Source organism: Heterodontus francisci, chromosome 6 (genome assembly GCF_036365525.1).
Source record: "Heterodontus francisci isolate sHetFra1 chromosome 6, sHetFra1.hap1, whole genome shotgun sequence".
NCBI lineage: Eukaryota > Metazoa > Chordata > Chondrichthyes > Heterodontiformes > Heterodontidae > Heterodontus > Heterodontus francisci.
The window spans coordinates 145,492,126-145,636,304 of NC_090376.1; positions in this window are offsets into that span (position 1 = coordinate 145,492,126).

The window sequence follows — 144,179 nt, forward strand, 5'->3', positions numbered from 1 at the left end:
CATCTTCTGTTATAATTATGGGTTTGTTTGTTTCGATATGGCTTTTCTTTGTCGTGTACTTTCTGATAATCCTCGCTTTGCAATCCTGGATGTAATTTCTTGGGTAGAATTGGAAGTTGCGTTCAAAGTTTTCTTCCCATTAAGAGTTCTGATGGCGCTAATCCGCACAATAATAGAGTAGTTCTGTATGTCAATAGTCCAAATGGAAATGTTGATTTTTCATAAACATAGTTTTAATGGTTCTGACCACTTGCTCAGTTCTCCATTTGATTGTGGATACTTAGGAGAGCTGGTTAGGTGAACAAATCCACATTTTTCTGCAAAGTGCGTGAAGTAAGCGTTTGCAAATTGTGGTCCACTACCGGATACTATCTGATGAGGTATACCATGTATTGTGAAAACTTCTTGTAAAATTCTGATAACTGCTTCAGTTGTTGTTATCTACTTCTGCTTAACTTCGATCCATTTTGAGAAGTAATCAACTATAATGAGATAGAATCTTCCCTCAAAGAAGAATAAATCGATTGCCAACGATTACCATGGTCTAGTTGGGAATTGGGTCGAAATGAAAGGTTCTCTTTGATCTTGTCTGTGTACCTGACAATTTTGTTGGACTTGCTTCTTCCCAAGTTCTCTGTCCATGTAGCAGTCCTGTGGGAATTTGCTGCATTTTGCTTTCTCACTCTTATAGTTTTTGAGCAGCATGGCAGGCTGTGCTGTGTTGTGCAGGTTCTCTCCACATTGTGCAGGCTCTCTGGCAGAATCCAGACTCTCTGCAGTGCTCAGGTCAGGTTGGGGGACCCTCCCTCTGTCCTGGCTCCTGGATTCTTCTTGTTTATCTGCATCAACTTTCTTTATAATATGAAGGTCAATACAAGCTCTTCTACTTAAGAGTGAGAACTCCTGATTGCTTAGGACGTACAGTGTTTCTAATATCTGTTTTCTGTTATTTTGAAGCATTGCTTGTAACTTCCCCTTTACTTCAAATACAACACATCCTGGGCCATGGAACTGAGTTTCTGTTGGTTGCTGAATTTGTGTGGAAAGCCACCGCTCTTTACCTGACAGGACTGACACACTTACTCCAGTGTCGGGCTTGAAATTAGTGATATGTCCGTTGACATATACAGCTGCTGACCAAAATGCTTGTTTTGGATCATTGATCTTGCCCAGAAAATAATTCAATTGGTCTGTTGCAGGAGGTTTCTCAACATCATTTACCTCTCTATTCTTAACAACTTTTCCATTGGAGGTTGAGGTGGTCGAGATTTTATTTCTGCACATCTTACTGAAATGCCCTATTTTTCTGCAATAAAAGCATTCTGCTCTATTGGCGGGACCTTGTTCGCGCCTGTGGTAAGTTCTTGCACCACAGTGCTGACAGTGTATAAAGGCATCTTTTGCTCTCCCTCCCCCACCCCAGTATCTTTTTATCCTGGTGCTTCTTGTTCAGTCCTGTACCAAGGTCTTTTCTCACCTCACATGATTGGTCTGTTATTGCTGTGCCAATTGAGTAGGAATCGCAAGATTTTAAGACTTCTTCAAATGTGGCTGATGTTTCATCAGTATGTTGTCTTGTTATGATATCATCAGCTACAGCACCAATTAAATATAATGATGTTTGCACATGCTCTGCTTCAGACCTGCTGTCCAACTTTGATGTAATTCTATAGATGGGGAACATTTTCTTCCATAGTTTCCAGTTTTGAGTCTGATTGGATCCCTTGTGACTTTTGAATCTCTCTGACACTCCCAAAGTTTGATCCATTTTTTTTATTTTATAGACTTTTCAGAGTTTTCCCCTTTAAGATATTCTTTTTTCAGGTTAGCCTTGCTTTAATGGAGTGTACCAGGTGCTTGAGAGTGTTCCCTGTTCATTTATCTTTCTTTCAGCACTTTACCTTATTTGTTGACACAGCTGTTCGATAGGCAGTTCAAGGGTTTTCCTTTTGCTTTTTTTGCTCAAGCTTGACTGCTATAAGGATTTTTTTTTCTAGCTTTGGCTGTGTCAATGGAGACTCTGCTGTGGTCAGGGGCTCCCGCACTTTTTTATCTCTCTCTTCACTATGGGACTTTTTTTTTCAGTTGGCACACTTTTCTGGGTTTTCTCCTTTTTCTCTCTCACTCACACAGAGCCTTTAGAAAATTAATTTTTTGAGCTCTTCGAAGGCTTTTTTTTACTGGGATTTCTTGATCGGCGGCATAATGACTCAATTGATCGCTTGCTTTTCAGCCACGCTTCCATTCTATGGAGCTTGTCTCTGCCTTCTAAGGTATGTAGTTTATATTTTATTTTCTTCAGCTACTTGTTTTAAAGTTTCTTCTCTTCTGGGTATAGGACTTTGATCCCAGTACTGTTCACTATATTATATATTTGGTTCTTTATGATGCCACCGATAAAAGTCTAGTCAGAGACGTTCTTAGACTGTAGTGTTTAAACATTAATCTTTATAGTCTGGTAATTATATACACTCCACACTAGTCTGTGTGCCTCCTTCAAAAGCCACGCTAAGTCTCTCCCATATGATCTCTTACCTCATCCTGGTGGGCAGTAATCTTTACATTCTCTCAAGATTAACCCTTTGATACCCTTATACTACACGATCTTATCCATTTACCATCCTTCCTTCCATTTCACCAAAAGAATGGGGATAAAATGCAATCTTCAAAAATAGTGCTATTAGTCACTGTAATCCTAAGTGATTGCCAGAGCTGGCGGGCAGCCATAAAGGCGGGGCTAAAGTGTGGCGCGTCGAAGAGACTTAGCAGTTGGCAGGAAAAAAGACAGAAGCGCAAGGGGAGAGCCAACTGTGTAACAGCCCTGACAACCAATTTTATCTGCAGCACCTGTGGAAGAGTCTGCCACTCTAGAATTGGCCTTTATAGCAACTCCAGGCACTGCTTCACAAACCACTGACCACCTCCAGGTGCTTACCCATTGTCTCTCGAGACAAAGAGGCCAAAGAAGAAGAAGAAGAAATCCTAACTATTGACTACATTTTGCTATCATGCTCCATTTTCTACAAAGTGACTTGACAAACATAAAGAGGAGGTACTTAAACTGTTGGCAGTGCTTAAAAGTAAAAAAAGGTCATCTGGTCTAGATGGGATGCATCCTTGGTTGCTGAGGAAAGGAAGTAAGGGTAGAGTTAGCAGAGGCTCTGGCTACAATCTTCCAATCTGCCTGGGATATGAGAGCAGTGCCTGAAGACTAGAGGATTCAACTGTACAGGCTGGTTCAAAAAAGGAGAGAGGGATAAACCCAGTAACTGCACATCAGTCAGCCTAATATCAGTGGTGAGGAAACTTACAGAGATGATAATCCAAAGCAAAATTAATTGGCACTTGGAAAAATAAGTTAGCAAATGACAGCCAGCAAGGATTTGTTAAAGCACATTTTGTTTGGCTTGCTTGATTAAGTTCTTTGATGAAGTAATGGAGAATTTGTGTATAGAGACGTTTAGAAGGCATTTTGTTGAAGTGCCTCAAAATAGACTTGTTTGCAAAATTGTAGCCCATTGGCCTAAAGGGGCAGTGGCAGCATGGTTACAAAATTGATGAAGAGATGGAAAGTTGAGCGTAGTAGTGATCAGTTGTTTTTCAGACCGGAAGGAAATACAAAGTGATCCCCAGGTATCAGTATTAGAACCACTGCTCATTTTGATGTATATTAACGACTGGGAATTGGGTATAAAGAGTGTAATTTCAAAGCTTGCAGATGACATGAAAGTAAACAGTGAGGAAGATTGCAACAGAATTCAGGAGGACATAGTCAGACCAGTGAAATGGGCGGAGAAATGGCAGATGCAATTTAACATATAGAAGTGTGAAGTGAGGTATTTTGGTAGGATGAATGAGGAGAGACAATATAAATTAAATGGTACAATTTTGAAGGGGCTGCAAGAACAGAGAACCCTTCGGGTGTATGTGAAGGTGGCAGGACAAATCGAGAAGGCTGCTAAAAGTGTGGACAGTATCTTCAGCTTTATAAACAGAGGCATTGACGGGAATTTTACTGGGCCACTGAGAGCGAAGGTGGAAATGGGGTGAAAGGTGGGGGGGGTGGCGGTGGTGAGGGGGAGGCATAAAATACAGTCGAGACGTGTTCGGTCTGAAGTCTAACGTCATGGCGTCGGTTCCGGATTTTACGAGCAGTGGAAACCGTGGAGGGCAACAGTCTGGCAATGATGCAGGGGAACCTGAATTAAGGTTTTTAAAAGGGTAATTAACTCAAATATTATGGCACATTTCTAATTTTATCAATGGCGCATTGGCACCATAGGACTTCAGAGTCACACCTGGTTAAAGGAGGTGGCAAGGAGGCGATTATTCAGTGTTAGTCTGCCAATCAACCATCTGGAGAGCCAACATGCAGTGCAAGGCAGGATGGTGAACAGAGGGCATTGCCTGATGACAGCAGAAGCAGGGGTTGCAGGTACCAGGACTGACTGCGGGAATGTGCTGCAAGGATCACAGAGGGGTAGTGGCACTTGCTCCCAAGGAACTAGTGAGGGAAATGTGTGTAGGAGGTGGGCTGGCAGAACACGCAGGACTAGGAGCGAGCCACCTGCATTGAGCCTAATCCATGCAGTCTTCATGGCCTCCAACTGAGGAAGAGGTGCAGCGCAGAGGGAGGAAGGTCCAGACACTGGTGGGGGAACGTCAGGAATGTTAGGAGCAGCAACAGGGCCAGCTTCTGGGTGGGTATGCCAGAGAAGGGCATGGTGTAGTGTGCCATCTGCCTCCTGCATGAAAAAGGGTCTATTCCCAGGAGAGAGTCTACTGTACTTGGCTCAACTATGTTCAGATATCCGAGCGACTGTGTCAGTGCAGACTGAGGATCTCCAGGAAGGCCATCACTAATTGCTGTGCCATGCTTCAGGATGAGCTGAGACACATGGGGGTAGGTGGACACCCAACTCCAGTGGCTCTGAAGATCGCTGTGGCTCTCAACTTCAACATCTCTGGATCTTTCTAGAGATCCACTGGGGACATGTGTGGGATCTCCCAGTCTGTGGCCCATCAGTGCATCAAGGAACTGTCCAATGCCCTGTCCAAGAGGGGTGGCGACTGTGTGCACTACCGAACCGACCTGGACAGTCAGGCAGAGAGGGCCATCCACTTTGGGGCCATTTCTGGATTCCTCCAAGCCCAAGGTGTCATCGACTGGACGCATGTGGCCATCAAGGCTCACACGACCTAGTCAATTACCTTCAGCAACAGGAAGGGCTTCCACTTGCTCAATGTTCAACTAGACTGTGGCCTTCGGAAGCAGATCCTTCAGGTGTGGGGGTATGTTTCCTGGGAGCAGCCACTATGCCTACATACTTCGGCATCACAGGTGCCAGAGCTGCTCCGGCCACCTGCACACCTTCAGGGATAGAGTTTCAGGGACAAGGGCAACCCACTGAAAACATGGTTACTCACATCTGTAACTGCAGCAGAGGGAAGGCACAGTACCTGCCACAGGTCCACCTGAGCGACCTTCGAGCAGGCCATTGGCTGTTGAGGATGAGATTCAGGTGCCTAGATCACTCCGGTGGAGCACATAGTATGTCTCAGAGGCAAGGGGAAATGAGAGAAATGCAAGGGAGGCTCTAGACGGCCTCATACATACCCATTTCTTGTTACCCTGATGCCCTTTCACAATCAGTGCAATAAAGCCTCATGTGTGGCCCAGATGCACCCTTGTGCCCCTGCACTCGTTCACTCACTCTCCTGTGATGACACTTCTGTTTTGTCAGCAATCGCATGGCTGCCCTGAAACCCAACCAGTTCTAAGGCCTCCTCCTCCATCTGGGCAAGGATATGCAGTCTTGGCCCTTTCCCTGCAGTTGTATACTGTCTTCTCCTGTAGCACAAGGAGAAAGATTGTTAGTTTCCCCATGAAGACTAGTCCAACATTTATGCTGGTGGCAGCCCTGCGGTCAATGATGGAGGCTCATGAATGCTTTTTTCATACGGCTGCTCTTGAGGGATTGTTGTGGGGGTTACCAATGAGAGATGGATACTTCTGGCCAAGATGCAGCCTTGCCTCTGACAGGAAATGTTGCTCCCTGACCACCATCCCATTTCCTCCCCACCAAACGCACCCTCTCACTTTGCCACATGTCAGCCCCAAAGAAGAAAACAATATGGTGTACTTGAGCGAAGGAGGTCATTGACGTGTTTGCGGCACTGCACCCAGCTTGTGATGTGACCCCACGGCTACTGAGCTCTGCAATCTCCATCCAGTCTTGCTTGGTCAGGTTGGCCGGTCTCTTCTTCTTGTCCCTTGGGAAGTGGACCTCCTGCCTTGCCCTTCAGCCTGAAGGAGAACCTGCAGGGAGGCAATGCTGAACCATGAGGCCACCTGGTTTCTTCCTTCTGTCATGGTCTCTGCAGGCTTGCACTCAGCTCCTTGGATTTCAGCTGCAGACAGGAGGAAGGGTCTTGATGCCAGTCAGGAAGGCACTCCTTTAAATCAGGTAGCAGTGAATGCAGGGCTGAAAGCCTTTAAATATGGCACCAGCACCTGTCATTGAGTCAGCTGACACCCATAGAATCATAGAAGAACCATAGAAAACCACAGAAGGAGGCCATTCAACCCATCGTGCCTGCGCCTGCTAAAAAAAGCTCTAGCTGACCAATCTAATCCCACCTTCCAGCACCAGGTCTGTAGCCTTGCAGCTTACAGCACTTCAGGAGCATGTCCAGGTACCTTTTAAATGAGATGTGGGTTTCTGCCTTCACCACTGATCCGGGCAGTGAATTACAGACACTCACTACCCTCTGGGTGAAAAAGTTTTTCCTCATGTCCCCTCTAATCCTTTTACCAATCACCTGAAATCTGTGCCCCCTGGTAATTGACCTCTCCACTCGGGGAAACAGATCATTCCTGTCTACTCTATCTAGGCCCCTCATAATTTTGTACACCTCAATTAAGTCACCCCTCAGCCTCCTCTGCTCTAAGGAAAACAACCCCAGCCTATCCAATCTTTCCTCGTAGCTGCAACCTTCAAACCCTGGCAACATTCTCGTAAACCTCCTCTGTGCTCTTTCCAGAGCAGTTATGTCCCTCCTGTAATGTGGTGACCAGTACTATATGCAGTACTCCAGCTGTGGCCTAACCAACATTTTATACAGTTCCAGCATTACATCCCTGCTTTTGTATTCTATACCTTGGCCAATGAATATATGCCTTCTTCACCACTTTACCTACCTGTCCTGCCATCTTCAGGGACCTGTGGACACGCATTCCAATGTCTCTCACTTCTTCTACCCCTCTCAATATCCTCCTGTTCATTGTGTATGTATTCCCTTTCTTGATTTACCCTCCCCAAATGCATTACCTCACACTTCTCTGGATTGAATTCCATTTGCCACTTTTCTGCCCACTCAACCAAACCATTGACATCATTCTGGAGTCTACAGCTATCCTCGTCACTATCAACTACATAGCCAATTTTTGTGTCTTCTGCACATTTCCCAATCATGCCTCCCACATTTAAGTCCAAATCATTACTGTATACCACAAACAGCAAGGGACATACGAACATACGAATGGCAGAGCAGGAGTAGGCCATTCGGCCCTCTAGCCTGCTCCACCATTCAATAAGATCATGGCTGACCTGTTTGTGTCTCGAATTCCACACTCCCATCTAGCCCTGATAACCTTTGATTCCCCAGCCTAACAAGAATCTATCTACCCCAGCCTTAAAATTATTCAATGACCCTGCCTCCACCACCTTCTGAGGCAGAGAGTTCCAAAGTCGCACAACTCTCTTAGAGAACTGAGCCCTTTGGAATACTGCTAGAAACTGCTTTCCATTCACAAAAACATCCATCAACCACTACCCTTTGTTTCTGTACACTGAGCCAATGTTGGATCCAACTTGCCACATTTTCCTGCATCCCATGGGCTTTTATTTTTCTGACCAGTCTGCCATGTGGGACCTTGTGAAATGCCTTACTAAAATCCATGTAGACCACATCCACTGTAACCCTCATTAATCTCCTTGTTACTTCCTCAAAAAATTAAATTAATTTAGTAAGACATGACCTACCCTTAACAAACCCATCCTTAACTATCCCTGATTAATACAGGCCTTTCTAAGTGGCAGTTTATCCTATCTCTCAGAATTGATTCTAATCATTTACCCACCACTGAGACTGACCAGCCTATAATTATTTGGCCTATCCCTCGCACCCTTTTTAAACAATTGTACAACGTTCGTAGACCTCCAATCCTCTGGTACCTCACTTGTATCTAGTCAGGATTTGAAGATGATCCTCAGAGCATCCGTTATTTCCTCCCTGGCTTCCTTTAATAACCTGGGATACAATCCATCTGGCCCTGGTGACTTATCCTCTTTCAATGATGTTAAACCCTCTAGTACTTCCTCGCTCATTATGCTCATCATATCTAATATTTCATATGCCTCCTCTTTAAATACAATGTCTACATCAACCCTCTGCTTTGTGAAGACAGAGAAAAAAAAACTCAATAAGAACGCTGCCCACATCTTCTGCATTCACGCATAAGTTCCTCTGTACATCTCTGATCGAACCTACCCTTTTCCCAGTTATCCTCTTTCTCTTAATGTACTGATATCTGCTCTTTAACTGGACAGGCCCCACACTTCTCCTAACTTAATTGGCCGGCTGCCACCTGCTTCCAGTGCCTCCGCCAGGGCCTGCAATCTTCTTATAAAATTTAGCCCATAGAGTACAAAAGAAAGGAAATTACACTGAGCCTTTATAAATCACTGATTAGGCCCCAGCTGGATTATTGTATCCAATTCTGGGCACCACATTTTATGAAGAATGTTAAGGCCTTGGAGAGGGTATGGAGGAGATTTACTTGAATAGTTTAGAGATACAGCACTGAAACAGGCCCTTCGGCCCACCGAGTCTGTGCCGACCATCAACCACCCATTTACACTAATCCTACAGTAATCCCATATTCCTACCAAACATCCCCACCTGTCCCCATATTTCCCCACCACCTACCTATACTAGTGGCAATTTATAATGGCCAATTTACCTACCAACCTGCAAGTCTTTTGGCTTGTGGGAGGAAACCGGAGCACCCGGAGAAAACCCACGCAGACTTGCGAACTCCACACAGGCAGTACCCAGAATTGAACCCAGGTCACTGGAGCTGTGAGGCTGCGGTGCTAACCACTGCGCCACTGTGCCGCATGTGCCGAATAGTACCAAGAATGGAAGACTTCAGTTGCATGCAGATACCCGAGAAGCTGGAGTTGTTTTTCTTAGAGCGGAGAAGGTGACATGAAGATTTAATGGATGCGTTCAAAATCATGAAGTGTTTTGATAGAATAAATAAGGGGAACTGTTTCCAGTGGCAGAATGGTCGCCAATCAGAGGATATAGATTTAAGGACATTGGCAAAAGAACCAGACGTAAGATGAGGAACATTATTGTTTATGCAGCAAGTTGTTATGATGGAATACACTGCCCGAAAGGGTGCTGGAAGCAGATTTGATAACTTTTGAAATGTAACGGAATCAATACTTGAAGGAAAAACAGTTACAGGACTATGGGGAAAGGGCAGGGGAATGTGAGTAATTAGAAAGCTCTTTCAAATAGGCGAATGACCTTGTTCTATGCTATATTACTCTATGATTCCAATGATGAGGGGGACAACTAGGATGTTAAAGGTTTACATGGATATGGAAAATCTGGATCTAGGAAAGTATCAGCTGCAGGATTTGAAGCTGCAGGAATGCAATTTTAACTTAAAGGTGTCAATAGAAAAGTAATTTAGGTAACTTTTTTCAGCAAAATTTGTGAGACAGAAAATCGAGATAGTTTGGTGACCTGCTATAGCAATGTGGATACAGCGCTAGTCATTTCAAAATTAAGGAAAACAACCTGATGGGAGTTTGGAAGGGCAGACCAGATGGAGCAATGGTCTCTGCTATCCAAAACATTGTTATGTTACCACTAATAATTTATTATTTGAATGAAAATAAAAATTGTGTTATAAGTCTGTAATGTGAGAACCCTGCAGCAATCCATTTTCTCATCATTCCCATTTCTTTTTAGAGATATGCTGAATTAATATGAGTTGAAATTTGGTAGACTATTGTGCATGCTCTTCAAAAATTATAATTCATTTTTTCCTTGCTACAAATGCGCTTTGGAACATTGAAGTGCTTTTCTTCAAGTGATAAAGACATTAAAATATTGATTGCTTTGAAGATGTAATAAAGAATCCTGGACGTATTTAGAACGTTAGATCATTATGCTAAAAGCAAAATACTGCAGCTGCTGGAAATCTGAAATAAAAACAAGAAATGCTGGAACCACTCAGCAGGTCTGGCAGCATCTGTGGAAAGAGAAGCAGAGTTAACGTTTCGGGTCACTGACCCTTCTCTTTCCACAGGTGCTGCCAGACCTGCTGAGTGGTTCCAGCATTTCTTGTCTTTATATCATTATGATATATAGGTATGAGAAATTATTTCAGTTAGACATAGAGAGCTGTAAATTGAGATTAGTCTTCTCACAATTGAACATTTTATGTCAGTGCTAGAACCTCCATTGAGCTAGAGAATCTTTGCCTTTTGTAAAGAAATATGCTCCTAAATGAAGTATCCTTCCAAATGTAGTACCTCATTAAATAAGTAATTTCAATGAATTCATTTCAAAGGTTCAGAAATATTGTTTGTTTTACTTTACTACTGTGAAGATGCATTTGTTTCTGACTGTATAAACAAGTGTCAGTAAATAGGTACTGTATGTTCTTGGTCAATATTTTGTGTTTTAGGCCTTTTGCTTGTTGAGGTGTATCCTGTATAATCTTTATGTGTTCAGATTCCATTATTGAAAAGACTACTCAGCAGAATATTCTCTAAATTAGTTTGTGGGTAAACCTGAACAATGATTTTGATAGGGTGAGACTTTTATAAGACTCATGACAGACACTCAATCTCAGAACATTTTATTGTTTAAAGGTGCTGCTGTTAAATGAGCTGGAATACAAATAGTAGAAACCTCATTAAAAAAAAATGGAACCAATATAAACATGCCCCGATCTGAAAGGCAATGAAAAGTTTTATAATGTGTACTTGTATAGCTCAGGTCATACTATAAATATCCCTGGTGTGTAAAAGTTGTGGATTGAAATTGCATTATGCAATAATAGCTTAATGTGAATTTTGCTCTCTACTATATTAAACAAAGGCAGTAAGTTGTTCAAAACAATTGGGTTTACATCTTCATTATCCCCTTCATGGTGGTCATTGAACCCATCAGGTCTCCTCCAGCCAGTCCACCAAAACAGTCTGAGTGCTGACCTTTAGCTGCGAGTTGATGAAGTAAAGTGCAGGCCCTACTGGGTTTTGAGGGACGAGGGGACAGCAGGGGGGGGATGCGGTTGGTGGGGTGGTTGCTTGGTGACACAGGCTGCTCACAGCAACAGCCGCAGACTTTCCTCCTGCTCCTCCACTGCCACCATCTTACAGTGCCTGTTCACATTCAAAAAAACCCAAATTCAGCAATAAACCCTGATCACAATCATCACTAATCCCCCTCAATAAACCCCCTGCTTTAGCACTAAACTTCAAACTTAGCACTAAACCCCCTCAATAAAACCCACACCTCAGCAATAAAACCCCGCACCCTGGCTTTCTGGTCCCTTGGAGCCTGACTCCCACTCCCAGCCTCTCAATCTCTTGCCCAATTCTAGGCTGTTGTGGGATGACCTTAAGAAAAGCCCACCTTAAAGAACTGTCAGTGAAGATCACCAGAGGAAGTGATGTCACTTCACACATATCTGGATAGTTGTGGGTGGAGCCCAACAGACTGAGATGTGTGTAAGTGTACTCATGCTGTAACTGTTCGCATATATATGTTCTATTTAAGTCATAATAAAACCCACGTTTTCTTTAGATATTACTTGTTGTCCTGTGAATCGTACAATAGTTCACATAACAAAAGGAAAAGTAATATTACACAGGCCCCTCAAGCTCGTGCCCAGTCCTAAGCTTCCATCCCAGCAAGGTGACTTGCCATGTCTCAAGTGCAATGTTGGCTCAAGCATAAGTGAACTGATGGTCAGAAACCAAGCTATCGGCAAATAATCCTCTGTCTTGAGGATGGGTCCTCTAGCCGAAGGCTAGAAGAAGGACACTCTGACATAACGCCTATATCTCCAGCCATCTCAGCCTGCTGAGCCACTGTAGAGAAACCCTTAGCCTAAAGAGTGGAATTATTTTTTGTGAGCTGATTTCTACTTTAAAACAGACTTAGCACAAGTGGGAAGAAAAGTCTTACAATGATAGGAGAGGCGCAAACAACAGGTACAAGATGGCACTGGTGACCACTGCTTCAATCCTGCAGGTAGGTGGCTCAGTATTATGGGTCGTTTGACTAATGATCTGAGACAACAGCATCACCGAGTAACCAAGCAACCTTCTCACTTCTTGCTCCAAAAGGAGACAGACCTAGAAAAGGTGGCACAAACATTGCTTGTCTCAATTCACCTAGTTGGCTTACGATAGCCAATGGACATCTCCCACAATGGTGCAAAAGAGAGAAGTAGCAAAAACAAAAGCAAAAAAAGAGACAAACATCTTGAAAATTGCGTGCTGGAATGTTTTTCACAATGGCAGATTAAGAAGACAACAGACATCGTGAAAGACGTTCCATACCCGTTGCCAGAGAGTTCACCTGGTTGATGTCGCAGCACTCAGTGAAGTTTGCTTTCCAAAGCAGAGACCATTGACAGAGCATGGAGCAGCATATGCACTTTTCTGGTCAGTAGGAAGTAAAGATGAACAATGCCTCTAAGTTGATGAATTGATGATTAGGAACTCCACTGCCAACAGGCTTCAGAACCTCCCCATTGGTTTTTCTGGTCGACTCATATCCCTACGACTACCAATCCAGGAGAACCAATTCACCACCATTATCAGCATATATCCTCCTACCCTACAAGTCGAAATAGTAACCAAAGAAGGCTTCTACAGTGACCTGCAAAACCTCTTACTGAAGGTCGATTTCAAGGATAAGCTCATCATATTTGGAGATTTCAACACAAGAGTTGGGCATAACCAAGAGCATTGGCAAGACATCTTGGGCAGAATGGCATTGGCAACTGTAATGACAATGGTTAACTTCTGCTGGAATTCTGCATGGAGCATGAACTCAACATCACTAATTCTCTATTCCATCAGAAAGCCAGATTTATGACCACCTGGAGGCATCCACGCTCAAAGGGCTGGCACCTTTTGGATTATATTCAGGTATGCCAACGTGGTTTATGAGACATACTACACACCAGAGTTATGCCCAGTGCTGGCAATTACACCAAGCACAAGCTGGCTCGAGCTAACGCTGCCTTCAGAATCAAATCATCACCCAAACAAGGAAACTACAAGTATATTGACTCTATCTACCACATGGTAAAGCAATTTTCCAGAGTAAATGTGAAGGCAGACTCTGCAGTGACCTAGCTCCAGGCAGCAGAGCAGTGGGAACAGTTGAAATCCATCCTACAAGAAACAACTGCAGAAGTGGTTGGCTTCTCAATCAAAAGAAACTAAGACTGGTTTGATGAAAATGACATGGAAATCCAAGTGCTTCGACAGAAGAAACACTCCTGCCACAGTAGACTATTTGCATGCCCTGATGACCAGGCTACAAAAGCTGCATATAGAAAAGCCTGCAGCACTCTGCAACCCAACATTTGAGTCATTCAAAATAACTGGTGGACCACGCTCGCAGAGAGGATACAAATGTATTCAGATATGGGACATATGAGATCCTTTTATGAAGTCTTGAGATCTGTATATGGACCTTCCCACCAGGTGCAGGCACCACTAAAATCTTCAGATGGAACAACCCTGTTCTTAGATAAAGAGTCCATCTTGCACTGATGGTCAGAACACTTTAAGATAATGCAGGAGATGTCCATCGCAAAGATCTCCCAGAGAGAAGTGAAGTCTGAGCTGGATAAACCACCAAACCATGAAGAGATCAAGACCACTACAGCAAAATAAAAATCACAGCAAGCCCCCGGAATAGGTGAGATTCCAGCCAAGATCTATAAACAGCGAGGAGAGATGATTCTTGATAGGCTTCCACATCTGTTTGCAGCATGCTGGGAGAAAGGGACAGTGCCTCAGGACCTTCAGGATACAGTGATTGTCTCCTTCTACAAAAACAAGGGAGAGAAGTCTGACTGTTCAAACTACAGAGGCATCACCTTACTCTTCATTGCAGGCAACATCTTGGCCAGAGTGCTTATAAATAGACTGACAATAGCTAAAGAAAGCCTTCCTGAAAGTCAGTGTGGATTCAGGCTCAATCAGGGAACTACAGTCATGACTTTTGTGATGACACAGATCGAAGAGAAGAGTAGAGAACAAAACATGTACCTGTATGCTACTTTTGTAGACCTCACCAAGGTGTTTGTTACAGTCAGCCAGGACAGACTTTGGAAGACACCAGCTGGAATTTTTCATTGTGATGGTGGCCCTGCCCACTGGCTGAAAGGTCAGGGGAGAGCCCACCTCTGTCGGGTCTGGAAGGCATGCTGCAATTTTCATGGCCCAGGCCCTTAATTGGCCTTGGTTGGGACATCCGCCCCTCTGAGGCAGGAAGCCCCGTTTCTAAGAGCTGCCGGCCAATCAGAGAGCCGGCAGCTCTTCAGTCCCAGCAGTGCCTCTGTGAGCCATGGCCATTGATGGGACTTCCTCCAGCAAGAAGAGGACAATGGATGGTGCTTTCAAAATGGTAAGTGGGTGTCGGGCCTCACCGGGGACAATTGGCTGGGCCCAGGTGAAGGGGGTGCAAGTTGAACAGCAGGGCAAAGGAAGTAATTTTAGCAGGGGCGGCCCATGCTGCTGGATTGGTGGAGGGGGGTGGGGGGGAAGACCCTGTGAGGCACCTTGTGCCTCAATCAGGAGGGAACCCCAGCCCACAAGGAGGCTGCCAGGCATTACTGGACAGCCTCCTAAAGTGCTGAAGTGCAGGAGCAGGCCCTTAAGTGACAAGTAATTGGCCACCTATGGGCCTAAATTGGCCTGGTGGAAGCAGGCAATTTCTCATCTCCCTCACTGCTGGTAAAATAGCAGCAGGGGTGGGTATGTGACAGGCATGAAGCCCTCGCCTCCCATTCAATTTTATGCACACCCCGACTTCCAACTCACTCCCAGGCCAGTTGAGACGGGGGGTGGGGGGAGGGGAGGCGTTGGGGTGGTGGCATAAAATTCCGGCCACTGTCTATATTGCAGTGCCCTACAATGTTCCTCGTCATTCTCCGTCAACCGCACGAAGGTCAGGAAAGTCAGATCTAACAAAGTGCTGTATCTCTAATCTAATCTAAAAAAAAATGGAGCCCTCTCAGACAGTTTCCCTATCTGCAATGATGTTAAGCAAGGGTATGTTTTGGCATCATCTCTTTTCTCTATTTTATTCAGTATGATGCCTGAAGAGGCAAAGGCAGGCTTGACAGAGGGCATATGCATCCACTTCCGAACAGACGACATTCTCCTAACCTGCAACAACTACTAGCACGTACCAAAACCACAGAAAAGCTTATTGTGGAGCTTCTGTTTGTCGGTAACTGCGCCCTTCTGGCCCAGTTGGAGAATGCAATGCAACTCAATATAAACTGTTTCTCTGAGGCAGCAAATGCCTTTGCCGTTACAACTAGCCTAAAGAAAACAGAAGTGCTGTACCAACCGCAGCCCTAAGGAAATTACAATCCTCCGCAGATCAGCATTGACAGCAGCAGAGAGCAGTTTATCTATCTAGATGGCATTATCTCAAATGATGCCACTGTCAACAAAGACTTAGATAATATGCTGTCCAAGGCCAACAGCTCCTTTTGACCACCTCATGAATCATGTCTGGAAAAACTATTCACTATACATATCTACCAAAATTCAAGTATATAGAGTGGCTGTCATCGGAACCCTCTTGTATGAGTTGGAATCGTGGGTTCCATCCAAAAAACAAATGCGATTGCTGGAGTGCTTACATCAATGCTGTCTTCAATCCGTCATGAACATTAGATGATAATAAAAGCAAAATACTGCAGATGCTGGAAATCTGAAATAAAAACAAGAAATGCTGGAAATACTCAGCAGGTCTGGCAGCATCTGTGGAGAGAGAAGGGTCACTGACCTGAAACGTTGACTCTGCTTCTCTCTCCACAGATGCTGCCAGACCTGCTGAGTATTACCAGCATTTCTTGTTTTTATTTTAGCATCAGATGGAAAGCCTACATCACAAACAATGAAATCCTCAACAGAGACAATATGACCAGCATTGAATGCATTCCCACAACCCCAATTGTGCTGAGCAGGATATGTGTCATGCGTGGAGAATTCCAGAATACCAAAAGCAGTGCTTTATGGTGAACTATGATCCAGTAAGTGAGATCGAGGTGCATCTTGCAAACGCTTTAAAGACCAGCTGAAAAGACAGCTCCCTCTGCCTGACATTGACCAACGGGTGTGAGAGCAGAAGGCTGCCAACACAGACAATTGGCGCACACAACCAGGAAAGCAGCTGACAAGTTCAAAACAAATAGATGCGAGGCTGCTGAAGAAAGGCACAGAAAGTGGAAGGAGTCTACTAATATCAGAGCCACTCCAAACCAGGAGTTCTTGTGCCCCAACTGCACAAGAGCCTGCAGATCAAGAATTGGCCTCTTCAGTCACCAGCAATCATGCCAGCTACCACAGAGACAAGCCTTCCCATGATCTTTGCCTGTGAAGCATCAGTTATTATCATCACACATTCATTAAAACAGCAAAACATAATGTACAAGTGTTAATGTGTTTGTTATTCATATATAGAATAATTTTACCGCAACAAATTCAAGCATCCCTTCCTATTGATATCTGGAAAAAAGAAAACAATGTAGCACTGTCATAGACAAGCATGCAGCAACATCTATTCATGTTGCAATTAATATCTAACGTGAGCAGAACAAGAGTTAGATTATGCCTTATAGACACTTCCTTTTGACTCCTGATTATGATGAGAGTTAAGCTATTTTATGAAAATGTAATTGAAGTACTTGAGAATCTCTCCTTGTATTGTACAAAATAGATTAAGCATTGCAGTAACATACACTCAAGTCCTTGAAAACATTGTAAACATGACTGGCAAATAATCAATGTTTTTATTTTTTTCTAAGTTTAATGCAGTCAGTCTTTGTGTTCAAAGATCCTTGCTGCCTTATTGTAGGATATTCGTCTGGGACTTTGCCAACATTCATAATTTTTTCAAGTATTGATTTTCACTTTTGATGCACATGATTCACTGGGATAGAACGAAGAGAGAGAGAAAAATAAATCTATTTTCCCCTCTATCTTGATGAATTGCAATCATTTAAAAAAATAATGCAAAATCAATGAATAGACAGCAGAATGGAGAACGTTGGAAATGCTGGGGTCTAAATTGGATAACGCCCAAAAAGCAAGCACACTGATTGCAATGCATGATTAACCACTCCTGCTCAATGTAATGCAGGTACCAGTTTGGTGCTGCCTACTCATTTTGAATAATGGTTGCCTGCAGGCAACACTAACCACACTGTTTGTTAGCTACATACGTCAGCAGAGGGCCCAAAATCTTAATTTCCTAGCATCACTTAGAGCAAACCTGTACCTAAGAGGAGGTACATTCTGGCTGAAGCAGGTGCTGGCAGTCATGCAGGAAGTGAATCTGACCTTGACAGCAATGAAGAACAGCACAACATGGGAGAGAGGGTTCCAAGGCTTCTGGATGCTACACGTGGAGGCCTTGATGGAGGAGATGGAAAGGAGGAGAAACATACTGTATCCTCAGGTGGGCCATATTGCCTTCGAGACACACATTCAAAAGATAGCTAGTCATGGAGGTCAATGCCAGGAATCGAGCCCCAAAGATCTGGATGCAGTGCCGCAAGAAGTTTAATAACCTCACATGAGTGGTAAAGCTCAGAGAATGCATCTTCAAAAGACATATCCTACCAACTGCACCATTGGTCTCAGAGACTACTCAAATCACTGCACCCCATCACTCACCTACCAACAATCTCAATCAATCAGGACTCATACCTAACATTCATGTGCTTCACCTCACCCTCATACACGTCACACTGCTGCAACCCGCATCTCACACTTGGCACAAAATGTCAGCCATTCAACCATGACATCGGCCAAAAAGATTGCATAACACCGATTGACATACTTTAAGGAGCATGGAGGAGTTTGCACCAACTTGGCACAGACTTTGCGCAGAGCTTGGAACCCATCCTTTCTAGCATGGAAGTGGTGGGCAACTGCATTCACAGACTTGCAAAACCAACGATTATGGAGTACCTGATGGCCGATGTTGCTGTGTCCATTGCAGCACAAGTAATAGCCACCCAATGACTGAGTATGACAGAGAGATTGAGCAGACAAGGCCTTAATTCCTTGACAACAGAAGACTGACAGGCAATTTAATTGAAAAATATAAAATTCGCAAGGAGCTTGGCAGGGTAGATGCTGAGAAAATGCTTCCCCTAGCTGGGGAATCTAGAATGTGGGGTCATAGACTCAGAATATGGGACTGAGATGAGGAGAAATTTCTTCACTCAAAGGGTTGTGAAACTTTGGAAATCTCTAGCCCAGAGAGCTGTGGATTCTTAGCTGTTGCATATATTCAATTTAGAAGTTGACAGATTTTTTGGGAATTAAGGGATATGGGGATAGTGCAGGAAGGTGGAGTTGAGGTGGAAGATCAACCACAATCTTATAGAATGGCAGAGCAAGGCACCAAATGGCCAACTCCTGCTCCTATTTCTTATATTCTTATGCTCTTGGAAGATTGCAGTCTTGCAAGGTCAGCCTGCTGCCATCGTGCTTGTGGATTACAGTGTGAATGTCTTTGAATGTTTCACAGCAGTCCAGCAAACCATCTTCTAACAGATTACTAGAATTGCTGTGACACTGCCCAGGCTCCATGGAGTAGGGATCTGCTGTCCCCTCACAGCAAGACAGCATTCATCCTCCCATGCCTGCCACTCCACCAGTGCTCTAGCTGTTGCCTGCCAGTCAGCCAGCCCCAACTGCCGCCAGTCATGCCGAGATGCTGCATCCCACGGCCTGGCCTTCTAGGCCCAGAGCTGCTTGAGAGTGTCCTCCAAGGCCACCTGCAATCTCTTCCACTGAAAATCAGTGGCCTTCTACTAGCAATGCTACAGCCAATGGGGTTGCACTGTGTAGGAGAACTAGGACGGGCAAAGGCACATGGAAGTCAAACATTAAAGGAATGCACAAGAGTTATAAAGTTTACTTTTGTATACAATATGGTATGGTTTAATTTATATATTTGGTTTTGAATGTTTATTTTGTGATGGCTTTTAATTTTTGCATTGTGGCCAAGTACCTGCTGTGATGGTCAGTTACACAGGGAAGGTAATGTGTGAGACTGTTGGTGAATGGGGAATTGGGAATTGGGGTTACGGTCATTGATAAATATTGGGATGAGTTCTTCACAGAGAACCCTGGCAGAAAGGGGCTTTCTAGTTTGTCTCCACCCTTCCTCTTCCTCAAGCTTCTGATCCTCCTTCTCCTGATACTTCTGCTCTTCGCTTGCTTACTGTATAGCTGGTGGCAAGGGTTGTCTCTTCTTGATGGTGAGGTTGTCCAGCATGCAGCAGATCACCATGAATCCTGACACCAACTCTGCTGACTGCTGCAGGGCTCCTCCTCCAGAGGGGGCCAGGCAGTGGAAACGTACTTTCAGCATGCCAATGACCAATTCCAACACAATTCATGTGTGCATGGGCTGTGCACCAGGATCATCAGCCATGTCATCAGCGGATAGTCCTTGCCATTCAGTAGCCATCCTTTTGTTTGCCGTGGTGGATCAAATGCAGTTGGCACAATGAATTGCCGCAGACTGAATTCATCATGACTGTTGCCAGGATACCGAGCACTGACCTATATGATTCACTATATATGATCACACACCAGTTGGACGTTGAAGGAGTGGAATTCCTTTTGGTTGTGGAATATGTGATGCCAGAAAAGCGCCATCAGGAAGCCTGTAATGCTCGTGAAGTTGCTTGCTTACTCCATATCATTCTCTCTGGCAAGAGAGGATGAAATGTAGTTATCTCTCATTAAATTCTTACACAACAGTGCGCAAAAACCTGAGATGTTGCAAATATTTCCAGCTAATGTTGCGACCGAGGCGGGGAGAGTGCACTGTTTTTTCTAGTTCCACTTCTCCACAGGTCACAACATATATTTAAATGTCTACCTGGTTACCGATACAGCCAATCATATACTCTATCTTCTATCCCAGAATAAAATACACTAACCAGGTTTCTTTAATAAACAACAACATTATCTGTTTATTATGAAACAAGACTTAACCAGTAATGAAGCAAAGTATTAACACACAGATTGAAATATGAAAGTTCCCTTTTTAAATTCCTTAATTGCATTCACACACTGGAAAAGTATAGAAATTCTCTTTGCAGAGGTCTGTTACAAAAACCACTGACCACCTCTAGGTGCTTACTCATTGTCTCTGAAGACAAGTTACAAAAAAAGACAAAAGAGACGACTTTGGCTTAATACTTGCTAATTCCTGATGAAAAAAAGACAAGATATGGAAGGAATTCAGTTGTCCCTTTTTGGTCTGACATCTGGGTATACGGAGACGGGTCACTGGGATCGTTTCAGAAGCAGTCCGTTCTGGAGATGTCAAGAGTTATTCTAGTAGGCTTTCCAGGAGAAATCTGGCATCAGGGTTTTCTACCAGCACAGACTTGAATTGCAGGATTTTTTTTCAGCTTCTCAGGAGCTATGCAGCACCAGGGATTTTAGTTCTCCCACACTGGATCTTTGTCGGATTTCTTCAAAGAGGTAGAGAAGGAGGTGAGCTGGGTGGTTTCTCTCCCTTGGCAGGAAAACACCAACTGTCTTCAAACAGTTCACACTCCTACTGCACTGAAAACAATATCCAAACTCCAAACAAAGAGTCGACCTCCTGACCTTCATAAACCTTGACATGTGGCTTCTCTGTAACCATTTTTCCCCAGGTCACCAAGGGTTCTGTTATTTACTGAGCCCAAATCACATGATGTCCAGCATAGGTGTTTTTCAACCTATATCTCAAGTGTCCTTTTGGTGAACTTGGTAAAAAAAAACACATCCATGGAATCTTTTCAGTTTTAACACTAATCCTCAAAAAATTTTTTTTAAAAGGAAGCACTTTCGTAACATTAACGCCTGCATGGAGCAAGGTGCATAAACATTCATTGCCATTGTCACCTTCTGCAGCCACTGACAATTTGGTCCTTGCCCTGCTTTGAGGTTGCAGTTGTGGCTGCAGCAGGTGACAGATTTCAGTGAGGACATCTTTACTGAAGTGGAGAAATCTGGCACGTTTTTCGTCGCTGCAGTTCAGGTAGGAAAATTGCTCCCTGAACACCCGGGGAAGATATGATCTCCTGTTGAGAGCCCTTCTCAGAGAGTCATAGAGTCATTTACATCACAGAAGGAGTCCATTCAGTCCATAGAGTCCATGCCGGCTCTCCACAGAGCAATCCAGTTACTCCCACTCCCCCGCTCGATCCCCTAGCCCTTCTAGTGCTCATCCAACTTCCTTTTGAAATCATTGATTGTCTCCGCTTCCACCACCCTCCTGGGCAGTGAGTTCCAGTTCTCACTTGCTGCGTAAAAAAGTTCTTCCTCATATTCCCCATGTATTTCTTGCCCATCTGTGTCCTCTCCTTCTCCTCCTTCTTTCAGCAGTTTATTTTGCTCCACTTGCCCTCTGTTCTTTCTCCAAGCCATCCTGGATTCTAAGAGGAAGGCCTACTATTAGGAAAACCAACTACTACCACATCTGAGAGCAGCTGGTTTGTGCAGAAGATCTGAAATCATCAATATGTCCTTTAACATCTGCCACACCACTTCCTGTGGCCTTTAGCAACTTGAAACGACCATAAAAATTGCCAAACACTTGTAGAATCGTGGCAATAGCCAGAAGAAATCAGCCAGCTGCTAACCTGTTTTTCGTTGATGATCCCTTTAAACAGCATTTGTGGATGCTCTTTCCTGATGCTGAATGCATGTTCAGCTCTGTGAGGTTAAAGGAGGGCACTAGCTGGAATGTTGAGCTCCAAAGTGGCACCGCTGACATCAAATCAGCATTGCATGCTGCCTGCTCTGTGTAGTTCTGGTGGACATGCACTGTGCATATGCTAATGCCTTTGTCAACTCGCCATCCAATGTGATATGCCCACAAGTGTGCATGTACGCTGTGATTGCCATTTTGGAGCTCTGAGAACACTTGAAACACCCCAGAAAAACAGGTGCTAATGAACCCAATTTCTCACCCGCTGTCTTCGGTACACAAATAGCTATGCAGTAATGCATTGACAATTAAGTAAAAGCCTTGTCATTATGGATCGTGCTTTTAGACTAATGGATGCAAAGGTCATTTAATACAGCTTTGGACCAATGAATCCATTACTGCCAAGCTCGTTTCATCTCATTTTATATGCCTCTCATTTTATTAACTCAATGGAAATTTCAGTCATCTAATCAAATGTTAACTGAATTGTTACAAATGTAAATACATAAGTGAGTCACTTGGCCTATGGAAATGGCATGACTTATGATGTCGGTGACAAATAAAACATGCTGATGTGCAGGTCAGAAATGATACTAGAAACTAGATGGTAATTGCATACATACCAAACATAATAGCTTCATTGCAGCAAAGACACTCCAACCATATCTGTTAAAAAGTTTCGCTGAAGTTTGTAGTGCTGTCCATGGATTGAACAAGTGAATCAATGGGGTTGCTTTTCACTTTTGGATGGCCAACTAGCAGATTGTGCCAAAATTTGTTGCTGTTGAAGTAAGTAGAACTCTCGAACCATAGAAAAAGTATGGTACAGAGGAGGCCATTCAACCCGTCATGTCTGCACCAGCCGAAAACACTAGCCGCCCAATCTAATCCCACCTTCCAGTACCTGGTCCATAGCCTTGCCAGTTACAGCACTTTAGGTACATGTCCAGGTACCTCTTAAAATAATTGAGGGTTTCTGCCTCCAACACCATTCCTGGCAGTGAATTCCAGACACCCACCACCCACTGGATGAAAAATTTTTTACTCATGACGCCTCTAATCCTTCTACCAATCATCTTAAATCTGTGCCCCCTGGTAACTGACCTCTCCGCTAATACACCTCTATTATGTCACCCCTCAGCCTCCCCTGTTCTAAGGAAAACAACCCAAGCCAATCTAATCTTTCCTCATAGCTGCAACTTTCGAGCCCTGGCAGCATTCTTGTAAATCTCCTCCGTACTCTCTCCAGAGCAATTATGTCATTTCTGTAATGTGGTGACCAAAACTGTATGCAATTCTCCAACTGTGGCCTAACCAGCATTTTATACAGTTCCAGCATTACATCCCTGCTTTTGAATTCTATACCTCGGCCAATAAAGGAAAGCATTCCATATGCCTTCTTTACCTCTCTATCTATCTGTCCTGCCACCTTCAGGGACCTGCGGACATGCACTCCAAGGTCTCACTTCTTCTATCCCTCTCAATATCCTCCTGCTTATTGTATATTCTCTCGCTTTATTTGCCCTTCCCAAATGCATTACCTCACACTTATCTGGATTGAATTCCATTTGCCACATTTCCGCCCACTCAACCAAACCATTGATATTTTTCTGGAGTCTACGGTGATCCTCTTCACTATCAACTGTACCGCAAATTTTTGTGTCATCAGCAAATTTCCCAATCATGCCTCCCAAAAATCTTTAATATATGCAACAAACAGCAAGGGACTCAACACTGAGCCCTGTGAAACACCACTGGAAACTGCTTTCCATTCACAAAATCATCCGTCAACGACTCCCCTTTGATTCCTGTCACTGAGCCAATTCTGGATCCAACCTGCCACATTTGCCTGCGTCCCATGGGCTTTCATTTTACTGACCAGTCTGCCATGTGGGACCTTGTCAAATGCCTTACTAAAATCCATGTAGACCACATCCACTGCACTACCCTCATCAAACCTTCAATTACTTCCTCAAAAAACTCAATTAATTTAGTAAGACATGACCTTCCCTTGACAAATCCCTGATGATCCCTGATTAATTCATGCCTTCCTAAGTTGCAGTTTATCCTGTCCCTCAGAAAAGATTCTAACAATTTACCCACCACCGAGCTCAGACTGACCGCCCTATAATCACTTGGCCTATCCCTCATACCGTTTTTAAACAATGATACAACATTCGCAGACCTCCAATTGTCTGGTATATTTCCTGTATCTAGTAAGGATTTTAAGATTATCTTCAGCACATCTGCTATTTCCTCCCTGGGCTTCTATTAACAACCTGGGATACAATCCATCCAGTGATGTATCCACTTTCAATGATGCCAGACCCTCTAGTACTTCTTCATTCATAATGCTTATCTTTTCTAATATTTCACATGCCTCCTCTTTAACTATAATGCCTACATCAACCCTCTCCTTTGTGAAAACAAAGGCAAAAAACTCATTAAGAACACTACCCACATCTTCTGTATCCACGCATAAGTTCCCTTGTACATATCTGATAGGCCCTACCTGTTCCTTAGTTATCCTCTTGCTTTTAATGTACTGATAAAACATCTTCCGATTTTCCTTGATTTTACCTGCCAATAATTTTTCATTTCCTCGTTTGGCTTTTCTAATTTCCTTTTCTACTTCACCACTGCACTTTCTATACTCCTCTAGGCTTTTTAAAGTATTAAGATTTTTGTGACCATCATAAGCTTTCTTTTTCTGCTTTGACTTACCCTGTAAGCTTCTAGATAACCAGGGGGCTCTAGATTTGGCAGTACCACCCTTTATCTTTGTGAGAACATGTCTACACTGTGCCTGTAGTATCTCGCTTTTGAATGCCTCCCACTGGTTTGCCACTGATTTTCCTTCAAGTAGCTAAATAATTTAACTAGTTGCTTTCTTTCTTCTGGTATTAATGTGGACACCTCATGCATCCATAAAGAATTTATTTATATTTTCACAGATACATTCATAGAATCCACTTTGTTATGCTAATAGAGTTAAATGAGGAAGGATGGAAGGAGGCTTGAGTGGAGGAGAAATGCCGGCATGGATTTGTTGAGCTGAATGGCCTGTTACTGTGCTAAATATTCTATGTAATTCTATGTAAAAATCGTTACAGAATCCATCATAATTTCATAAGACAATGAACACAAATAGGATGAAGTAAATGTTGATGTTATCCTCTATTGCAAATATCCACAAGTTTAAAGCTGTTGATGGGTATCTGGAGATGCAAGGACATATCGTCTGTAACTGGATTATTCACAGGACTTCTATTGGGTTCTGCAATGGAAGCATGTCGAACATAAAAGAACCTATCAGTTTGAATGAAAAACTGCTGGTCCTATGAAACCTCCACCTCAAACCAGAAGGACTTCGGAGCAGGCTGTTTCGAACTGTAAGAGACGGTAATATTCTTTTAATCAAAATTTGTGGTTGAGACTTGAGGCTTTCCAACCCAGTAGCATCGTTAGTTTAAATGAAATACAGGAAGCTATGCTGTATGCAGGTGCAAAGAAATCTGACCAAATCTGACCAGCATGCATTGCAAAGACCAAAAGTATTTTTTGAGCAAAAGTAAAGATCTGTAAGCTGTTTCCATTAGAGCTAAACAGACTCACTGGTGAAAACACTTTAAGAATATGGAATGTTAAGCAAAAAGCAGAAACGTCATAAAAATCGAGTCAAAACAAATAAACAGACATGCTTCAAAGCTATTTTTCACTTTGATGCCAAGTTAGCACTTTGAAGAAGCTTCACATACTCAAAAACATACAGTCATGGTGTCTGAAAACATGATAAGAGACTGAGCATGTTTTAAGAAATGTTAAGTTAGCTAGCCTAAGTGATCCAAAGCATTTTGAAAAGCTGCAAGAGAGTGACAAACTGGCATTTATTGAGGATGTCAGAGTTTGCCTTCTTTTGAAATGCAGGGAAACTGGAATCTGTCTTTAATTCTGCAAACAGCAACTTCTACGAAGTAATTTGCGGGACTCTGATTGTTTAATTGCCCTGTGGTTTTAAAATGTCCGTTTGATCAGAAAAGGAAGCTGTTATTGTGTTTACTGATAAAGATCTTGAAGGCATCTGTAACATCCATGAGAGGTAAAGAACTTACTGATGGAAAAGTAAATATAGGCTCATCAAGGCAATTTCTGATATCTTAGTTTGATTAAAGAATTAGATGCCTCATTGGAGTTTAAGTATGATCTTCTCAATAAAACATCCAACCCACTTTTTAAAGAAAGGTATAAAAATTGTTGCGAAGAGTGATTCAGTGCCTAAGCCAAGAAACTTGATCAGTTGCTGAAGAAAATATTTGGCAGGGGGGGGAGGCAGCTCACTGGGTGATTGTTGTGCAACTCCTTGTAACATATTTGTGACTAATGGGTGCATAGTATTGTTAATTGGTATTCCTGTCAACCTAATGAAGACATCAATGTTTAATTTGGGCTTTGAGTGTTGTCTCATTATTTCTCATAATTCTCATACCTGAACAGTAACCTGTCAAGGGGTAGAAGGTTATAACTTATATAATATGCCTATGTACAGTCTGTGAACAGTGACATAAGAATATGACAATATCATTATGCAAATACACTTCAACCAGGAGGCAGAGGCACTGATCTACACGTTTTCATTAAAATATGCTCATGTAATTTATTCCAAAATCACCATTAATATCTCACAATAATAACAATGCAATTTGACTAATTCAATCAATCACTTTAAATCAAAGGCCCAAATAATAAGGTTGATTTAATGGAGCCAGCATGGGTCCAGTCGCCAGGCTGAAAAGTTGAGGGGAGCCCCGCCTTGGCCCTTCAGAGGCCCCCCGGTGGAATTCAGATACGCTCTAGCAAATAACTGCCAGGCACCGGGGTCCCCGTCCTTTTAAGGATGGGAATCACGTCTTTTAGATCTGCCAGCCAATCAGAGGGCCAGTAGCTCAGTAGTATCAGCACCACCACCAGGATTGGTGGCCACTGTGGTAGTACAGCAGGCCTAGGACGATGCCCAGCGCTGGAGCCCTGTAACCCAGGTAAGTGTTGTGGGGTCACTGGGGCCTGCCGGACTGGTCCCAGCGAGGGGAGACGGGTGGGCATTGAGGGCAGGAGGAGAGGTTAGCAGAGAGGTGGCCTTTGCCGCCAGGGGCTCTCCATGGGCCACAGATTGTCCACTGACGAGGCACCCCCCCCAAAAAAGCCCACAGGGAGGTCACCTGATTTTACTGATGCCCTTCATCCCAAAGCGTAGGCGCCAACCATCAAGCACCTATCCAATCTAATCCTATTTCCCGGACTTGGCCCGGAGCCTTGCATGCTATGACGTTTCAAGTGCTCATATAAATACTTCTTAAATGTTGTGAGGGTTCCTGCCTCTACCACCCCTTCAGGCAGTGTGTTCCAGATTCCAATCACCCTCTGGGTGAAAACATTTTTCCTCACAGCCCCTCTAAACATCCTGCCCCGAACCTTAAATCTGTGCCGCCTGGTTATTGACACCTCCGCTAAGGGAAAAAGTTGCTTACTATCTATCCTATCAATGCCTCTCAATTTTGTATACCTCAATCAGGTCTCCCCTCATCCTTCTCTGTTCCAAGGAAAACAACCCTAGCCTATCCAGTCCCTCTTCAAAGCTCCAGCCCAGGCAACATCCTGGTGAATCTCCTCTGCCCCCTCTTCTGTACAATCACATCCTTCCTATAATGTGGTGACCAGAACTGTACACAGTACTCCAGCTGTGGCCTAACTAGTGTTTTATACAGCTCCATCATAACCTCCCTGCTCTTTTATTCTATGCCTCGGCTAATAAAGGCAAGTACCCCAGATGCCTTCCTAACCACCTTATCAACCTGTGCTGCTGCCTTCAGGTGATCTATGGACAAGTACACCAAGGTCCCTCTGACCCTTTGTACTTCCTAGGGTCCTACCATCCATTGTATATTCACCTGCCTTATTGGTCAAAATGTATCACCTCACACTGCTCAGGATTAAATTCCATCTGCCACTGCTCCGCCCATTTTACCAGCCCAACTATATCATGCTGTAATCTAAGGCTTTCCTCCTCACTATTTATGACACTACCAATTTTTGTGTCATCTGCGAACTTACTGATCATGCCTCCTATATTCATGTCTATATCATTAATGGACACTAACAAAAGTAAGGGTCCCAGCGCCGATCCCTGTGGCACACCACTGGTCACAGGCCTCCATTCGCTAAAACAACCCACAACCATCACCCTCTGCCTGCTTCCACTGAACCAATTTTGGATCCAATTTGCCAACTTGCCCTGGATTCCATGGGCTCTTACCTTCTTAAACAATCTCCCAAGTGGGACCTTATCAATAGCTTTACTGAATAGCTGAAGCATAGACTACATCAACTGCTTTACCTTCATTTACACATCTAGTCATCTCCTTGAAAAATTCAATCAAGTTTGTTAGACACAATATCCCCCTGACAAAGCCATGCTGACTATCCCTGATTAATACCTGCCTCTCCAAGTGAAGATTAATCCTGCCTCTCAGAATTGTTTCCAATAATTTCCCTACCACTGACGTTAGACTCACTGGTCCATAGTTACCTGGTTTATCCCAGCTATCCTTCTTGAATAATAGTACCACATTCACTGTCCTCCAGTCCTCTGGTACCTCTCCTGTGGCCTGACAGGATTTGAAAATTTGTGTCAGAACCCCTGCTATCTCCTCGCTTGCCTCACATAGCAGCCTGGGAAGCATCTCATCTGGGCCTGGGGATTTATCCACCTTTAAGCCTCTAAAACAGCTAATACTTCCTCTATTTCAATGCTGATCGATTCAAGTATATTCTGATCTCTACACCTACATCGTCCTTCTCCATAGTGAACACAGATGAAAAGTAATCATTTAAAACCTGACCTATGACCTCTGGTTCCACACACAGATTGCCACTTTGGTCCTTAATGGGCCCTACTCTTTCCTTGGTTATCCTCTTGTCCTTAATATACTTATAAAATGCCTTGGGATTTTCCTTTATCTTGTCTCCCAAGATTTTCATGCCCCCTCTTCGCTTTCCTAATTACGTTTTTAGTACCCCCCCCCCCCCCCCCCCCCACACTTTCTCTACTCCTCTAGGGCCTCTGCTGTTTTCACTGCTCGGAATCTGTCATAAGCCTCCTTGTTTTTCCTTATCTAATCCTCTATATCCCTTGACATCCAGGGTTCCCTGGACTTGTTGGTTCTTCCCTTCACTTTACGGGCACATGTTGGCCCTGAACTCTCACTATTTCCTTTCTGAATGACACCCGCTGGTCTGATGTAGACTTTCCTACTTTGGTCAGATCCTGTTTTATCATACTGAAATCTGCCTTCCCCCAATTCAGTACTTTTATTTCCGGTCCCTCTTTGTCCTTTTCCATAACTACCTTAAATCTTACAGCCTTCTGGCCATTATCCCCGAAATGCTCCCCTACTGACATTTCTACCATTTGTCCGGCTTCATTTCCCAGGATTAGGTCCAGTACTGCCCCTTCTCTTGTAGGACTTTCTATGAACTGGCTCAAAAAGCTCTCCTGTATGCATTTTAAAAATTCTGCCTGCTTTAAGCCCTTTGCACTAAGACTATTCAGTTAATATTGGGGAAGTTGAAATCCCCTATTATTATTACCCTATTATTTTTACATCTCTGAGATTTGCCTACATATCTGCTCCTCTATCTCTCCCTGACTGTTTGGAGGCCTGTCGTACATTCCCAGCCAAGTGATTGTCCCTTTTATATTTTTAAGTTCTACCCAAATGGCCTCATTTGAGGAACCTTCTGAGATATCATCCCTCCTTACTGCAGTAATTGACTCCTTGATCAACAGTGCAATGCCACCTCCTCTTCTCCACCCTCACCTATCACACCTGAAGATTCTATACACTGGGATATTGAGCTGCCAGTCCTGCCCTTCCCTCAACCATGTCTGTGTGATAGCAATAATAGCATACTCCCATGTGTTAATCAATGCCCTCAATTCATCTGCCTTACTTGTAAGACTCCTTGCATTAAAATAGATGCCACCCAGCCTTGCATTATTTGCTTGTGCCTTAACAGGTCTATATTTGCTCTACCTTTCAGACTGACTTAGTTTCTCTTCTATATTTGATTGTGCATCGCCCCCTACTGTACCTCCACTCTCTAACCCATCCCACTGCCAAATTAGTTTAAACCCCCTGCCCTCCAACAGCACTAGCAAACCTCCCAGCACGGACGTACTCCCATTCCGGTACAGGTGCAACCTGTCCAACTAGTACAGATCCCACCTTCTCCAGAAACAGACCCAGTGATCCAGGAAACTAAAGCCCTCCCCCCTGCACCATCTCTTCAGCCATGCATTCATCTGCTCTATCCTTCTATTCGTATACCCACTAGCACATGGCATCGGGTGTAATCCAGAGATTACAACCTTTGAGGTCCTGCTTCTTAATCTGCGACCTAGTGCCCGAAGCTCTTGTTGCAGGACCTCATCCCTCTTTCTACCTAGGTCATCGGTACCAATGTGGACCACTACCTCCAGCTGTGCACCCTCACCCTTCAGAATATTCTGTAGTCGCTCGGTGATGTCCATGACCGTTGCACCATAGAGTTATAGAGTCAGAGTCGTACAGCGTAGAAACAGGCCCGTCGGCCCATCGCATCCATGCCGACCATAATGCCTATCTATACTAATCCCACCTGCTTGCATTAATTCCATATCCCTCTATGCCTTGCTCATTCAGGTTCCTGTCCAGATGCCTCTTAAATGTGGCTACTGTTCCTGCCTCCACCACCTCCTCTGGCAGCTCATTCCAGATACCCACTATTCTTTGTATGAAAAATTTACCCCTTTGATCCCCTTTAAACCTCCTCCCTCTCACCTTAAATCTATACCCTCTAGTTTTAGTCACCCCTACCATGGGAAACAGACTCTGGCTATCTACCCTATCTATGCCTCTCATAATTTTATATACCTCTATCATGTTCCCTCTCAGCCGCCTTCACTCCAGGGAAAACAGACCCAGCCTATTCAGTCTCTGTTTATAACTCAAGCCCTCCAAACCAGGAAACATCCTTGTGAATCTTTTCTGCACCCTCTCTAGCTTAATCACATCTTTCCTGCAGTGCGGCGACCAGAACTGCACACAGTACTCCAAATGTAGCTTAACCAATGTTATGTACAACTGTAACATGACGTCCCAACTCTTGTACTCAATGCCTCGGCCGATGAATGCAAGCATGCCATATGCCTTCTTTACCACCCTGTCTACCTGTGTTGCCACTTTCAGGGAATTATGTACTTGCACTCCAATGTCTCTCTGCTCAACAACACTCCCCAGGACCCTGTCATTCATTGTATATGTCCTGCCCTGGTTTAACTTCCCAAAATGCATCACTTCACACTTGTCTGCGTTAAATTCCATTTGCCAATCCTTTGCCCACTTTTCCAGTTGATCTATATCCTGTTGTAACCTTAGACAACCTTCTTCACTGTCCACTATACCACCAATTTTGGTGTCATCTGCAAACTTACTAATCATGCCCCCTACATTCACATCCAAGTCATTAATATATATGACAAACAACAGAGGGCCCAGCACCGATCCCTGCGGCACACCACTGGTCACCAGTCTCCAATCTGAAAAACAACCCTGCAGTACCACCCTCTGCCTCCCATCACCAAGCCAATTTTGTATCCAATTTGCTAGCTCACCCTGGATCCCATGTGTTCGAACCTTCTGGACCAGCCTACCATGCGGGACCTTGTCAAAGGCATTGCTAAAGTCCATGTAGACAACGTCCATCGCCCTGCCCTCGTCAATCCTCTTGGTCACCTCCTCGAAAAACTCAAATCAAATTCATGAGACATGATTTCCCACGCACAAAGCCATGCTGACTATCCCTAATCAGACCATGGCTTTGCAAATGCATATAAATCCTGTCTCTCAGAATCCCTTCCGATAACTTTCCCACCACTGATGTAAGGCTCACCGGCCTGTAGTTCCCTGGCTTATCCCTGCTGCCCTTCTTAAATAAAGGCACAACATTAGCTATCCTCCAGTCTTCCGGTACCTCACCCGTGGCTAACGATGATAAAAAAAATCTCTGCCAGGGCCCCAGCAATCTCCTTCCTTGCTTCCCATAGCATCCTAGGATACAACTGGTCAGGCCCTGAGGAATTATCCACCTTAATGCGCTTCAAAACCTCTAACACATACTCCTTTGTAATGTTGATATGCTCCAGGATATCGCTGTTCCCTCCCTTGAACTCATTAGCTTCCATGACCTTCTCCACGGTAAATACGGACGAGGAATATTCATTTAAGACCTCGCCCATTTCCCGTGGCTCCACACATCGATTGCCACACTGATCCTTAAGGGCAACTACTCTCTCTAGCTACCCTTTTACTCTTAATATACTTATAGAATCTTTTAGGATTCTCCTTTATCTTATCTGCCAGGAAAATCTCATGGCCCCTTTTTGCCCTCCTAATTTCCTTCAGTGTAGTCCTACATCCCCTATACTCCTAGAGGGACTCGCTCGATCCCAGCTGCCTATACCTGACATATGCCTCCTTCTTTGTCCTGACCAGACCCTCAATATCCCTCGTCAACCAAGGTTCCCTAAACTTGCCAGCCTTGCCCTTCCATCTAACAGGAAAATGCCGGTGCTGAACTCTTCCTATCTCACTTTTAAAAGCCTCCCACTTGCCAGACGTCCCTTTACCTGTAAACAGTCTCTCCCATTCAACTTTTGAGAGTTCCTGTCTGATGCCATCGAAATTAGCCTTCCCCCAATTTAAGACTTCAACCTGAGGACCAGTCCTATCCTTTTCCATAACTATCTTGAAGATAATCGAGTTATGGTCACTGGTCCCAAAGTGCTCCCCACCTGCCCATCCTCATTTCCTAAGAGGAGGTCGAGTGTAGCCCCTTCTCTAGTAGGGCCATCCACATACTGCTTCAGAAAACTATCCTGGACACACTTAACAAATCCTTCCCCATCTGATCCCTTAGCACTAAGGCAGTCCCAGTCAATATTCGGGAAGTTAAAATCACCAACTACTACAACCCTATAATTCCTACACCTATCTGTGATTTCCCTACATTATATGCTCCTCCACTTCCCTCTGACTATTGGGGGGCCTATAGTATAATCCCATCAAATAATCACCCCTTTCTTATTTCTAAATTCTAACTCATATGGCCTTGCTGGACGTTCCCCCCGGGATAAGCTCTCTAAGTATTGCCATGATGTCCTCCCTAATCAATAGTGCAACTCCCCCTCCTCTCTTACCTCCACGTCTGTCACGCCGGAAGGATCGTTACCCCGGAACATTGAGCTGCCAGTCCTGCCCATCCCTCAACCACGTTTCTGTAATAGCTATAATATCACAATCCCATGTCCCAATCCATGCTCTGACTTCATCTGCCTTACCTGTAAGGCTTCTTGCATTAAAATAAATGCAGTTTAGCCTATCAGACCTTCCATGCTCCCTGTCCTGCCCGGCCTGCCTACTGGACCTGCTTGCTTTAACCTGTACATTTGCCTCAACTATCTCATCGGAGAGACTACTACTTTGGGTCTCACCCCCCTGCCAGACTAGTTTAAACTCTCCCGAGTAGTACTAGCAAACCTCCCCGCAAGGATATTGGTCCCCCTCCAGTTTAGATGAAACCCGTTCTTCTTGTACAGGTCACCTCTGCACCAGTAGAGATCCCAATGATCCAAGTAGCTGAAGCCCACCCGCCTACACCAGCTCTTCAGCCACGCATTCATTTGTCTTATCCTATTCCTACCCTCACTAGCACGTGGCACAGGAAGTAATCCTCAGATTATAACCCTAGAGGTTCTTCTTTTTAACCTTCTGCCTAACTCCCTATATTCACTTTGCAGGACCTCATCTCTCTTCCTGCCTGTGTTGTTAGTATCAATATGGACCACGACCTCTGGCTGCTCACCCTCCCCTTTCAGAATGTCCTGCAGCTGCTCCGAGACATCCTTGACCCTAGCACTAGGGAGGCAACATACCATCCTCGAGTTTCGTTTGTGGCCACAGAAATGCCTATCTGCACCCCTTACGATAGAATCCTTTATCACTATAGCTCTTCCACCCCTTTTCTTCCCCTGCTGTGCAGCAGAGCCCTCCGTGGTGCCACGAACCTGGCTGTTGCTGCTTTCCCCTGGGAGATCATCCCCCCCCCCCCACCCCCCAACAGTATTCAAAGCGGTATATCTGTTTGAGAGGGGGATGGCCACAGGGGACCCCTGCACTACCTGCCTGCACCTACTCCTCCGTCTGTTGGTCACCCATCTCTTTTCTGCCCGTGCAGCCATTACCTGCGGTGTGACCACCTCACTAAACGTGCTATCCACGACGTCCTCAGCATTGCGGATGCTCCACAGTGAATCCATCCGCAGCTCCAGCTCCGTAATGTGGGTAGCCAGTAGCTGTCGCTGGATACACTTCCTGCACATATGGTCATCAGGGACACTGGAAGCGTCCCTGATTTCTCACATAGCGCAGGAAGAGAACATCACGGGGCTGAGCTCTCATGCCATGACTTACCCTTAGGTTAATTAGTTCATCCCTTAATTAAAAAATACTAATTACACTCAGGGTCTTGTTCTACCCACTCCAATCTAAAGTCCTTAAAAATAAAACACTTTAGTAGTACCTTATCTCCAGATGTTTTTTTTTCAACAAAAAAAAAAACTTTCCCCTTACTTTTTTAAGTTATTCTAACAGCTGCTACTCACCAATCACCTTGCAGCTCTCCTCTGACGTCACTGTTGGCTTTTTTTTTCAAAACTCCGGCGCACTGGAAGAGCTCCTCTCCACTCCGCTCCCGGAAGGCAAGAGACAGGGCCTCGATCCTCAGGCTCGATTTATAGGCTCCGCTCTCAGCGTTCTCCCCACAGGTCCTCTCCGCTCCCGGAAGCCTGCCCAAAACCTGTTAGAGCTGTTCAAGTCCAAGTGTGGCAGACTGACACAGCACAAGATCCAGGTCTACATGCTGAGGGACACACTGAAGCTAGGGGCAGCTAATGCAAAGGATCAATGGGGAAAGTCCCCAGTCTAAGGCCACCAGAGTACACCAAGGGGCTGGAACCCTTGTAAAACCCTTTCGGTTGCATGCACCAGACAATGTTTGACATGAAATGTAAATGTAGTTTGTAATTGTAAGTCTAGTGAGGCAGCTCGGAGTGCCACATAGTGCACTTTATGTAACATCAAATTTGAACTGTTATGTAATGTACTTTTACAAATTTTAAGAATAAATTATATTCTTTTAAAAAGTCTTGATAGTTTGCTTGCCAATCAAGTTAACCCAATAATTCTGTCTGGCAATACAAAGGGACTGGAGATTACCTGGGCATCCCAGATAGATAATGTGATGACTGGCTGGCTGTAAGGAAACTCTATTGTTCCAGCTAACCTCCAACAAATCCTTATCTGATAATCACATCCAGATGTTGTTAACCTTGATGGGACAAAAAGCAAATTGTAACAAGTGTGTGAGCATGAGGTGAACGTTAAGTCTGCATCCTGTTTGTTAGAAATTGTTTGTAGGTGAGTTTTAGGGGTGTGGTGAATTAAGCAGTGGCTGATGCAAGTTATGCAGTTGGCGGGATATGGCTTTTGAAGATGCATTCACTGACTCTGATCACTCAGATGCAGTTATTAAAACTTCTTGCATCACTGCATCTCATTCTTTGGGGCTAAACTCCTGTGATCTCTGTGGCTATCTGTTCCCACTACCCCTTCACCATTTGCCTGAAGGGCCTCCTCCTCCCTGAGGATAAAGGATATCTCTCCTCCTTTCCACCTCCTCCACCAAGCCATACAGTGCAGCGTCCAAAATATCGAGTGCCCAGACTCATCCACGATAAACAATTCTTCACCCTGTTGTGATTTGCAGTAGCGTAGACTGAGTGTTGTTTAAAGAAGTCTCGGGTTCTTTGTAGGGCTGAAGAATAACTCATTTATTATATGCATGTAACTATTTACACTCACCACAAACCTGTCCAGCCAGCACACCTTGTACTGCTTCTAGTTTCTTCTCAGTCTAATACTCGTGTGACTATTCCATCATCATGCCTACAGTGGGAGGGGTTTACTCTCACTGTCTCATACATTAACCCTCTCAGGCCCTTTTACTATACACTCTTTCCCAGGTCAGACAGTCTTAGGTCTCCCAGCTCTTGCTCCAGCCACAATGCACCTTTGTTTTAAGAGGTGCTGGCTAACTTTATGTAGTGCAAGTTACTAATGATATTGGACCCTCTGCTGATGTATGCAGCTAATGAACAGCATGGCAAGTGCTAGCTGCATGAACAGTCACCACAAAGAAGGTGTGCTTTTCATATGAAATTGAACTGATATGCATCACCATCCCCAAGCCCGTTTGAGTCTAATCAATTTAAGCCCCCCAAGACACTTGGAACAAAGAACAAAGAAAATTACAGCACAGGAACAGGCCCTTCGGCCCTCCAAGCCTGCGCCGATCCAGATCCTCTATCTAAACATGTCGCCGATTTTCTAAGGGTCTGTATCTCTTTGCTTCCTGCCCATTCATGTATCTGTCTAGATACATTTTAAAAGACGCTAGCGTGCCCGCGTCTACCACCTCCGCTGGCAACGCGTTCCAGGCACCCACCACCCTCTGCGTAAAGAACTTTCCACGCATATCCCCCCTAAACTTTACCCCTCTCACTTTGAACTCGTGACCCCTAGTAATTGAATCCCCCACTCTGGGAAAAAGCTTCTTGCTATCCACCCTGTCTATACCTCTCATGATTTTGTACACCTCAATCAGGTCCCCCCTCAACCTCCGTCTTTCTAATGAAAATAATCCTAATCTGCTCAACCTCTCTTCATAGCTAGTGCCCTCCATACCAGGCAACATCCTGGTGAACCTCCTCTGCACCCTCTCCAAAGCATCTACATCCTTTTGGTAATGTGGCGACCAGAACTGCATGCAGTATTCCAAATGTGGCCGAACCAAAGTCCTAGACAACTGTAACATGACCTGCCAACTCTTGTAATCAATACCTCATCCGATAAAGGAAAGCATGCCGTATGCCTTCTTGACCACTCTATTGACCTGCGTTGCCACCTTCAGGGAACAATGGACCTGAACACCCAAATCTCTCTGTGCATCAATTTTCCCCAGGACTTTTCCATTTACTGCATAATTCACTCTTGAATTGGATCTTCCAAAATGCATCACCTCTCATTTGCCCTGATTGAGCTCCATCTGCCATTTCTCTGCCCAACTCTCCAATCTATCTATATTCTGCTGTATTCTCTGACAGTCCCCTTCACTATCTGCTACTCCACCAATCTTAGTGTCGTCTGCAAACTTGCTAATCAGACCAAATCATTCCTCCAAATCATTTATGTATATCACAAACAGTGGTCCCAGAACAGATCCCTGTGGAACACCACTGGTCACACGTCTCCATTTTGAGAAACTCCCTTCCACTGCTACTCTCTGTCTCCTGTTGCCCAGCCAGTTCTTTATCCATCTAGCTAGTACACCCTGGACCCCATGCGACTTCACTTTCTCCATCAGCCTACCATGGGGAACCTTATCAAACGCCTTACTGAAGTCCATGTATATGACATCTACAGCCCTTCCCTCATCAATCAACTTTGTCACTTCCTCAAAGAATTCTATTAAGTTGGTAAGACATGACCTTCCCTGCACAAAACCATGTTGCCTATCACTGATAAGCCCATTTTCTTCCAAATGGGAATAGATCCTATCCCTCAGTATCTTCTCCAGCAGCTTCCCTACCACTGACGTCGGGCTCACCGGTCTATAATTACCTGGATTTTCCCTGCTACCCTTCTTAAACAAGGGGACAACATTAGCAATTCTCCAGTCCTCCGGGACCTCACCCGTGTTTAAGGATGCTGCAAAGATATCTGTTAAGGCCCCAGCTATTTCCTCTCTCGCTTCCCTCAGTAACCTGCGATAGATCCCATCCGGACCTGGGGACTTGTCCACCTTAATGCCTTTTAGAATACCCAACACTTCCTCCCTCCTTATGCCGACTTGACCTAGAGTAATCAAACATCTGTCCCTAACCTCAACATCCGTCATGTCCCTCTCCTCAGTGAATACCGATGCAAAGTACTCGTTTAGAATCTCACCCATTTTCTTTGACTCCACGCATAACTTTCCTCCTTTGTCCTTGAGTGGGCCAATCCTTTCTCTAGTTACCCTATTGCTCCTTATATATGAATAAAAGGCTTTGGGATTTTCCTTAACCCTGTTTGCTAAAGATATTTCATGACCCCTTTTAGCCCTCTTAATTCCTCGTTTCAGATTGGTCCTACATTCCCGATATTCTTTCAAAGCTTCGTCTTTCTTCAGCCTCCTAGACCTTATGTATGCTTCCTTTTTCCTCTTTGCTAGTCTCACAATTTCACCTTTCATCCATGGTTCCCTAATCTTGCCATTTGTATCCCTCATTTTCACAGGAACATGTCTCTCCTGCACGCTAATCAACCTCTCTTTAAAAGCCTCCCACATATCACATGTGGATTTACCTTCAAACAGCTGCTCCCTATCTACATTCCCCAGCTCCTGCCAAATTTTGGTATAGTTGGCCTTCCCCCAATTTAGCACTCTTCCTTTGGGACCACTCTCGTCTTTGTCCATGAGTATTCTAAATCTTACGGAATTGTGATGACTATTCCCAAAGTAGTCCCGTACTGAAACTTCAACCACCTGGCCAGGCTCATTCCCCAACACCAGGTCCAGTATGGCCCCTTCCCGAGTTGGACTATTTACATACTGATCTAGAAAACCCTCCTGGATGCTCCTTACAAATTCTGCTTCATCTGGAATCCCAGTCAATGTTGGGAAAATTAAAATCTCCTATCACCACCACCCTGTTGCTCCTACATCTTTCCATAATCTGTTTACATATTTGTACCTCTATCTCACGCTCGCTGTTGGGAGGCCTGTAGTACAGCCCCAACATTGTTACCGCACCCTTCCTGTTTGAGTTCTGCCCATATTGCCTCACTGCTCGAGTCCTCCATAGTGCCCTCCTTCAGCACAGCTGTGATATCCTCTTTGACCAGTACTGCAACTCCTCCACCCCTTTTACCTCCCTCTCTATCCTGCCGGAAGCATCGATATCCTGGGATATTTAGTTGCCAATCATGCCCTTCCCTCAACCAAGTCTCAGTAATAGCAATAACTTATTTACTATCTGTCACTTGCTCACTCTTCATTCCAAGTTTGCTTCTTTTTCTCTGAGTGGGCTAGTCCCAACTGTGACTATCCCCTTACTATTAACGTGCCTAGAAAAAGCCTTTCTATGAGTGGACTATGCATCAATTTTCACAAAATTGATAGCAGTTCATCACTACAAAATAGTAGCAGATGAATTAGAGTATTTTGTACTTAACATATAAAAATAAAAAATTAGAAAGCAGTTACATTGTTCTAAAACCTGTTTTAACAAGTAAAAATATAACATTTTCTTGCATCTATTATTTTTTCATAAGCTGAGAACTGCATTACTTTTGATGAAAAGTACATATATTTTAGGTCTTACAGGAAGAGCATCAAAATTTTAATTAGCATTTCATATAAAATTTACCTTTTCAAGCAATTTAAATGCAAATATCTCTTAATTTGTAATTATTTAAAATAGACTGAAAGGTAAATTAGGCTTGATGAAGAGGTATGATAAAACAATTTTCAATGAGAAAACCATTTTAATTATGCTCATCGGATGTATGGTATCTTTTTTCTTTAATTTAATAAACCACTGCTTAACTTTGCTTAAAATTTAGCTTAATTAAATAATTTCAGATAATTATATTTTATATTGGGTGTTCACAAAGCATGCAAAGCACATGTTATCCTTCCCATTCATGAGAATGCACATAATTTAAATATTATGACTTCTGCCTTTGAATGGGGCATGGATGTTCCTCAGTAGATTTGTGGCCACATAATATTCTTTTACATCTAGGGATGGATCACACCTATAAAGGCTTTTTTTTTTAAAAAAAACACCTGTGCTTAGAAAACAGCAAATTAGTAATTTATTCAAAAATTATGTCCAATTACCTTTAACAATGCTGTACTTTTATGTGGTGGCACTGCAAAAAATGACAATGCTTTATCGATGATGTGAAGACATCAAGCATTATTGAAGTTTCTAAACATTGCTATATGTGGAACAAAACACTTTGGATATCACTTTAAGGCGGTTCATAACCTGTATAAACACTTGGATTGCCAACCCTCCAGGATTGTCCTGGACTCTCCAGGAATTGAAAATTAAGCTCCAGGACACTACTGCGAGCAACTTAGGAGAAAAAGCATAGGGGCATTAAGCAAAATGTTGTTCTTCATTTATTTGTGATAAAAATGTTGGAGATGGGGGGAAAAAGCTCTTTCAGTTACAGTTGAGATTAATACAATTGAATAATAAAGAATCTGTTCCCTTTCTAAAGGAACATAGGAACAGGAGAAGGCCATTTAACCCTTTACGTCTGTTCCACCATTGAATATGTTCATGGCTAATTGTGATTTAACTCCATATACTGCCTTTGCCCCATATCCCTTAATATCATTTGTTAACAAAAATCTATCAATCCAGAAATTGGCATAGGAAGGCAGTACACCTGGAGGATGGACCAATGGCAGGTGTGTGATGGCAGGATGGATTGATGCAGTAGATCATGTGATTAAAACTCCAGGAATACACCCAGAGTTGCCAACACTTCAAAAATGGACACTTGCAGAACAGTTACAAGGAAGAGATATATGACTCGCAATAAACTCCTTGTGAATATGACATTAATATCATCAAGATCTGCAAGAAAAAAAGAGACCTCAATCAGACTGAGTGTGCCAGAAATAATTACAGTTCCATCCAAAAGGTCGAGCAGCCCATCATCGCAGCCTCTCCCCCCAAAGACTAAATCAAATCCTAAGATAGTTATGAAATTTCAATTTATTACATACAATCAAATAGATCAAAGGTGATTTTTACATTGATATTTTATATTATATACATCGAGTTAAACTATGTAGGTATTGCTTATATCTCCTTATCAGGTTTTAGGATTCTTAACTCTAGCTTTTAAGGAATTTTGAATTAATTTATATTAAAATAATCTTTGTACATTAAACTCAGAACATAAGAGTTTAAATCCCCACAGTGCTCAAGGAAGGAGGGAGTAATATTAGCTTTTATTGCTAGGTGAAAGAACAGACAATGGTGAATTAACCATCAGTTTTACACACATCCTGATTTTCTTTCCCATGGCAGTCAATAGAAAAGAAAAAGTTAAACAGGGTGTAGAATGGATCCCCGATTTGCTATTGCCCGTTTTTGTCCAGCAATAAGAGTTAAAATTACCTCCAAGCTGTCTGAAATAGTGTATTCAACCCAACAGCTGAGACCAGATGAAGAGTCTGTCAGAAAGGTGTTTCTTACATATCAATCAGTTTGTGAAAATGGGTTGGATTTCCCTGCAGGGTCATTTTGCCAGCAGAAGTGGTTAGCGCTGATTAACAGCGTAAGATGTTCCCCTGACAGTATCACTGCCACACAGAGACAGCCCACCACTGCATGGAGCAAAATATAATGGTACCGCAGTAAGATATTCAGTGCAACACTTGAATAGCAGCATTAAAGGTTCAAAAGTACCCTGAAGATTTTTTTTTAAATTGAAGGAAAGTCTATGACTGAGGCACAAACCCTTCCAGAGCAAATGGGTGGGAGTTCCATTCTGGGGTCAGGATCCTGATGTCGTGCTCACTTCCGAGTCCCAACGCAACACCACGTCAACAATGCGAACGTGTTGCTATTTTGGTATGCAAAGTTGCTATTCGGCCTGGAGTCACATTCGCCACCCAATTAGCAGTGGTGTATGTGGGAAGGAGCTGGGACAGAGGCAGTGATGGGCCTTATTTAAAGGGTGGGTGTCAGCCATTGCTGAGGTTGCCATTCACCCAAGGAATGGAGGAGGGTGCTGAGCAAAGGACAGTGATAAAGGAGGTCCCCGTGCCAGGGCAGCTCCCTCAGTAACCCCCCTCTCCCCTCCCCCCCACACCCCCGCTATTCAGATGCCGCACTGGAGGTACTGCTGGAGGTGGCAACTGAACACAAACATCCTGTTCCCTGCCCATGGCAACAGAAATCCTGCAAGACATACCAAGAGGGTATGATTGGAGGTGGCTCATGAGGTCAGTAGCACATGAGTGGTGAAGAGGAACTGGGTGCAGTTGTAGGATACATTTTAATGTCCTTCTCAGGTCTGGCAAGGTAAGTGAAAGATGGCATGTCTCCTGGTCAGCAGTCACCAGAGTGCAAAAGAGAGGGGCATCCTAAGGATGCATAGTGGTTTCCTGACCATGGGAGAGATGTGTGCTCAGCAACATCCATGAACCATAAGCATAGGACAGAACCATTGTGCTGCTGGACAGGAGGTTGGAGTGCAGACTGCAACATCCTATGCGAATAAAAAGCTGTGAGTGGTGAGAGAGGGAGGCATTGTTCTAAATGCATCTTTCTTCATCTTGCAGACCAAATGGCAGTTGAATGCCAGGTAGAATCAAAGGTCACACATGGATGAGGGGGTGCCACAGCTAAAATCGCTGATGTTTTTCGAGGAGCTGATCCTTGACCTGGCCAGAGTGGAAAGCCACAGGGATGCTGGGGATGGAGAAATGCGGGGCCACCGTAGGTAAGGTGAAAACATCTCAACAGCCCTATGTCCAGGAGATGCATAACAATGTTCCCCATGCAATGAGCTGTCAATGCCTACGCTATCATTTCATTGTTCTTAGCAGCATGAGTGTCTGTTAACTTGCCCGGTCTATCATCACCATCTTCCCACAGGGCCAGCTGCAGAGGGGTAGGAACCCAGAAAAAATCAGCAAGAACTCCAGGAATCAGGAGCACAATGCAGCGAAGCCTGCACCGTCACAATCCTTTTTGTGTACCCTCCACCAACACAGTTACTTGCAATTCAGTAGGTCCTTGCACATTATTAGGGAGGTTGCCACAGGGTGGAGCACATATCACATCAGAGTAGCAGGATGCGGGGGAGGCAGAGTTAGGTGTGGCCATTCCCCCTTGGAGGATAGAGGACTGGCACACCCCTGCTCAGCAGGGTAGAGATGCAGAGCCTTGGGAGTCATTAAAATGGGTGGCTCTACGTGGAGAACCAGCATGAAATGTGTGCTCACATGTTGGAGTTACCTGAGGCACTGTGAAGTCATGGGATGGGAATGGAGGAGTTTGTTCACCTCATTGTCCTCCACAATGACGGTGGTTTGAGTACATGAGCTCCTTCATTGACAGAGTGGCTAACCTCATGGAGAGCCATATGCAGCATCACTCAGAGTGGATGCAGGAACAGTGCACTGACATGCACAGGATGCATGCTGCAGTCAGCAGCATTGACCAGTGTTGCAAATGGTGCAACAAAGTATATAGTGGATGCCAGCTGCGCATCAGGTGATGGCTCCCTCCAGCACTCAAAGGCACCAAGAGAGGGCTGAGGGAGTGACAGACAGTGATGAGAGGGGCGGGGGGGACCCCTCATGAGATCCATCATCTTCATCATCCTCATTGACCCCTCCAATGGGGGAAGCATCTGTAGAGTCATGCTCTGTGACAGAGGCTGCCACTGCAGTGGTACCAGTGCCACAGCCTTTGAAAGTGCCCCCTGGCACCTCAACGCTGAAGCCGACTGCCATGGGCATGTCAGTCCAAGCCAGAATGTTGTGAGACAACCTTAACAGATGACCACCTTAAGAAGCTGTAAGCAAAGGTCACTAGAGGAAGTGATGTCATGTCACACATGACAATTAGTTGTGAGTGGGCCTCAGCAGAGTGAAATATGTGTAAGTGGTGTAGTGGTATTGTCACTGGACTAGTAACCCAGAAAACAAGGTTATTTCTCTGGGGACATGGGTTCGAACCCCACCACAGCAGAAGGTAGAATTTGAATTCAATTAATAAATCTGGAATTAAAAAGCTAGTCTAATGATGGCCAGGAAACCATTGTCGATTGTTGTATCAACCCATCTGGTTCACTAATGCCCTTTAGGGAAGGAAATCTGCTGTCCTTACCTAGTCTGGCCTACATGTGACTCCAGACCCACAACAGTGTGGTTGACTCTGACATGCCCTCTGAAATGGCCTAGCAAGCCACTCAGTTGTCCCTAACCGCTACGAAGTCAATAGAAAAAGGAATGAAACTGGACGGATCGACCTAGGCACCGGAAACGACAACGGCAAAACCAGCCCTGTCGACCCTGCAAAGTACTCCTTATTAACATTTCGGGGCTTGTGCCAAAGTTGGGAGAGCTGTCCCACAGACTAGTCAAGCAACACCCTGACAGTCATACTCACAGAATCATACCTTACAGACAATGTCCCAGAAACTGCCATCACTATCCCCGGGTATGTCCTGTCCCAACGGCAGGACAGACCCAGCAGAGGTGGCGGCACAGTGGTATACAGTAGGGAGGGAGTTGCTCTGGGAGTCCTCAACATCGACTCTGGACCCCATGAAGTCTCACGGCATCAGGTTAACACAGGCCAGGAAAATTCTTGCTGATTACCACTGACTGCCCTCCCTCGGCTGATGAGTCAGTACTCCTCCATGTTGAACATCACTTGGAGGAAGCACTGAAGGTGGCAAGGGCACAGAATGTACTCTGGGTGGGGGACTTCAATGTCCATCACCAAGCGTGGCTCGGTAGCACCACTGCTGGCCAAGTCCCGAAGGACATAGCAGCTATGACTGGGTCTGCGGCAGATGGTGAGGGAAAAACATACTTGACCTCATCCTCACCAATCTGCCTGCCGGAGATGCATCTGTATTGGTAGGAGTGACCACCGCACAGTTCTTGTGGAGACGAAGTCCCATCTTCACATAGAGGATACCGTCCATCGTGTTGTTTGGCATTATCACCGTGCTAAATGGGATAGATATCGAACAGATCTAGCAATGCAAAACTGGGCATTCATGAGGCGCTGTGTGCCACCAGCAGCAGCAGCATTGTACTCAACCACAATCTGTAACCTCATGGCCCGGCAAATCACTAACTCTACCACTACCATCAAGCCAGGAGACCAACCCTGGTTCAATGAAGACTGCAGGAGGGCATGCCAGGAGCAGCACAAGGCATACCTCAAAATGAGGCATCAACCTGGTCAAACTACAACCCAGGACTACCTGCATGCCATACTGCGTAAGCAGCATGCAATAGACAGAGCTAAGCGATCCCATAACCAATGGATCTTATCTAAGCTCTGCAGTCCTGCCACATCTAGCCGTGAATAGTGGTGGACAATTAAACAACTAACTGGAGGAGGTGACTCCACAAATATCCCCATCCTCAATGATGGGGTAGCCTAGCACATCAGTGCGAAAGATAAGGCTGCAGCATTTGCAACAATCTTCAGCCAGAAGTGCCATGTTGATGATCCATCTCAGCCACCTCTTGAAGTCCCCATCATCACAGATGCCAGACTTCAGCCAATTCGATTCACTCCGCGTGATATCAAGAAACAACTGAAGGCATTGGATACTGCAAAAGCTATGGGCCCTGACAATATTCTGGCAATAGTACTGAAGACCTGTGCTCCAGAACTTGCTGTGTCCCTAGCCAAGCTGTTCCAGTACAGCTACAACACTGGAATCTATCCTGCAATGTGGAAAATCGCCCAGGTATGTCCTGTACAAAAAGCAGGGCAAGTCCAACCCAGCCAATTACCGCCCCATCAGCCTACTCTCAATCTTCAGTAAAGTGATGGAAGGTGTCGTCATCAACAGTGCCATCAAGCAGAACTTGCTTAGCAATAAGCTGCTCAGTGACGCTCAGTTTGGGTTACTCCAGGGCCACTCAGCTCTTGACCTCATTACAGCCTTGGTTAAAACATGGGCAGAAGAGCTGAACTCAAAAGGTGAGGAGAGAGTGACTTCCCTTTACATCAAGGCAGCATTTGACAGAGTATGGCATCAAGGAACCCTGGCAAAACCGAAGTCAATGGGAATCAAGGGGAAAACTCTCCGCTGGTTGGAGTCATACCTAATGCAAAATAAGACAAAAGAAGATGGTTGTGCTTGTTGGAGGTCAATCATCTGAGCTCCAGGACATCACTGCAGGAGTTCCTCAGGGTAGTGTTCTAGGTCCCACCATCTTCAGCTGCTTCATCAATGACCTTCCTTCAATCATAAGGTCAGAAGTGGGGATGTCCACTGATGATTGCACAATGTTCAACACCATTCGCGACTCCTCAGATACTGAAGCTGTCCAGTAGAAAAGCAGCAAGACCTGGACAAAATCTAGGCTTGGGCTGATAAGTGGCAAGTAACATTCGCGCCACACAAGTGCCAGGCAATGACCATCTCCAACGAGAGAGAATCTAACCATCTACCCTTGACATTCAATGGCATTACCATCGCTGAATCCCCCACTATCAACATCCTGGGGGCTACCATTGACCAGAAACTGAACTGGAGTAGCCACATAAATAACTACAAGAGCAGTCAGAGGCTAGAAATCCTGTGGTGAGTAACACATCTGCTGACTCCCCAAAGCCTGTCCACGGCACAGTGGCGCAGTGGTTAGCACTGCAGCCTCACAGCTCCAGTGACCCGGGTTCAATTCTGGGTACTGCCTGTGTGGAGTCTGCAAGTTCTCCGTGTCTGCGTGGGTTTCCTCCGGGTGCTCCGGTTTCCTCCCACATGCCAAAGACTTGCAGGTTGATAGGTAAATTGGCCATTATAAATTGCCCTTAGTATAGGTCGGTGGTCGGGAAATATAGGGACATGTGGGGATGTGGTAGGAATATGGAATTAGTGTAAGATTAGTATAAATGGGTGGTTGATGGTCGGCACAGACACGGTAGGCCGAAGGGCCTGTTTCAGTGCTGTATCTCTAAATAAAAAAGGGACAAGTCAGGACTGTGATGGAATACTCTCCACTAGCCTGGATGGGTGCAGCTCCAACAACACTCAAGAGGCTCGACACCATCCAGAACAAAGCAGACCACTTGATTGGCACCCCATCTACAAACATTCACTCCCTCCACCACCGACTCACAGTGGCACCAGTGTGTATCATCTACAAGATGCACTCAGCAACGCACCAAAGCTCCTCAGACAGCATCTTCCAAACCCGCGACCTCTACCAATTAGAAGGACAAGGACTCCAGGTCACACACCATCCTGACTTGGAACTATATTGCCGTTCCTTCGCTGTCGCTGGGCCAAAATCCTGGAACTCCCTTCCCAACAGCACTGTGGGTGTACCTACCTCACATGGACAGCAGCGGTTCAAGAAGGCAACTCACCACCACCTTCTCAAGGGCAATTAGGGACGGGCAATAAATGGTGGCCTGGCCAGCGATGTCCACATCCCATGAAAGAATTTTTTTTAAATGTTCTGGTTAAATTATAATAAAACCCACATTTTCTTTGGATATTACTTGTCGTCTGTAAATCTTACAATAGCTCACATACCAAAGGGACAAGTAATATTACATGGTGGCAACATTTGGGATATGTTCATTTCCTGGGAAGAGGTTCACACTAACAACCCTCCTCTACATTTTAGAGAGAACAATATTTTGTTTTCATCATATGTAGTTAAACCAAACCACAATATCATTCTATATTGTGCATATGTTTTTATCTTTGGAATAAAAGGGGGATGTTGTGGAATGACCTTGAGAGGTCCACCTTCAAAAGCTGTATGTGCAGATCACTGGAGGAAGTGATGTCACATCGCACATGCCAGTTAGTTGTGGGTAGAGCCCGACAGAGTGAGACTTATGTAGGTGTTGTTATGACCGAGGCGGGAGCAGTGCACTGTCAATTCAGTCCCATCACTCAACAGGCCACAGCATATTAAAGTTTTCTCACCCATCTGTAAAAACAGCCAAATTAAACAGTCTTGTAACCACCAGAATAAAACAGACAAAACCAGGTATCTTTAGACAACAAATTAACTATTTATATTTTTTAAAAACTAAATCTTAAACACTATTAAGATAAACCTATGTCTAAAGACCTTATAATTTCTTATTTTAACCTAACTCCCCAATTCACACACATACATTCAAAAATCATGGTTAAGCAATTTTAAAAAGTGCTGTTTTTAAATATTAGCTATTTCTTAAGAATAAATAAGTAAGTCTTTGTAGGTTACATTCCTGAGGCATTCCAATGTGAAAATAATCAAATGCTACTCAAACTCTTCTCGCGGATTTGATGAAATAGCCCTTCAATAGATAGGCATTCAAAACACTTCGCCTGCAGTAGGCATCGAACAGTTCCTTAAACAATGAGCACAGCAATAGGTCAACTTGAATTTTAAAACCGACAGTTGAAACCTTACTTCAAATTCCAGCAAAGCCAGACAATCAGTCAAGAGAGATTAAATCTTGAGACAAATACTTCCTGGCTTCGAAGTAAAGAGGAGTTTTGCTACCTTCATTAATACAAATGGTCTTTAAAAAAAAGGCTTTTATTTCCTTAGCCAATTAATTCAGCCTGTAGCTCCTTGTAGAATTTCTCCTGAGAGAGAATAGACAGCTCCTTTCTCCAGTAGCACACTTCCTGGTGAGTCTGGTTCAGACCAGTTTTTGCTAGTTTTACACACAGTCAAACCAAAACATTACACCATGTGACCTCTCTCTCTCTCCTGCTGTGGCCTAAGTAACAAGTGCAACTGGCACACTGTGCCTCAGAAATCCAAAAGCGTCTCCCTGACTTAAAAGTACACAGTTTTTAAACAGAGTTTAAACACACTGTTTTTAATCTGAGGAGAAAAATAATTACAGTTCCATGACAGTATGATCATGCAGTAACAGTTTGTATGTATCGGTTCTAATTAAGTTATACTAAAACCCACATTTTCTTTGGATATTACTTGCAGTCCTTGAGAATCTTACAATTGTCTACATACCAAAAAGGAAAAGTAATATTACAGGGAGGACATCGCAGAAGTGCCCTTATGCACAGGCCACCACATCAGTAATGTTACTTTTTGTCTCTGATGTAAATAATCGTGAAATGCTAAGGTGATGAAGCACTGGGAAACTTGCTGCATTAAGGCTGATTTATGTGTTTCCATTTCATGTTGGTGAAATGCAGGAGAATGGGGAATGAGGACTGGCAGACCGATAAAGTGTGATGGTGAAGATTATGTAAGGTGGAGCATCTGGAGCCTTCCTGCCCCTCCGTCCTCACCCCTTCTCCCCTGCTGCCCAGATGTCTGCCTGTGCTCGGAGAAGCTTGATCCCATTTCCTCGAATCCCCTTCCCTTGTTGGCATTGGAATGTGGAGTCTTCCTTCACAGCAACCCTGCCTCTCCCATCATGAGCCAGGACACCCATTAGCATGGGAACCTATCTCCCCCTCTCTGTCTCCTATCCCACGTCCCCCAAAATGCCCTTGTCAAGATTTGAGAGATAATTCTTCTCACTGAGCACAACTGGTTGCCTTTACTGAGCCTTCCATCTTCAATGCTGCCTCTTGCTTCTGTCCCACCTGTCCAGCTTCCTCCCCTCTGTCACCACCTCCTCCTCCCTGTTGTGGTTCTGATGGTGCATGAAACCTACTGCTTAGTAAAAAAAAATTACAAATCTGGCCCTTTAACAAGCTGACAACAAGCTGGATAATGGACTTAAGTGGCTATTTGCACAGAGTGGGTGGGTCGCCTCTTTATGCTGCCACCATTACCTTTGGAAATGGGAGCATGCCAGTTTTGCATCAGGAAGCTGGCACACCATGCCGAGAGGTGGGTTTAAGTGACTGCCCATCCCTTTTTCCGCCATCAGCAAGGAACTAAAATCACGACCGATGTGTGGGTACAAGAGGTGGGCAGTCCTAGGTCTTCTGCCTGCAACATAGCCATCTTGTACCACCACCTTTCTTCTGCCAGTAGCTGAGATTGGTGGTGCTTCAGCCTGGAGGTAGGGTATTTGGTAGGATTCCCTAGCTTTGGTACATTTAAGGGCATTAGAGTAGACATAGACTGGGCAGTTCAATTCTCTGCTGGCGGTGGGGAGGAGGCAATTCCTGGCAGCAGTTTGAGAGGCAAGAGTCCTCTTGCCCATTTTCCTTCTACCAGCTGTACACCACCTGATACTAGATAGTGCAGCAGGGAAAGATTCTGGTCAGTGGAATTGTTAATATTTCCTAGTAGCATTCACATCATATAAAAGCAAAATACTGCAGATGCTGGAAATCTGAAAAAAAACAAGAAATGCTGGAACCACTCAGCAGGTCTGGCAGCATCTGTGGAAAGAGAAGCAGAGTTAACGTTTTGGGTCAGTGATCCTTCTTCGGAACTGACAAATATTAAAAATGTCACAGGTTATAAACAAGTGAGGTGGGGGTGGGGCAAGAGATAACAAAGGAGAAGGTGTAGATTGGACAAGGCCACATAGCTGACCAAAAGGTCATGGAGCAAAGGCAAACAATATGTTAATGGTGTGTTGAAAGACAAAGCATTAGTACAGAAAAGGTGTTAACGGACTGAATATTGAACAGCAGCAAGTGCAAACATGAAAAAAAAACAGTGGGCAAGCAAACTAAAGAAATGAAGATGAAATGAAATAAATGCAAATAAGGTTCAGCAGAACCGTGACAGGGTTCCCCTTGTCCTCACTTTCCACCCCATCAGCCTCCATATCCAAAGAATCATCCTCCGCCATTTCCGCAACCTCCTGCGTGATTCCACTACCAAACGCATCTTCCCCTCACCTCACCTGTCAGTATTCCAAAGCGATCATTCCCTCCGTGACACCCTGGTCCACTCCTCCATTGCCCCCACCACCTCGTCCCCGTCCCATGGCACCTTCCCCTGCAATCGCAGGAGGTGTAATACCTGCCCATTTTCCTCCTCTCTCCTCACTATCACAGGCCCCAAACACTCCTTTCAGGTGAAGCAGCGATTTACTTGTACTTCTTTCAATGTAGTATACTGTATTCGCTGCTCACAATGTGGTCTCCTCTACATTGGGGAGACCAAGCGCAGACTGGGTGACCGCTTTGTGGAACACCTCCGCTCAGTCCACAAGCAGGACCCCGAGCTTCCGGTTGCTTGCCATTTCAAAACTCCCCCCTGCTCTCATGCTCACATCTCTGTCCTGGGATTGCTGCAGTGTTCCAGTGAACATCAACGCAAGCTCGAGGAACAGCACCTCATCTACCGATTAAGCACACTACAGCCTGCCGGACTGAACATTGAGTTCAATAATTTCAGAGCATGACAGCCCCCCATTTTACTTTCATTTTTAGTTGTTTTTTCTTTTTTTCTTTCTTTTTTACAACCTTTTTTTGCCTTTATTTCATTTCATTTTAGTTTGTTCAGTTTGCTTACCCACTGTTTTTTTTCATGTTTGCACTTGCTGCTGTTCAATATTCAGTCCGTTAACACCTATTCTGTACTAATGCTTTGTCTTTCAACACACCATTAACATATTGTTTGCCTTTGCTCCATGACCTTTTGGTCAGCTATGTGGCCTTGTCCAATCTGCACCTTCTCCTTTGTTATCTCTTGCCCCACCCCCACCTCATTTGCTTATAACCTGTGACATTTTTAATATTTGTCAGTGCCGAAGAAGGATCACTGACCCGAAACGTTAACTCTGCTTCTCTTTCTACAGATGCTGCCAGACCTGCTGAGTGGTTCCAGCATTTCTTGTTTTTATTTCAGCATTCACATCATGCTGCAGTGGCCGAATTCCTTTGGACATAGTGAGGTTGGGGTGGGTGGGGGGATGGCATGATGTGGTGAGGTGGAGGGATTAGTTTCTAGAAAGGTGGTGCAAATTTGATTGGCAGCTTAACTTGCAATCTCCAATCCCGAGAGCTCTGAGAATCACAAACTATGGGCCTGAATTACTTGAGGTTCTTCCAATAATCCATTAACTTCAGCAGAAGAGATGTGGAAACCTGAAAAATGGACCTGCAGGATTTCTGCTGCCTACCCACCATGGAGCCGAATGTCGTGCATAGCCAATTATGAGTGGACATTACAAATTAATTTTAAATAATAAATAATAGGTGCCAACAACAACAACTTGTAATTACATGGCACCTTTAACATAATAAAGGGAGCCAAAGTGCTTCACAGGAGCATTATGAAGCAAAACCGAGCCACATCAGGCCATATTAAGGCAGATGGCCAAAATCTTGGCCAAAGAGATAAGTCTTAAGGAGTGTCCTAAAGGAGGAAAGAGAGATTGAGAGGCAGAGAGGTGTAGGGACTGAATTCCAGCGCTCAGTGCTAAAGTTAAAAACATGGCCACGAATGGTGGAGCAACTAAAATTGGGGATGCTGAAGAGGCCAGAATTAGGGTTGTTGGGCTGAAGGGAATTACAGAGATAGGGAGGGGTGAGGCCATGGAGGGATTTAAAAACAAGGATGAGAATTTTAAAAATCAAGGCATTACTTAACCAGGGGCCAATGTAGGTCAGCAAACACAGGGGTGATGTGTGAATAAGATTTGGCATGAATAAGGATACAGGCAGCAGAGTTTTTGATGATCTCAAGTTGTTAAGGGTGAATGTGGGAGGACAACCTGGAGTGTGTTGCATCGAGAGGCAACAAAGGCATGGTTGGGGCATTTCAGTAGCAGATGAACTGAATCAAGCGATGTTATGGAGGTGGAAATAGGTGGTCTTAGTGATGGCGCGGATATGTGATCGGAAGCTTATCTTGGAGTGAAATATAACACTAAAGTTGCAAACAGGCTTTTTTAGCCTCAGGAAGAGGAACTGAGCTGGTAGCGAAGGAATGGAGTTTGTGGCAGGGAACAAAGGCAATGGCTTTGGTCTTCCCAATGTATGTTGGAGGAAATTTCTGTGCATCCAGTACCAGATGTTGGATAAGCGGTCTGATAATTTAATAACAGTGAAGGAGTCAAGAAAATTGATAGTGAAGTAGAGCTATTCCTGTGAAAAATTATGCTGTATTTTCAAATGATGCTGCTGAGGGGTAGCATGTCAATATGAAATGGGAGACGGCCAAAGATAGGTTATGAGGGGTGTATCAGAGGTGGAAGAGAGGCCATTGCAAATGATACTCAGACTCTCTTCTTTGGCCTCCTTATCTCGAGAGACAATGGGTAAGCGCCTGGAGGTGGTCAGTGGTGTGTGGAGCAGCGCCTGGAGTGGCTATAAAGGCCAATTCTAGAATGACAGGCTCTTCCACAGGTGCTGCAGAAAAATTTGTTTGTCGGGGCTGTAACACAGTTGGCTCTCCCCTTGCGCCTCTGTCTTTTTTCCTGCCAACTGCTAAGTCTCTTCGACTCGCCACACTTTATCCCTTCCTTTATGGCTGCCCGCCAGCTCTGGCGAACGCTGGCAACTGACTCCCACGACTTGTGATCAATGTCACAGGACTTCATGTCACGTTTGCAGACGTCTTTAAAGCGGAGACATGGACGGCCGATGGGTCTGATACCAGTGGCGAGCTCGCTGCACAATGTGGCTTTGGGGATCCTGCCATCTTCCATGCGGCTCACAAGGCAAAGCCATCTCAAATGCCGCTGACTCAGCAGGGTATATAAGCTGGGGATGTTGGCCGCCTCGAGGACTTCTGTGTTGGAGATACGGTCCTGCCACCTGATGCCAAGTATTCTCCGGAGGCAGCGAAGATGGAATGAATTGAGACGTCGCTCTTGGCTGACATACGTTGTCCAGGTCTCGCTGCCATAGAGCAAGGTACTGAGGACACAGGCTTGATACACTCGGACCTTTGTGTTCCGTGTCAGTGCGCCATGTTCCCACACTCTCTTGGCCAGTCTGGACATAGCAGTGGAAGCCTTTCCCATGCGCTTGTTGATTTCTGCATCTAGAGACAGGTTACTGGTGATAGTTGAGCCCAGGTAGGTGAACTCTTGAACCACTTCCAGAGCGTGGTCGCCAATATTGATGGATGGAGCATTTCTGACGTCCTGCCCCATGATGTTCGTTTCCTTGAGGCTGATGGTTGGGCCAAATTCATTGCAGGCAGCCGCAAACCTGTCGATGAGACTCTGCAGGCACTCTTCAGTGTGAGATGTAAAAGCAGCATCGTCAGCAAAGAGGAGTTCCCTGATGAGGACCTTCCGTACTTTGGACTTCGCTCTTAGACGGGCAAGGTTGACCAACTGCCCCCTGATCTTGTGTGGAGGAAAATTCCTTCTTCAGAGGACTTGAACGCATGTGAAAGCAGCAGGGAGAAGAAAATCCCAAAAAGTGTAGGAGCGAGAACACAGCCCTGTTTCACACCACTCAGGATAGGAAAGGGGTCTGATGAGGAGCCACCATGTTGAATTGTGCCTTTCATATTGTCATGGAATGAGGTGATGATACTTAGTACCTTTGGTGGACATCCAATCTTTTCTAGTAGTCTGAAGAGACCATGTCTGCTGACGAGGTCAAAGGCTTTGGTGAGATCAATGAAAGCAATGTAAAGGGGCATCTGTTGTTCGCGGCATTTCTCCTGTATCTGCCGAAGGGAGAACAGCATGTCAACAGTCCATCTCTCTGCTCGAAAGCCACACTGTGCCTCAGACTATCATTAGATAAATAAGAATAGAGCCAGGAGAGTACAGTCCTACCCAGCTGGATGACAGTGGAGAGGCTTTAGAGGAGGATAGTTTGGTGAACTGTGTCAAAGGTTGCATGCAGTTAAGAAGAGAAAGTTTACCTTTGTCACAGTCACATAGGATGTCATTTGTGCATTTGATAAGTGCCATTTCGGTACTGTGGCAGGGGTGGAAACCTGACTGGACGGATTCAAACATGGAGTTATGGGAAAGATGAGCATGAATTTGGGAGGTGACAACATGTTCAAGGAATTGAGAGGAAAGGGAGGTTTGGTTGATAGTTTGCTAGGATGGTGGAGCCAAGCTTTTTTTTTTAAGGAGAGGGGTCATGATGGCAGATTTAAAGGAGAGGGGGACAATGCTTGAAGAGAGAGAATCTTTAATATTATTCACTGATATTGGGCCAGGAGGGGATGTTAGGCAGTCACCAATATAGTGCGGATGGTGTCGAAGGAGCAGAGCTGGGTCTTATAGCCAAGATCAGCTCAGAGAGGACATGAGGGGAGAAAGGCAAGAAAATAAACCTGCGAGTTAAAGTCGAGGGTATTGGGGGAAACTTTGGAGGAAGTTTGGCTCAGTGCACTGGTGGAAGGGAACGAAGTGACAGAGGCAGCTGATTGAATAGTCTTGATCTTAGCGACAAAGAAGTCCATGAGCTCCTCACACTTATTGTTGGAGGTGAGGGTGGAGGAGATAAGGGAGAGATGGTTAAGAAAGTTTGCAGTGGAGCAAAGAAGCCAAGGGTTATCTTCGCATTTCAGGATGATCCTGGAATAGCGAGCAGTTTTAGCAGACACGAGCAGGAGCCAATTGTGCTTTATGTGGTATAGCCAGATCTGGTGGTGAGTGATTAAACTAGTTGTTCACCATATCAGTTCAAGTCTGCTTCCCTTGGACTTGACAGCAACAATGACGTCCTTACCGGGGGAACAGCTTGGGTTATAGAGGGTAATGGTTTCACTGGCGACTAGGGCAAAGATGAAGGGGAAGGGATGGTTAAACAAAACAGTAACTGCAGAAATATCACGGCTATTGGAGGGTCAAAGGCTACACAGTAGAGATTTTGAAATTGTAGCTGTAAGTGAATTGGGGATGTTTTCTCAAGGGCAGAGACAGAAGGAGGTAGGGTTGGGATGTGGAAGGGGAATGTGGGTGGAGAGAGATACAAGGATGTGATCAGAGATGGCCTTATCTGTGATTGATACGATGGAAATAGTGAGGCCACTTGAGATGGCAAGGTCAAGGGGGTGGCCAAGATCGGATCTTGAGCTGCAATGCTCATTTATCTCACATTTAGGGCAAGATGCCAAGTTGGTAAAGGAATTGAAGCACATGCTAGAAACAGCCACCTGAAGCATCGGCAAGGGACTGATAGGCATTTAAGTTGCCTGCTAGCACTCATTAAAGAGGCTATACATTACTTTGGTGGCCAGCACTTGAACTAACACCTTCTCTTAACATCAATCAACAAAATAGAAGAAAATGAGTCATTGTTGAGAATTTTGAGCATTACTTCAAAACATTCACAGCTTTCACTGCTCATTTACTGATGGAGGCTTGAAGAGGACTTTTGAAACACATTGCGACCCTTTGACAAGACTTCACCAACATTCTATTAAAATTCATTCCAGAATTTCTCTGAGGACTTCACCTACAAACTTTAAGTGCTGTACCACTCTCTTCATTGAACACCTGGAAGGGGTGACCAAGAGAAAGGGAGTGCTTGGTCATCAGCATCTTGCTAGGGGCCCCCCTTGGTCTGGGTGAGGAAATGGGAGGAGGCGCTGAGGACATGCAGAGCAGCACCAGCAGTCAGAGCGAAGGCCAGAATGATAATGTGGACTCCTTCCCTACTAGAACATCCCTCCTCCTCTGGATCACCTCCACCAAGACCTCCAGTTCTGTATCTGAGAACCTGTGCACCCTTTTGCTCAATCCCTGAAGTCTCCTGAAATGCCATTGTGTATCAAACAACTCACCCCACACCTTCATTGGTTGTGGGTGAGTGCAGCCCACATATACTGCTCCACAAAAATTGCCTCTAATCAGCACCAGAATGATAAACCTGCAGGTGTCTGTTTTAACACCTTCAAGCAAGTTCCAATTATGGTAATCAGCAATTTGGCCAAAAATTGCACGCTAAAAGCAGACATTCAAACAGGTGCGTCTTCGAAGCACTGCACCCACTTAGTGCCTGTTTGCATCCTTTCACCGAAATAATCTCCCTACAATATTTTGAAAAGGGCCATGGAATCTAATCAATGATGGCTACCCTCGAAGCCAAGGTCCTAATTGCAATAAACACTAGGAGCAGTTATAATCAGACATGGTGAGGAAATATTGGTCGCTGCGGGAGTCAGCAGTGGCAAGCAGGGAGATTATTTTTTTTCATTAAAAAAAAACACCTTTAGGTAGTAGAAGCAGTGGAAGGGAAATAAGTTGCACATTACATTTTAAAAAGATAGCTTTTATCAGAGGTGCTTGTTTGATATTTTTGATGAGTCCTAAACAAGAAGTCATAAATGCAAGATAATATCTTTTAATTTAAAAAAAAAATTCTTTCCGCCACTAGAGGCAATGGGAGAGCTCTAAATTCTCCATTACATTTCAAAATGATGGCTTTTTAACAAACTTGTTTCCACTTATAGGGGAGTCCAAAATGAGAAGTTATCAATATATGATAGTCACTAATAAATACAATAGAGAATTCAGGATAAACTTCCTTACCCAAACAGTGGTAAAAATGTGGAAGTCACTACCAAAAGGAATAGCTGAGACAAATAACATAAGATGCATTTAAAAGGAAGCTAGATAAGTATATGAGAAAGGAATAGAAGGGCATGCTGATAAGGTTAAAATCAAGAAGATTGGGAGATAGCTTGTGTGGAGCAAGACCAGTTGGGCCGAATGGAATGTTTCTGCACTGTAGACTCAATGTAACCGCATGTAACAGAAACTACAGCCACAGGGACGGATGCAAAGGGAGCAATCAGTAATGCAATTTTTTTTTTTCAGCAGAAGCTTGAAAAGCAGCAACAACCAAAAAAAGGGAATAAATGACTTTTGAAAAGAAGGTTTAAAGAAAAATATAACATTTAAAAGTAATATACATCCAAAGAAAAAAGAAGTTGGCAGTCGAGGTGGTACCAACAGCAAAGGGGCTTGCTCCAGTTGCACGATAACCATGACATGTTTATATCGGCAGATGTAGGATGTTAGGTTGGGAAACATGCTCTTGCTGCTTTCCAAATTCCCCGATTTCTGCTCAAAATTTAGAATAGCGTTTGGTTCCTGCTTGAGCTAACAGAATCACAGAACTACAACTCAGAAGGAGGCCATTCGGCCCATCATGTCCACACCAGCTCTCTGAAAGAGCAGTTCACCGAATGCCACTCCCCTGCCTTCTACCCGTAGCCCTGCACATTCTTCCTTTTCATATAACAGTCTAATTCCCTTTTGAATGCTTCAATTGAACCTGCCTCCGCCCTACTCTCAGGAAGAGTATTCCAGACCTTAACCACTCGCTGCATGAAAAAGTTTTTCCTCATGTCACTTTTGCTTCTCTTACCTATTACTTTAAATCTGTCTCCTCTCATTCTCAATCCTTTCACGAGTGGCAGCAGTTTCTCTCTATCTACTCTGTCTAGACCCCTCATCATTTTGAATACCTCGATCAAATCATCTTTCTGCCTTCTCTTCTCCAAGGAAAACAGTCCTAACTTCTCCAATCTATCTTCATAACTGAAATTCCTCATCCCTGGAATCATTCTCTGGAATCTTTTCTGTACTCTCTCCAAGGCCTTCACGTCGTTCCTAAAATGCGGTGCCCAGAGCTGGGTGCAATACTCCAGCTGAGGCCGAATTAGTGTCTTATACAAGGTCAACATAACTTCCTTGCCCTTGTACTCTATGCCTCTATTAATCAAACCCAGGATACAGTATGCGTTATGAACTGCTCTCTCAACCTGTCCTGCCATTTTCAGTGACTATGCACATATACACCCAGGTCCCTCTGATCCTGCCCCCCCCCCCTTTAGAATTGTACCCTTTATTTTATATTGTCTCTCCATGTTCTTCTGACCAAAATGAATCACTTCACATTTCTCTGCATTGAAATTCATCTGCCACCTATCCACCCATTCCACCAAATTGTCTACGTCCTTTTGCAGTTCTATACACTATCCTCATCACAGTTCACAATGCTTCCAAGTTTCATATCGTCCGCAAACTTTGAAATGGTACCCTGTACACCAAGATCTAAGTCAATAAATATCAGGAAAAGCAAGGGTCCCAACACTGACCCCTGGGGAACTCCACTAGAAAGCTTCCACCAGCCAGAAAACATCCATTAACCACTGTTCTGTTTCCTGTCTCTCAGCCAATTCTGTATCCATGTTGCTATGGTCCCTTTTATTCCATGGGTTATAGATTTGCTCATAAGTCTGTTGTGTGGCACTGTATCAAATGCCTTTTGAAAGTCCATGTACACCACATCAACTGCATTGCCCTCCCTGTTACCTCCTCAAAAAACTCCAGCAAGTTAGTTAAACATGATTTTTTTATTTTTTTTATTTTTTTATTTATTTAGAGATACAGCACTGAAACAGGCCCTTCGGCCCACCGAGTCTGTGCCGACCAAGAACCACCCATACTCACCCTACAGTAATCCCATATTCCCTACCGCCTACCTACACTAGGGGCAATTTACAATGGCCAATTTACCTATCACCTGCAAGTCTTTGGTGGTGGGAGGAAACCGGAGCATCCGGAGAAAACCCACGCGGTCACAGGGAGAACTTGCAAACTCCACACAGGCAGTACCCAGAATTTTCCCTTAAGAAATCCATGCAAGCTTTCTTTAATTAACCTATATTTTTCTATGTGACGATTATTTTTGACTTGACTTATTTTTTCTAGACGTTTCCCCACCACCGAAGTTAAACTGATTGGCCTTTCGTTGCTGGGCTTATCTTTACACCCTTTTTTGAACAAAGGTGTAACATTTGCAATTCTCCAGTCCTCTGGCATCATCCCCTGAGTCTAAGGAAGACTGAAAAATTATAGCCAGTGCTTTCGCGATTTCCACCCTCACTTCCCTCAGTATCCTTGGATGCATCTCAATCAGTTCCGGTGCTTCAGCCACTTGAAGTACAGACAGCTTATCTAATACATCCTCCTTATCAATTTTAAACACTCCTAGTGTCTGAATTACCTCCTCTTCCACCACTGCCTGGGTTCCTTGGTAAAGACAGATGCAAAGTATTCATTTAATACCTCAGTTTTGCCCTCTGCCTCCATGTGTAAATCCCCTTTATGGTCCCCAATCAGCCCCACTCCTCGTTTTGCCACACTTTTACTATTTATATGTCTATATAAAACTTTCGGATTCCCTTTAATGTTAGCCACCAGTCTCTTTTCATGTTCTCCCTTTGCTTCTCTTATTTGCTTTTTCACTTCCCCTCTGGACCTTCTATATTCAGCCGGGTCTCAGTAATATTTTCTACCTGGTATCTGCCATAAGCACACTTTTTCTTCTTTGTCTTAATCTCTACCTCATGTGTCATCCAGGCAGCTTTGGATTTGTTTACCCTACCTTTCCCCTTCGAGGGAACATACCTTGATTGTGTCTGAACTATCTCTACTTCGAAGGTAGCCTATTGTTCAGCTATCGTTTTTCCTACTAACCTTGGACTCCAATTATTTTTCCCCAGCTCCATTCTTATGCCATGGAAGTTGGCTTGCCTCCAGTTAATTATTCTTACTCTGGATTGTTCTTTGCCCTTTTCCATAGTCGGCCTAAACCTTATGGTACAACGATCACTGTTCCCTAAATGATCTCCTACTGATACTTGAGCCACTTGGCCCACCTCATTCCCAAGAACCAGCTCTAGCAGTGCCTCTTTTCTTGTTGGTCTAGAATCATACTACTGTCAAAATTTTTTCCAGAACACGCTCTAGGAACTCTTGCCCCTCACTGTCCTTTACATTACTTCCATCCCAGTCTGTTTGGATAATTAAAGTCCCCCATTATAACTACCTTAGAATTTTTGAACCTCTCTAATTTCCATAAAGATTTGTTCCTCCACGTCCTGCCCACTAGTTGGTGGCCTATAGACAACACCGAGCAATGTAACTGAACCTTTGTTCCTTAGCTCTAGCCAAATTGATTCTGTCCTCAACGCCTCTGGGACATCCTTTTTCTCCAGCACTGCAATGCTCTCCTTAATCAATACCGCCATCCTTCCCCCCTTTTTTCACCTTTCCTATCTTTCCTGAACACCCTGTATCCAGGAATATTCAATACCCATCATGCCCTTCTTTGAGCCAGGTCTCTATTATAGCCACAATATCATATTTCCACAGGTCAATCTGTGCCTGTGACTCACCAATCTCATTTAGAACACTCCGTGCATTCACATACATGAATATTAACCCTGATTTAGACTTTATTACTTTCTCCGTTACTATGACCCCACCTAATAACTTACTATTCTCTATTATAGTGCTATCCATCTGTCCCACTATTCTGTGCACCTTGGTATTCCTCTGATATTTCCTCCTGGTTCCCACACCCCTGCCAAGTTAGTTTAAACCCTCCCCAATAGCACTAGCAAATCATCCCACAAGGAAATTTGTCCCAGCTCTGTTCAGATGCAACCTGTCTGGCCTGTAACAGGTCTCCAGAATTGGTCCCAGTGTCCCAGAAATCTAAAGCCCTCCCTCCTGCACCATCTTTCCAGTCATGCATTATCTATGCTCACTTGCACATGGGACTGGGAGTAATCCAGAGATTACTATTTTTGAGGTCCTGCTTGCTAATTTCTTACCTAGCTCAGTAAACTCTTTCTGCAGGACCACATCCGTCTTCCTACCTATGTCATTGGTACCAATGTGGACCACAACTGCTGGCTGTTCACCCTCTCCCCTCAATGCTTTGCCACTGTTCAGCGACAACCTTGACCCTGGGACAGGGAGGCAGCACAACATCCTAGATTTTGTCTGCAGCCACAGAAACACGGTTCCTCTGACAATCATATCTCCTATTGCGATCACTCTTCCAGTTTTCCTTGTGGCTCCCTGTGCAGCTGAGCCACCTGTGGTGCCATGGCCTTGCCTCTGGCTGCACTCCCCAGATGAACCATCACTTTTCTCAGTATACAGAACTAAATACCTGTTGGAAAGTGAGATGCAGTCAGGGGTCTCCTGCATTACCTGGCTGTTTCTTCTTGACTGTGTGGTGGTCACCCATTCCCTTTCTGCCTGCATACTCTTAAGCTGTCAGCTGACCTAATCTATAAACATGCTATCCATGAAGATCTCATCCTCACAGATGCACCGTAGTGATGCCAGCTGCTGCTTAAGTTCCACAACCCGGAGCATAAGCCACTGCAACGGACGACACTTCCTGCACATATGGTTATTCAGGACCCAAGAAGTGCCCTGCAGTTCCCACATAGCACAGGATGTGCACTCCTGAGGTTGGAGCAGCCCTATCATTCCTCTATCTATTCATTAATAAACCTTGGTACTACTGCTGCTAATACTAATAACCCTAACCAATAGTAATAAACCTTATTTTTAAAAAAAGATAAGACTCATCAGCTACCCACTTGTGACTAATATTTAATATTTTTAATGTTTTTAAACTCCCAGTTGTTTGGACTCCATCTCTCAGCAGCAAATACTCACCAATTAACAAACTGCTTTCTTTTAATGTCACGGTTTGATTTTTTTTCCACTCTCTTTTTCAAACTCCAGCACATAGAGGTAGGATCCTCATAGGTCCACCGCTCCCGACTCTCTCCAGGTAAGTGGAAGGCCCCGACCCTGGGTCTGGATTTATTTTCTCCCTGGTGGGTTCTTCGCAGGTCTGCCACTGTTGCTGCCACTCCAGACTCTCTCCAGTTATCTCCACTTTAGTAGTCCTGTGATTTGAAGTGTGACAAAAATGAACAGCAGAAAGCAAAGTGGCACAAACAGGAAATGTACAAAGATGTAAGGGGGAGACAAATTAGATAGCCCCCAAAAACAGACACAGGGATTGCAATGTGTGATTAACTCATGCCCATTCAAAGTAATGTCGGCAGACTAGTGTAACTGGCTGCTAGTTATAATGATAGTGGCACGTAGTCCAGCACTAAACACACTGTTGAGTGGCTCCATGCCTCAGCAGGGGGACAGAGTTTGTGCGAGGCGAACACCAATTATAGCTAGCCTGCACTACTTAAAGCCAACCTGCAACTCTTAAAGGCAAGGTGTATTCTGGCAGTAGCAGGGCCTGGAAGTGGTGAGAGAGGAGCTAACAAGCAGGAAGAGCTTGAAGAATGGCACAGCAGGCCACAGAATGTGCCCCAAAGTTTTCCAATGTAGCGCTGGAGGCCTTGGTGCCGGAGGTGCGCAAGAGCAGAGAGGTCCTCTTCCTTCCAGTTAATGCTCCGAAAGTTAAAAGCATTGGGAGCAGGTAACCGCTGTGGTCCGTGTCAGCAATCTAGCCCTAAAGATGGATGCAGTGCCAGAAGACATTTAATGACATCATACGAGTGGTCAAGGACAAAAATGCATCTTCACATGCCATATTCTTAAATCCTCACACACTATTAAACTCCAGAAAGCTCATTATGGAAGGATAATGCTGGAGCCCATCTTTACTCAGTTTCACATTTATTGTACAGAGTAAAAGGATTACAAACATGTTACTCTTCACTCAAAACCCTCCACCAGTTTCAGTAAATGCTTATAAGTGCTCAAGCAAGGCTCTGATTAACACCCTCCACTTGCATATAATCAAACAATTTATACAATTAACAGATTAAGAGATTCCCTTCTTTCTTTTATAATACAATGTAGATTAATATGCGCAAACAGTATTTCAAAATAAATTCCATATTGGGTACAAAGTATTACATTGAGAGACACCCCTCCTCTAACACCCCGAACAATTTATTTGTACTAGCATGTCTTTCTGTGAAACAATCAGATAGCGGAGACTTGCATCTACCCATTTAAATTTGGAGATTTTCTTTCTCTCCAGAATGAGTTTCAATCCAGCAAGGTCAATACATAGTCTTTTCTTGCTCACACTTTTTGTAGAATATACATTGCCCCACAAAGAATGATATCCACATTCAATGGGTATTCTATCTTCAGTATGTCCCTTGTTCAGAATTTCACCCAAAATATTTAACAAATAGAACCCCATATCCATTGCCTCCACAAGACCCAGTGTTTCCACAGCTAAAGTGCTTTTAAGTGATCTATTTTATTTTCTTAGCCTTCCAAGCTAAAGGACAACATTTCTTATTTGCACCCATCAGAAATATTATGAAACCAACTGCACTCGAATACCCATCAGCAAGATTAACATGTGAAGCATCACTAAAAATTATTAGCTTCATGTTCTTTGGGTCACCGAAGGATGGGAACTTCAATACACATTTCTCCAGATTTAGTTTTTTTAATGTTTTATTTCCCCTTAAAACATTCTCAACTTTCGGATATTTCATCATCGTGCATAACTCCAGCACATCAGAACTATCAGGCCTAGTCTGAGAGCACAACAAGTTTAATTGACCAATCAAGCTTCGCAATTACTCAGTCTCTGCTTTAGATATATCACCATCTTTCTGTGATGACCTAAGATTAACCTGGATGGGAGTAACACTCTCTAAATAGCATTATTGATTTAGTTATTTCAGACTTAGTCTGCTTCATATCTAAACCAATATATTTGAAGGCCCCACAAGCCTGACTCCCAATCTTAAATTCTGCCATAATCTTAATAACATTTCTCAAAATCCACAGTACCACTCTAAGAAATCAACATGCATCATGAAGATCCCTGAAAGTTTCCCTTTAGGATACTAATAAAACATGGCAGGATCTGCTTTTAGTTGAACACAACCAATTTTCAACAAAACAGGTCTCATCAAGAAATGCGACACCCTTTTTTCTTTTGGGCCTCCTTATCTCGAGAGACAATGGATACGCGCCTGGAGGTGGTCAGTGGTTTGTGAAGCAGCGCCTGGAGTGGCTATAAAGGCCAATTCTGGAGTGACAGGCTCTTCCACAGGTGCTGCAGAGAAATTTGTTTGTTGGGGCTGTTGCACAGTTGGCTCTCCCCTTGCGCCTCTGTCTTTTTTCCTGCCAACTACTAAGTCTCTTCGACTCGCCACAATTTAGCCCTGTCTTTATGGCTGCCCGCCAGCTCTGGCGAATGCTGGCAACTGACTCCCACGACTTGTGATCAATGTCACACGATTTCATGTCGCGTTTGCAGACGTCTTTATAACGGAGACATGGACGGCCGGTGGGTCTGATACCAGTGGCGAGCTCGCTGTACAATGTGTCTTTGGGGATCCTGCCATCTTCCATGCGGCTCACATGGCCAAGCCATCTCAAGCGCCGCTGACTCAGTAGTGTGTATAAGCTGGGGGTGTTGGCCGCTTCAAGGACTTCTGTGTTGGAGATATAGTCCTGCCACCTGATGCCAAGTATTCTCCGAAGGCAGCGAAGATGGAATGAATTGAGACGTCGCTCTTGGCTGGCATACGTTGTCCAGGCCTCGCTGCCGTAGAGCAAGGTACTGAGGACACATCAAGAAATGCGACACCCTGGAACCATCATTAAGGTCATAGACACATTTGTTCAATTTCTGTAGTTTTCCTTCCATATGTGCTGCCTCTTTGGCTGGTTTCAGAAACATTTCTTGCTGAAAAGTATCACCCTGCAGAAATGTGGTTTTTATGTCAATGGATCTACATTCCCATGAATATGTGGCCAAAAGAGCTAAAAGGATTTTCAAGATTACTTTTCCAGCTGTAGGAGAGTCCACTCGAACATCGGTATCACCCAGTCGCTCTTCAAAACCCTTGCAACTAACCTCACTTTAGCCTTATAAGTTCCCTCAAAGGACTTTTTCAGTACAAATCCATCTATGTGACAAGGCTGACCGTCCCCTATCCGTACCGCGGAATAAACTCCAAACTCTACAACTTTCTAATTCCTTATGTTTGCTTCTCTTATTAGTTTATCCTCAAGTTTATTGGTAGCCACTAAAACTTCATGGTCTTGAGGACTTCTGCTTCTAGTTGTTGTTTCATTGTGGAATCTGTTCAAACTACAGCCTCTATTAGCACTTTGATGTCTTTTGGGACTACTGCTAGAAGATCTCCCTCGCACATTATTGGAGGCTCATTCTCCAGTACGCGATCGCTTCTTTGAGAGATTCTCTTCCAGACTCACTATTACAACTTGCACTGTGCTTTCTTACCCTCTACTTTTTCTCCCAATTCTGCCAGCCCATGGACCTTGCTTCTTGGCCATCATCTTGAACAATTAACCAATATTTAAAATTGCCCATAAATTTTCCTGCACATCCCACAATTGTTGCATTCCTCCATCTATTAGACTCCATTGAAATATATGTCACCTGAGTACCTATTGGGGAAATTGTCCTTTGGATACGATAGCTCTTCCTTGACTATCATGATCACTCACATTACTATCCAACCCTTGATCTACCTCATTCTGTTCCTCAGGACCTTCATCACAAAACACATGAGCATTTGAGGTATAAGGTGCATAGTTTCCCTCTCAACTGCTCATATTCTGAGATTTTGTAATCGACCCCAATCACGATGAATGAAGCTTAACAGTTTGATTTCCATACTTAATAATTACTGTCTTACCATCACGACCTATTATTATTCATTTCATGGGATGTGGGCATTGCTGGCCAGGCCAGCATTTATTGCCCATCCTTAATTGCCCATGAGAAGGTGATGGTGAGCTGCCTGCTTGAACTGCTGTAGTCCATGTAGGATAGGTGCTATTAGGAAGGGAGTTCCAGGATTTTGACCCAGCAACAGTGAAGGAATGGCGATATAGTTCCAAGTCAGGATGGTGTGTGGCTTGGATGGGGAACTTGCAGCTGGTGGTGTTCCCATGCATCTGCTACCCTTGTCCTTCTAGGTGGTAGAGGACGCAGGTTGGAAGGTGCTGTCTAAGGAGCCTTGGTGCATTACCTTACCAGGGACCTTCCATTCCCTATGACACTCTCTTTTATAATACACCAAATCTCCTGAATTAAATTCAACCTCAGACGGCCATATACAATGCCTCAGAGCTCTCCAAATTTTCTCAGCCTTGATGAAAGCCCATCTCCCTGCATGTAATGCATTCAAATGTACAGAAAAAAATAAAACTAATTGTAGTACCTTCTCGAGCAGGAGGACTGTCTTAGTACAGAAGACAATTTGGGATTCCAACCACAGACCAATTTATAGGAACTATATCCTCTAACCATCTGAAGTGAATTCTTCGCATGAACTGCCCATGCCAGGGCAGTTGTCAACTTGCAGTTTGGCTGGTCAGCTCAGATTTTATGTAGCATTTCATCAACCACTACATGATTCCTTTCACAGAGCCAATTGCTGAAAGGACTTTCAGCTGCAGTATTCATTACCATAACTACCATACATTACTATAATGTTCGTGTTTTCACACATGTCTCTGAACTCATCATTGGCAAATTCCCCTCCATTATCAGTCAGAAACCTAGCTGGTGCCCCAAGTCCAGTCCCTGTCCATTTCCCCATAATTTGTCTATTATCACCCCTTTATCCTTGCTATTTATTATCGTAGAAAGACTAAATTTAGCTGCTAGGTCTATAAAATGTATAATGAAAATATTCTTGCCTTTGTCCCACACCTTTAAATCCACAGCAACTACCTTGTTAAAGTCACGTGCTAATGGAAGGCTGACGATCGGAGGTGATGGTGTCCTGCACTACTTTTTACAGATTTCACACTTTTTGCTATTATTATTTTTTCTATTATCCACGTATACTCTTTAATTACACCGGCATCTTTTGGCAGGGTTTTTAATCTAGGACAAGAAGGGTGAGCAAATTGTCTGTATTACTTTAAGAAAATTTGATTTTTATCTCTGATTCTTAATACCTGATGCCATTAATACTTCTTTAACACTGACTCGAAACATCATGTTTTGTTATGGGGATGTAATAATGCCCTGACAGGGTAAACTGCAAATTCACTGACTTTCCAAAAACAATTGCCTCATCATGCTCCAGATCAGGTTTCATTTGTGCCTTTTTCATTGAATGCTTAATCAACAGTAAAGGTATCTCACTAGACATTACTTCATTACTGACAAAATGGCTTACTCCAGCTATTTTACATGGAATTACTACTCTCTTCGGTGACTTTAATGTGTTGTCATCATTAAACCTAAAGTTGGTAGTACTTTTATACTCCTTTACTTTGCGTTGATCCTCACTACTAAGTGAATCCAAATAACATCATAACCAATCTGTTCCACATACCATTGACGTGCAAGCACTATCCAATACAGCATAGTTGAACAAATCCACAACTTACACATTCATCACAGGACTAAAACTCCTTGTGACTAGTACAATTCATTCAGATTCATCAGTATCTTCCGCTTCTGCCTCAGAATCCTCTGCATTGTGTGTTATTTCAAGGACCCTGCCCCTCCACTTAGTGCAGTTCATTTCATAATGATACTTCAAATCATATCTGAAGCACCTATTAATTGTTCCTTGGGCATTCCTGAGATTCAGTCACTTATGAATGCTGTTCCAATTCTGGCTTCCACTGTAGTAGTCAGACCTGCTAAAGGTGCTTTCATCCTCATTCCTTCTGTTTTTAACTCTTCCATTGTACCAATGCCTGCTTCTGGTATCTGGGCCATTTTGAAATCCAGTAAACATTGAGAGCTCCATTCTTTGTGTCACCTCAGAATGCCATGTTTGTTCTACCAGAGCTGCAGGAAATGACCGTTTCCCCAGGAATCCCTTAAAGGCAGCAGACATTTGATCAAACAGGTAGTCTTTGTCCAAGAACCAAAACACAGTTAGAACAAGGAGCCTGTCCATATGTGACACCCCAGCATAATCTTGCAATTTAAATGCTCGCACTGAACCAGGGATCTGCAAATTGAATTTCCTCCATCTTCAAGACAGTCTGCTAGGGTCCATGATATGTTCCTCCATTGAATAACCATCTGTTTTCTGAAATCTATCAAAGTCTAACCATGCCTCATATGCATTCAACAGCTCATCTTTCTTGTAAATTTCGTCCAAGAATTCTAACAGAAGATCCAACCCTTCATCAGTATCCAACTGACAGGCATCCAATTCACAAAACACTTCATTTTGATTTTACTTTTGGTAGGAAATGACAACACCAAGGCCATACCTTGTTTCTCCTTTGGTAGAGTTGTAACCCATGTCCACATATCCACTTAATTCTTCCACTGGTCATATGGTTCAGACTCATCATCGGCGGGTAATTGTACCCTGACAGTTTAACTTGCTTTCTGCCATATTTTCCACAACAGCCCATGAGATTTTAGTTTTCTATGTAAAAAAAAAAATCCTAGTTTCCAACCTTCAGCATTATCCTCTGCTACCATGTTAAACTCCAGAAAGCTTGTTATGGAAGAATAATGCTGGAGTCTATTTTTACTCAGTTTCACATTTATTGTGCATAATAATTTTTTTATTTTATTTTTTTATTTTAGAGATACAGCACTGAAACAGGCCCTTCGGCCCACCGAGTCTGTGCCGACCAACAACCACCCATTTATACTAACCCTACAGTAATCCCACATTCCCTAACACCTCCCTACACTAGGGGCAATTTACAATGGCCAATTTACCTATTACCTGCAAGTCTTTGGATGTGGGAGGAAACCGGAGCACCCGGCGAAAACCCATGCAGACACAGGGAGAACTTGCAAACTCCGCACAGGCAGTACCCAAAATCGAACCCAGGTCTCTGGAGCTGTGAGGCTGCGGTGCTAACCACTGCGCCGCCCACAAACATGTAGCTCCTCACTCAAAACCCTCCACCAGTCTCAGTCAGTGTCTGCTTATAAGTCATCAAGTAAGACCCCAAATAACATCCTCCACCTGCATGTAATCAAACAATTGATACAGAATTAACAGATTAACACACTGCTCTATTCATGATAACCCCTTCACTCACCTGTGAACAATCTCTAACAAGCATGATTTATATCGCTCATTCATAGCCTCACCTCATTATTGCACATTCAACACTGCTGCAGGTTTCACACACACATCTCACAGCTTGCACACTGCCAGCTATTCAATTGTGGCAGGAACATCACCCAAACATATTGCATCACACTCACTGACACAGTTCCCTCTCTCTTGCAGCACAAGGTGATACATAATTGGAGTTAGCAGCAGCTACCCAGCGGGGGCAGGCATGGCTGCATGTCCTCACCCTCATGGCAGAAATGGTGCTGACAATCACTGGTGTGGACATGACTGAGGCAGAATCTCACCTGTCTCAAATGTTGCTGTTTCTCCCTCTCTCTCTCTCTCTCTCTTACCCCCTTCCACTTCTATGTCTCTCTTTCCTTCTCTTCTGCTTTTCTCCCTCTTTGGATTCTCTGCTTTTTCTCCTTTTCTTCCAGCTGGCAGGATCATGGTGACATGGTGTGGTGGGGACAGGGGCCACATACAACTACAGGCAGCATTTGGTAGGGTGTTGTGGGGTGTTGTGACTCCCTTCTCATCTCACTCTCATCATACCCCCGATCCTATTCACCTTCCTACTTTTCCCTTCCTCTATCTACTGCCCCTTAACTTTCATCACTATCCCTAGCTCTCCCCCTTTGAACTACCACTCAATCCCTGTGTCCTGCCTCCCCCTGTTCTTCTCTCATTCAACTCACTCTTAACCCTCTATTCACTCCCCTACACTCCCATGGATTCTCCCCAGGTGCCAGCAACCATCGGGTCTGTCCAAAGAATTGAGAGGAGAGTGGAGTCAATCAGGAGGGGTCCAAGTTAAGGCCAGCAAGTCTTCAGGACTGCTGTGGTGTGAGGAAGGGTGTATTTACACCAGAGATACTGGTTTGAAACTAGCAACTGCAGTTTGTCTTCCAGCTGGGAAGAAGCCTGTTTGCAGTTCCTGGCTCCTGCTTTGTTAAAACTTTACCAGTGCTTTTTATGAGAGAGCTATGTCCATGGGCAGAGCTGTTTCCCAAAAATTAGAAACCTGAATGTTTGGAGATCATCTACAGTATAGTAATTTGGTGAATTTAACTCACCCTACGAAGACGCTGTGCAGTTAAAATCGCTTCTGAAAACTTTCAGCCCTGCAAATGCTTGATTCGCACCCACCCCTATCTTAACTGGTCCTTTTTTGTAGGTAGCTGGGGCACCACAGTAACCACAACTTGCATTTATATAGCACCTTTATGAGGAAATATGTGTATGTAAGAGGCCAGAAGTGGAGTGTAGTGTTGTAATGTTTTGAAATTGCAATTGCATTGTGCATTGTGTATTCTAGCAAAGGGAAAGTGAAATTAAAAACAGAATAAAGAAGAAGCCTTTATGTTTAATAGCCTACTGCTTTCTCAGCCTTTGCCTTACATATCTTATACTAAACTCGGCTAAACCTCACTCCAGTCACAAAGGTCATGACAATGGCGACATGGTAAAGAGAAAAGGATGGCGAATAAAACAGAAACATTGCTTTCAGGTATGAAAAGTTTGGAAGGTTTTTGTCTACTTTTACAGACAGCATTTTAACTTGCAGACTGTGTTAGAGTGACACACAGGAAGCTTGTACAGAGTATACTCACAAACTGATCTGCAAAATAACCTGAAAAAGTATATAATCTCGGATCACTACAGAGAAGTTTCCTCTAAAAGGAGTGCACTCTAGGATCCTTGATTACTGCATAACTGATCAGTATGGCATTGTCTAAGCCCAACCTATCAACTTTCAATGTGCATTCAGAGCCATCGTATCCCCCCCATTGGCAAAAGTGGCTGCGACATTTCAAAGGCATGATGGAAGATTTTGAAATCACAGATGACAACAGGAAAACTACCTTTCTTCTACAGTATGGAGGTGAAGAATTAGAAGATATCTTTGAGACATGCTTGAGCAAAATGCCCACGATTCAGCAAAAAATGCACTAACAACCTATTTCATGCCCAAGAATAACACCATATATGAAACTATTGTTTTATAACACAATAAGCAAGAAGCAAACAAGACAATAGACCAATATTGCATATGATTGAGGCAACTAGCACCTACACGTGACTGCGGTGATGTTGAACATATTAAATGGGAAATCGAAACGCAAATAATCGAAGGCTGTCTCTCCAGTCAACTACATTGAAAAATACTCAAGAAGGACAGAAACCTGTCAGAGCTATTGGAGTTAACAAAATCACTGTCACTCTCAGAGTCCAGATCTACTGAAGTTGAGGCTGCTAACAGTAATTACCACTCTCCAATCTCAACTCCTGTGAAAACTGTTCATTACTCACGTGCCAGGAAATCACCTGCAAAACAACAACTGTTGGCTCACTGAGTTGAGACTTATCCAAAGAATGATTACAATGTGTGGCGTTGCTTAACCACACTGGACAGAGTGTCCTGCTACTGGTAAAGCCTATGGAAAACCCAACCACATTACTTGTGTTTGTCATTCATCAGTAAATCAACTGCGAAGACCAATACCAACAAAAGGCTGCCACGTATGCATACCGCAGCAAATGGATGAATGTAGCTAATTTTAGATTAGATTAGAGCTACAGCACTGAAACAGGCCCTTCGGCCCACCGAGTCTGTGCCGAACATCAACCACCCATTTTATACTAATCCTACACTAATCCCATATTCCCAAACATCCCCACCTGTCCCTATATTTCCCTACCACCTACCTATATTAGTGACAATTTATAATGGCCAATTTACCTATCAACCTGCAAGTCTTTTGGCTTGTGGGAGGAAACCGGAGCACCCAGAGAAAACCCACGCAGACACAGGGAGAACTTGCAAACTCCACACAGGCAGTACCCGGAATCGAACCCGGGTCCCTGGAGCTGTGAGGCTGCGGTGCTAACCACTGCGCCACTGTGCCGCCCCGCCTCTAATGTAGAGGCGATGACCCTGAACATACCTTTTTCCTCTTGCTCAGAAACAGCAATCAGCCACGTGTGACAGTGACCATAGCCAGCTGGGACATAGATGCTCTCATAGATACATGAGCATCTGATAATGTCATGGGAGACAAAACAGTCAACAAACTTCAGGATTGCCCCACTGTCTGCACACCAGGAATACAAAAATTTTCCTTTGCAATAGTGACAAACCACGGAAAATTCTTGGAACTTTGGAAGCGCCAGTCTCATTCAAAGACACTAGAATAAATGCTCTATTCTATGTCATATCTGGCGAATGTGGCAAGCTTATCAGTTTCCACACAGCAACAGATCTGTACATGTTTGCAGTCACATACACGATCACTACACATAATAAGAAAAACATTCTCAACCTGTATGCTGAACTTATTACTGGTATTGGAAAGCTAAAAGGCATTACATGAAGCTGCATGTAGATCCGAATGTCCCCCATTTGTGCATCAACAGCGACACGTAACATTTCATGTCAGGAAACAGAGAAGGAATGTCAACACCTACTTGATCTTGACATTACTGAGAAAGTTGTGGATGAGCCTACCCCTTGGGTCTCACCCATACAAGTCAAGAAACTCAAGAGTGAGAACCAGATTAGAATCTGCGTTGATAAGCGATTACCAAACCAATCCATACAACGAGAAAGACACTTGACACCAAAAATTAATGATATCATAGAGAAAGTGAATGGTGCTATAACACTTCACTACACTTGACCTCAATGCAGGATACCAACCAACAAATTGAGATTGCAGAATAATCGAGATATCTTACTGTATTCTCTACTCACATCAGACTTTTTTGATAGAAGAGGCTCAACTTTGGAGTCAGCTCAGCAGCTGAGGTATTTCAGCACTTGATTCAATCTGCACTTCAAGGACTTTAAAGCATGCTGAACATCAGTGATGACATTCTCATCTATGGCCACACTGAACGTGAACTCGAGACATGCCTACATGCATGCCTACAATGTCTCAGAGAATCTCACCTCACCTTGAACATAGACAAGTGCTTGTTCAATGAAAGCAAAATTGAATTCTTCAGTTATGTGTTCAGTGGGGAAGGAGTATCACCAGATCCACAGAAAGTTGAATCCACTGCAAACGCTGCAGATCCTACAAACATGCAAGGAGTCTGAAGTCTGCTAGGACCCATCACATACTGCAATCACTTCATTCCTGACCTCACTACATTATCTGCCCCCAACATGATCTGACAGACAAGTCCACCAGGTGGGAATGGACTAGATCAGACAAACAGGTGGTACACCAGATTAAACGATGTTTGTTAGCAAGTTGCACAAATGCCTATTTCAACTGGGAGAAAACCACCCAGCTAGTCGTGAATGCAAACAAAGTTTGCTTGGGTGTAGTTCTCATACAGAAAGACAAGACAGTTAACCCATCAATTGTTGTGATGGCAAGTGGATCATTAACACCTGTCGAGCAACGTTATTCACAAACAGAGAAACACTCTCAATCACATGGGGTATCTTACACTTTCATCTCTATCTATATAAAACCAGGTTTAAGGTAATAACTGATCATAGACCACTAATGAGCTTGTTCAACAATCCACATAGCAAACTACCCACTCAAATAGAGCATTGGATACTCAAACTACAAGAGTATGGGTTCCATGTTGAGTATCAGCTAAGCAAGCTCAACTCAGTGGACTATCTTTCACGATATCTGTTGCCGACAGTCGGTCCTACTAGTCGTGAAGAAAAGGTTAATGAACAACATCTTAACTACATAAGCATAAATGTGATGCCAAAGTCACTAAAACTAGCTGATATCAAAGCAGCAACAAAACAAGATATGTCTTTGCATTTATGTATGGAGGATATAGAATCACAAAACTGGAAATATGTGTTCGAGAAAGCGTCGACAAACAAAATAGCTCACACACTACAAGGTCTTCACAATGTGCGAAATGAGCTCACCATTACAACCACATCTGATCTTGTATTATGCAACAACTGCATTGTCATTTCACACCCATTGAGGGAATGTGTTGTTGTTATAGCCCATGATCCTCTCAAAATATCCAAACTACCTCAAGGACCATGGATTGAAGTTAGCATTGACTTTGCAGATTTGCCCACAGCTGAACACCTGCCTGTTGTCACTGAAGACTACAACAGATTCCCAATTGTGGAATTAGTTATGTCAATTTCAACAAAAGCAGTCATCCCAAAGCTGGACCAGATCTTTGCCTTGTTTAGAATCCCTCAAATGGTAAGAAGTGGCAATGGACCCCCATTCAACAGTGATGAGTTCAGTAAATTCACGAACTACCTTGGATTCACTTATAGGAAAATCACACCCCGTTGGCCAAGAGCTAATGGTGAAGTCAAGAGATTAATGCAAACCAAAAGAAAAGTGATGCATACAGCTACAGCTGAGAAGACATGGAAGCCAGAGCTATATCACTTTCTTCATAACTACAGAGCGACACCTCACTCAACTACTGGAAAGCCTCCACTCAGTTTGCACATCATATGCCCACAGCTCCACCTGACTACCCTGCAGACGTAATGATCAACATGTACCTGAATGCGGTTGAGAACAGAAGGGGCGAATTAAATTAAATGCAGAATGAAACATGACATTTCGAGCTACGCCGCTAAAGCTAGGAGATAAAGTACTTGTGAAATATGATGGTCATATTGGAAAACAAACAAGCGCTTTTGACATCCAACATTTATTATGACCAACACATAAGGATCAATGATCACTGCTAAGTGAGGTTCACAAATCATCAAAAGAAACACGTCATTCTTTGGAGCACTGAAAACACCACTTGTAAGCATTGAATCTTATTCCAACATCAATATCTCAAATGAAGAACATGAGTCAAATGAGACTACACCTGATGTCAGACGATATTCTACGCGTGAGAGAAAATGCCCACCATATTTAAGTGGCTATGTTATGAACTGAACTATTTATGTTTAAGTTTATAGTTTACATTTTTGGAAACAAACCATTGAAACATGCTATTCTCTGATTTACTAAGAAGGGGTGGGATGTAGTGTTGTCGTGTTTTGAAATTGCAGTTGCATTGTGCATTGTGTACTCTAGAGCCTGCTGTAGAACACACATGCTAGCAAAGGGAAAGTGAAACTAAAAACTGAATAAAGGAGAAGCCTTTATGTCCAACAGCCTGCTGCTGCTGTCTCAGTCTTTGCCTCACATATCTTATACTAAACATGGCTAAACCTCACTCCAGTCCTGAGGACATCACAAGGAGCAGTGTGGGATCTCAGAGGTTTGTGGGCCTGGAGGAAGTTGCAGGGATGGTGGGGTGGGTGGGGGGTGGTGGGGGGGGAGGTGGGGAGGCCATAGAGGAATTGAAAACAGGCTGAGAAATTTAAAATCGCGACATTGCAGACCTGGAGGCAATGTAGATCAGCAAGCGCAGGGGTGATAGGTAAACAGGACTTGAGGATAGGGGCAGCAGAAGTTTTGGGTGAACTCAAGTTTACGAAGGGTGCAAGATGACAGGCCAAACAGTAGAGCATTGGAATAGTCAAGTCTGGAAGTAACAATGTCAGGGATGCAAATACATGCAAATTAGGGTCATATGAGATCATTAGGATCCTGATGACAGTTCACTGAGTGGGATTTCCAATAACAGCTGCCCCACTCAGTGAAACCTGCAACTGATCTCTGGGTGTTAAAATAGCCCAGGGCTCAAATTGATGATATCAAGAGAGTTTGACACTCGCCTGCCCCCACCCACTCAAAAATCCACTCCCAACTAATATCCTCCAATATCTCCACAACATTGTCCAAACACAAAAGGTAATTTTGTAATGCATTATTATTTAAAATAATGTACAAGACATTTCTGAAAACCTGCAGGAAAGCTAATGTTCTGTTCAAGAGTTAATGAATTAAATCCTTTTAGCAGCTATTAAAATAACCAACAAAAGTGCCTTCTGATCTATAAATTGATGACTTTACATGTTTGAATTGAACAGTATCTCATAATAACAATGTAATTACTCAGGGAGTTCAACGATCATTAGCAGGTTGTTGACAGCAGGCTGGAATGCATTTATCATATAGGCCAATCCTGTTGAAGGGTGAAAGTATTGAATAGCTATCCTTAATAGTGCAGAGTGACTCAAGAGGAAAATCAGGACGATCATTTAAAAATATAAAATAACCATGAGCCATAGGTTGAATTACCAGGCCTCCTGCTCGGTAGGGGTGGGGGAATGAGTTACTGCCACACTGCCTCCATGGCTGTGGCTGTGACAATGTTCCAACAGGCTTATGACTGGGTAGCTAGGTCTGCCCCCCGAGTCAGTCAGTAGGCCCATTTGCTAATTGAGGTCATAAAGTGTATGTAGGACTTTGACTGGCCTTTTTGTTCTGAACTGGGCAGCTGTGCATCATGCACAGACCAAGCAATACCAGCTTGTGGTCCAAACAAAGAGGATCCCAAAGGCAAGCTTCTTTTAATTTTTGGCATGCTGTAAGGGACAGGAATGCTACACTGTTGATCGGGGCCTTTCCTTTCTTACTTGGCTTTTTCTGGCTCAGTGTCTGGCCAGGCCACCCAATATTATGGAGAACTGGAACTGGTTGGCTGCCCTAGTGGATACTGGAGCTCTGTCCTGTGCCTGTTGGTCCAATGCTGATGAGGTCTGGTCCTCAAAATTCACCAGGCATCCCAGCAGCCAGCAGGCCAGTGCATTTTCCTGACCAGATGCTTGAAATCCACTTGGAGGGAAGCATCCATTCCCATGTGTCTAAACTAAACATTCTTGCTTAAAACAATTAACTGGCACTTAGCCAGTGCTAAATGTCAGGAGCAGAGGAGAAAATACATGATGTTTTTACTAAGTTTTAGCTACAATTAATAGGAATACACCATTGATTAATATTGCAAGCATCAATTATTACAGTGTTAAATCAACTCATTAGTCGGAATCATTCTACCACTTTTCCAATGAAAAAGGATTAGATGTTACTATGAAGCTCATTAACTTTCTTAATGATTACATTACATTACAGAAATGACGGAAATCAATACCAGTTAAAGACGAAAATGTTAATTCTAATGCTGAGGATCGGAGGCCATTAATGGAACATTGTGTAATTCATTAAAAAGAGCATTTCTTTGCTAAACTTGTGACCAAATGAGTGTCCCTTCCATTTTCTCAACAATTCCCCAAAAAACCTTGTATTTGATTGGCATTAATGGGATATCATTAGTTTTTTTTTACCTTGCATTCAATTACTTCATTAATTGAAAAATATAACAGTCATCATGTGAACAGTTATTGAATGACGCACTGAAAATATTTAAGTGGAATTGCAAGAAAGATTTGCTTCATACATATAGTGCTTCCTGTCTGATGGAAATGATGTGAAAATCCGAAAATGGTAGGCAATGACCCTGTGACCCTCTTGTTGCTGTCAGTATGGCAGAGACAATGTTCCTCTGGGTCTATCGCTTAATTAGGTGGCAGGTCTGTTTAAAGTGCAAATTAGACTGAACTGCTGGGAATGTGTGCCTTGCATGCAAGCATTAGATTGTGGCCTGGTCAAAGAATATCCTAAAAGAAAGTTCCTCTTTCTTTCGTATAGAATTTACGACACAGAAATAAGACATTCAGCCCAACTGGTCTATGCCGGTGTTTATGACGCAGATGAGCCTCCTCCCACCCTGCTTCAACTAATACCGTCAACATAACCTTCTATTCATTTCTCCCTCATGTGTTCATCCAGCTGTCCCTTTAATGCATCTATACTATTCACCTCAACTAATCCATGTGGTAGCAAGTTCCAAATTCTAACCATACTGTGTGAAGAAGTTTCTGATTGATTATTAATGACTAAATTATATTTATGATACCTAATTTTGGGATTCCACACAAATTTAAGCATCTTTTCAACGTCTGCCTTATTGAACCCTTCAGAATAATAAAGATCTCTGTTGTGTCACCCTTTAGCTTTTTTGGGTCAGAAGGAACAGCACCGTCCTGGACTGCTGATTTTCCAGCTCTCCTCACAACCCCAAGACATTCTGAAATCAGACCTTCCCCCATTGATCTATTGCCCAAAATTGCAACACCCATAGGTTCCCCAGATTGCTTGATATCTGGTCACAGGGATTACCTGGGTGGTCAGTCAGTGTGCTCTATCCATCAGCCCACCTGAATTCTGTTCAGGGGGAAATGCACCTTACAAAGTCAGACTGCTTCTCTGGCCAAAGGTAAATGAAGAAAGGCTTAGGAACATAAGAACAGGGTAAACTATTTAACCCCTTGAGCCTGCTCTGTCCTTCAATGAGATCGTGGCTGATCTGCAACCTAACCCCATATACCCAACATCTCCCTATATCCTTTAATACCTTAGGTTATCAACTTCAGTTTTAAATTTATAACGTTATCTAGTTTAAATTGCTGTTTGCACAAGTGAGTTCCAAATTTCTGCCACCCTTTGAGCTGGATTTTGTTCTCAGCGCGACGTCAGGTTCCATGTCGGGAGTGGGGGTGGGGGGTGGGGGGTGGTGGTGCTGGAGAATCGGAGTGGCAGCAGGCGCCATGGGGCCCAACAACAGGATTGCCGGTTCCGATCTTCCCGGTGGTGGCGAGGCTCTGTGGTGACACCTCCCCCTCTCTGTGACGGGACCCTACTTTAAATATTTATAATAGCTCTCTGCATAAACTTACATTTAATTCCCTGTGATCTTACCTTCAGTTCCCAATCTTGAGCATGTCTTGCGGCACTCACGCGGCTTCAGTTTCCCGTCCAGGAGTAACAGGCGCCACCAAGATGGGGAAGGGGTCAACTCTGTATGATTTAGTGTACAACTAAACTCTGCACTATGTTGTACTGTGTGCAGGGCTGGCAATTTTTAAAAAATAGCACCAGCACCCGCTCCTGCATCAGATGACGCCGTGAACAGCACCTACAATACCACCCCCATCACATGATTGGGGGGCGGTTGTGGGGCAGCTGCCATAAATGTGTTAAGTGGCCCCTCGCTGCGTAATCGCAGCAATGCAGTGGTGCGGCGGCGGGGGTCCCACGGGGACGGCCGCCATGTTCCACGACCGCAGCCACTCCTGGCAGCAGGACTGCAAATTCCAGCCCTTTGCGTGTCGAAGGGTTTCCACTTGCACTCCTGAAACGTCTGGCTTTAATTTTTAGACTATTCCCCCAATCCCAGACTCCTCAACCAGCGGACATAGTTTCATCCCTATCTACCCTATCTGTTCTCCTTAGTATCCTGAAAACTTAGATCAGATCACCCCTTAACCTTCTAAATTCCAGAGAATACAACCCTAGATTGTTTAAATTCTCCTTTTAGCTTAACCTTTGGAGTCCAGGTATTATTCTAGTAAATTAATGCCACACTACCTCCAAGGCCAGCATATCTTTCTTAAGGTACAATGCCTAGAACTGCTCACAATGCTCCAGGTGTGGTCTAACTTGGGCTTTGTTTAGCTGAAGAATGATATTTGTATTCTAGTCCTCTAGATTTAAAAACAACATTCCATTAGTCTTTTTGATTATTTTCAGGACCTGTTCACAACATTTTAATGATCGATGTACATGGACCCCGCCCCCCAGTCTCTTTGGACCCCCACTGTTTCTAGCTTTACACCATTTAGAAAGAACCCTGTTCTATCCTTTTTCAGTACAAAGTAGATAACCTCACATTATGCTTACACTGAAATACATTTGCCACAGTTTTGTCCATTCACTTAATCTATCAATATTTCTTTGTAAATTTACCCTTCTGTCTACATTGCTTACAATGTCACCTATCTTTGTGTCATTGGAAAATTTGGATATGTGGCTTTCTATCCCATCATGCAAGGCATTAATGAATGTGGTGAATAGTTGATGACCTGACACAGATCCACTATTCACATCTGCCAATTGGAGAACTTGCCCATTATCCTTATTCTCTGTTTCCTGACCAGGTGAATAATTTCCCTTCAATTCCATGAGATTTAACGTTAGCTGATTATTATACTGGGCCCCCACCTGCCAAGAATGAGGCTTATTATTTTCGCCATATGGATATTAAATTTCAAATTGTTGCTGGGAAGAAGAGAAGGCCTATTACAAGGGCTGCCAGACTTGGATGAAAAACATTTGTATACTAACAGACAGTGCTTTGGAGGGACAAAGGGTCTATTCCCTGCTCCAATTTAACCCACAATGGACTTTGAGCACCAGGTATTGTGTGTAAGAAGAGACATTCCAGGGTCAGCTCAGACTAGAGAATCCACAAACAGATGTGGTCAGACCAGCCAGTTACATGACTAATCTGCTTGGCAATCTGGGTTTTTCTGAGTTGTACAAACAGTTTTGAACTGAGAGACTGCAGTATGCTCCTAGACTGAAAAAGACCTTTCAACCTTTCTTCTTTGAACCTCAGAAACCTGTTTGTGCTGGTTTATTTGCTTTATAATTGGAAAGCAGTGAACAAGGATTCACCAAGGGGGAGCTGAAAACACAGTGTGTTTAAAAATTAAACCCTGTTACGGTAAGACCAGGTGAAGGCTGAGAGGGAACCCTAGACCCCTTCCTTATCTGGTCATAACATGATAGTCCTGTATGAGGGACTTTATCAGATGCCTTCTGGAAGTCCAGAGAAATAATAGCCACAGACCTTCCCTGTCCACTAATTTAGTCACCACAGGCATGACCTACCTTTTGCAAAGCCATGCTGGCTCTCTGTGATGAGCTGAAAATGTTCAAGATGTTCAGTCACCCTATCCTTAACTATAGACTCTAGCAATTTCCTGATAATAATTATTAAGCTAACTGATCTATAATTCCCTGGTTTCCCTCTGTCACCTTTCTTAAATAGCAGAGTGACAAGTGTAATTTTCCAATCTAAAGGAAGGGTTTCTGAATCGAGAGAACTTCAACAGATTATAGTCAGAGAATGTACAATGTTCTCACCTACTTATTTTAAAACTCCAGGATGGAAATCATCTTGTCCTGGGGTATTGACACTCTTTAATGCCATTCATTTCTCCATTAATGTTACCTTGCTAACATTAATTTTGTTGAGTCCCAATCCCTTGTTCAATCATAGTTTCCTTGGGATATTCTTGAATCTCTTCTTCTACTATAAAAACTGATACAAGGTAATTATTCAGCATCTCTGCTGTTTCCTTATTTACCTCGACAGCATCCCCATTATTAGTTTTCAAGGGATCACATTGGTTCTGACCACTCTCTTATTTCCAATGTAATTGCAAAAATCTTTTGAGTTGATTTTGTTATCCTTTGTAACTTTCTTTTCATACTCCTTTTTGTAGTTCTTATAATTTGTTTTGTCACCTTTGTTGCTCTTTGTCTCTTTCCCATTCACCAGGATCTGTGCTACTTTTTGCATTTTTTGTATGCTTTTTCTTTCAATTTTACATTGTCTCTTACCTCTTTAGTTGTCCATGGCTGTCTGTTTTGGCAAGTAAAATTCTTGCCCCTTAGGGGCATAAACTGGTTCTGTATCACAGGAAATTCTTTTTTGAATTGCTTCCACTGATCTTACATTGGTTTACCCATGCAAGAGGACAACATCTCCAACCAAGCAGGGGTGGATGGAAGTGGCTAAGGAAGTCAACAGCAGGTGTGGTCCCTCTAGCCTGGAGACAGTGCACCAAGAGGATCCAGGACCTCAGGAGGATGGGAAAGGTCAGTGCCATAGCACTTTCAGATGCCAAGCCCCACAGTTTGCCTTTCCCACCATTGTTCTGCACAGCATTCCTCAGGGCAACACACCTTTCAACTCCTATCATTCCTCTCCAGGCACTTCACATACTCATCTGAGCAGCCAACACTCAGACTCACACTCATCCTATTGACCTCCAGCACCTATGCTTCACAGTCACCCTCCACAAATGTTGCCCTTCCTTTCTCTCTACATAAGCGATTACAAACACTCTACTTTCTCTCCTTGCAGAAAAAGAGGGCACACAACTTGACAAGAGGCAGAGATCTGGTGAGAGTAGCCCTCCAATGACAGGAACCTTATCAGCCAGTGGCATTGTGTGCCTACCTGCTCCACTGGGAAGGAGAGCTTGTTCCAGGAGGTTGCAGATGTCAGCAGCGACCTGCCATGAGAACCTGAGCTTCTTGAGACATATCGAGAGAGCTGATCGTCTGCCTGTAGACCCTGATTGGGGGTCTCATCTCCTTCCAGCTGGATCTTGGTGTCCATCCCATCTGCCCTGTGGAGGGACTTGCGATTGAGGAGAAGGCAGCTGGTGATTTCTGCTGGTATTTGTTCCTGCTGCTGCTGGTGATGATGGTGGTGGTGTGGCTTCTACTTTTGCCACTTATCAGAGATGCAAGGTAGAGCTGTAAAGACTGCTCCCATGCCGTGGCAAAGGCTGGCAGTAGGCAAGTGCTGCTGAAGGTGAGTGAAGTGCTACACAGGTGAAGTACCTTACAACAAGTTAACAATCACTTGTCAAGAAGGAAAAGCAGTCTCTGAGAGAAGTGCTTTGAACCACAGTTTCTCAATGGTCATGGCTGGAGCTCTTTAGTTTCACTGATCAAAGCCTTCTCAGCGTGTCAGTTTCACTGAAAAAGTCCTTCTCGCTGTGCACTTGCCTCAATGACTTTGCTGAGTTGCTGACAGATTGGGAAATAAAGGCCAGCTTGGGTCTACAAATGAAACCCGACCCGAGCCCGACAGAAAAACATTCAACCCGAGCCCGACCCGACCTGAGTCCTTTCATTTTTTCCCACGCCCGACCAGACCTGACCCAACCATCACTTAATCTAGCTTCCATTTTTCACTTTGTTGCTTATCTGCACAAGCTTAAAAAAACTGTAACTAAGCAAGTCAAGTCCAAAAGTACATTAACATTGGAGCCATGTACCGGAGGTGGTGATAGAGTGTGTCCGTCCTGGCCCGAACCAACCCAAGCCCGAATGCCAGACCCGAAAGAGAGACCTGACCCGACCCGAACCTGACACATGTCATCGGGTCCCGTCGGGTTCAGGTCAAGTAGCCATGCTCTGTCAGGAAACTGGTCCACTGACTGTGGAATCCAGAAATGAGCGTCTTTATTGGCTTTTTAATTATCTTAATAAATTACCAAACAGATCTAAGGGGCTTGCCTACTCGTCTTCAATCCTGCCCTGCAGAACCCCGGAAGAGAGTGGGATGATGTTGGCATCCTGACCCAATATCAATTTCAGGGGATTTAACTTCTCACACGCACGGAAACTCATCTTCGCTCGCCTGGGAAAATCCTCCCAATTTCTCAGGCTGAAGCAAACTGTTACTAAACTTATTATCCTATTCCATCACAAGCTGACACTCTATCTCGATATTTTCTCCATCACAAAGGCCACATAATTCAACCTCCATAACATTGCCTGCCTCAAATCTTACCTCAAGCCATCTTCTGTTGAAACCCTAATTTGTGGCTTTATCACCTCCAGACTATTCCAGTGCTCTCCTTGCTGGAATTTTCTGCAGTTCATCCAAATTTTAACTACCCACATCCTATCCCACACCAACTGCCATTCACCTATCACTTCTGTCTTCACTGACATGCACCAGCTCCCAGTCTCCCAGGGATTTGCACTTCACTATCTCTGTAACCTTCAACCTCCTCTGACTCTGACCTTGTGTGCACTGCTCCCACCCCACCACTCCCTCTCTCCCCTTTCCTGGTTCCACCATTGAAAGTCATGGCTTCAGCAGTCTAGACCTCATGCTCTAGAATTCACTTTTTAATCTTCTTGGTCTCTCCACTTACCTCTGCTCCTTTAAGACCCTTTATAAAACCAACTTCAATGATTAATCTTGAGTTCACACCTCATATTTTCACCTTCCTTGGCTTGGCATCTACACTTGTCTTTCTGAAATGCCTCAGGATGTTTCTTGATATTAAATGTGTTCTTTAAATGCATTGATAATGTAAAAATATTATGGTATTTGCTGAGGTGGGTGCTTCATCTTTGGTGGACCCTGCCATTGATAGCTTTGAAGTTGTAACATGACACAAGTCGTCTATGCATTTTAGATATGCTTGCAATAATGCGAGTGCCCACTTGCCTCATGCTAATTAGGCATCCTTCTGTTGGACCCTCCATACTCTAGTGGGGTCAGTGCAGAAAGGCAACATAAATGGTGGGATCGGGTATTTGGAATTTTGTTCCCAAGGGTTTTCTTTGAAAGGTAAGATGTACTAAAGCAAGTGGGGACAATGGAGTGATTAAGCATGAATTCTGTGGATTAGAAGGAGTGATACAGAATTAATTGACGGAAGCAAAGCTTGAATGAGAAATGAAAAGGCAAAAAGAAATTCAAATAGCACATTGGACATGAACACTTGGTTCCAAGCCCACTAGCTCGTCAGCCACAAGGTGTCAAAATTCTGAGAATCACTATACTTTTCATACCTGGACTTCTACCTTGTCAACCGCCCCAACATTTAAATAATTATAGCCACACTATTGGATCATTAGATTTGTTTTGACAAAAGTTATTCAAGCAAATAGTAAGCGATTTTTAAAGACCAATGGTAAAATCCATTTCCTACACTTCACAAAAATGTCATACGATTTCTAATCATGTGATTAATTGAATCATCATTGTACCTCTAACAAGTGCAAATAACTGAAGTGATAAAGTAATGAGCATATTACTGTATGAAATTTGCATTTTATATGCATCAATTTGTTACCAATGTCATGGTGGCTTTTGTATTTGGGTTCGGGGGGTGGGGGGGGGGGAGCATAAATCAACAGGATTGTTCAATGAAAACAGCACTTTATTACTAAATGACAGAAAACTGAACACAAACCAGCTGCCCTGCTTCTTATTCTTCCCTGTTTATATAACTTCTAAATTTGGTTGACATATTACATTATTTAAAATAAATGCATCATCAACTTCAACCCCTATTTGCAGGAGATCAGCTGGTACGTGTATTAAGCATTTGCTAGGTGTCTCAGTTGGGTGCTTGGCAAACAGTCCTCATGTTAAATTATTAATCCTTCTTTGGAGCAAAGTGTGGTGTTAGGGAAGTGGCAGATTAATTCTTGCCAACAGGCACATGTATCCAGTTAGCTGCTTGAAGTTTTATATTTCCTTAAAAAAAAACATCTGGCAGTATTTTCAAATTGCCCTATCGGAATAGAAGACAAATAAAGATGTGGGAATAATAGGAGATGTTGGAAGCTGGAGTCATAAGTGAATACTAATTATTTGTGGCAATACCTGTAATATTCAAATTATTATCACAGTTGCTTAAGAATATTCTGTGAGCATTATTCCTTATGGAGCTGTTGCGTAGGTAATCCTCATTAACTGCGTAAATATATAACAATGAAGTACAAGCTCAGAAAAAAAAATCATCAATGGGTGAATAAAGCAGAGTGAATGATCCAACCTCTGAAACTTGCTGTCTTTGCATAATTTGGAGGCAATATTGAATCTAATTGCAAAAGCAAAATACTGCGGGCGCTGGAAATCTGAGATAAAAACAAGAAATGCTGGAAATGCTCAGCATTTTAAATAACACTTATTGATCAAAATGGATCACATTCAGGTGCCATTTTGTAATAATGGCCCCCACACCCTGGGATATTGTATGAACACTTTAGGGGGCAGTGTCTTGAGTCACCTGACTAAAACAAAAACTTGATAACTTAAAAGAAGTAACTGCTCTGGGAGAGTGAGACAGAAAGCTATTGCTGCCAGAAAAAACTGTGAGATTGATCGAGCTGAGCAATAAGCCTTGCCAGCACCATCTTTAAACTACTGTGGCAGAGAGATTGCAAGGTGACCTTGAAAACCTCCATTCTGAGAAATTGAACCAGGACTTCCACATCAACTTTGGACCGAGTTTTAACCAAAGGAGTCTGTGACACTTCTTCAATTTCAAGACAAGGAACATTCAAGCCTGCAACACCATTAAAAATTCCTCCTGGGAGAGCCCAGAAGGTTTCAAAGTGAACTCTATTTACAACAATCAAACTCAAATTGCATGCTACCCTCTACTCTCTATATTTTCATATGTGTGAATGCATGAGTGGGTGAGGTTGCAAACATTTTCGGGAATTGTTTTAATAAGTAGTTATCTTTCCTTTTAAACCTACAAGAAAACAGTTTGTTTGTTTATTTAACCCTTCAACACTCAGGGTTTAAAACACTATCTGCGGTCAGTTGGGAGGTGAATGGTGGAAGCCACCCACACCTTTTCCCACCTGTCCATAACAAAGGATTCAATAAGATTTATCCCAAAGCCTATAAGAATCCTACAGGAAGCCTAATCCTTTCCATATGTTGGGTAGAACACTGCTAAGAACATGTGGTGCTGCCCCTATCTGCTTATTGACTGAGACTTTCCTTCCAGCAATTTTCAGCCTGCTGTTCAAAATCATTTTGCTCTGATTTATAATGCTTTAGGCAATAACTACCAGCCTTTGAACTAGTTATTTGAACCAATATATATTCAAGAACAACATGCACTTATATTATGTGTCACACTCACAAGGAGTGCAACGATGACAATATAGAACCCAAACTGAAGAGTTATGAAAATTGACTTTTACTTTTAAAAAGTGGGCAATATGCTGCAAAATGGCTGCTGAAGGTCAGACAACCTGGTTCTGTATATTTAAACTGTCTTACTATCTGTTAAGGCCAAAAGGATACATTCCAAGCTCAGAGGTGTCAACTATAATGATCCTGAAACCATCAAGAGGCATTCCTGAATTGAATGGGCTCTTCTGAAACAAAAAAGGTACGAAGTAACCATATGTTGGTCCACTGTTGGTCACCACAGGGAGGGGGTCCTGTGTCTCCTAACAGAGGCAACATGTTAGAGATTTTTACCCTAAAAAGTAGCTCTCTGGAGAGAGAGTAGAGAGATTACAACAACATCACAAAAAGCCTGTCCAGTCAAGAGCTGTGAGAGATCCAGCAAAAACCAAAGAAGAGCCCTGCTGTGAATTGTACACTTCAACTTGGTGCAGCAGAGAACTGAAAGTGGCCACCGCCTCCAAACTGAAATCTCAACCACCAGAAAATCTACAAAAAAAACCCAGGCTTGTAACTTTAAAAGGGAAACTGTCCTCGAGAATATTCAATAGGTTTATCGTGAACCCGAAACATCTACCTCACGTCAAACCACTTACCATTTCCTCCCCATCTATCTATTCTTGTGTGTGTGTGTGTGTGAATGCATGCGTGGATGTGGTTGCGACTATTTCGGGAAAGAATATTGTTCAATAAATAGTTAATCTTCTGTTTTAAATCTGCAAGAAAACCTGTCACTGTCTATTTGTTTGATGAATAAAACACAAGGGGTTAAAACCCAAGTAACAAAAACACTTGCTGTTGTCAGTTGGGCGGTGAACAGTGGGAACAACCCATACCCCTTACCACCTGGCTGTAACAAGAAACTTCAGAGGAACATTATCAAAAAAAAATTGACACCAATCCATGTGAGGATATATTAGGACAGGTGACCGAAAGCTTGGTCAAAGAGGTGGGTTTTAAGGGGTATCTTAAAGGTGGAAAGAGAGGTAGAGGTTTAGGGAAAGACTGCCAGAGCTTAGGGCCTTGACGGCTCGAGGCAGGCCAATGGTGGAACAACTAAAATCAGGGACACTCAATTGATCTCCAATCAAAGCATAAAAGAGAAAGTAAATATTATCGTGGAACAGAAACAAACAATTATTCTGGACTTTTTTTGTATGTGGAAGAATCTCATGATTTGAAGTGCGGGGTTTTGAGATGATTACACATTTGGACTCAAATATAGTCCGAAAAAATGATGGCACTCATGATCTATCTATGCTTTTGTAGTGGAGACTCTCCTGGGAATGCAACCAGATACTCTGCATTGCCTAAATGCACTGAATATTGGGTGGTTTAGCGTACAGGACCTTAAAGTGACTCATTTGATTTTTCTCCCATTCAAATTTCTTCCTAAATATATCCCATTTCATTCTTTTATGTGCATGTTTCTGATTTGTTAAACCTTCCAATATTTGTTGTACCCAGTCAATCTAGTGCTCCAGTGCACAGAGATAACACACAGAAGGAATAAAGGGAACAGAGGAGAAAAGTCAGTTTAATCAATTATAAGCAGGGGAAGACTGAGGTCCAGAAATTGGATAGCCCTGTTTTTGGGAATTAGGTGTTGTGATTTGCAACCTGTCTGTATCAGTTCCAGTCAAGCTGGGTGGCACATAAAATTGATGCGGCGGCCTTATTTCCATGATTGCAGTGTGGCCCTGAGTGGCTCCCACATTGCACTCCTCTCTGTAGCGCTGCGGGTGGCCTCTGCACACCGCAGGGGGTCAAGTAGCATTTTGAGCAATCCATGTGCTCCAGGCAGCCTTCTTTTTAAAGGTGCAGTTCCTATAAAAAGGCCTATAAATGAACTGCAGGCTGCTGGATAATAACTTTCAAACAATCAGGAACAAGGGAGATGATGTATCATGCCACGGAAAGGGCCCCCCACTTGAGTGACGCAGTGGTGGAGACATTGGTTAGACATGTGGAGGCAAGGAGAGATGCCTTGTTTCCGTCGGGGGTCAGGAAGCCTTCCAGTCAGAGTCCCGGAAGGGAATGGGAGCAGCTGGCAAGGATGGTTAATCTTTAGAGTGTTGCCTCCAGGACATAGCAAGAATGCAGAAAGCAGTTTAATGACCTCATTCGGGTAGTCAAGGTGAGTGAATGCATCTGCACATCACATTACAGGCCTACCACACCACACACCGCTTACACTGCTCAGTGCATCACACCACCATCACTCACCCAGCAGCACATACTGGCACTCAGGACTCACCCCTGACAACCTTAGACTGCACCGCATCTACACATACTTTCCAATCTTTCCAGCTGCATGCATATCCCTATATGCCTACGCAAATGTACAACCATGCAGGCACATCACCCAAGCATAACAGCAAAATACTGCGGATGCTGGAACTCTGAAATGAAAACAGAAAATGCCGGAAATACTCAGCAGATCTGGCAGCATCTGTGGAGAGAGAAGCAGAGTTAACGTTTCAGGTTTGTGGCCCCTCATCAGAACTGGCACAAGTTAGATATGTCTTTGAGCAAGTGAGGGGGGGAGGGGGGAAGTGGAACAGAAAGGAAGGACTGATAGGAAGGAGGGGGAGAGGTTAAAAGACAGAGGTCATGGAACAGAATGCAGGTGGAGTGCTAAATAGTAGCAGCAAAAGACAAAGCATGGAGTGCAAATGGAAGAATAGGAAAGCAAAAACATGAAAAATGGGTTTAAGACAAGCACACGGTTAAAAAACAAATAAATAACATTTTAAAAGAATGCATACATAATTAAAAATAATAATCAAAATAATAAATAAACAAAAATAATGGGGCTCATGCTCTGAAATTATTGAACTCAATATTGAGTTCAGAAGGCTGTAGCGTGCCTAATCGGAAGATGTGGTGCTGTTCCTCGAGCTTGTGTTGATGTTCACTGGAACACTGCAGCAGGCCAAGGACAGAGTGTGGGCATGGGAACAAGGTGGAGAATTAGAATGGCAAGCAACTGGAAGCTTGGGATCATTCTTGCGGACCGAGCGGAGGTGTTCTGCAAAGTGGTCATCAATCAGCATTTGGTCTCCCTAGTGTAAAGGAGACCGCACTATGAGCAGCGAATACAATTACTAAATTGAAAGAAGTACAAGTAAATCGCTGCTCAACCTGGAAGCAGTGTTTGGGGCCTTGGATGGTGAGGAGAGAGGAAGTAAAAGGGCAGGTATTACACCTCCTACAATTGCATGGGAAGGTGCTGTGGGAAAGGAAAGAGGTGTCGGGGGTGATGGAGGGTGTCGCAGAGGCAACAATCTCTACGTAAGGCTGACAGGGGAGGGGAAGATGCGTTTGGTGGTGGCATCAAGCTGGACGTGGCGGAAATGGCGGGGGATGATTCTTTGGCTGTGGAGGCTGGTGGGATAGAAAGTGAGGACAAGGGGAATCCTGTTGCAGTTCTAGGAGAGAGGGGAAGGGGTGAGGGCAGATGTGCAGGAAATGGGTCGGACACGGTCCAGGGCCCTGTCAACCATAGTGCGCGGGAATCCTCAGTTGAGGAAAAGGGAAGATATATCAGAGGCACTGTTGTGGAAGGTTGCATCATCGGAACAGATGCATCAGAGACAGAGAAACCAGGAGAATGGAATGGAATCCTTACAGGAGGCAGGGTGTGAGGAAGTGTAGTCAAGGTAGCATGAGAGTCAGTCGGCTTATAATAAATACTAGTGGACAGCCTATCCCCAGAGCTGGAGACAGAGAAGTCGTGGAAGGGAAGAGAAGTGTAAGAGATGGACCGTGTGAAGGTGAGAGAAGGTTGGAAATGGGAAGCAAAGTTGATGAAGTTTTCCAGTTCGGGGTGAGAGGAGGAAACGGCACCAATACAGTCATCAATATACCGGAAAAAGTGGTGGGGAAGGAGGTCTGAGTAGGACTGGAACAAAGCATGCTTGACATATCCCACAAAAACACAGGCATAGCTAGGACCCATGCAGGTACCCATCGCAACACATTTTTTTTGAAGGAAGTGAGTGGAGTTGAAGGAGAAGTTGTTCAATGTGAGAACATGTTCAGCCAGGTGGAGGAGGGTGGTGGTGGATGGGGAATGGTTGGGCCTCTGTTCAAGAAAGAAGCGGAGAGCCCTCAGACCATCTTGGTGGAAGATGGAGGTGTAGAGAGATTGGACGTCCATAGTGAAGAGGAGACGATTAGGGCCCGGAAAAAGGAAACTGTTGAAGTGACAGGCCTGCCAATGCACCAAGCACCTCAGTGTGCATTGTCATCAATGTTTTCCTGTAGTCTACCCTACAAAGCTCCTCATCTGAGTCCCCTACCAGCAGAACCCAACTGTGACCTCGCCCTCTGGTGAGTCTGTACATGAGCTGACCTATTCTCCTGGCCTGGCTGCAGCTCAATTGTGCCTGGTGACTCACCATATGCTGATGCAATGATTCGTGGGACAATCTTCTTGAGGGCACTGAGGGGATGCAGGGGTTCTGGTCCTCCACTGACCCTCTACTTTCTCGCCTGTTGTGAGACACCTTTGTCTGCAAGAGAGAGAGCAGAATGTCAGTGGCTGTGCACTGAATTTTCTCACCATCGAAGAAGTCCCATCACCGGGAGCGAAAGCAGGAGCCGGAACTGCACCGATGGGCAGCGGGACCCTGGGCGGCATTTTGCTGGTGGTGGCCAATTGAGGATGGCAGCCCACCTCCCAGAACTGTTGGCCCAATCAGAGGGACGGCAGCTCCACAGCTTAGCAGTGCCACCACCAACAGCAGCTATTGCTGACTCTGCAGAACAAGAAAGAGGGCTCCTCCCTCTAAGCTATGGGGGTGTGCAGCCTCGCAGCAATCCAGAATGTACCATTGCCAATGGGGAGCCCCTCCATGGGTTGTAGAATGGCCATTAAGGAGGGAGCCTCCAGAGAACCTGTTCGAAGGCTACCAGGGTATACCTGGCGGTCTCTTCATGTGGCATCACTGAGGTTTCCTCTGCTGGTTATATGCTGTGGTGGTGGGAAGATGTCGGGCTCCCCTTCCGGTGCCTTTCCCCACCATATTACCAGCCCTCCCACCTCCTAGCCTGTCTCCAAAGTGCTGATAAAATCCAGCCCTATGTGTCAGTGTACTTGCATGATATGATACTGCAGATGCTGGAACTCTGAAATGAGAACAGAAAGTGCCGGAAATACCCAGCAGGTCTGGTAGCATCTGGAGAGAGAAACAGAGTTAACATTTCAGGTTTGCGACCCTTCATCAGAACTGGCAAAATTTAGAAATGCAACAGTCTTTGAGCAAGTGAGAGGAGGGAGAGGGGAAGTAGAACAAGAAGGAAGGATATCGGATGTGATAGGATGGAGGAGGGAGACAGGAATGACAGTTGTCATGGAACAGAATGCAAATGGAGTGCTAGATGGTTGTGGCGAAAGGCAAAACATGAGTCCAGAGAGAGTGCTAATGGCAGAATAATGAACATCTCTGTATGAAAGCAAAAACTTGAAAAATAAGTTTAAGACAAGCACATGGCTAAAAAATAAAGAAAGAAAGAAAATTAAAAAGAATATATATATAAACCTTTAGAGGTTAGTGTTGAGTTGGTATCAGCATATGGCGAGTCACTGGGCACGAGTGGGCTGCAGCCAGGCCAGGGGGATAGTTCAGCTCATGTACAGACTCACATGAGGGCAAGATCACAGACGGGTTCTGTTGGTAGGGGACTCAGATGAGGAGCTTATTGGGGCGGACTACAGATAACGTTGATGACAATGCATACCGAGGTGCTTTGTGCATTGGCAGGCCTGCCAGACAGCCTCCAGTCACTGACTATTAGCATGGAGGTGTCTGGCTCCAATGCAGCACAAGGTAATGCACAGAACTTGGAGTCTATCATTTCCAGCATGGAAGTGGTGACCAACTCCATGATGGAGCATTTGTCGGCCACTTTCTCGGCTTCCACTGCAGCACAGGTGGAGGCCCCCCGATGTTTCACTGCTGCAGTGAAAGCTCAGATGGAAGTCCAGATCCATGGTTGCTGCCTTGCAGGCTCGGACTACTGCCATCACAGGTGCAGCTATCAGTGCTCAACAGGAAATGCAGTCTCTTCCCACTAGTCCAGTAATTTGTGCTCCAGCAGATTACGAGGATTGCTGAGGTACCACCCCATGGGAATGGCAGTTATATCATGAAACACAAACCTGCTGTTCTCTCTCAGAATAATAGCATTTGTGCTCCCACAACTGCTATTCTGCCAGTGCCCTTGCTGTTGCCTCTCAGACAGCCAAGAATGCTTCAACCCATGCCAAGATGATGCAGTCCAATGTCAGGCCTTCAATGGCCAGAGCTGCTTGAGGGAATCCTGCAAGGCCATCTGCAGTTGCCCGCGGTGAAAGTCAGCAAGCTGCAGCCACTAGGGTAGCATTGTTCATGAGCATTAATCCAGGCAAGGCTCCTGAAAGGCAGGGACTAAAGGCATACACAATGGTAATTCATCTTTTTTGTCTATTTTTTGTATTATTATTGTGTTGCTGGATAAAGTTGTTGAGTGAAAGTATTTACTGTTGGCTTTTATTGACAGATGTTGACCACAGGAACTCTGCAATGGGGGGTCTGATATAAATGTACTGTTCGGGAAAGGTGGGTCCATGTGGTGGTGGGGAAGTTCCTTTTAACTGAAGCGAAGTCTCACAATGCAGTCCTTCTCACTCCACCCAGCTGTATGTGGTAGATATGGTCTCCTCTTTGCCTCCTCTTCCTCCTCCTCCTGAGGTAGACTCCAGATCCCAGGAGGTAGTGGCTTGGCCCTCAGAACTGCAAGGTTATGAATGAGACAACACAAGTCACCACAAATGCTGACACCCTCTCGGGCTTGTACTGCCGAGATCCCCTGAGCCATTTATGCAGTGGAACCAATACTTGAGTAAGCTGAAGTCTTGCTCCATGGTGTTGCAGTTGGCTCCATTGTTCTCATTGAAGACCTTCTGACCCTGCGTGGTGGTATGGTGAGAAGGGGGTAATGAGCCAGGTGTAGTAGCCTTTGTTCCCCATCAAGCCACCCTGCAGTGTGCCTTGAAGGCCTGAAAACAGTCAGCTTTGTGGATTGCATGGAATAAAAGCATTGTTGGTGCTGGCAGGATAGCGGGCAGTGCCTCTGTGACCTCCCTGATGTATTTATGAGCAGCAAGCTGCAATACGTTACCGATGACACCTGCTCCCACCAGGAACGACCCCATAGTGTAGAATGTAGGGGTGACAGTGACCTTTCCGGCCACTGGAAGGTCTGTCCTCACCCTGCTTTGATGTTCCAGGTCAGTGTCAAGGATGTGGCACAACTCTGTGATAACCTCCTTTGTGAAGTGTGGCCTCCTCAGCCACTGCTTCTGCCTCATGGCTAAGTAAGAATGGTGTTCCTGGTACACCATTGTGGGTTTGTCCTTTTATAAAGAGCCCTCTTTCTCCTCTCTCTTTGCAGAGCTTCGCCTCTCTGCCTCCCCCTCTCCATGTCCTGCTCATATTGCAGACAATGATACTGCAACAACTGTCCCCAAACCTATGCAAAACACTGGTCTGTCCTCCCTTCCTGTTTGCAGCAAAAGCCTCCAAATTGCTCCATATACTCATCACAGTGTTTCCACAAACATTACCTTTGCAAAAATAAGTCAAAAGCATCTCAACTGCAACTTTTTGAGTGGTCCTTTAAATAGCTATAGAACAGGGCCCATCTTGCTTCATAATGCCTGTTGTTTCAGGAGTGATTAGTGATGACACTGCCTGCATGTGCATTGATCAAATTTGGCTGCTCCAATTCAGTAGCGCTGCGTGGCAAGTGTAGAAAGTGACCAACATCACACGCCGCACTGAAACCTGTGGTTGTGCTGCTAGAAACAATAAAAGAAGAAGTGAATGAATTTCAATGCTCAGATTTTGGGAAATAAACTGGGGGAATTGGAGACAATCATGTCACAGGAAGGAATAACTTTAATGGCACTAATTAAAACTTAGTTGCAAACTGAGTAAGAAAGGAAAATAGCCATATTGTGGAAAATGTAATTTTAGAAAGGGAAGGAATGAATTAACTCAGGTGATATCAAAAGAAAAATTGGCACACAGGATTGTAGATCTTCCCGCGTCGAGTTTAGAGGCGGAGAGAGCATAAAATTGGGTGGCTGCGGTTGTGGGGTTCCTGCCACCATCCTGCTGCCACCAAAATTTAGTCCAGGGTGGGAAGGGTTGTGAACGGCCTTCCTGCCTCTTTGTCAATTGAGACCCTTAACTGGGCATTTAACCACAATTAAGGGCCTCTTTCTGCCGCATCTGCAATTAGCCGTGCAGCGGGCGACCCTGTCATCACACGGGAATCACAGCATGTGGGGGTGGTGTCCCTCGTTAAAAGGCAATTTGTGCCTGAATGAGGGGCCCGGCATCAGGAAGGGGGAGGCCCGCTGAGATCCACACTCCTGGCCTAGCTGCTGACCTTCCTACACACCCTCCTCCTGTGACCCCCAACACAGGAGATCCCTCCCGCCCTGACCTACCCGTGGCCTGGGTCCAGCGACGATCCTCAGCCTCTAGTAGGTGCTCCTCCAGCAGCAGCCACTGTCTCTGCAGTGGCGCTGCAGCTGCCGGCCTTGGATTGGCTAGCAGCTCTCCAAGGGCGGGATTTCCAGCAACAGGGTCCTTGATCCTGTGGAAGGGCCAACGCTGTCCACTTAAGTGCCTGATTGGCACTAGATTTGGCAAGCCTTCCAGAGGAGAGGCGATGCGAGGATCTCGGCATCGCTTTTTCTGGACGTCGCGACCCCTGTCGCCAGAATAAAATGCCAGCCTGGGATTGTAGATCAACAATCGGATATTTTTAAAAAGGAGATTGCTTAGTTGCTGAGTATACATGTGCCAATAACACAGGAGGTTATTTCAAATTTCAGAGTGCTGTGGATAAATAAAGGGATGAGAAAAAAAAACAAAAATTGAAGAGGGAATATGATACTTATGATAAATAAATAAGACCGAATCCAAGGAAATAAGTAACAAGTTTAAGAATGGAATAAGGGAAGCAAGGAGGGAACATGAAGAGATAATCTTGAAGTCTATTCTGTAAATATAGCAGCAAAAGAACAATTATTAAATATGAGGTGGGACCCTCGGATGGGAAAATAATGAGTTGGCAGGGATATTTAAAAAGCACTCAGCTTCAGTGTTTACTTAAGACAATAAAATTGAGGAGGAAGTAAATCTTGAATTGGTTAAAGTTGAAGATGAAAATTATAATAAATGAATGTATTAGGGAAGTTAAGTAAGCTAAAGGAGGACAAAATGTTTGGTCTTTCTGGGATATATCCAAACATCCTGAAGAAATTAGGGGAAGAAGTAGCAGAGGGCTGAATAACTATATTTCAGGGTTCTTTGGAGTGGATTTATGTTGGAGGAATGGATTTCACAAAAGAGAGATCGTGCTTGATAAATCTGAGAGTTTTTTGAGGAGGTATCCTAACTCCATTCACCCACTATGGCTACCTATCGCTTAATATCCTTGGCTAGCAAAAATCTATCAGTCTCAAATTTACAATTATTAATTGAGCTAGCATTTACTGTTTTCTGTGAGAGAAAGTGCTACACTTCTACCATTTTTGTGAAGAAATGTTTCCTATTCTTTTTGCTGAGCAGCCTGACTTTGATTTTAAGGTTATGCCTCCTTCACCTAAATTCCCAACTAGTGGGGAAAAAAGTTTCTATCTACCCTATCAATCTATTTCAAAACCCTAAAAACATCAATCAAATCACCCCTTCACCTTCTAAGATACGGGGAATACAACTCTAATTTATGTAATCTTGTTTCATAATCTAACCCTTGGAGAATTGGTACTATTCCAGTAAATCTGTGCTGCATTTGTTCAAAGGCCAATATGTCCTTTCTGAGGTGCAGTGCTCAGACTTTACACAGTACTCCAGATATTGTCTAACCAGAGCTTTGCATAGCTGCAGCAAAACTTCCTTCCCTTTATATTCTAGCCCTCTAGATAAAAAGGCTAACATTCCAAACTGATTATTCCTTTTTGATTATTTTTTGAAATTCATTACATTTTAATAATTTGTGCACATAGATCCTTAACTCGCTTTAGATCTCTGCTCTTCCTAGATTTTACTGGATTTAATCTATTTGTTTTGGTCCAAAATGGATGATCACACACTTATCCTTCCACCACAGCTTTTCCCACTCACTTAATCTATCAATGTCTCTTTGTAATGTTGTGCTCTCATCTACACTACTTACTCTGCGACCAATCTTTGTGATTTACGACAGAGATTAGGAGAAGCTTTTTACACAGAGAGTTGTTAGCCTGTGAAATACATTACCAGAGTTAGTGATTGAAGTGAGACCATGTCAATATTTAGAAAAGTGGTTGAAGGAAATGGAAATAAGGGGCTATGGGAATAAAGTGGGCACATGGGATTAGGATTATTACTTTACATAGTTGATAAAAAAACAGCATGGACTGGTTCTCCAAAAAGGTGCGTTTCCATTGGAATTTCTATGTAATTCTGCAAAAGACCCAAGAAAGTCTTATCAATATCCTTTGATATTTAAGGCTTATTAGAAGCAACAAATTATTATTTGCTCATTAAGTTCCACATTTTTAACTTACTTTAGTGGCAAAAATGTACTTACCTGGTAAAGTATTTATATTCTGTAAGCATTGTTACCTGAAAATGAAATTCATTTTTTTCTACCATGACTGTGGTAAATTTAATTTCCTCTTCTTTTTCTTCTTTACCTGAAGGCGATGATTCATTCTGAGGTATCTTGTACCATTCTGGTACCTTGATCCAAGGCCATTTTCATTGGTGAGCTGAGAAAGCAGTGCCAGAAAGTGTTTGATTTTAGATACTATTACAATTAGCATAATTCTCATATATGTATATCAATACCTGTGCACAGCATGGTCATTGCAGAGTGATTAGAATCTAGAGCCTTATTGATTCCCCCACCCCCAGTCCCATAATAGTGAAAGCAATTGCAATACCATTGCTGCTGGTCTGGGGAAATTAGCTGATTCAGTTCATGCAAGCATTTGAACCTGGGACTTATTCTGGTCTGCATGGTGTGCCTGATGCACTTTCCACTAAGTCAGCAGGGAAGCTCAATGATCTTACAAATTTACTTCAGTACTGATACCATTATTTAAATGCTTGTTTTTCAAATACTTCCTTATTTTTACTTTCTAGTTCTATGCTAATCCTTATCAGTGCATCAAACATGTATTAAACTATGTACAATTGTATATTCATACAATCATCCTCATATTTTTCACAGGTCAGAAACAGGTCAGGCTTAATTTTCTTCATTACAGCTAATACTGTCATATATATGTCATGAAATGATGATGGGTGGGTGAGAGTAGCAATATAAATAAGGCTTTGGTTCAGTATTCAAATGAAAATAAACTACTCAAACTTTGTTCTTACAATTTATGGCCTCATATGAACTTGTCAAGGAGATTATTTCCTCGTCATCACTAACACCTACATATTATTCTCTCCTCTTTAATATTTTTGAAAGAGAGCTTTCTAACTTTTTTTTACAATTAGTAACTGTGAAATTCCAGAAAGAGAGAAGAGACAGTTGAGAATAGCCCTGAGTTCCTTGTATACCTCCACACACTAACTTTGCATTCCTCAGTAGGTGTGATGTTAGTCGTCTTTAGAAATACAAGAAAAACATTGAGTATTATGGTGAAGTGAGAGGAGATATTTTCTGGATTTGGGACGATCATAATCTCCAAGTAAAGTAAGTAAATACTCCATTTTCCTTCATTGGCTTGTCGCTATCCAGTTTTTTTTTTACATTTTTATTGTAGTTGAATTTAAGAGATTACATTTCAAATGGTCAGAAACGTTCTTTGATGATAATACTTAATAAAACTTCCTGCAGGATGTTTCATCTGAAATGGCCTCATCAAGAACTGTAAGTTGATCAAATAGTGCCTAATGAGACTATTTTAGGATTTTAAATTCGTGCTTGACAAAGGTCCAAAGCAACCCTTGTAACATTCCACTTAGGAAATTGCCAAACCACATTTCAACTTAGTCATGAGTTTAAAAACATAATATATCTTTGCAAAGATAGAAGTGAGATTAATATAGATCAATCTGCCTGTAAATGGAATGGGCTGAGACTGAGGGTTGAATTTTCTGCACGCCATCACCCCCCCTCCCCCCACCCCACCCCATCAAAGATGAGAATGGAGGTAGCAGGAGTCCTGAAAATACCAGCGCTAGGTGGCGTGCTGAATTCAATACGCCAATCCTGGTGTTGAGCAGCATGGGGTAAGTTGGGACAGGAATCCTAATCTCTCTCCAAATCAGGCAAATTAAACATGTTAAAAAGCTCAATTAGAGCTTTTGGAAGGGGGAGAGTAGGGCGCATGGGTTTTAGAAGCTGTCAGTTTCAGAACAACTAAGTGCAAGTGGGTACACAGTGGAGAGCCAGTCATGGCTGCCCCAGGGCATCACCCTGGTCCTGAAAGAGAGTCTGCGGACAAAGAGGGTCCGACAACTGTGTAAGGGGTTCCCTTGGCACTGCATATGTGGCAGGGGGAGTGGGCACTCAGCATCTTGGCTTTGAACATTGTGGGCACCCCCCTGGTATCACGGGGGCAGAAGAGCAGAGGCAGGGCTGCCAAGGACAATTGGTGGCCACCTGCCCAGAAGGAAGGCTGCAGCTGGCAATGAGGCATGACTGTCAGACTTTGGACTCAGTGGCGATTAGGAGAAACACTATCCACAGAAAGGGTAGAGTCCTTGGCATCAGCAGGGCATGGGAGAGGAAAGAAAGGCAGGCAGGAAGGCAACGAGGACAAAGCCTCAACAGAGGATTGACTGCCAAAGATGAAGCACCTGGAAATGACTGAGAACCAGTGCATCAGGAGATTGTGACTCTCTAGGCAGAAGGTCACAGGCATCTGTGCCCTTGTTGCCGAAGACCTTGCATCTCGCAGCACTGGTCTCCACACCCTGGCAGAAGCCATCCAAGTCATTGTAGCCTTGTACCTCTTTGCTTCTGGCTCCTTCTAAAGATCAGCTGTGGTCCTTAATGGCATCTCACAAGCAGCTGCACACCACACTGCATCCCGCTGGTCACTGATGCCCTCTGGACAGCATATTCATTTCACGACAGGCACTGCCTCACAGGGACAGTGGCCATTGGGTTTTGCCTCCATCTTTGGTTTTTCCCAGGTGCAGGGCATCATTGATTCCACCCATGGGGCCATCAAGGCACCCAACGGCCAGCCAGTGAGATTCATAAACAGGAAGGGCTTCCACTCTCTCAACATTCAACTGGTCTGTGACCTCAACAAGAGCTTCCTCCATAAGTGTGCTCATTCTCCTTGCATGACATGACATCTTAATTCTCTACCAGTCCAGGGTGCCTCAGATCCTCACCCCAACCCTACAGGTGCATGGATGGATCCTAGGGGACAAGTGATATCCCTTGAAGATGTCTTGGCTACTCACTCCTCTACAGGAGCCCCAGACAGAGGCACAGAGGGTTAGAACTAATGAGACCTGCTCAGCAGGACAACCATTCAGCAGGCCTTGGGGCTTCTGAAGATGCGATTCCGGTATCTGGGCCAGTTGAGTATTTCTCTCCAATACCATCTTGCAAGTGTCATGGTCATTGTGGTGGTCTGCTGCATTCTCCATAACATGGCCCTCCAGAGAGGTGTGGACCTTGAGGGCAGTGAAGTCCTGAAAGGAGACAGTTCATCGTGGGAGGAGCAGGAGGCAAGAGTGGAGGAGGAAGAAGAAGAAGCAAAGGTAATTTACACTGTACAGAGAGGTGCCCCTGATGCATGAAGAGGTTGGCTTCTCCTGCCACCCTCTGAGAAGAGGACATCCCTCCTTTCCCTCACAGCCTCCAGCATTAGATCCAGGTTGGCATCGGTAAAGCATTTAAACATTATGATGTCGATTTTGACCTTACGCACCTTGTGGAAACTAAACCTGTGGGGATTGGGAGGTGGGGGGGGGGAGGTGGTGGTGTGGGATGGTAGTTACAACTGAGCAGATTAAGTGCTTGATTGGTGCTTGATTGGAACTCACTTCTTCCTACCACCTATGTATGTATGTATGTATGTTCGTATGTTCTGCAGGCTGCTGAGTCACCCAAACCAAAAGTAGATGGGGGCCTCATGAATTTATGCAAATAGCTGTCAGGAAGGATGAAGGAATAATCTTCTGGACTCTGTAAGGCATGTCACAGCCTCCTCTGTCCAGGATTCTCCACCTTCTGTTCCAGATGCCCCACTGAAAGCCACTAACCTGGAAGCTGGCGGGCAGCCAGGGTAACCTGCAGCTGAGCAGGAAGTGGATAATGAGCATTTAAATGAGGCCAGAGCATTAAAATTGCCAAAGGCCTCCTACTGACATTGGCAGGAGGATAATTAACTCACCACTAAAAACTCACTCCGAGTTAAAATCAATCTCCTTTATTTAGAAATGTAAGGGTTTGAATCTCCATTCATCCTTGTAAAAGATATAGGTTCATCAAATGAGAGGATGTTGGGGGGTATGTATGGAAATATCTGACGAATGTTCACGCTTGAATAACTTGGTACCAGACATTTAATGAATTGAATAACAACAACAGTAACTTGCATTTATATAGCACCTTTAAGGTAGTAAAACATCTCAAGGTGTTTTATAGGAGTGATATCAGAAAAAATTTAATACCAGGCCACATAAGAAGATATTAGGGCAGGTGACCAAAAGCATGGTCAAAGAGGTTGGTTGAAGGAGTGCCTTAAAGGAGAAGAGAGAGGTAGAAATGCAGATGAGTTTAGGGAAGGAATTCCAGAGCTCAGGGCCTAGGCAGTGGAAGCCTTTCGGTTCTATTCTCAGACTTGTAATTCATTTTGACCCACGTATTACAAGAGGGAATAATTTATGAATCACCCAAAATCTCTTAAACTCTAGAAATACAATGCCTAAAAATGTTCCAAGAAAATGTTTATACAATCACCAGCTCCTGTTGGTTGCAGCTCTCTTCTTCCAACAATCGGTGGGGTTTTCTCCTTGTTAACTGCAGTCCTCCTTCCACGATCAATCATATTGCCAAAATTACCTTTAAGTTTCTTTTATATCTTTTTCTTTCAATGGTGGACGGGACATTACATTGTCAGGGCCTCACTGGTCTCTCAATGATAGACTTAGCTCATGACTACCAATAATATCTTTTTTTTAAATTAAAGTTAAGGCCTACATGATCTTACTTAAACATCCTTTTAGTAAATTACAACACGTGAAGACAACAGTGATAGTTGATTGGTTGGATAGATCAAATCTTAGCCGTCTATCTGGAAAACTTTCTGATAAGGATTGCTTATTGATGAGCTCCATTGAGTTCTGTGTAACCTCGACAATGCATTGTTTACACAGACATCTGCTTTAACGACACAATGTCACTTGCTGCTTCTTGACAGCAGTGTCTGATTTGGCTGCTTTTCAACAGCCCTGCGGGTTTCAATGTTAAAATAAGTTTTTTTCTCCATCAACCCTGTTCTGGTTGAATGTCCATCTTGAAAATTGCCTCAAAAAAAAAAATTCTCTCCCTTACACCCATCCCTCAAGTGCTTAGTGAAACTTGACACACCACAACACCTTTAATAGTCATTCTGTTTGGGCTTTTTCCACCAGATTAAGTAAATGTTTGTACCATTTTCTTCTATATCAATTAATTGATTTTGTTAGGAGGTAGATAACAATGATCAACTGTGCAATTAACAGGACATGAGATACGATCCTGATCCAGGAATGGATCTTAATGTTCATACCAATGTCCCGCCAGAATGTGGTGGTTTTTATATTGTTGATACTTGTCCGAGTTGCCTATATGTGTTGCTCTAACTGATAATAATGTTTCCTCGTTCAATCAATGGCGAATTTAAGCTTTGTTAAATGTTCGGGCGGGGCTGGGATGTCATAACCAAACTTCATAACATATTTGAGCAAGCTGACTCTAAACATGTCACTTACAAAAACGTTGGTAGTGACATCATGCTGATATATATTCATTAACTCTTGCATTCCTCTTCTAACTGGTTTAACGGGGTAAGACAGAAGTTATGACAATCAATCTGACAATTGGTATTAGTGCCATATTTATATTGAGTTTCCCTATTAGTCACACAATATTTCCCTCAGCACTGATATACTGAATTGGTGTGGTAAATTCCACTCAGGTACCAACATTGTACAATTAATTGTTTGCTTAGTAAAGTTGAACCCACATAACAATTCATCATGTTCCTGGCCTCCATGAGGGCACACTATATTCTGTCTATGTTTCTTACAACCCTGTAGGTTCACTCCTACTAAAGTCCCACTGATATTCATGAGCTAAGTATGGTGTTGGTTATATTGTACATTTATGACCCTTTGTGTTATTCCAGTATTTTCTAAGTGACAAGCTGGGATGGGATTTTCTCCCTTTTGAAGTATAAAACTAATCCAACATAGTCAGATTTGATCCTGATTTACATTCATGTCTTATAGGGTAGACTTGTGTTAGTTCCCTCAGCTCACATGTGGTAACATTACTATGTTATTTCACCAGAGCAGTTAGATATCGATCCTTTATCCAAGGGGGAGTTTTACCTTCTTCAACCAATCTTAAATTATCTCGTGCTTGTTCTACTAACCAGGAGATATACATTATACTCACATCATTCTATGCTGCTTCGGTAGAAGCATTTCTATCTTCTCAGATTATTGCATCTATTGTTGTGGCGAGAGATTCTAATTACGTAACTACATCTTGTAAATGTACTGTCATGCTTGATCTTCGCTAAGTTCTTGATCCTGATTAGTATTTGTTTCTTGTAAAATTTCTTGAGCTGTGTTTTCATATCTCTATTTTTTTTTATTCTTTCATGGGACATGGGTGTCACTTGCAAGGCCAGCATTTATTGTCCATCCTAATTGCCGTTTACAACTGAGTGGCTTGCCAGGCCATTTCAGAGGGCAGTAAAGAGTCAACCACATTGCTGTGGGTCTGGGGTCACATACAGCCCAAATCAGGTGAGGACAGCAGGTTTCCTTCCCTAAGGAACGTTGGTGAACCAGATGGGTTTTTATGACAATTGATGATTGGCAACATTACTGAGAGAAGCTTTCAATTCCAGTTTTTTATGAATTAATTGAATTTAAATCCCACCAGTTGCCATGGTGGGATTTGAACCTGTGTCCCCAGGGCATTAGCCTGGGTCTCTGGATTACCAGTTCAGTGACATTACCACTATGCCACCACCTCCCCCACGATCAATGACCACCATTTCTTCATTGCGCTGAAAAACACAAGACATACTATGGTCAGAAGTGAATTGGCATTCCCACTCAGTGTGCATCTTTCTTCCTTTCCAATCAGAAAAGGGGCTGAACCTATCGGGGGGGTTCCTCTGCCTTCCAGAGGTATGGTGAGGTTCCGGGCAATTGTGTCCAGATAAGGTTACCAAGGAGAATTGATCTTCCACCCTGACAGCCTCCTGATACAATACCTGTGGTATTGGTGCCTCTTCAGCTTCCTCCTCTTCATCATCTAGGATCCACAGAATACTCCTGATCATGCAAATGATGGTTCCGGTCTTCTTCTGTTGTTTCACCTGTGCTTCTGTAGGTCTAAGCTTCATTAAGTTAATATAAAGCCATTTGACATTTTGCGGCAATTGAACTACATTACCATAGGACTTGCCTTATCGACTATTTTATAGGGTCCCTGATACAGAGGTTCAAACACTTCTATTCTGGCCATCATTTGGTCTCTGATATTCCACTCCTGTTGTTTGGACAGAGCCAATAGGAGCTTATTACCTTGATGCATTTTGGCAATTTTGGTGGCAGCATCCAAGTGAAGCTTTGTCAGGGTTTCCCATAAATCTTTCAGGAACTTATCCATGATTACTTCCTTGATTTGCTTTTCGGTGAGAGTGGGAACTAACAGATGAGTAGGGATCTGCATAGGTCTCCCTGTCACCAATTTGTGTGGAGAATATCCCATTCCCTTTGGTCGCTAACTTTGGATTCCCATGAGGACCAGTGGAAGCAATTCATGCCATTTTGCATGCTGTTCATTCAATTATTTTCTAAGGACAAGTTTCAAGTTACGGTTCATTCTTGCTACAATCCCAGATGATTGTGGGACGTGGCTACATGCCATTTTCCTTCAATTCCCATCAACTTCAGAGTGGCCTGCATTACATTACCTGCGAAATGGCTTCCCTGATCTGATTCTACTACCTTTGGCAGTCCCCATCTGGAGAATACTTCCCTGACTAATGTTTTTGCTGTTCCCAATGCTATTGCTGATCGACATGGAAAGGCCTCCACCTACTTGGTGAAACTGTCTACCATGAGAAAACAATGTTTATTTCCCTTCTTGGGGGTGGGTAAGGGTCTGATAAAATCTATCTGAACGCACTGCCACTGTCCTTCAACATGCCATGTGTGTCCTGGAGGAGCATTTCTCTTTGCCTCATCCATTGTGCGCTCACCATGTCGAAGAGTTAGTCCTAAGAGCTGAACCTCTTCTGCCCTATCTGTGCCTTCTTAGGATTGGCTTCAAAGCCTGCTTTTTCGAATAGCTCTGCAAATAACTCCCCATGCTAATTCTTTTTCTCAAAGAGAAACAACAAATCATCTTTGTGCTGTATCAGTCGATCTCAGTGATTGAACCCCCATGGACAATTTGCCATGCACTGGTGGAAGAGTGGGGGGGCTATCTTGGAAACCTTGTGGGAGATAGGTCCATAAGTATTGCTGTCCCTTAAAGGTGAAGATGAATTTGTACTGATTCTCTGGATTGCAGAGAAATTGACCAAAAACCATTTGAGATATCTGGTGGACCTCAGTATGTTGCCAATCAGATCCCCCACTGCAGCCACGGTAGGTGCACAAGCAGGGATATTCTTGTTCAGGACTCTATAATCAATGGTCATTCGCCATGAACTGTCTGGTTTCCTAACCGGCCAAATAGGTGAATTCATATGGGTAGCCAATGGTCTCAAGACTCCCTGATCCACGAAAGATGTCACCACCTGCAGTGTATTGTATTAAACTGGCTGAGCTTTTGTATTGTGATGGATAAACATTTGTATATTGCCTCTCTGCTGCCCTCTCTTTTGGAGAGGTGTAAATAAAAACTTCCACAATGACTGCCTACAATAAGACACAAGTTAGATTTATTCAGTGAATACACAACAGAAAGATGATGATGAGATGGGGTTGAATTTTTTTTTTACATTTCATTCGAGAGATTGTACTCTGATGAACATTGTGACACACATTTTGGAACTTCCAAAGCTGATTTTGAGGAAGTTTTGGCGATTTGAAAGATAGCTCCAGGTGTGTCTGCAGCATGGTAAATAATTTTTTTTAAATGGCACTGAAGATATACTTTGGGAAAATGGGGGATTTTGACCCTAAGAAAACTAGTTTAATTATGAACAAAGGTTACACATTTGGCTGCACGCCAATAAAATAGGAGATGAGGATAAAGTGAACGTTTTTCTCACCATTACAGGGCCAGATGCATTTGAGGAGGTGTTTAACCAATGTTGCTAGTGAGACCCCCGTACTTTGCACTATTCTGAAATTAATCAGATTCTGGATTCATATTATGGCACAACTAAGAATGAAATTGCACTGCAAGTTGCATTTCGTGAAAGGAAGCAGTTGCCAAGTGAATCTATTACTGATTATCTTCTTGAAATAAAGAAACTCTCTCATCACTGTGGTTATGGTGCAAACTGAGAAGTCAATCTTAGAGACGCATTCATTGGAGATCCAAGGAATAGTAAAATACAGGCGAAGCTTTTGAGTAAAGGCAATAAGCTGATGTGGAAGGAGGTCTGCGTTGAGGCCACAGCCATGAAAATGGCAGGAAGTGATAGTGGCAGAATGCAAGGAAATTCTTTTCCTGAGCCAGCAGCGGAGGTCCCCCAGATTTCAGTGGGAACCAGGCCACGGCAGCCAAGTTCACAGACTCAGAGTCAGAAATTTAGATACTACCATTGCCATGGTATCCACCAACCATCTAAATGCTCCCATTTCCAGTCAAAGTGCTGTGGGAAAGTCAGTCATATCCAGACGGTATGCAGGACTAGAGGAAACAGTAATGTTCCACGTTATAGTAAAGCTCCAGGTCACAGAAATGCACCAGATTGAGGTTGTGGTTGACCTAAAGCTAGTTCAGGAGCCTAGACATCCTTGACTATACACACAATAGATATGGAAACAGAAGCTGATGTTATTAAGTAGGAAGATCAAGAGTTGTTCTCAGTCAGAGAGCAAGAAAAACAGCAAATGGGAGATGACAGAAAATGGGCTGAAGACATAACTCCAGTGCCCACAGCAGAAATGAAACTGAGAGTTTCACAACTTACTTTCATTGTTGATAGAGCTACAGCAGTGTCTGTTATCGCAGAAGGAGAGTGCAAGAAGCCCCTAAGTCATATTCCCTGATGAAAAACTGGTGTGAAACTGAATAGTTATTCAATAACAGTATTCCAGTGTTAGGTGAAATTGGTGTTAGGATGGAATAGAATAATAAATCATATTCCTTGCCATTGGAAGTAGTAGTAGTGAACAAAATATCCCTGATGGGAAGAAATTATCTTAAGAAAAAAACATTTAAACTGGGCTGAGTTATTTACAGTAGGGATCAGAAAAAGTATGTCTGACATTGAGGAAGTGCTAAGGGAGCACAAAGTGGTCTTTGAGCAAGGAGGACCAAATGATCCAACCAAGGTTCCTTTCACTCCATGGTAAAACACGAGAAAACAGTGGGAATGAGTACATGGTGATTTCTTTGAAGTGGAAGGGAAAGATATTTTGTTTTAGTTGATAGCTATAACAAGTGGGTAAATGTTGAGTCTGTGCCCAATACCACAAGTGCAAAAACTATTGAGGCTTTGAGACGTCGGTTTGCAATTAATAAGTTGCCAGAGGTGTTGGTGTCAGATAGTTTACGTCAGATAAGTTTGAAATATTTCTGAGTAAGAATGTAGTCAAACACACTCCAAAGCCACCATATCACCCAGCATCAAATTGTGCTGCAGAAAGAAGTAGACAAATTGTGAAGAGGTCTTTGCAGAAACATTTGCTCAAGTCATAGAGATTGCCGCGCCTTTGGCGATGATCTTTGTGTCCTCACTGTCCACTGGAGTAGTACCAGATGACTGGAGGGTGGCAAATGTTATTCCCTTGTGCAAGAAAGGGAATAGGGATAACCCTGGGAATTACAGACCAGTCAGTCTTACGTCGGTGGTGGGCAAATTATTGGAGAGGATTCTGAGAGACAGGATTTATGATTATTTGGAAAAGCATAGTTTGATTAGAGATAGTCAGCATGGCTTTGTGAGGGGCAGGTCATGCCTCACAAGCTTTATTGAATTCTTTGAGGATGTGACAAAACACATTGATGAAGGAAGAGCAGTGGATGTGGTGTATATGGATTTTAGCAAGGCGTTTGATAAGTTTCCCCATGGTAGGCTCATTCAGAAAGTAAGGAGGCATGGGATACAGGGAAATTTGGCTGTCTGGATACAGAATTGGCTGGCCCATAGAAGACAGAGGGTGGTAGTAGATGGAAAGTATTCAGCCTGGAGCTCGGTGACCAGTGGTGTTCCGCAGGGATCTGTTCTGGGACCTCTGCTCTTCGCGATTTTTATAAATGACTTGGATGAGGAAGTGGAAGGCTGGGTTAGTAAGTTTGCCGATGACACAAAGGTTGCTGGAGTTGTGGATAGTGTGGAGGGCTGTTGTAGGTTGCAATGGGACATTGACAGGATGCAGAGCTGGGCTGAGAAGTGGCAGATGGAGTTCAACCTGGAAAAGTGTGAAGTGATTAATTTTGGAAGGTCGAATTTGAATGCAGAATACAGGCTTAAAGACAGGATTCTTGGTAGTGTGGAGGAACAGAGGGATCTTGGGGTCCACATCCATAGATGGCTCAAAGTTGCCACCCAAGTTAATAGGGTTGTTAAGAAGGCGTATATTGTGTTGGCTTTCATTAACAGGGGGATTGAGTTCAAGAGCCGCGAGGTTATACTGCAGCTCTATAAAGCCCTGGTTGGACCACACTTGGAATATTGTGTTCAGTTCTGGTCGCCTCATTATAGGAAGGATGTGGAAGCTTCAGAGAGGGTGCAGAGGAGATTTACCAGGATGCTGCCTGGACTGGAGGGCATGTCTTATGAAGAAAGGTTGAGGGTGCTAGGGCTTTTCTCATTGGAGCGAAGAAGGATGAGAGGTGACTTGATAGAGGTGTACAATATGCTGAGAGGCATAGATGGAGTGGATAGTCAGAAACTTTATCCAAGGGCGGAAAGGGCTATCACCAGGGGGCATAATTTTCAGGTGATTGGAGGAAGGTTTAGGGGAGATGTCAGAGGTAGGTTCTTTACACAGAGAGTGGTGGGTGCGTGGAATGAACTGCCAGCGGTGGTAGTAGAAGCAGATACATTAGGGACATTTAAGCGACTCTTGGATAAGTACATGGATGATAGTGGAATGAAAGGTATGTCGGTAGTTTGATCTTAGAGTAGGTTAAAGGGTCGGCACAACGTCGTGGGCCGAAGGGCCTGTACTGTGCTGTACTGTTCTATGTTCTATGTTCTATGTTCTAGAATAACCCCACAGTCTACAACAGGTTGCTCACCTCATAAGTTAGTGTTTAAACATGCTCCTAGAACAACGTTTAGTAAGCCTGACATCAATGGGGAGGTGGTGGCGTAGTGGTATTATTGCAGGACTAGTAACCCAGAGACCCAGGGTATTGATCTGGGGACATGGGTTCAAATCCCACCACAGCAGAAGGTGGAATTTGAATTTAATTAATAAATCTGGAATTAAAAGCTAGTCTAATGATGGCCATGAAACCAGTGTCGATTATTGTAAAAACCCATCTGGTTCACTAATGTCCTTTAGGGAAGGAAATCTGCTGTCCTTACCTGGTCTGGCTACATGTGACTCCAGACCCACAGCATCGTGGTTAACTCTTAAATGCCCTCTGAAATGGCCTAGCAAGCCACTCAGTTGTACCTAACCGCTACGAAGTCAATGAAAACGAATGAAACCGGACGGACTACCCAGCATCAACCGAGGCACCGGAAATGACAATGGAGAACCCAGCCCTGTCGACCCTACAAAGTCCTCCTTACTAACATCTGGGGGCTTGTGCCAACGTTGGGAGTCAAGCAACAGCCTGACATAGTCATACTCACGGAATCATACCTTACAGACAATGTCCCAGACACTGCAATCACTATCCCTGGGTATGTCCTGTCCCACCGACAGGACAGACCCAGCAGAGGTGGCGGGACAGTGGTATACAGTAGGGAGGGAGTTGCCATGGGAGTCCTCAACATTGACTCCGGACCCCATGAATTCTCATGGCATCAGGTCAAACATGGGCAAGGTATCCTCCTACTGATTACCACCTGCTGCTCTCCCTCAGCTGATGAGTCAGTACTCCTCCATGTTGAACACCATTTGGAGGAAGCACTGAGGGTGGCAAGGGCACAAAATGTATGTTGGGTGGGGGACTTCAATGTCCATCACCAAGTGACTCGGTAGCACCACTACTGACCGAGCTGGCCGAGTAATAAAGGACATAGCTGCTGGACTGGGTGTGCGGAGGCGGTGGTGGAACCAACACGAGGGAAAAATATACTTAAATTTGTCCTCACCAATCTGCCTGCCGCAGATGCATCTGTCCATGACAGTATTGGTAGGAGTGACCACCGCACAGTCCTTGTGGAGACAAAGTCCCGCCTGCACATTGAGGATACCGTCCATCGTGTTGTGTGGCACTATCACCGTGCTAAATGGGGTAGATTTCGAACAGATCTAGCAATGCAAAACTGGGCATCCATGAGGCGCTGTGGGCCATCAGCAGCAGCAGAATTGTACTCAACCACAATCTATAACGTCATTTCACAGCATATTCCCCACGCTACCATTACCATCAAGCCAGGAGACCAACCCTGGTTCAATGAAGACTGCAGGAGGGCATGCCAGGAGCAGCACCAGGTATACCTCAAAATGAGGTGTCAACCTGGTGAAGCTACAACCCAGGACGACTTGCATACCAAACTGCATAAGCAGCATGCGAGAGACAGAGCTAAGCAATCCCATAACCAATGGATCAGATCTAAGCTCTGCAGTCCTGCCACATCCAGTCACGAATGGTGGTGGACAATTAAACAACTGACTGGAGGAGGTGGCTCCACAAATATCCCCATCCTCAATGATGGGGGAGCCCAGCACATCAGTGCAAAAGATAGGGCAGAAGCATTTACAACAATCTTCAGCCAGAAGTGCCGAGTTGATGATCCATCTCGGTCGCTGCCTGAAGTCCCCAGCATTACAGATGCCAGACTTCAGCCAATTCGATTTACTCCGCGTGATATCAAGAAACGATTTAAGGCACTGGATACTGTAAAGGTTCTGGGTCCTGACAATATTCCGGCAATAGTACTGAAGACCTGTGCTCCAGAACTTGCCGCACCCCTAGCCAAGCTGTTCCAGTATCCCTACAACACTGGCATCTACCTGGCAATGTGGAAAATTGCCCAGGTATGTCCTGTACACAAAAAGCAAGTCCTACTCGGCCAATTACCGCCCCATCCGTCTACTCTCAATCATCAGTAAAGTGATGGAAGGTGTCATCAACAGTGCCATCAGGCAGCACTTGCTCAGCAATAACCTGCTCAGTGATACTCAGTTTGGGTTACGCCAGGGCCACTCAGCTCCTGACCTTATTACAGCCTTGGTTCAAACATAGACAAAAGAGCTGAACTCAAGAGGTGAGGTGAGAGTGACTGCCCTTGACATCAAGGCAGCATTTGACCGAGTATGTCATCAAGGAGCCCTAGCAAAACTGGAGACAATGGGAATCAGAGGGAAAACTCTCTGCTGGTTGGAGTCATAACTAGCACAAAGGAAGATGGCTGTGGTTGTTGGAGGTCAATCATCTGAGCTCCAGGACATCATTGCAGGAGTTCCTCAGGGTAGTGTCTTAGGTCCAACCATCTTCAGCTGCTTCATCAATGATCTTCCTTCAATCATAAGGTCAGAAGCGGGGATGTTCGCTGATGATTGCACAATGTTCAGCACCATTCGTGACTCCTCAAATACTGAAGCAGTCCGTGTAAAAATGCAGCAAGACCCGGACAATATCCAGGCTTGAGCTGATAAGTGGCAAGTAACATTTGCGCCACACAGGTGCCAGGCAATGACCATCTCCAACAAGAGAGAATCTAACCATCTACCCTTGACATTCAATGGCATTACCATCGCTGAATCCCCCACTATCAACATCCTAGGGGCTTCCATTGACCAGAAACTGAACTGGGGTAGCTATATAAATATCGTGGCTACAAGAGCAGGTCAGAGGCGAGGAATCCTGCGGCGAGTAACTCACCTCCTGACTCTCCAAAGCCTGTCCACCATCTATACGGCACAAGTCAGGAGTGTGATGGAATACTCTCCACTTTTCTGGATGGGTGCAGCTGCAACAACACTCAAGAAGCTCGACATCATCCAGAACAAATCATCCGGCTTGATTGGCACACCATCCACAAACATTCACTCCCTCCACCACCGACGCACAGTGGCAGCAGTGTGTACCATCTACAAGATGCACTGTAGCAACGCACCAAGGCTCCTTCGACAGCACCTTCCAATCCCGCGACCTCTACCACCTCGAAGGACAAGAGCAGCAGATGCATGGGAACATCACCACCTGCAAGTTCCCGTCCAAGTCACACACCATGCTGACTTGGAACTATATCGCCGTTCCTTCACTGTCGCTTGGTCAAAATCCTGGAACTCCCTTCCTAACAGCACTGTGGGTCTACCTACCCCAAATGGACTGCAGCAGTTCAAGAAGGCAGCTCACCACCACCTTCTCAAGGGCAATCAGGGATGGGCAATAAATGCTGGCATAGCCAGTGACGCCCACATCCCATGAATGAATAATAAAAAAAAAAGCAAAGTAAGAGAAAAGCAAGGCAAAGTGAAGATGAGTCATAATACTCGAGGCATGAAAAGTAGAGTGTTCAGTGCTGGTCAGAAGGTCATGGTGAAAAACTACCAAGGTGATAAGGTGAAATATGTGTTTGGAGTTGTTGTGAAAAGACTAGGTGTATTCACATATCCATTGAGGATTAGAGAAAGACTCTGTCAGTGTCATGTCGATCATTTGCTTGAAAGAATAAATCTGACAAAGGGAGAGCACAAGAAACTTCCTGAGGTCCAAATTTCTACAGTCCCAAGTAAATGTCAGTAAGGAAGTGCCAGTTACAAAGAAACTGAAAGTTTGCTGGTATCATAGAATCCACCAGTCGAGCAAAGTGAGTCAGGGTTTTTGATTAAAACTGATCAATCAATGTCACAATCCTAAACATTAAGTGGAGCTGGTCATCAAAGTCAAAGTTCAAGGTCGACACAGTTTGAGATGTTGAGAGAGCAGAGTGAAGCTAATAGGAATGAATCAGATACCCAGCCAGAAAGAGAAAGAAGCCTATCTTGACCTACTTTGGACCAGAGCAGTGGCAGTTGGCAGGCGGACCTGGGAGGAGGTGGATCTGGAGCAGGACCTGTATAAAGAGAGAGCGGGGCTCGAGGCCCTTATCTACCTTGGACTGGAGCAGCAGCAGCCAACAGGCTCTGTCTGGGTCTCCGTGCGCTGAGTTTCAAAAGAGGAAAAAAAGACTTACAGTGACATCACGGGAAATCTGTAAGCTGATCGGTTGGTAAGTAACAGCTGTTGGTGAGTGTAAAGAGCTTAAAAAAATCAGGGAGAGAAAGTTCTTTTTTAAAAAATAACCTTAATACCTACCTTATAAGTGATGAGGTTAGTACAACGTAAAGTGTTTTTTTAAATTAGTGTAATTTATTAATAATTACTAGTAATTATTACTTTTTTATATAGTAATTGTGGTTTTTAGGGAATCAAGGTCGCTAGTGTAAATAATCTCAAGTTTTTTTGTAATTTAAGGGAGTAAATTAAGCAGAAGTCATGGCAGGGCAAATCAGCAGTGTGGAATGCTCCTCCTGTGCAATGTGGGAAGTCAGGGACACTTCCAGTGTCCAGGGCGAACATGTGTGCAGGAAGTATCTCCATCTGCAGCTGTGCGAAATCCGCATTTCAGATCTGGAGCAGCAGCTGGGGACACTGTGGAGCATCCGTGAAGCTGAAATCATTGAGGATAGCACGTACAGGGAGGTGTCCACAGCGCAGGTAAAGACTGCTCAGGCAGAAAGGGAATGGGTGACCGCCAGGCAGAGTAGAAGAACTAGGCAGGTAGTGCAGGAGTCCCCTGGGTCCATCTCCCTCTCTAAAAGATTTTCCGCCTTGGTTACTGTTGGGGGAGATAGCAGCAAGAGCCAAGATTGTGGCACCACAGGTGGCTCAGCTGCACAGGAGGGGAGGAAAAGGAGTGGGAGAGCTATAGTGATAGGGGATTCTATCTTAAGGGGTACAGATAGGTGTTTCTGTGGCTGCAAGCATGACTCCAGGTTGGTATGTTGCCTCCCTGGTGCTCGGGTCAAGGATGTCACAGAGTAGCTGCAGGACAATCTGAAGGGGGAGGGTGAACAGTCAGAGGTCATGGTTCACATTGGTACCAACGACAAAAGTAGAAAGAGGGATGAGGTCCTGCAACAAGAATTTAGGGAGCTAGGTAGCAGATTAAAAAGCAGGACCACAAATGTTGTCATCTCTGGTTTACTCTGGGTGCCACATGCTCCAGAGCATAGGAATAGGAGGATAGAGCAGATGAATGCGTGGCTGACGAGATGGTGCAGGAGGGAGGGCTTTAGTTTCTTGGATCACTGTGTGTGTAGTTTCTTGGATCACTGTGTGTGTTTCTGGTGAAGGTGGGATCTGTACAAGTTGAACGGGTTGCACCTGAACCGGAACGGGACCAACATCCTTGCTGGGAGGTTTGCTAGTGCTGATGGGGGGGATTTAAACTAATTTAGCAGGGGGATGGGATACAGAGTGGAGCTACAGTGGGGGATGATGCACAGCCAAATATAGAAGAGAAACTAAGTCAGTCTGGAAGGCAGAGCAAATATAGACCTGTATATATATAGGCAAGCGAATAATACAAGGCTGGATTTTCTTCTATTTTAACACAAGGAGTCTTGCTAATAAGGCAGATGAATTGAGGGCATTGATTAACGCATGGGAATATGATATTATTGCCATCACAGAGACATAGTTGAGGGAAGGGCAGGACTGGCAGCTCAATATTCCAGGGTATAGTATCTTCGGATGTGATGGGGTTGGCGGGGGGGGGGGGTGGGGGGGGTAAGGGTGTAAAAGAGGAGGTGGCATTGCACTATTGATCAAGGAGTCAATTACTGCAGTAAGGAGGGATGATATCTTAGAAGACCACATGGGTAGAACTTAAAAAGAAAAGTGGGCAATCACTTGTCTTGGAGTGTACTACAGGCCTCCAGATAGTCAGGGAGAGATACAGGAGCAGATATGTAGGCAAATCTCAGAGAGGGGTAAAAATAATCGGGAAATAATAGTAGGGAATTTCAACTTCCCCAAAATTTTGGTGCAAAAGTCTTAAAGGGGGCGGAGTTCTTAAAGTGCATACAGGAGAGCTTTTTGAGCCAGCACGTAGAAAGTCCGACAAGAGAAGGGCCGTTACTGGACCTAATCCGAGGGAATGAAGCTGGAAAAGTGGTAAAAGTCTCAGTGGGGGAGCATTTCGGGTTTAGTGGCCATAACTCTGTAAGATTTAAGGTAGTTATGGAAAAGGACAAAGATGGACCGGAAATAAAGGTACTGAATTGGGGGAAGGCTGATTTCAATATGATAAAACAGGATCTGGCCAAAGTGGACTGGGATTAGCTCTCTGTAAGTAAGTCTACATCAGACCAGTGGGAGTCATTCAAAAAGGAAATAGTGAGAGCTCAGGGCCAACATGTTCCTGTAAAGGTGAAGGGTAGGACTAACAAGTCCAGGGAACCCTGGATGTCAAGGGATGTAGAGGATTGGGTCAGGAAAAAAAGGGAGGCCTGTGGCAGATTCAGAGGGCTGAAAACAGCAGAGGCATTAGAGGGGTACAGCGAGTATAGGGGAGTACTTAAAAAAGTAATTAGGAAAGCAAAGAGGGGGCATGAAAAAACACTGGCAGGCAAGATAAAGAAAAATCCCAAGGCATTTTATAAGTATATTCAGGGCAAGAGGATAAGCAGGGAAAGAGTTGGGCCCCTGAGGGACCAAAGTGGAGCCGGAGGACATAGGTGAGGTTTTAAATGATTACTTTTCATCTGTGTTCACTATGGAGAAGGACAATATAGGTGTAGAGATCAGGGAGGGGGATTGTGGTATACTTGAACATATTAGCATTGAAAGGGAGGAGGTATTAGATGTTTTAGCTGGCTTAAAAGTTGATAAATCCCCAGGCGCAGATGAGATGTATCCCAGGCTGTTATGTTAGGCAAGGTGGCAGATAGCAGGGGCAATGACATAAATTTTCAAATCCTCTCTGGCCACAGGACAGGTGCCAGAGGACTGGAGGACAGCAAATGTGGGACCATTATTCATGAAGGGTAGCAGGGATAGACCAGGTAATTACAGGCCAGTGAGTCTAATGTCAGTGGTAGGGAAATTATTGGAAACAATTCTGAGAGACAGGATTAATCTTCACTTGGAGAGGCAGGTATTAATCAGGGATAGTCAGCATGGCTTTGTCAGGGGGAGATTGTGTCGAACAAACTTGATTGAATTTTTCAAGGAGGTGACCAGATGTGTAGATGAGGGTAAAGCAGTTGATGTAGTCTACATGGACTTCAGTAAGGCTTTTGATAAGGTCCCAAATGGGAGATTGGTTAAGAAGGTAAGAGCCCATGGGATCCAGGGCAATTTGGCAAATTGGATCCAAAATTGGCTACATGGCAGGAGGCAGAGGGTGATGGTCGAGGCTGTTTTTGCGATTGGAAGCCTGTGACCAGTGGTGTACCGCAGGAATCGGTGCTGGGACCCTTGCTGTTTGCAGTATACATTAACGATTTAGACATGAATATAGGAGGTATGAGCAGTCAGTTCGCAGATGACGTGAAAATTAGTGGTGTCGTAAATAGTGAGGAGGAAAGCCTTTGATTACAGGATGATATCGATGGGCTGGTAAGATGGGCAGAGCAGTGGCAAATGGAATTTAATCCTGAGAAGTGTGAGTTGATACATTTTGGGAGGTATATCAAGGCAAGGGAATATACAATGGATGGTAGGATCCTAGGAAGTACAGAGGGTCAGAGAGACCTTGGTGTACTTGTCCATAGATCAGTGAAGGCAGCAGCACAGGTAGGTCAGGTGGTTAGGAAGGCAGATGGGATACTTGCCTTTATTAGCCGAGGCATAGAATATAAGAGCAGAGAGGCTATGATGGAGCTGTATAAAACACTAATTAGACCACAGCTGGTGTACTGTGTACAGTTTTGGCAGCCACACTATAGGAAGGATGTGATTGCATGGGAGAGGGTGCAGAGGAGATTCACCAGGATGTTGCCTAGGCTGAAGCAGTTCACCTATGAAGAGAGACTGAAAAGGCTAGGGTTGCTTTCCTGAAAGCAGAGAAGGCTGAGGGGGGACCCGATTGAGGTATACAAAATTATGAGGGGCAAAGATAGGAAGAAACTTATTCCCTTAGTCGAGGTGTCAATAACCAGGGGGCATAGATTTAAGGTAAGGGGAAGGAGGTTTAGAGGGGATTTGAGGAAATTTTTCTTCACCCAGAGAGTGGTTAGAATCTGGAACACACTGCCTGAAGGGGTGGCAGAGGCAAGAACCCTCACAACATGTAAGAAGTATTTAGATGAGCACTTGAAACACCACAACATACAAGGCTATGGGCCAAGTTCTAGAAAATGGGATTAGAATAGATAGGTGCTTGATGGCCAGCATGGATACGATGGGCCAAAGGGCCAGTTTCTATGCTGTGTAACTCTATGACTCTATGACTCTCAGCCAGATAAGTGAATTGAAAGCATGTAGGAAGGAAGAAAAAATAAGTTGTTCTTTGCATTTCTTTTTGCCAAATAATTATACTTTTGTTAAAGAGATACTAGTGTTAAGGATTTTTTTTTAACATGTATATTACTTTGGAAATATTGGTTATATATATTTTAGTTGTGATTACAGTAACAACAAGCTGGTAACCCAAATTGTTAAAGTTCAGTCCTTGGGTGGTCGATTCGACCTTTCAAAAAGTGGTTTCCTGCTTCAGCCTCAAATAAATTTCCATAATTCATCCACCAATTCCTCCCAGTCTGATTCGCCATTCCTATGGACCTTTAGGAGACCCCTAAAATGTCAGGTTCTAACGTGAACAAAATCAATTTTTTCTTTTCCTCCTTATTGCAATTTGCTAAAGAGGCATGTTGCTGTACGATCATTAGATAGGTTTCTATTTCTCCTCCCCTACTCAATTTGCCTATTTCCTTTCCTAAACTTTTAAGATCTGTTAGGAAGTACTCCTGATGGTTCTGCCTTTCTTCCTCCAGACCTTCGTCCCCGTCTGTGTCATACTTATACTTAGTGTTATGGAGGGGACACATTCTCCTGTCCTCCCTTTTCATGGTTAAGTATGCTGGGGTCTCCAATATTCAGCATGTGGTCCATAGTCTAACTCCTCTTCCTCATCACTTACACACCCCAGTGCCATCACACATACTATCTCCTTTTTGGCAGACAGTTTCCCCTTTAACTCCAAAATTCTTCTTTCACATTCTACATGGCTTTCTTTCCCCCTCTTTTCTGGAACTGACTGATGTGCCTCTCTTTAGGTATAAAATTTCAGTGAGCTGACACTCCCTTCCATGCTCCCAGTTTTCTCTTTTCTCAATCAATTCTTTCAACAATCGGTCGATCACTGCCTCACGATTGCTTGGCCTCTTTATCCTCAATCTTTTTTCTTAATCTGCTCTTTTCACATTTATCATTTTCAAATTGTGTCTGGTTATGCCAAGAGCTTTTAGCAAACCAGAGCGTCAGATAGTACTCTGTGTCCACTGTTCAGCTTCCCAGACTGCATCTTCCCTGTCTATGATCACTTGAACCCAACCTTCTTTCAGAGATAGCTTCCCTGCTATATACTTAGTTACTAGCTCAGCCATAATTTTCTTCTTTGGATTGGGTGTTTCTTCGTATTATCCCTTTATGCAGGTCCTGTGTGGTCACCACTCTGGCTTTCTGTCCTATTCTCAGGCTTGCAGTTCATTTTGTGGTTGTACTTCATCTCCCAGTCAGTGCTTGATGCTCTCCCACAACTTCCTGTCCTGGATGAGTTGGATGAAGCACTGTCAGCACTGGAGTTTGAGAAGGTCATAGACCAGCTAGCGAATGGTAGGGCACCCAGCAAGGATGGAATCTCAGCTAAACTGCTCAAGTACGGAAAGTCCCATCTATTACCACACATTTATGACCTTCTCTTTCTCTGCTGGAAAGTAGGCTCTGTACCAAAGGAGACGCATGATGCCAAAATCATCACATTTTTCAAAAACAAAGGCGACAGAGGAGACTGCACCAATTACAGGCCATCTCACTCCCTAGAGTGATGGGGAAGGACTTTGCTAGGGTCATACTTAAAATACTTCCATTTATTGCAGACAGAGTGTATCGGGAAGCACATTGCGGTTTCCGTGTCGCCAGATCAACTGTGGATATGATCTTCTTAAAAGTTAGACTCCACATCCTCCGATGTGAATGCAGACTCTAGAAGCACCACACCAGAGTTGCTAGCAGCATTGAGAGGCTGTACATGCCGGTATACGAAAGACCAAAGCCCGCATAAGACCGCATAAGCAGTTTGACTGGCCAAAACTCCACAAGGATGTGGTGGAGTACTGCAGGAGTTGCCACACGTGCCTGGTTGAGGGGAAACCCCAACCTACAGTGAAACCTGCACCCCTAAGTCCGGTACCGGTGTTAGGAGGACCCTCCAGCAGAGGGCTGGTGAACTGTAAGGGAACCCTGCCAAGAACAAAAGGGGACAGGCAGGCACATGGCTGGCAAAAGTTTAGAAAGAGAAGGGGAAAAAGTGACCAAGAGGGCAGGTTAAAGGAAGTCCAGGAGGAATCCCGGATGAAAACCCCTACTGTCTGGTCAACCAACCCCTAAAAATGTGAAAAGTTAGACCCCACATCCTCCTATGTGAATGCAGACTCTAGAAGCACCCCACCAGAGTTGCTAACAGCATTTACAGCAACCTGCAGAGACACCTCCAAGGAGAAGAGAAACCGTGAGGGTGATGCTTCTCCTAGTTTAGTGATACAGCACAGAAACAGGCCCTTTGGCCCACCGAGTCTATGCCAACCAACAACCACCCATTTATAGTAATCCTATATTAATCTCATACTCCCTACCACACCCACATCATTCTCCTACCACCTACCTACACTAGGGGCAATTTATAATGGCCAATTTACCTATCAACCTGCAAGTCTTTGGTTGTGGGAGGACACCGGAGCACCCGGCGGAAACCCATGCAGACACAGGGAGAACATACAAACTCCGCACAGGCAGTACCCAGAACTGAACCCGGGTCGCTGGAGCTGTGAGGCTAACCACTGTGCCACTGTGCCGCCTGTTGAAGTGTTACAGGAGAATGCAGTTAATTCTACACAAATACCTACAGTTAGGAGTGTTCCAGAGAACAAAGGGGAGAGTAACAAAGACTCCTCCCCCACAGTTAGAGGAAAAGGGATTCACCCATCCCCTGAGCCAAAAGTCTTTGCACAAATCAGGGAGTTCAGGATAGACCCGCAACCCCCACCCACCCCCCCCCACCCCCACTTCCTAACTCTCCTGAGAAAAAAAAGAGAGAAATTAAAGCAGCCCTGGCAGCCCAGAACAGGTCATTTTTAATGAGCTTTAAGATTGGTGAATGAATGGAAATGAATGAGAGAAATGCATGGTTTTCTTTCTGTATCTTATATATCTCTCAAACTCTGTAATGAAATGTGCCATTTTTCTTCAAATCATATGTAATTCCCCTGGGTCTGGAGGTGTCAGGCAAACCCCCCACCTGCCAAGACTGAGGCACACATTATTTTGCCACAGGAACCAAAACTTAAAATTGCAAATCCTGACTGGAAGGACATTTGCATAGTACCAGACAATGCTTCCCCAATACACAGAAGTGGTCAGACCAGTTTTAGTCACATAACTAACTGGCTGTTGCAGAGTTTTGAACTGAGAGTTTTAAATTGGAGAAAACAGGATTTGAACATAGGCAAAGCTGTGTGCTCATGGAGTAAAGAACCCTCCTGGAATTGAAGCAAGAAGACCTCTCCCCTGCATGCTTCCATCTCCTTCCCACACAACTGAATCTTGTGAAAACACGTGAAACTCAAAGAGAGAATGGTTTCCTACGTGACCAAGATTTCAAGAAGACTACTGGGCCCCAATGAAAAGCAAGACTACTTAAAAAAGGACTACAGTGAGCTCGAAGCACTGGAACAAGATATTGCCTCAAACTGTTCCACCTTGTCTTTTCTTCTCTTTTCCGTCCCTATTTGCATGTGTGTATCGTATGTGCATGCTAGCATGGGTGTGTCATATATCCGTAGGCTTGAACCATATTAGAGTTTAAGTTTTAAGTTTTAATAAAATGTAATCTTTCTTCTTTAAACCTGAGAAAGCCTGTGTGAATTGGTTTCTTTGTCTTATAATTGGAAAATTGTGAACAAGAATTCACAAAGGGGGAGCTCAAAACACAGTGTGTTTAAAATTAAACCCTGTTACAATGAGAGCAGGTGAAGATAGTAACAGATCCCTAAACACCTTTCGCACCTGGTTGTAACATTCTCTAATGCTAGATGCAAGAGCAGTGTAGGGAACAGAGTATACCCCTTTCCCTTACTTTCGTAGATCTCGCTAAGGCATTCAACACCATCAGCAGAACCGGGATCTACAAGATTTTCGGAAAAATTGGATGTAATTCGAAGCTCCTCAGTCTCATCTGCTCCTACCTTGACAACATGCACTGCACTGCACTGTATAGTTTGATGACTCAATTTCCGACTGTTTCAGAGTGAAGACTGGAGTGAAACAGACTTCTCTCCCCACCCCCACTCTCTTTAGCATCTTCTTCTCCATGCTCCTGACCTTTGCCTTCCCTGCAGATATGGAAGGAGTCTACTTGCACAATAGGTCAGACGGCAAGCTCCACAATCTATCAAGGCTGAAAGCGAAGACAAAAACATATTGCGTCCTGATGAGAGAACTCCTTTACGTTGATGATGCTGTGATATGCACGCACACTGAAACTCAGCTACATTTATATTTTTATTTAGCGAATGCAAATCCCTGGAGTCAAGCGATAGCCTCATTTGCTGAATTTAAGGTGATTAGTCCGCCACTTCGTGTGTGGAGGGGACACTCCTCGGTAATGTGCAGCATTGTTTGTGTCTCTCCACAAATGCTGTACTGAGGCCCCCGTGGTGGAAGTTGGTGGCTCAGGGGCCCTGAATCTGTTCAGCAAGGACCACTCTCGCCATGGTAGTTCAAAGCCTACCATTCAACAGATGAGGTTTATCACAAGGAACTTGTTAGTGGTTACCCATGTTTTCCATTCCTTGATCCAAAGGATGTCTGCCAGTAGATTTTGCTCAGCAAGGTTGCTCCTTATGGGGTGCCGAGATAGAAGGGAGCAGTAGGTGGATTGAACATGTTATTATGGAGTGGCAAGTGAGGTATAGCATGGATGGTTTCAACCAGCTTGTGAGCTTTTGTCGGTCGGCGGATGTGTGGGGGAGTGATGTTTGCAAGGACAGGAAGCCCGGGGAGGGGCGTTGAGTGGAGGGTTCCAGTTACGATGTGCATTGCTGCATTCAACTGAGTATCAACAAGATGTGTGTGTGAGATTACCTATGCCAAGCAGGTGCACAGTACTCTGCTATTGAGTATGATAGGGCAAATGCTGAGGTTTGGAGTGTTGTGGCAGCAGCGCCCCCCCATAGATCCAGCAAGTTTGGTTAATAGGTTGTTTCTGGTTTTGACCTCAGCTGCTGTTTTCTTCAGATGCTCCAGGAAGGACAACGTCCCATCCAGAGTCACTGCCAAGTATGTTGGGTTGAGATCATGCTTTAGTCTCTGACCATCCATGTAGATACACAATTCTATTTTGGTACTGACATTGTGGAGGTGGAATACACTGGATATTGTTTTAGAGGGATTCACTGTGAGACGCCATCTGCTGCAGAAGTCCAACAACTTTGTAATGTCTTCGTTAAGGATCTGGTCCAGTGTGCAGATGGGCGGACCTTGTGTCGCACAGAAGATGCCATCAGCATAAATGAACTTGTGACATGTGGTTGTTGGCAGGTCATTTGTATATATGTTGAACAGTGTTGGGGCTAGCACTGAGCTCTGTGGTAGTCCGTTGGCCAGTCTTCTCCATGCACTTCTCCCTTGTCCAAGGTGGACTCTACATTGCCCGTTGTGATTGAGTGCTTCAACAACTGTCCCGACCCAGCTTGGAAGCACTTTGGACAGCTTTAGGAGCAAGCCAATGTGCCACACTATATCACTGTCCAGTAGCACTATGTCTGTCTTCAGGTTCTTTTGGAAGCCTTTTTCAATGTAGGAGTGCCAGAACTTGGTCACATGTGCTGCGCTCCTTACGGCAACCAGCTTGGTCGACATTAAGGATGGTCTCTACTTCCGGAGATATGCGTTGCAAGATAAGACACTCAGATCTTAAAAGCACTCAGAAAGTAATGAAATCAGTTGATAGCAGGCCACCAGTGTGAGATCTTTTCCAGGTTTTGGAATGGCAATGATTTTGCCTTATGCCACACCTTCGGGAGTGAGTTTTGAGCTGATGATTCTTGTGTAGAACTGAGTCAGCCAGGTACGAGCACGGGGGATAAGTTGTTTCAAGAATTCTGGTGCAATGCTGTCATATCCCACTGCTTTGCCATATTTCAGGCCCCTTAATGCTTTCTCCAGTTCAGTGATCTTAAAGGGATGAGGACTGCCATGATCTGCATGTTGCTGGCATTGTTTTCAGTTCATTACAGATGATGCGTTTTGTTTACTTTTTCAGTGGTGTCCTCGCTACATAGAGCAGATGACTAGCAACTTGGTTTGGGGTGATGATGGGCGATTTAGTACTGGTAATTTTTGGCTGCTTCAAGGTGGCGAATTAGGCTCCAGCACTTCCAACTGGAATGAGTGAAATTTAGCTCTGCTGCTGTTTCCTCCCACTCAGCTACAAAGACTCATGGACTGTCTCTACTATGCCTGTAACTTGTTCTCCTTGGCTATAAGCTTCAAGAAAACCATGGTCATGGAACAAGGTGTTGCATCTCCTCCCCTGATCACACGAAATAACACCCCAATGGAAGTGGTTAGCAAATTCTGCTACCTTGGGTCCATGGTGAAAGACAATCTGTTCCTTGATGAAGAGTTCGATACACGCATAGGGAAAGCAGCTACCACCTTAGGCCGACTTGTGAAAAGCGCATGGGTTAACACCAAGCTGACCCTTAGGACCAAGCTGATGGTTTATAAGGCCTGTGTTCTCAGCATCTTGCTGTATGGCTGTGAAACATGGGCAAATTACAGTTACCAGGAAAAGAAGCTCCATAATTTCCATCTTCACTGTCTGTGACACATTATGGATATGATAGGTGTCACGTCAACTTGCTTTGTTGAATGATAATTTTCTTTAACCCACTGACTGGAGATCTGAATTTATATATATATTTTTTTAAAAAGACAGATGGATGACTTTGCTAACAGCTTAAGATGGCTCCCTAGTTTGCAATACAGCATCCAACATGCAAGGTCTGTGAGGAGGGAGACAAAATGTCTGCTTCTCTCCCAGAAAGAACCAAGACCCAGCAAGAAGAAGAAATACTACCAACTCCTATGATTGAATCACTGAGTCTGTCATGTGACAAGCCGCTCCCCATATGTGGTTTTAAGCTTGTGTCTTTCTGCAGCAAAGAGGAGAAGTTACTGGACTCTGACACGTGCAGACCCGAAGTGGAGGTCCCTCTCTCTCTCTCTCTCCATTTCAACTTACAAACCTCGAACTCTGCCTGTTGACTGACAACCTTTTTAAAAATCTATTCATGGGATGTGGGCATCGCTGGCCAGGCCAGCATTTATTGCCCATCCCTAATTGCCCTTGAGAAGGTGTTGGTGAGCTGCCTTCTTGAACCACTGCAGTCCATGTTTACACCTTTGTATACTCCAGCTACAATCAGAAACCCTGTTGGAGGAAATCAGCTGCATCGCTGTCCCCAAGAGACCCACCGAACCATTCATCTACCTCTTCAAACTAATATACTCAGGACCAAATTCAGCTAGAAGCCAGATGAATCACCAAACACCACAGACTGTATACCCCTTTTTACTATGGACTTTAACTCAACCAATCTACCTTTCCACACTCTGTAACCGATTTGTGTGTGTGTAAATCTCTAGTGTATGCGTGTGAGTGAAAGTTGGTGCATAGTTTATTATTTTCATTAGTTCGGTTTAGGTACAATAAAGTTAACCTCTTACTTGTTAAACTCAAGAAAACCTGTCCGCTTGGTTCTTGTTATGAGCATAGCAAGTAAGTAATCAAAGACCTATTGGGCCCACCAATCCCGGCATCAGGTTTTGTGGCAGGGGTGGGTAGTGGGGGAGCAGGGGCCTGCCTCGGTGGTGGTGGCCAGAGAATCGGAGCGGCAGTGGCCGCCACGGAACCTGACGTCGGGATTGCTGGCCCCAATCTTCCCAGGGACTGACAAGCTCCAGGGTGGCCCCTCCGACATTCTGCAATAGGACCCTGGTTTAACTATTTAAAATACCTATAAAATAAAATAGCAGCCACTGCCGCTCCGATTCTCCGGCCACCACCACCCACGCACGCCCCTGCTCTCCCACCACCCGCCCCCTGCCACAAAACCTGACTTTGGGCTGGGAACAAAACCTGACCTCAGATATGGTTGGAACAGTAAGCTCACCTCGAACATTGTGAAGACTTTGTAGTGTGTGAGCAATTTCAGGCTGGATTTTATAAGACGACATCCCTGCGACTTTGAGAAGATGGCAAAGGCGTGCTCCAGGGTGGCCCCAAGGTTCAGCGATGCCTCCCCGTTCAGTCTGATTAAGATGCCCGTGTCATGTTGCCCGCACCCCCCCCCCCCGCCAGTGATGTGAAAAGGGCAGACTTGAACAGCGTCAGCATTGGGAAAGCAGGCGCTGGCGCCAAATTTAAATGGCAGCCAGCCTTGCATCCATTGAAAACCTGAAATAAAACCATTTTGTCTGCTGCTGCACAGTAAAGAAGCCACAGAACTTTCTTGACAACAACATCCCTGTGACTTTGAGAAGATGGCAAAGGCGTGCTACAGGGTGGCCCCAAGGTTCAGCGATGCCTCCCTGCTCAGTCTCCTCCAGGATGTGCGGGCAAGGCGGGAGGTCCTTTTCCCGAGAAATGGCAAGAAGAGGCCCTCCCGCCTGATCAAGCAAGGCTGGGTAGAGTTGGCAGAGGAGATTAGTAGTCATGGGGCCATTCCCCGGGACTGGTTACAATGCCGCAAGAGGGTGAATGATCACTTGCGCTCTGCAAACGTAAGTGGCACTTTGTTTCATGGCTCCACTGAACTGGGTGTCCCCACACAGAGTGGCACATGTGTGCCACTGCGATGCCAAAGTCAGGGAGGTCGAGCAGGGAGGAATGGTGTTACATGAATGGCTGCCTGCATGAAAGAATTCACCCTTGTCTGTTGCTCAGAGCATGGCACCTACATGACAGGCTCAGTCAGTAGTGCAGACTGAGCCTTCCCACCTTTGGCCCAGCACCCTTGTTGTGACCTGTGTCGTGTTGTTGCTTTGCAATGCTCAATATCTGCCTCCTTGCTCCTCCAGGCAAAGAGGGCCCATAATGCTCGGGAGGCAAACAAGACTGCTGGAGGAGTGCCAGATGTACACGCACTTACACAGGCTGAGGAGGAGGCCATGGAACCTGCGCAAATCCATGTGGAATGTTCCATCAGTGATATTGAGCTCGGGGTCCTGGGTGAACAGACAGCACAAGTCCCCGAGCAGCTGATTAAGGCTGAGACAGCTGAGGCCCCTGACAGTCAGAGGGCTGTGGGTGGCCAGGCCCATGATGAGTCCCAGGTTACCGATGACTCTCTGTTGTCGACAGCACAGAGAATGCTGGAGCTGCTGCATCAGTCATGGCAACATCTGGTGAAGATGCCACAGGCCATGTGCAGCCTTGAGAAGATGATGGGGGAGTCCATCCAAGCCATGACAGCTGCCATGTCCCAAGCATTTAAACGCATGGCTTCATCCATGGAGAAGACGGTGGCCCTTTTGGAGAACCAGATTCCATTGCTCCGCGCTGACGTGCAAACCCTTGCTGCTCCCCTGGTCCTTCCCGGGAAAGCAGCAAGGTTCATATGAACCTTGAGATGGAGGAGGCGAGCCTGCACACCATATCTGGGGTCCCCCTTCAAGGTAATTTCAATGTGAATATTGGCCCCTCTGCCCCTCCACCGGTGAGTCAAGCTCCAGTAGCCACAATGTCTGTGGAGAGTTTTGCACTGAAGCAGGATTCCCCCAGCCAGCTGTGGTCCTCCAGGCCTTGTGCGCACAGAGGATGACCGCCAAAGTCATCCACAACCAAAGGGCAATCTGAACAGCAGCCTTCCTTTAGTCAGGCTGCTAGCGCAGAAGTGGCACTGCAAAGGAGCATCCACAAATGTTTCAAATAAATACTGTGGCCTGCACGGGTGACACTACAATGTAAAAAATTAACTCACTCAATGTTCTTCACTAACATGCATATTGTTTTTACTGTGTGAATGACATGTGCCAGCAAGTACCGATCATGTCTCCTCCCATTATATCACTGGCCTTTCAGAACTGTCAATGTATGGAATAACATCATTGCCATGCCAGCATTTCTCATGCGTGTCTCCACGGATGCAGTGACATGGGCAGCGGCTCAGTCTGCTACTGCCTCTAATGGTTGAGACAAAGATGTTGCAGATGTGGACTGCTGCACAATATATAAGCGTGCTGTGTGCCTTGCAGAGCACATGGTGGACTTCATGGCATGGAAAACCATTGATCAATGAGGCATTGCCATGCATCCCTTGCTCACTGCTCACCCTGCTTCCGCCGCCTGGATGCTCTCCATCGTCCCATGCACCTTTCCTGCTGCAAGCCCTCTGAGGAGGAGTCCTGCTTACGTCTCTGCTCGTCCTGCAAGGCCTCCCCCCTTTTTAGTGAAGTTGTGCAGAGCACGGCAAACAGTAACTATATGAGCTACCCTTTCCAGTGTGTAATGCAGGGGACCAGATCTATCCAGACAGCGAAAGTGCATTTTCAGCATGCCGATTGCTTGCTCAATGGTGGCTCTTGTCGCGCCGTGGCATGCATTGTATCTCTCCTCTGCATCACTGCTGGGGTTTCTGACCTGCATCAGGAGCCATGTCTGCAAGGGGAACCCCTGTCTCCAAGAAGCCAATCCTCGATGTGAGCCAATTCAATGAACAGCAATGGCACCTGGGACTGGTGCAGGATGAAGGCATCATGGTAGCTGCCTGGAAAACAGGCACAGATTTGCATAAAGTGCTTATGGTGATCACATTCTTGCTGCACATTGAGTGATTGGAAGCTCTTTCAGTTGAGGTATGCAGCTGGTCGCCCGGTGGGAGCCTTGATGGCCACTTCACCCCTTGCACCCATGGGAATTCCGCAATGGAGCCAAATCCGATAGCCCTCTGGACCTGGCTCTTAGGGTCCATCCTGAAGTGGACATAGTCACTGGCCCTCCGGTACAGGGCATCGGTGACCTCCCTGATGCAGCGGTGCGCTGCTGACTGCGTGACCCCGCAAAGGTCTCCAGTGGGTCCCAGAAATGATGCAGAGGTGTAGAAGTTAGCAGCCGCTGTCACTTTGAAGGCCACAGGCATAGGATATCCACTGAAGCCCATCGCCTCAGGTCATCGTTGAGCAGGGCACAGAGATGTGCCACTGCCTTTCTCGACATCCACAGTAGCCTCTAACACTGGCGCTCATACATCTGCAGGTATGTCATGTGGGACCTGTAGATGCGCGGCGTTCTATAGTAGCGAGTTCGCCTTGCGGGCTGCTGCTGCTCATGACTGGGGGCTTGCATGTGGGCTGCAGCAGCCTCTCGGTTTTGCCTGCGGCACATATGGCTCCTCACGACAAGTGGATCAATGAATACAGGGTGTACCATCCCTATCTCCAAGTTACAATTAAACTTGGTTCCTTCACTACTTCAAAGGCACCTAACAGGGCAAAGAATGATGTTGATTGGTACATCAGGTGCTTTCATGCATCAACTATGTGGTGTGGCATGGCATTGCCCATCTTAGCTTCCACTAAGAGTAGCGCAGCATGACCACATTCAGATTGTTGCAGTTGCATCGATTGGCCCACCCGCCGAATTACCTTTAACTGCCTACCATTTATGGCACCCAACCCACACAAAGGTTCCTGGAGTGACATTGTTCCTTCACTCCCACAAACATTCAAGAACGCAGAGTGTCCCACTTTACGGAGGGAAGGTACGTGGTGCCTCCATACATGACTGCAGAGTTGTGCCCCTTCTATTACCTTACCCGTTCCACCTCCCTTCATGACTGCGGAGTTGTGTCCCTGGTAATGCCATCCACCTCCCACCTCCCTTCATGACAGCAGAGTTGTGTCCCTGGTAATGCCATCCACCTCCCACCTCCATGCACACACATGCAGAGTTAACCCTCATCTCACAACACTAACCTTCACAGGCTCCTTGCACTGCAACTTCTGTCGCACAGGCTTTTATCAGTTGGGAACGGGAAGGAACGTGAGAGATGCCTGTTCACCTGAATATTCAAAAGTGTTTAAGAAGCTGCAGCGGGATGCATCAAGCGGCAAGGTAAGTATCTGATTGCATATTTACATTGGGCTCCTGTTGCCGAGTGGCGGAGGGACCGCCACGAGGCCTCGCTGCCGCCAGCATTATGGGGCCGGGCCTTCCCGGCAAGAAGTCTGTGGCAGCCCTCTCCCAGAGGCATTTTCTGCACCCCCCGTCACAACCCCCCATGTCCGGGGGTCTGTAAAATTCAACCCTTCATTTGTAGATGCTTTCTCGATCGTGTCTTTCCAGTTTTGTGATTCCATAGCCTTCATACATAATTGAGAAGCCTCATCTTGTTTTGTTGCTGCTTTGATCTCAACTAGTTTTAGTGACTTTAGCACCGCATTTATGCTTATGTGGTTAAGATGTTGTTCAGCAACCTTTTCCTCAAGTATAGTAGGACCGACTGTCAGCAACGGATGTCACGAAAGATAGTCCACTGGGTTGAACGTGCCTGTCTGATGTTCAACATGGAACTCGTACTCTTGTAGTTTGAGTATATGACGTTCTATTTGAGTGGGTGGTTTGCTATGTGGATTGTTAAACTATCTCACTAGTGGCCTGTGATCAGTTATTACTTTAAATTCACTTCCATAGAGGTAGAGATGAATGTGTAAGATACCCTATGTGATTGAGAGTGCTTCTCTCTCTATTTGCGAATGATGTTGCTCTACAGGCGTTAATGATCTGCTTGCCAGAGCAACGACTAATGGGTTACCTGTCTTGTCTTTCTATATGAGAACTGCACCTAAGCCAACCGGGCTTGCATCCACATCTAGGTGAGTGGTTTTCTCCCAGTCGTGTCATGCAGACCACCACCTGCCAAGAATGAGGCATATTAATTTTGTCATATGAACATTGATTTTAAACTGCTACTGGAGTGAAGAATGGACTTGTTAAAAAAATCACCAGACACTTGGCTGGAAGAACGTTTGCATACTAACAGACAGTGCTTGCGAAGACAAAGGGCTATTCCATGGTCCACTTAACCCCCAATGGATTTTGATCACCAGACACTGAAGGTGTAAGGAAGAGCATTGCAGAGACTGCTAAAATGATACAATCCACAAAAGCTAGGACAGGTTAAACCAGCTGGTCACACGACTAACTGGCTGGCCCAGGGTTTTTTGAACTAGCCACAGAGAGTTTGAACTGAAAAAGGCTGTTTTCTCCTGGACTGAGAAGAACTTTCCTGTCTGTTCCCATCTCTTTCGCACTAGCATTTGGACCCACTGAAGAGACGTGAACCTCAAAGATAGAAAAGTCTCCTACAATGAACAAGGTTTAAGAAGAATACTGGGCCCCAACAAAAAGCAAGACCTACCTACAATCAATAACTCTACAGTAAGCTCAAACAGTAACCAAAACCATCTTCAGATATTGCCTCAATTTCTTCCACTGTATTTCTTCTGCTCTTTTCTGTCTCTATCTGCATGCGTGTATCGCATATGCATACTAGCATGGGTGCGTAGTGTATCCGTAGGCGTTAACCAAATTAAAGTTTAAGTTTCATAAAGTTCAATCTTTTTCTTTAAACTTTAGAAAATCTATTTGCCTTTCAATTGGAAAGCAGAGAACAAGGATTCACTAAGGTATGCTAAAAACACAGTGTTTTAAAAATTGAATCCTGTTACAGTAAGACCAGGTGAAGGCTGAAAGGGAACCCTAGACTCCTGTCTCACCTGGTCGTAACAGCCGAAATAGGAATTTGTGCAACTTGCTGACAAACGTTATTTGATCTTGTGTAGCGCTTGCTTGTGTGATTCCGTCCATTCCCACTTGGTGGTCTCTTTTGTCAGATCGCACAGGAGGCAGATTAGATAGGAAGATCAGGAATTAAGCAACTGTAGTACATGATGAGTCCGAGCAGACTCCGTACTTGCACATTTGTAGGATCTGCAGCATTTGCAGTGGCTTCAACTTTCTGTGGCTCTGGTGATACGCCTTCACCACTGAACACATGACCGAAGAATTCAATTTTGCTTTCATTATACAAGCTCTTGTCTTTGTTCAAGGTGAGGTTACATTCGCTGAGATGTTGTAAGCATGTAGGCATGTCTCGAGTTCCTTTTTGGTGCTGACATAAATGAGAATGTCATCACTGATGTTGAGTGTGCCTTCAAGTCCTTGAAGTGCAGATTGAAACAATTTCTGAAATACCTCAGCTGCTGAGCTGACTCCAAAGTTGAGCCTCTTGTATTGAAAAAGTCTGATGCGAATAGGGAATACAGTAAGATATCTTGATTCTTTTGCAAGCTCAGTTTGATGGTATCCTGCATTGAGGTCAGGTTTAGCACAGTCTACTTTCTCTATGATGTCATCGATTGTTGGTGTCAAGTGTCGTTCTCATTGTATGGCTTGGTTTGATGATCTCATATCAACACAAATTTTAATCTGGTTCTCAATCTTGGGGTTCTTGATGACTTGTATGGGTGAGACCCAAGGGATAGGCTCATCCCCAACTTTCTCAATAATGTCAAGATCAAGCAGGTGAAGAAGTTCCTTCTCTGTCTGTCTCCTGGCATGAAATGGTATTAATCACCGTTAATGTGCAACTTGGGGTACGTTAGGGTCTACACGCAGCTTGCATGTAACACCTTTCAGGTTTCCAGTACCAGTGAAGCAATCAGCATACAGTTTGATAATGTTATTGTTATGCAAAGGAATCATGTATGTGACTGTGCAGATCTGTTGCTGTGTGGAAACCAATATGTGTGTCACATTCTCCAGATATGACCATAGAATTTTGTTCTAGTCTTTGAATGAGACTGGCGTTTCGAAAGTCCCAATGATTTTCAGTGGCTTGTCACTGCTGTAAGGGAAGATTTTCGTATTCCTTGGTTTGCAGAGAATCGGGCAGTCCTGAAGTTTGTTGAATGTTTTGTCTCCCATGACATTGACAGATGCTACTGTAACTATGACAGTATCTACGTCCGAGCAATCAATGGCCACTATCACATGTGGCTGTTTGCTGTGTCTAAGAGAGAGCTCAAAAGTATGTTCAGGGTCATCTGCCTCTACTTTGGCTATATTCTCTTGCCTTTTTGCTGTGGCATATGTGACACCCTTCTGTTGGTGTTGGTCTAAGTAGTTGATTTTGCTGATGAGAGGAAAACACAAGTAAAGTGGTTGGGCTTTCCACAAACTTTACACTGTAAGTATCAGGACACTCTGTCCAGTGTGGTTAAGCACCGCCATATTGGAAACATTCTTTGGATGTGTCACAGCTCTGCTTGTGAGACGGCTGTTGTTGCTTCACTGGTGGTTATCTGGTATGTGAGCAATGAATAGTGTTCACAGGAGTTGAAATTGGAGTGTGGTAGTTACCATTAGCAGCCTCAACCTCAGTAGCTCTGGATTCCGAATGCGATAATGATCTTGCTAACTTCAGAAGCTCTGACAGCTTTCTGTCTTTCTCAAGTACTTTACGGCATAGCCGCTAGAGAGACAGCCTTTGAACATCTGTGTTTTGATTCCCCATTTGACATGTTCAACATCACCAAAGTCACAGCATGCAATGTTGGTCAATTGTTTTGTTTGCTTCTTGCTTAATGCGCGGAAGATAATAGTGTCATATATGGTGTTTTTCCTTGGTGTAAAGTAGGTTGTCAGTGCATTTTTTGCTGAGTTGTCATCATTTTGCTCAGGTGTAAGTGTCTGAAAGATATCTTCTAAATCTTCACCTCCATTGGGTCTTCTGCGATTGTGAAAAATGCCTTCATGCCTTTGAAACGTCGCAGCCATTTTTGCCAACATGAGGATATGGATGATGGCTCTGAATGCACATCAAAAGGTAGTAGATTGGGCATAGACAATGACATATTGATCAACCACACTGCGATAAAGGATCCGTGATTGTGTTCCTTTTCAGAGGAAACTTCTCTGCAATGATCCAAAATAATATGTTTTTTGATAGGATGGTTATTTTAGAGAGCTTTCTCTGTGTTTCTCGAATACAGTCTACAAGTTAAAATGCTGTCTGTAAAAGTAGACAAAAACCTTCCAAGAATATCATACCTGAAAGCAATGTTTCAGGTTTTTTTTAGTATCCTTTTTCTTTTTACCTGGTCACCATTGTGATGTCCTCGGGACTGGAATGATGTTTAGCAGAGTTTAGTTTAGGATGTGAGGCTTAGAATGAAAGAGCATGATGAGATAGAGTAACAGGCTGTTGAACACAAAGGCTTCTTTATGCTGTTTTAGTTTCACTTTCCCTTTGCTAGCATGTGTGTTCTATAGCTGCCTCGAGAGTACACAATGCTTTAGGCAATTGCAATTTCAAAACAGTACAACACTACAGTGGCCAGCTCCTGTCAATTGCAGCTCTCTCCTTCTGACAATTGGTGGGGTTCTCTCCTTGTTAACTGCAGCCCTCCTTCCACAATCGGTCATATCGCCTCCTTGCTGACAGCAGTCCCGAAGCTACCTTTACAGCTTCTTTTATGTCTTTTCCTTTCAATGGCAGACAGGATAGGCACTCCATCTACCACTTTAAACATTCACTCCCTCCACTACCAGTGCACAGTGACCATATACAAGATGCACTACAGCAATTCACCCTGCCTCCTTTGCCAGCGCCTTCAAATCCCATGACCTCTACCACCTAGAAGGACAAGGACAGAAGATGAATGGGAGCACCACCACCTGCATGTTCCCTTCCAAGTCACACATCATCCTGATTTGGCCCTATATTGCCATTCCTTCACTGTTGCTGTGTCAAAAACCTGGAACTCCCTTCCTAACAGCATTGTGGGTGTGCCTACACCGGATGGACTACGGAAATTTCAAGAAGGCGGCTCAGCACCACCTTTTCAAAGCCAATTAGTGATTGACAACAAATATTGGCCTTATCAGCGATGCTCATTTCCCATGGAAGAATTTTAAAAAGTTACATCGCTAAAGTGCCACTGGCCTATCGATGATAGGCTTAGATCATGATAACCCATAATATAACTCACTTTTGTTTGAAACTTAAAGTTAATGCCCGCATGATCTTATATAAATATCCTTTTAGTAAATTACACCATGTGAGTATAACAATAGCTGTTGATTGGTTAGATAGATCAAGTCTCAAAATCTAGTTGGCCAACTTCCTGATAAGGATTGATGAGCTCCATTGAGGTCTGTGTAACCTCATCAAGGCCTTATTTACACAGATGTCTATTTAACTACATAACGTCGCTTATTCCTTCTTAATAGCACTGTCTGATTTTGCTGCTTTTCAACAGCTCAACAGGTTTTGATATTAAAATAAGTTCTCTTGCATCTACCTTGTTCTGGTTGAATATCCAGCTTGAAAATTGTGTCAAAAGAACTTCTGTTCCTTACAGCAGCTGAAGGCTATCTCCACCCTAAGGTTATAGAATATTAACTTTCAGGTGTCCATCTGCAGAATCACCCAGTTTAGACTCTCCTTGAAAGACTTTTGAGACATAAATATTTGAGTAGTTAGTGAAGAAATTGCTAAAGGAAGACTGTGAAGCAGAGACCACTGATAGTTATCAAGGTTTAGGTCTATGTTGTTGCAGCAGTGGTTTTTGAGAGAGATGTTACTTGAGTTTGAGGATGTTAGGCCTAATAAGACCTATCTGTTCTATTGGAGGCAGTAATGGTTAAAGGGACTGAAACAGAATCTCTGTTCACTCTAACCCCAGGAAAATCTGCAGCTGGGAATTCATCTTAATGGATGTCCATGGTACAATGGGCGGCACAGTGGCGCAGTGGTTAGCACCGCAGCCTCACAGCTCCAGCGACCCGGGTTCAATTCTGGGTACTGCCTGTGTGGAGTTTGCAAGTTCTCCCTGTGTCTGCGTGGGTTTCCTCCGGGTGCTCCGGTTTCCTCCCACAAGCCAAAAAGACTTGCAGGTTGGTAGGTAAATTGGCCATTATAGATTGCCACTAGTTTAGGTAGGTGGTAGGGAAATATAGGGACAGGCGGGGATGTGGTAGGAATATGGAATTAGTGTAGGATTAGTATAAATGGGTGGTTGATGGTCGGCACGGACTCGGTGGGCCGAAGGGCCTGTTTCAGTGCTGTATCTCTAAACTAAACTAAACTAAACATTGGCCAAATCAATTCGGTAGCTCAAAGGCAAAAAGAAAGTGATACATTAAATTGCGTGTTTAGGATAGTTCATTAACCCAGATGCTTGTGACAGCTCACAATAATTGCATCTACTGATGACAAACAGGCATCACTACATATCTTACAGAGCAGGAAGGAGCTGCTTGTGGGAGATGGAATTCCGTGTTTTCCAGGATTTCTACAGCTCTTCCGCTGAAGTTACAGTGGATGAAGAGGGGAAAAAACAGGGCAGTAGGATGAATTAGATTGCTCTTTCAAAGGGTTGGTGCACACGCAATGGGCCGACTACCCCATTCCTGTGTCGTGTAATTCAATGAGCAGTTGAGCATCTGTGGAAATGTATTGCCCATGTGTTTTAATTTACAAGATTTTTTGGAACTTATAAAGTGCTTATAAGAAGTATTAAGGGCTTTCTTGACATTTTATCTACTTTCTTTTTTAACTTGAATTCCTCAAAACAGCCTTCTGTTTGCCTTCTCCTTTGAGAATTTGAAGCCTATGAAAATTACGGAGCATGTTGTTTCATCGACTTTGAAATTGAAGTTTTTTGTTGATGTCGGTCTAGAAATTGCAGAAAATGCATAAGAGATCATTGATAACGATCTTTGGTTATATGTTATGAGCTACAGCTCCAGGCATGGAGCCTCACTCAACTGGAGCTTGGATTGGAAAATTGGCTTGGCGGCTGGTATGACTGATTCATGGCCCTCTTGATTTCTCTGGTCATTATAATTAACAAGAAAAAATTACAAGGACTACAAGTCAGGCACACAGACCCCTGCACCTGATTATCTGATCTGCCTGCTGACTGAACTCAGGACTTTACTGGACTGTAAGATTCCGTTTCACACTGGCAAGTGCATTAATCAACTGCACATTCAGCATAGCTGCAATGACACCACAAATATTCCTTTACCGAAAAGCATACACTTGAGTTGTAAACAAAATTTTTAAAAATGCAAAGTATTTATTTATTTAGAGATACAGCACTGAAACAGGCCCTTCCCCACAGTTAAGTGCAACAAGCGCTTAGGTGACTTCAATTTCCGATCAGGTTTTTCTTCAGCTTCCTCCAGACTTTGAATAGGATCCAAGGGCCAACTTGAGTGTAAAAAATTGAAACTACTAAAGACCAAATACAGCTAAAAAAGGGGTTGAAATATATGCTAAGCCAAGTTTTATATGGGGAAAATTATGCTGTGCTTGAGAAGAACAAATTTATAACTCAGCGATGGGAATAATTTGATTTCCACAAAAGAGAAAAGTAAATAAATGAAAAAGGAAATGTGCAATCTGTTTGCATGTGATTTAATTTTGTTCAAAGGTGTTTTACAGATGTGTAAATGTCTGTTTAACAGATTTAATTGATTAAATATTGTATTACATTGCCGGTCATTTTAAATTACAGTGCATTGCGGACCATCTTGACCTGCAATTCATTTATTTGTTTTTGCCTGTTTGTTCCAGGTGTTATCGGAGATCGGCATGGATGGCGGGGCAGGGGTGAAGGGGGGATGGTAGTGGTGAGGGAGGATTTTCAGTTGAGCCAACATACCATGGAGTTCTAACTCCATGACATGCATCTTTGTTAAAAAAAAAATTGGATCCCTGCCTGAAAGTCAGTCTTATTGACGAGCTTATCTCTCAGTCCTGCTGGGAGCATACTGGAGCAGCATTGGGAGCAGATAGGGAGCCTGTATTTGTTAGTGGGAGCATGAGTGATGGTCCTATCCCCAACTCCAGCATGCTTTGGAGGGGTGGTCTTTGGATGGGGCTTTCTGATAGGGGTGATGGTTTAATGTGCGACGGTGGTGGACGGTACCATCTACAAGATGCACAGCAGCAATGCACCAAGGCTCCTTAGACAGCACCTTCCAAACCCGCGACCTCTACCAACTAGTAGGACAAGGGCAGCAAATGCATGGGAACACCACCACCAGCAAGTTCCCCTCCAAGCCACACACCATCCTGACTTGGAATTATATCGCCATTCCTTCACTGCTGGGTCAAAATCCTGGAACTCCCTTCATAACAGCACTGTGGGTGTACCTACCCCACACGGACTGCAGCGGTTCAAGAAGGCAGCTCACCACCACCTTCTCAAGGGCAATTAGGGATGGCCAATAAATGCTGGCTTAGCCAGTGATGCCCACATCCCATGAAAGAATAAAAAGAAAATGTGAGGGAAGTAGATAAGCTTGGGACCTGCCGGAGGGGTGGGGAAGCACCCTGCTCTTCCTGACTCACAATCAGGCTGTAAGAGCTCTTAACTTTTCCCCAAAGCTGTCCTCACCTCCCTTGAACTGCCAGGATTCCCAAGGCCTGGGAAACCTGGCTGACCAGGATTAAACTTGTAAAGCACCTTAAATATGAGGCTCTCAGCCTCAATATAGTATTTAAATGGACAATCTGCCTCTTGTGAGTGCTCCAGCTGTTTGCCTCCCCCACCCCTCCCCATGAAACCTGGAAGTGGGTGGGATGGAGGTGGGTTGGGGGTGGGTTTGAGATTCCTAAAATCTGAACAACTTACCTGAACTCAATCCACCTGTTCTTTTCGGGTTAAAATTACTTCTGTTAACTCTGTTTTTCTCTCTACAGATGCTGCCTGACCAGCTGAATATTTCCAGCATTTTATGTTTTTGTTCCAAATTTTCAGCATCTTCTGCATCTTTCCATTGGAGATATTCAGCAACTACTGGAAGTGATTATAAGTTACATAAGAAGATAAGAAATAGGAGCAGGAGTAGAGCATTCAGCCCCTCGAGCCTACTCCACCATTCAATATGAATGGCTGATATTCTGTCTCAATTCCACTTTCCTACCTGCTCCCCATATCCCTTGATTCCCTGAGAGATCAAAATAACTTCAGCACCTGCCACAGTGTAGAATTTCAAAATGACATAGACAAGTTGGTGGAATCGGTGGGCAAGTGGCAGATGAAGTTCAATACAGAAAAATATGAAGTGATTCATTTTGGCAGAAAGAACATGGAGAAACAATATAACATAAAGGGTACAACTCTAAAGGGGGTGCAGGAGCAGAGGGACCTGGGTGTATTTGTGCATGAGTCACTGAAGGTGGAAGGACAGGTTGAGAGTGCAATTAATAAAGCATACAGTATCCTCAGCTTTATTAATAGGGGCATAGAGTACAGGAGCAAGGAGGTTATGATGAACTTGTATAGGACACTAGTTCGGCCTCAGCTGAAGTGTTGCATCCAGTTCTGGGCACCACACTTTAAGAAAGATGGGAAGGCAATGGAGAGAGTGCAGAAAAGATTCACAAGAATGGTTCCGTTATGAAAATAGATTGGAGAAGTTGGGACTGATTTCCTTGGAGAAGAGAAGGCTGAGACAAGATTTGGTAGTTGTATTCAAAATCATGAAGGGTCTGGACAGACTAGTTAGGAAGAACTCCCACTCATGAAAGGATCAAGAACAAGCAGGCACAGATTTAAACTAATTGGCAAAAGAAGCAAAAGCTACATGAGGCAAACCTTTCTTACGCAGCGAGTGGATAAGGTCTGGAATGTGCTGTCTGAGAGTATGGTGGAGGCAGCTTCAATTGAGACATTCAAAAGGGAATTAGACTGTTATCTGAAAAGGAAGAAGGGGAGAAGGCAGGGGAATGGCATTAGGTGAATTGCTCATTCACAGAGCCAGTGCAGACATGATGGGCCGAATGCCCTCCTTCTGCGCTGTAGCGATTCTGTGATTCTGTAACAACCCTAACTTTTTCTGGCACCATTAGTGTGGAGTTAGTGGATAAACACCGCAAGTTCAATCCATTGCATGTCTTTCAGTGTCAAGTCAGTCAACGAGAACTGTTACAGCGCACCCTATGAAGGAGCAGGGTACCTCTGATAGCAACTTCTGGATTTTCACATTTAACTTCAAATGTGCAGACAGTAGAAGATGATGTCAGATGTTCTCCATAATCATGGCGAATGCTGATAACCTCAGCATTATCCAGGCCATTGTACAGAAATTGAGGTAGTGTAAATTGTAGGTAATCTGTTGGAAGAAGCAGATTTTATGAAAATAAATAGTCAAAAAAGGAAAAGTTGAGTTGTCAACAAGACTTCCTTACATAATCTCCTTGGAGGTAGCCATTCTCCCTGTAAATTAATGTCTTAAAATTTCAATACTGAAATGAATGAATAATAATTTGAGACAAACATCAAACCTAATTGTTGTCTTCCCATATCCATTATTGACATTTTCTTGAGATTTGTTTTTGTAACTGTAGCAAAAATGTATTTCTTGTAAATGTAACAAGACATTTAGGATACTGCATACACTTTTTTTTAATTTCTGATCATTATAGAGGTAAATCAATGACTCTGGTTTGTATTGCCGGGTTCCCATTATAAGACAAACCATTCCAGTGATATTATTGCACTAAATTGCATGGCAAGAAGATCTTTGTACAGTGTGCTTGTGAAATTTATGGTTTATAGCAAATAAAGCAATCATGCTTGTGAAATGATATACTCATCATAACCCACATTAATGTGTAAATGAGGTAGAATCCATAGGTTATGATGGCCACATGACAGATGGGCTTTGATTTTAAAAAGGAGTAAGTGACTTATCTATTCACTTCCTGCCTCAATCTGCCAGACTGTAATTTTATATTGGCAGCAGCAAAGGCATCCGTCCCAAACCACTGAGGGTATCTTAAAATATGCATAAGGATTAAGCAGGGGACAATGCCGGCTTCCCATCAAGGCCAAACCTGCCGAGAACAGAGGCCAACCAAGAAGCAGTGCAGTAAGTTGTTATTTATCTATTTCTTTAGCTTCCTTGTGGACCAGGAAATATGGAGTTTAGCAGATTTAACAAAATGAAATGTCCCAAGGCAGTTCATAGGAACTTTACCAAAAATTTGACACCAAGCCACATAAAGAGATATCAGGACAGGAATTATGATTAGAGAGGTAGGTTTTATAGAGTGTCTTAAAGGATGAGAGTGAGGCGAAGTGGTTTAGGGAAGAAATATCAAAGCTTAGGACCTAGGCATCTGAAGGCACAGCCACCAACAGTGGGTTTATGAAAATCAGGTAATCACACGAGACCACAGTTGGCAGAATGAAGAGATTTCGGAGGGTTGTAGGGCTGAAGGAGGTTACAGAGATAGGGAGGAGAAAGGCCATCGAGAGATTTGAACACTAGGATAAGAATTTTAAATTTGAGGTGCTGCTTAATGTGACAGAAACCACACCTGCCAAAATGAAGCATATTAAATTTGTCATATGGAACATTATTATTGAACTGTTACTGCACATTGAACATAACTTGCTTTAAAAAAACACAGAACAGTGGCTGAAAACATGGCTGCACATTTACATTCTAAAAGATAGTGGCATGGAGAGACAATGGGAGTACTCCCTGATTCAATTAGCCAGATGGGTTTTGTCAATAGTGATGATCAAAAGACATCGAGAGTCATTGTGTGAGAGCCAGCATTCCACCCCACCACTGAGACTGTCTGGTAAGCTTGGATATCCACAAACCTTGCAGGAGAGGCTGTTTCAAACAGGGAGCTAGTCACATAGGAGTGGCACAGTGGCACCGCAACCTCATAGCTCCAGCGACCCGGGTTCAATTCTGGGTACTGCCTGTGTGGAGTTTGCAAGTTCTTGCTATGACTGTGTGGGTTTCCGCTGGGTGCTCTGGTTTCCTCCCACAGCCAAAGACTTGCAGGTTGATAGGTTAATTAGCCATTATAAATTGTTCCTAGTATTGGTAGGGGAATTAAGGGAAGGTGGGGATGTGAGAGGGTAATGGGATTAATGTAGGATTAGTATAAATTGATGGTTGGCACAGACTCGAAGGGCCTGTTTCAGTGCTGTATCTCTAAATAAAAATAAAAAAACATGACTAACCTGCTGGTCAACCTGGAGATTTTTGAATTGTGCCACACAAAATGGAAGAGACTGCAATTGAACTTCAAGAAGAGACGACTCACTCTCTCTGTCACACAAGGTTCCAGGGACCCACGGAGGCAACTCAAGCTTCAAGACAGAAGACTCCTGCAGCCTTCTGGCACCAGCCAAACAAGTTTAAAAGTGTGCACTGGGCCCCAACGTGAACTGTAAGACTTAACTTCAATCAAAGACTTTACATTCAACCCAAAACCAGTAACTGAATTCCATCTATTACTTAAAACCTTTCTCCCTTAATTCTTTCTCTTCCTCTATCTCTATTTGTGTTTGTGTTTATCGCATATGCATGCTAGCATGGTCGCGTCACGTATTTTTAGTAGTTTTAACTAAATTAGAGTTTTAAGGTTAATAAACTTACACCTTTCTTGTTTTAATCTGAGAAAACCTGTCTGGTTAATTTCTTTGCAATCACAATGAGAGAGCAGTGAGCAAGGATTCACTGAGGGGAGGCTAAAAACATGTTTTAAAAGTTAAACCCTCTTTCGGTCAATCTGGGAAAAGGCTGAGAGGGGAGCCCTTGAACCCCTTTGCCACCTGGTTGTAACACTTAACCAGGAGTCAATGTAGGTCAGCTGGCACAGGAGTAATGCATTAACTGAACTTAGTCAGAGTTAGGATACAGGCAACAGAACTTTGGATGAGCTCAAGTTTATGGAGGGTGGAACACCAGGTTGGCTAGGAGTGTATTAGAATAGCCAAGTTTAGAGGTAACAAAGGCATGGATGAGGGTTTCATCAGCAAATAGATTGAGTTGGAGCAGATTTGTGCGATATTATGCAAGTGGACGTAGGCGGCCTTCATGGTGGAGAGGATATGGGGTCAGTAGTTCAGCTCAGGGTCAAATAGAATGCCAAAGTTGTAAACAGTCTGATTCAGCCTTAGACAGTTGTCAGACAAGGAGTTGGAGTTGGTGGCTAGGGAATGGAGTTCGTGACGGAGAACAAAAATGACTTTTGTCTTCTCAATATTGAATTGGACAAAATCTCTGCTCAACTGGTACTGAGTGTTGGACAAGCAGCGTGACAAATGAAAGGCAAAGGGAAGGTTCAAAGAGGTGGTGATGAGGTAGAGTTTGGTGTTGTCAATGTATATGTGGAAGCTGACATGTTTTCCGATGATGTCACTGTGATACAACATTTTGATAAGAATTAGGAGGGGGTCATGGGTAATCCTTGCGGGACTCCAGAGGTAATGGTGGAGGACCAGGAATTGAAGCCTATCCACTTACTTAGTGCCGGGGACAATTCCCCTTGTTCCTACAACTGCCACCAACTAGAATAACTTTAACAGTTGGGCTGTTGTTTCCTATGCCATGCAAATGAGACTTGACTATTAAAATCAGCCAAACCTGCCTGCTACCACTCCTGGTGGAAATACCACTCACTTTACTGCATGTCCGCTCTGGAGTAAAAAATTGAGGCCATGATTTCAGAAGCTTTTTAAAAACTATATTTCAGATTGCACTATCTACTGGGGCTAGACACAAAACAGAATAACTAAAAATGTAAGAACCTTATTGCTGAATAAATAAAAAGATGTAATAGTATTTAAATAAATACAGCTCATTTAATACCTGCTTATTAAAAGTTGCAAGAATTTCCATTCATCACAATACTTTTACTCAAAGCAAAGGCACCAAGACCTGGACAACATTCAGGCTTTGGCTAATAAGTGGCAAATGACATTTGCGCCACACAAGTGCCGGGCAATGGCCATCTTCAACATGAGGGAATGTAACCATCTCCCCTTGATGTTCAACAGCATTACCAAAGCTGAATCCCCCACCAACAACATCCTGGGAATTACCATTGATGTTACGACCAAAGCAGGCGTAATTCAGTCCCACTACTCCACAGGTCATAGCATATCAGATAAAGTTTCCCACCTACTGAAGACTAACCGAATTAAACACTGTATTTTTCCACCAGAATAAATCACACCAAACA